The 129140-nt window shown below is 59.1% G+C and overlaps 4 protein-coding genes across 13 annotated transcripts; 3 read left to right on the plus strand and 1 right to left on the minus strand.

Moving 5' to 3' along the window:
* The first annotated feature begins 7607 nt into the window (after positions 1-7607).
* PFKL (phosphofructokinase, liver type) lies at positions 7608-33155 on the plus strand. Of its 2 annotated transcripts, XM_082460742.1 has the most exons (23): positions 7612-7773; positions 11884-11957; positions 14959-15036; positions 16877-17066; positions 17737-17902; positions 18524-18568; positions 18802-18910; positions 20843-20938; positions 21836-21928; positions 23359-23484; positions 24622-24686; positions 25322-25385; positions 26638-26784; positions 27155-27225; positions 27698-27785; positions 28461-28613; positions 30122-30286; positions 30749-30810; positions 30996-31107; positions 31750-31849; positions 31936-32041; positions 32504-32685; positions 32725-32852. In XM_082460742.1, exons 1-22 carry the CDS (start codon positions 7689-7691, stop codon positions 32649-32651), a joined length of 2343 nt encoding a protein of 780 aa, XP_082316868.1. In that variant the 5' UTR covers positions 7612-7688; the 3' UTR covers positions 32652-32685; positions 32725-32852. The 2 variants fall into 2 exon arrangements, with proteins under 2 accessions (XP_082316869.1, XP_082316868.1); XM_082460743.1 differs by having other exon boundaries at positions 7608-7773; positions 32504-33155.
* Positions 33156-38966: 5811 nt separating this feature from the next.
* CFAP410 (cilia and flagella associated protein 410) lies at positions 38967-49532 on the minus strand. 5 transcript variants are annotated; one of them, XM_082459899.1, is made up of 7 exons: positions 49343-49529; positions 47875-47893; positions 46458-46504; positions 43607-43836; positions 42462-42633; positions 41536-41626; positions 38967-39441 (listed from the first exon to the last, which is right to left on the minus strand). In XM_082459899.1, exons 1-7 carry the CDS (start codon positions 49417-49419, stop codon positions 39310-39312), a joined length of 768 nt encoding a protein of 255 aa, XP_082316025.1. In that variant the 5' UTR covers positions 49420-49529; the 3' UTR covers positions 38967-39309. The 5 variants fall into 5 exon arrangements, with proteins under 5 accessions (XP_082316025.1, XP_082316024.1, XP_082316022.1 ...); XM_082459898.1 differs by having other exon boundaries at positions 41536-41629; XM_082459896.1 differs by lacking the exon at positions 46458-46504 and having other exon boundaries at positions 41536-41629; positions 49343-49532.
* Positions 49533-49650: 118 nt separating this feature from the next.
* On the plus strand, positions 49651-105348 carry TRPM2 (transient receptor potential cation channel subfamily M member 2). Of its 5 annotated transcripts, none has more exons than XM_082459864.1 (33): positions 49651-53061; positions 62164-62424; positions 63214-63302; positions 67266-67434; positions 68724-68904; positions 69473-69639; positions 71214-71394; positions 72425-72486; positions 73616-73816; positions 77827-77929; positions 80069-80190; positions 80419-80757; positions 82844-82981; positions 84461-84590; positions 84779-84924; positions 85578-85690; positions 86076-86289; positions 87720-87838; positions 88333-88465; positions 88903-89074; positions 93146-93329; positions 94405-94586; positions 94799-94931; positions 95556-95643; positions 97074-97161; positions 97835-97992; positions 98598-98674; positions 98854-98955; positions 100198-100284; positions 100772-100877; positions 102428-102529; positions 103713-103829; positions 104476-105348. In XM_082459864.1, exons 2-33 carry the CDS (start codon positions 62251-62253, stop codon positions 104599-104601), a joined length of 4503 nt encoding a protein of 1500 aa, XP_082315990.1. In that variant the 5' UTR covers positions 49651-53061; positions 62164-62250; the 3' UTR covers positions 104602-105348. The 5 variants fall into 5 exon arrangements, with proteins under 5 accessions (XP_082315990.1, XP_082315994.1, XP_082315991.1 ...); XM_082459868.1 differs by having other exon boundaries at positions 67266-67425; XM_082459865.1 differs by lacking the exon at positions 49651-53061 and adding an exon at positions 55434-55652.
* A 9946-nt stretch (positions 105349-115294) lies between these two features.
* Positions 115295-118212, plus strand: LRRC3 (leucine rich repeat containing 3). Its single transcript, XM_082460702.1, has 2 exons — positions 115295-115440; positions 116220-118212. Exon 2 carries the CDS (start codon positions 116375-116377, stop codon positions 117146-117148), a length of 774 nt encoding a protein of 257 aa, XP_082316828.1. The 5' UTR covers positions 115295-115440; positions 116220-116374; the 3' UTR covers positions 117149-118212.
* Positions 118213-129140: the final 10928 nt, after the last annotated feature.

The following is a 129140-nucleotide window of genomic DNA, read 5'->3' on the forward strand; positions in this document are numbered from 1 at the left end:
GAGGCCCTTCCCGACTTGGGGGGGCCCTGCTTACCTGAGAGCTGCTCCTCCCCACAGAGCCCAGCTGCCGTCTCTGCCCCCGGCCGCCACCCACCCACAGGATGAAGCAGGGCTGGATGAAGTCTGCAGAGGCCGGTGGGGACGACGTGGTGTGGGTACCATGGCAGTGGTGGAGGGGTATATCGGGGAGCTGACCAGGGTGAACCCAGGTGTCACAGACATCCAGCCCATCGTTGTCACACCCTCCCAGGACCCCCACCGCTGCTGAGCACAGCCTCGGCCGGCCCTCCTCTGAGCCCACTGCAGCCCCGGCACCACTGGGTCTCACGTTGGGCTCTGGAGACCCGGCCTCATCAGAATCCTTCTACGGACGGGTCCACGGAGATCCTCCACCGGGGGCTCAGTGCTCCCTTTGGTGGCCTGCACTGCACCCGTGTCACTTCCCACAAGTTCAGGAAATGTCACTTTCGGGAGTTGAGCACGGGGTGGGGGGGGCTCGCGGAAGTCCCAAGTCCCGTCTGTCTGTCCATCCACGGTGTGCGTGGAAGGAAGTGTGGGAAGCAGAAGGCACGCAGGGGCATCCTGAGCTGCATCCTTCCCTGCCGTCAGCAGCCTGAGTTTGCTGGTGCTGCGTCTGTCCCGCATTTTAAGTGTAGTGGACACGAGGACCAGAGGACGACTGTCCAGAGCAGGCCCTGCCCTGCTGCAGCCCCTGCGCGTTGCTTTACTCCTCAGGGGCCGACCGCCCATCCCCTGCTCCCGTCTGTCTGTCTGTGGGGCTGGAAGCCGGTCTTGCTCATCCAGCACCGAACGACTGCCGGCTACGTAACGCCCTGAAGCGTGTGTCTGCCCAGTGGGTGAGAGGGCATCAGCCAGCGGTGTCATTTGTACATCCTGTCCCCGGGCTCGTTTCTTGGGCTGCTGTGATAAAGTGCCACAGACCGGGGGGCTCAAATAACAGACGTCTATTCTCTCCCAGTCCTGGAGGCTGAAGTCCGAGATCCGGGTGCGGCAGGGCTGGTCCCTCCCAAAGCCCCCCTCCTGGGCGTGTAGACCACTGTCTCTTCCCTGGGTCCTCACATGGTTGTCCCTCCGTGCAGGTCAGTGTCCTGATCTCCTCTCCTCATGAGGACACGGGGGCCCATCCTAACAACCCCATTTATCTTGGCCACCTCCGTGAGATCCTGCTTCCAAGCACAGCCACGTTCTGAGGTGCTGCAGGCTGAGGCTTCAACATGCGGGTTGGGTGGGGACACAGACGCTGTCCTTGACCGGGCTCCGCTCAGGCTCCTCTGAGTCGGCTCAGACTTGACCTCTGTCCTTGGTCCTTAGTTTTGGCAAGAATCTTGCCAAGTCAGTTTCGGGGAAACCCCACCCTTGGACTCTGCTGTCTCTCGATATCTGCTGCATTTCTCATCCCCACCCTCAGTAGCTGGTCACCTGGCCCGCCCTCAGGAAGGGTCCCGTCGAGGGGCTTAGCCGCATGCCCTCACCTTAGTGTTTGCTCTCTGTAATTTCCATCCACTGGCCTCACCTTGCTTCTTGGCCATAAATCCCCACTTTCCAGGTTGTATTCAGAGTTGAGCCGGACCTCTCTCCCCTCCTGCAAACCCCATTGCAGGGGTCCCCCTAGAATGAAGTTCCTTACCACCTTAGCAAGTGTCACGAGTACCTGTTTCTTTAACGGGGACAGGATTTGGCCATGACCCCAACGTTGCTCTTTCCATCTGCACGAGGCTGGCAAAGGTCTTATTTTCCCCCACTTGGTTGGAGGCTTAGCTGTCAGTGTTCTGAAATTGATAACAATTTGTGAACAAGGGGTGTGAATTTCATACCGTATCGTGCTGGACCCCTGGATGGGGTCGGGGGTCATCGCTAACAAGCGGTGAAGAGCCCGGTGCAGGCGGACGTGTCGGGGGCTTGGTGGGCTTGGGAGCAGACAGTGCTCTGGACACGGTCAGAGTCGAGATAACCGAGCAGGGCTGAGCTCTTGGCTGGTGGTCTGAACTGGACTGGACGCAGCCTCATTCACCCCGTCAGCCGAGCTCCGGTCATCTGACCGTCAACCTGCAGCTTCCAGGATGGTCGCCTCACCTCTGTTAATTCTCTCGGGACTTGCAGCCCCTCTGGGAGGTTGGTGGCAGCACCGCAGGCAGGGGTCTCACAGGGGTCCCGGGGACAGGCACTCAGGGGGGACCTGGTCCCCGGGGGGGCTCTGATGGCCGCTCTGTTCCACCTGCGGCTTTTCCTGCAGCCTTGCTCTAAGCTGCCGGGTAACTGATGTCCACAATGGTGAGCTCCATGCAGCCCCGCTGAAGCCCCCCAGCCCTACGACAGAGACCACCCACCAGAGGACGCCCATCCCAAGCATAACACATCCCAGTCTCAGGGACCCCCTCGTTCTCGCCACGGCCTCCTCTCCATCCCTTCCGGGCACAGTCCCCTTTGCCTGGTCACTTGCTCTCTGACCATCCCCTCCAGACAGCGTGTGCCAGGGGCAGGTTTGCACAGAGCCCAGGCCGGCCAGTGCCGCACAATTAGTGAATCCGACTCTGAAAATGGACTAAACGTTCAGTATCCAAGGAGAAATAATCCCAGAGATTGGGATGTTATCCAGACAGACAATAAGAATGATAAACACAAGCCCGGTGGGTGAACAGATACTTATTAAATTATATTTATATATATATAAAATCTATGTATATACACAGAGTGCATATATATATATATATATATATATATATATATATATATATGTATATATACACTCTGTTTATCCATCTCCTTATCTCTTTATGTATAGAGAGAGCGTGTATGTGTGTACTTAGAAAGTGTCTATCTACCTACCTATCTATCTATGACAGAGTATGTACAGTTGACCCTTGAACAACTCAGGAGTTACCCCTGTACAGTTGAAAATATGAGCATAACTTTTGACTCCCTTGAAACTTAATTACTAATAGTCTACTGTTGATCAGAAGTCTTACCGATAATATAAACAGTTGATTAACGTGTATTTTGTATGTTATATGTATATATACATATATTTTATGCATTCATGATGTACTTAACTTTTTCTTAACTTTTTGGATAATTCTACGTTATGTGGCTCGTCTGCAAGTTTTTTTAAATGGTCACAAATTTCCAAAAGTTTTTCCAATGTATTTATTGAAAAAAATCTGCATTTAAATGGACCCACAGTTCAAACCCATGTTTTCAAGGGTCCCCTGTATATACATATACATTTAGAAAGTGTATATTTATATATACAGACAGAATATATATAAAAAGAGAGCATATGTATATAGACATATGTATGAGTATATGTGTGTACACACGTACATATGTGCATATATACATGCGTATGTATATGTGTGTATGTGTGTGTGCATAGAGGGGAATACTGGAAGAAAACACTGAAAAGATGAAGACAGTGTGTTGAAACAAGGATTATAGATGATTTTTCCTTTGTAAACTGTTCTGTCACTCTGGTTGATTTTTAAATAACTTAAAAAGTATGATTTCCAAAAGGCACAGCCGCTTCCCACCGTGTCCCTGCGTCCTGGCCGAGGCGGGCTGGTGCTGCAGGTGGCCAGGCTGTGCTCTCCGTGGCTGGGCAGTCGCCCCCCTTCTGCCCCGAGCCCAGGCTGCCTGGCTCCACGGATCCCTGCACGAGCGGATGTGGGAAAGCCAAGGGCGTCCTCCTCCCATGTGTTGAAGGGCAGCGTTCCATCCCAAGGAGGCTGAACTCCTGGCACCCTGTTCTCTGTAAATGGCTCCCGTCATTCCAAGAGGGGTGGACGTTACTTTAGGGGGCGATCAGCGGCAGCCCCAGGGATGGGGGTGGGACAGGCGCAGCAGCAGTGCTGCCAGAGCTAAAGGGGAGCCCAGGAGGGCAGGGCGGCAGGGGGAAGAGGATCTCCAGCCCCGACTGCCTCCCCATCTCCCATGGGGTGCAGGAGTCCCCCTCCCTTGTCCCCCACTCCCACGCCCAGACCCTCCTGCTGGGCCTCTTAGACACCTCATAGATCCGTCCCCTCTCCACCGTCACTGCCCCAGAACAGCCATCACTGCTCATGGCCCCCAGATGCACCCCTCCCTCCATCCTCCACTCAGAGCCGTCTTCCTGAAATGCCTACCCTGTCCTGAACGGAACCTTCGGGGGGCTGGAGAGGAGGGCACGGGACCATCTTACTGCTCTCTTTGCCTAAGTGCACGCTTGAATCCTCCACGGCAAAATGCAAAAGCAAGCCAACAAACCCCAGACCACGGGCCTTCAAGGCTCTCCCGAGTTGCAGGGCGATGATCAAAACCCCTATTCTGCTTTCAGCCAGGTCTGCCCTGCCTCTCTCCCGGAGGGGCCATCCTGAGCACTCATGGTCCACCCGTCCCCCACCTCCCTGGGCAGGGTCCCCTCCCCGCGTCTCTGTCCAACTTTGTACCCCATGTGCAGCACCTGTGTCTCCTGGGCTCACAGACTATGAGCCTGGAGCAGGCAGACAAGGCTTGTGGTTGGCGCCCAGGAAAGGGTCGTCCCTGTGGTTGACGGGCTGGGATCTGAAGTGCTTCTGCAGCTGGTGCGAACAACCAGGCTGGGCCAGTACAAGGTCGGGGTCCCCCAGTATGCAAGCCGATCTACTCCTCACAGTCTTCCAGAAGAACCCCGGGCATAAACACGGGCCCCCCCGGCCAAGCATTGAGTGGTCCTGAGGCCTCAGCAGATGTGCCTGGTGGGAGAGGAGGGGTCAGGCTGGCTGAAAAATGGATCCCCACATCCCTCCCTCACCCCAGCAGAGGTCAGGAGCTCTACTCTGGAGGTCAGGCAGAGTGTCTGGACCTGGGAATGCCATAAACAACTGAGGCAAGGGGTCCACGTGGAAAGCGCGTGGCCGGATCAGCAGGCAGAAGGCCGCATGCGGGGCTCCACCTCCTCTTCCTTCAGCTCCTGACCCGATCTACCCGCCAGACAAGAGACTGGAAGATTCTTTTCTTGAATCTGACCAACCTAAAGGGACAACAGTTCTGGGGGATACCCAAAAAATGGCCCAGAAAGCTCACCCTACAGCAAGACTCAACAACCAAAAGTCACCTGTCACATTCAGAGGTTCTACCTCTTAATCACAGATAGCCAAGGATTCCCAGACATTAAAGAAGGCCCCTAGGATGGCAGAGACCAAGACAAAAGGAAAGAAAGAAAGCAGCACAGATGAAAAGAGAGATTCAGAAGGGAGGAATGAATGTTAAAAAATCAGATAAAACTATAAGATTCTTAGAGAGATAGGCCCTGTATTCATGAAACAAGAACAAGACTCTGTTAAAAGGAACAGCTCTTGGAAATCAAAACCATGACGGCAGAAATGGAGAACTTTACACCAGGTTGGCATAGCAAGCTGAAGAAAGCTCTCTGAACGTACAGCAAAAATGAGTTATAAAATAGGAAAGTCAAGCTAAGACTTTCTAAAAATGGAAAGTAAAACTATATAGGGTATCAAAATGTAAATACCAGGAGTTCCAGAAAGAGTAAAGGGAAAATGCAGAGAGGAAAGAGTTGTCGGGGAAATGGTGCAGGAACTTGTCCTATATAGAACACACGCATTGCTGCCTTGGAAGGACCCAGAACGTGCCCGGCCCTGCACTGGGAAGCAGACCCACACAAGGCATTTCCTGTGGAATTTCACAGCCCCCGGGAAAGGAAGGTCCTGCACGCTTCTAGCGAGGAAATATTGGGTCCTGTGCACACACAGAGGAGTCAGGCGGCTTTGACTTCCCAGTAGCAACACTGGAATCAAGGAATGATGGAAGCCACCTTCAAAATTCTGTACGACGATGATTTCTCACCCAAGACTCTACACACAGCCAAGTCTTCAATCAAGTACCAGGGTCAAGAAAGGCCAATTTCACACAGGCAGAATCTCAAAAACGCCCTGAGCCCTTTCTCAGGAAGCTCCTGGAGGATGTGCTCTGCCCAAATGAAGGAGGACGATTTGGGAGCTGGTGACCATGAGGTCCACAAGGGAAACTGATGGTGACAGAGACCCCAGGACGACAGCTGTGCACCCAGTGGTGAGGCCACCATCCACACCAGGACGGGGGGCCTCAGGGCACAGAGAGTTTGAGGGCTGCCTGTGAGTCGCTGCCATTTTTCCATCTTCTTAACCTGAGGCCAGAAGGTCAGTCAAGTGGCCCAGATTCTTATCTGTGCCTGACTTGGCACAGCTGTGACTAATGAGGTCCCTCTTTCCCCCTGTGATAATTTAAGAAATATTTGTTGTTATTCGTGATAAGAACACTTAACATACGTGTACCCTCTTAGCCACGTTTTAAGTGCCCACTACAGAATTATTAACTTCCAGCACCAGGCCAGACAGTGAGCTCTGGGACACACTCGTCTTGCAGAAGTGAAACTCTCTCCCTTTGACTCATACCTCCCCCTTCCCCGACAATGGAATATTTTTACGTAAACTTTGTATTAGAACATAACACATATAAAGAAAAATGCACAAATCATAGGTGATCAGCTTGCTGAATTTTCATAAAGCAAACACACCTGTGTCACCACTCAGCTCAAGAAACAGAATGTTACCGGGACTTCCCTGGCTGTCGGGCAGTTAGGACTCCGCACTCCCAAGGCAGGGGGCCTGGGTTCGATCCCTGGTCAGGAAAATAGATCCCGCATGCCGCAACTAAGAGTCCGCATGCCGTTACAAAAAAAAAAAAAGACTGCACACTGCAACGAAGATCCCGTGTGCCGTAACTAAGACCCAGCACAGCCAGATAAATAAATTAATTAATTAATAAATAAAAAGAAAGAAACAGAATGTTACCCACCCCCACCCCACTGGGTGTCTTGGGCCCTGTCACGATGGATGCCTTTCCTCAAAGCCCCCGGTTTGGTTCATGGGGACTCTCCCACCAGCGACCGGTCTTCCTGAGGGCAAGGGTCCAGTCTGTCTGGTGACTGGGCTGGATTCCCACCTTTCGGGGGGCCTGGATCCGGGGAGGCGCTTCGTGGCTCCGAGTGACTGACCCACTGACCACCCAAGGTAGAGCCCCCTGTCCTGACCCAGGTGCCCACCCCACACGATGCCTGGTGTGCAGGTTTTCCAAGGGTCCCGCAAACGTTTGCTGAAGTGAGGGATAAAGGAACGGATGGATGCTGGCTGGTTCTCCTCTTGACTCTTTTCGCACCTTAATCATGCACCCCTCCGGGTGGGAGGGCCATCACCGGGGTTGCCCCGAGTCGGGCGTAGGGCTTCTGTGGCTCCTGCAATGAACGAAGTTGAAATAGACCGGCGCCTAGAATAACAAATTCCTGCGAAGCCGGGCAGGCAGCGATTGGCAATGGGACTCGTCTGGCCTCCCTTGGCTGGCCTTCCCTCAGGTCTGGTCACCGTGCTTGACCAGCTTTGCCGCAGGTTGTGACTAACAGACCCAGACGGCCGCGATCCGCCCCCTCAATAAACGCGCCCCTTGTTAGACTGAACAGGTTTAGAAACTTGAACGAAAAGGCCGGCACTGCCGGGTCGAGGCCCAGTTCCCCCGCCCAGGTGCCGGGTGCACGTCGGCCCCGCCCCGGCGTGGACAGCGGTGACCTCACACGGCGCGGGGCGGAGCGCAGGGCGCGGGGCGGGACCAGCGACAGCGGCGGCGCCGGGCGGGAGAGCGAGTGCGGCCGAGTCGGCGCCACCATGGCCACCGTGGATCTGGAGAAGCTGCGGATGTCCGGGGCCGGCAAGGCCATCGGCGTGCTGACCAGCGGCGGCGACGCGCAAGGTGGGCGCGGGCACGCGCGGGCCGATCGCCGGCGGGCGGGGGTTCTGCTGTGCCCGGGTCCCTGGGGCGCGCCCGCACCCTCGGCCGGCACCTGGGGCACGCGGTCAGCAGGTGCTCCTCCTGGCCTGCGCCTCCCGCCTCCTCCTCCCCCTCCTCCTACCCCCCCTCCTCCTCCCCCTCCTCCTACCCCCCCTCCTCCTCCCCCTCCTCCCCCTCCCAGCCCCGGTCCCCTTCCCGGTCCGCGTCCTGGACCCGCCCCCGCGCGCCGGGGGCCCGCGTACGTGCCGCCCACCACGGCCTCTGCGCCCCGCCTGCCGGGGGTGTGTCCGCGCGGCCGGCCGTGGCCGGGACGGGGTGCTGTCGCCGGCCGCCCCCAGGCCCTCCCCGCACCCCTTCCCGGTGGTGCGTGTCGGAAGCCCCATTTCCTGGAGGCCGCTGAAGGCTGGGCAGGTCCCCGCAGGCCCGCAGAGCGCGGGCTCTTCCTAGTTCTGAAACACGACCTGGGGGCACAGTGCTTCCCCGAAACCACTGCCTCCAGGGCGGCTCTGGGGCATTTTCTTTAGTGCAGGGCTGTTCCCACCCCCTTGTACAGGGGAGGCCGAAGGTGGTGGCCTGCCTGCTGGCCTGCCCAGGGTCCTGCAGCTGGGACCTGGCAGAGCTGGCTGAGTGCCCCTCCTGGGGTCTGTCGTGGTGCCCTGGACTTGTCCTGACTGCTGCTCTCCGGCGCCTCTGGCCTGGGATGGCAAGTGTCACACCTGTTGGGCTTGGCCGCATGGCCACGCCACACGCCTTGAGCCTCAGGAGACACCTTGACTAGCCCAGGAAGCAGGCCTGGAAGGAACCTAGCCGTCCCTCTCAGGCTGCACAGCCGGGCCTGGTCTGCCTCCTTCCAGATCAGAAAGTCCAGACACATAATTCCTCTCCCTGCCTCAGGCTCCCGACTCCCCGCTCGCCACTCGGAAGCAGGGAAGAGCTAGGAGGAAGGGGTTTTCACAGGAGAGCAAGCCCGGGAAGGCAGAGACGTCAGCCACTGTCTGCGTCCCAGCCTGTGCGGGTTCGGGCTGAGCCCTCCAGACCTGGTCTGGCGGGCGGACAGTGTGCTCTGCTGCACGTCCGCGGCCCCGCGTGGCCAGAGCACTTGCCTGTTGCTGGGCAGCAGCGGCTCCCTCTCAGGGCATGGCCAGTGGGCCGGGGCCAGGTGGGAGGAGAGTGGGCTTGGAGGGTGGTCTTGGGGAAGCATTGTCCTGTGAGACTGGACCACGGGAAGGGCCTGGTATATGGAGGACAGACACTTCCTGAGAGGCTGGGCCCGCCTCTCCAGAGAGGTCCTTCCTCTGCAAGGCCCCAGCTCCCCTCTCGGGCAGGCACAGGGGTCTCCACCCAGGCTCCTGTCTGCACCATGGAGACAACAGCTCTGGAGGGAGGGCTGGGAAAGATAAATGCACGTTTAGGCAGGGGAGCCGAGCCGGTGGGTGGCACAGACTAAACAGGACGAGGGATCAGTGGGGGCAGCGGCCCGGGCCGGTGGGCCAGTGGAGGGCAAAGCCTGTCTGACCTATGGGTCTCCCCTTGGCCAGCCCGGCCCTGATGCCCCACATGGAACGGGCAGTGCTTCCTGGACACCCAGGAGTGTGGCCGTCGATGCACCGCCGGCTGGGCTGTCGGCCACCTCACCTCACGCTGTGTCCTCGCTTCCCTAGACCCCTGGCTGTAACGTGGTTTTCTGATCGGGGCTGCGAGAGAGGAGGGCTCCACAAGCTTCCCCAGTTTAGGGCCCGGGCTGATGCCTGGGGGAAGATGCCAGGGCCAGCTGGCTCTCTGGGGGGAAGGGAGCCTTTCTGTATTGTAAGTTCTGAAGGCCAGCCTGTGGGTGTCCGCCCCGGGCCCGTGCCCTCTCGCCAGCACTGCTCCGGGGAGCTGGCTCAAGACGGTGGGTTCTCGGTTTGCCCTCAGGGGCCCCCACTGCCTTCCAACTAGAGGCTGACCTCTAGGGACCTGATGGTGCCAGGCGGGCCCTCCCCACGTGCCCTCCCGGGTGGGCGTGGGGCTGACAGCCGCCGTGGAGAACGGGCACCCACCCCGACCTGCACTTGCCTCCCTGAGGCTCAAGCCTGCATTTGTTGGAGTGAGTGGAAACCAGCCAGCCTCGAGGCGGTGGGGGGCAGGGGAGCCGGCAGACCCTGTCCCGGTTGGGCCGGCCTTGACCAGCTCTCTGACTTGACCCGAGTACGTCCCTCGGGCCTCAGTTTCCCCTTCTGTAAACAAGACAAGCCACCTGGCGGGTTCCTCCAAGCCAGCCTGAAAGTCACGTCCTCTGCCCTTCCCGTTGGCGGGGAGTAGGTGTCCGTGCGTTGAGGGAAGGTGGTCGTTACCGATGTTACTTTGTGCAAAAGTGACTAGAAAACTATAACATAGCCCCGCCGCCCACTGGTTCCACCCCTCGGTCTCGCCCCTGGGGCGGACCCCACCCTGTCCCTCAGTTACGCGCAGGACCTGCCTTTTCTGGGTTGATCAGTGTGGACGTTGACGTCCTGTATTTGCGGTGAGGACCGCCCCCATCTCGTTATGTCCCAGCCTGGCTCCACGTCTTCACATCGGCTGATGATTAAGTGTGAATCTGCGGGGCCCCGTGTCCTGCCATGATCACCTCTTTCGTGTACATTTTGTTTTCCCGGAAACTAATTGTGATGAAAAGTCACCTTATGAACAAAGGCATCCACCTTCGGACATCAGTTTGGTTGTGGTGTCGATTTCCTCCAACAGGGAGTCATCTGTTGCAGTCTCCCTGGCCCTTTGGAGGCTGGAGGGTGGAGTGGAGGGGTCCAGGGCTGGTCCATCAGTGGGAGATGCAGCTGCTCTCCTCCCTGCTCCTCTGGCCCTGTGGGGCTTGTGGCTGCCACACTGGCTTTATTTTGAGGAAGAAAAGCAGATTAAAGGGCAATTAAAAAGGCCCTTTCAGGGAGGCAGCTTACAGTGAGGTTTACAGGGAAACCCACGCCCTCAGGCCTCCGTATCCATGGTAGCTGGGACAATTCCATTCTAAGATTGAAGAGTTTTCCTGTAATATGGTCATTTGTTCTCCTCTACAAGCCTGAGCACACTACCCTAAGCCTGGGGCCCTTTGCAGTCCCTGGGGCTCCAGGCAAGCCCACCAGGCTGGCTAGTGAGATGGCCAGGACCTCTGGGTTGGATGGTGGCCTGGGTCTCCAGCCACTGCCCCCGCCCCTCACCACCCCATCCGGAACTGCTGGCCTCCCTCTTGTTGCCAAGGGGTGGGGCTTGGACCTTGAGCCTGCAGTGAGCCCAAACTGGCCTCACCCCAGCAAGGGCAGCTGGGGAGGCAGATACCTAAGGGTGGAAAGCCTGGGCTGCTGTAGACGGGGGTGGGGGCCACGGGGGTCCCAGGGCTGGGGGACGGGGAAGAGAGGTGATCCTCTGAGCCTGGTGGCCCCGGCGTACGCGTGCAGGCTGGGGAGCAGGGGCGCCAGCCCACTCAGCTGCCCTGGGGCCGTCTGACCCCCAGGAGCCAGAACTTGGCCCTAGGGGGTGCTGTCCTCCTCTCCTGTCTCACGGAGCCCACCCTCCAGGCCAAGGGGCAGGGGGCTCGTGGCCCCAGGGCCCCAGGCGCCGACCTCGGGGTGCTCGCCAAGCTGCCCCCCGGGGTGGTGGCGCAAGAGTCTAGCAGAGGATGCGGGCGCGTTTGGAAGGCAGCTGCCCCTGCGTCCCGCCTGCCCGTTTTGCATCTTGGGGCCATGCGCCCGACCTGCTGCGATTCCCCCAGGTCAGGGCCCTGGGGGCCGGGGTGGGGGGCTGAGCTGAGCAGCAGAGGCCGCAGGGGAGCATGGGTGGCGGGGACGCGGCCGGAAGCGATGTCGCAGGTCTGCAGGTGCCTGTGCTCTGGGCTCAGGAGGAATCGAGCCCTGGTGGGGACCTTCCCGGTTTAACTCTGGGGCGGCTTATTTCCAAGTGCGAAGCCGATACAATGCGGGGGGCTCACCCCATGCTGGACTCGGGGTCCTGGCTCGGCGCCCCCTGAGATGTGGGAGGGACGGTCCAGGGCGCCCACACTCCGCGTCTCCACTGACGGGCGTCTCCCTGACCCCTTTGCAGGCATGAACGCTGCCGTCCGAGCCGTGACGCGCATGGGCATTTACGTGGGAGCCAAAGTCTTCCTCATCTACGAGGTACGGTGCGGGCAGGGCGGCCCTCGCCCCACGCTCTGGCAGGGAGCAGTGTGGGGAGAGGGGTGCGGATGGCGGATGGGGCAGGGCTGCCAGGCTCTGGGGTGTGGATGGGGAGGCCGCCCTCAGCCTGGGCGCTCACGGGTGGGCACGTCCCCTGAGAGAGAGGAGGGCGTGAACCTGCTGTTCTCCTCAGAGGCCGGGACCTCAGCCCCACCCGTCCTCCGACGCCCAGCCCTGCTGTACCCTCCTCACCTAACCCGAGCTCGAGCTACCCTACTGACAGCAGTAAACGGCCTCCTTACGCAAAGCAACAGAGAATCATTGTTCTATTTTGTTCTGGCTGAAGCTGGTGCGCCCTTTGCTTTATTCCCCCAATTCCTATCCCCCCAAATCCCTATTTCAGATTTGGGGCAGACTCTCTCTCTCTCTCTCTCTCTCTCTCTCTCTCTCTCTCTCTCACACACACACACACACACACACACACTCTCTCTCTCTCTCACACACACACACACACACACACACACGCACTCTCACACACACACACACACTCTCTCACACACACACACACTCTCTGTCACACACACACACGCCCACTGTGTTACTTTGTTTTCACTCTTTGCTGAAATGTAGCGAACCCCAACCTGCTCTGCGCTCCCCAGAGCGTCCCTCCTCCCACCTTGGGCGTGTCCGCATCCTGTCCCTTTACTCTGGTCCGGGTCAGGCCCCTCCTCCCCAGCCTTGGCTGTAGGGGGCCATCTGAATGAACAAATGGGCGGGCAGTTCTGCAGGCCCCTCCCTCCCGCAGAGTCCAGACCCTCAGACGAGGCTTGGATGGCCAGGACCCTGCAGAGCCTTAGGTCGTGTTTCGGGAGCACATCTCCTCAGAGTCTCAGGGACCTGTGGCCTCAGGAGCTGGGCAGGTGGAACCCATGCCCTGATAATGGTCTAGAACCTTCTGAAGGACAGGGTGAGATTCTTCAGGGAATGGCCTAGTTTTGTGAACAAGTGGTCTCCACTCAGGGCGGGGTGGGTCCAAGGCCCGGCTCCTGGAGGTTGTACACATGTGACAGGGGCATCCCTTCACCTCCCTGACCCTCGGTTTCTTCTTCTATGAAGTGGGGATGTTAGGGCAAAAAGCTAATGCAACACTGAGAGTTAAGGCACTTTTCACAGCCCCTGACGCCGAGAAGGGCTCAGTGAATGGGGCTGCTTTATTCACCTGACAGCCCAAACTGCACCTGTGGGCTCAGAGCCGCCACAAGGATGGCTGCTGGAAGTGCCCTGGGCCTGCGGCCAGTTCTGAGGCTGCCTGGGTGCCCAGCCAGGTGGGAGTGGAGAAGGCAGAGGAGTGGGGAGGGGAGAGGGGAGAGGTGACACAAAGTGGATGGAGGTGTGCAAAGACATTCCAGAAGGTTCCCAGGCCAGGAAAGGAGGACTGTGCCTGTGAGACTTTGATTCGAGCTGGGAGCAACGTGGGATTGGGGCGAGGCTGGCACCATGCTGGGGTTTTGCAGACTCAGGGCTGCCTCTTTTGTCGCTGCTTGCTCTGGACAGTGTCTGTGGATTTTCAGGTTATTTTCCTGCTTTTCTGTGGGGTGGGGTGTGTCCTAGTGGCCGAATTCCTGACCGGAGCGAGAGGGGGCGAGAGGGGACCAGGCCTGGCCTGAGCTGGGGAAGGTAGCTTGACGATCCCTTAGACGGGAGTCTTGTCCTGTGGCCCTGAGGACCTTCTCGCAGTGCTGCTTCCCCCTTTATTCCCAGGGGTAGGACCATTTGCCCCACCCGCCCCCAGGCCCTGCTGCCCAGGACCCTGCAGGCCCCAGCTGATCTAATGACAAGTGTGGGAACGGAGGAGGCGGGTCGCAGAGCCGAACCCCAGGCAGGAGCGGTGGCTCATGGCTGCTTCATTGGAGGGGCTGGGAGGGCTGCACGGAGGAGGTGGCCCTGCTCATTTCGGCTCGGCGGTGCCTCGTCTTTTCACCATTTGTGAAAGCACATGTCCTCTGTCCAGACTGTATAAAGAGCTCCTGCTAATAAGAAGGGGTTGGCCACACGAGAGCAGAAACAGGCAAGACACTGGAATGGGCTGCCCTCGCAGAGGCTGTCCAGGTGGCCTGTGGCTTATGTCATATTCAAAACAGCATGTGTTATCAGGGAAACGCAGGGGAGAAGCCCTGCAGGGACCACATACAGCCTCCGGGATGGAGACCAGCATGGCCCGGCGCTGGGGGTGGGCCGCTCTGAGGCCCTGGCTGCGTTGCTGATGGACGAGGTGGCCACAGGCACCTGTGGGCACCGTGTGGCAGCGCTGTCGATGGCTGCTTGCACACCCAGTGACCCGGGAGTCCTTTCCCGGGAGATACGGAGCGTTATTTCCAATGGCCCCAAACCGGATCCCTCCAGAATGTCCATCAGCGGCGGACAGGTCATAAACTGTGGGCGTGCGCAGGGGACTCCCGCACGGCAGCGAGCACAGACACAGTCGCACGTGACCTCGTGGGGCCTTGCGGATGCCCGGCCGAGCGAAAGAGGCCGGACGCAGTGGGGACGCTGTGCTGTCATTTCTGCATCTAATTGGCACCCTTGGGAGGCAGGGCAGCGGGTGTCTCTGGCAGGGAGGGTCCTGGCAGGCAGAGGGGCTGCTGGGCGCTGGGCTGGTTCTGGTTCTGACCCGGGCGCGGTGACCCAGCTGCGGCTCGTGGGCACGCATCCCACGGCTGCCTGCGACAGGAGTGCTGCCGAGCAAGTCGTGCTCTGTCTGTAACGCGCTGCCCTGCAGGCCCCACAGATCGTGCCTGGGGAGGCGTCTGGGCGCCCCGGCCTCTCCCCTGACACCCCTGACCCCAGCAGACCCCGGCTTCGTCCCCCGAGGCCCTGGGGGTGGAGGGGCCTCCGCGCTCAGGACCCCTGGGCCTACTTCCCGCCAGATGGGCTTTTGGCCGAGGTTCCACGTGTCCTGCTGCTGTGGGCACCCGTCTCATGCCTGTCGCCTCGCTTTCAGGGCTACGAGGGCCTCGTGGAAGGGGGCGAGAGCATCAGGCCAGCCAACTGGCTCAGCGTCTCCAACATCATCCAGCTGGTGAGGCCCGCGGCCCTTCCCGCCATGAGCACGCGTGTGCACCGGGGACATGCGCACAGGCACATGGAGCGATGCACGGAGGGATATGCAGGTGCACACACCACCCACACAGACACACAGACACACGGAGACACACAGACACACGGAGACACACAGACACACGGAGACACACAGAGGACACACAGACACAGAGACACACACATAGAGACACACAGGCACACAGAGGGACACACAGAGGGAGACACAGGTGCACACATCAGCCACACACAGAGGGACACACAGAGGGAGACACAGGTGCACACATCAGGCACACACAGAGACACACACACAGGCACACAGGCGTACACACCATCCCGCAGGCGCTCGGCTCCCGGCTGACTGTCGTCCGACTGCCTTGGGGACGTGGGGGTGGGAGGTCATAGGGGTGCGATGGCCCCGGGATGTCTCAGCCTCCAGCTGCGGGCTCTGGGAGGAGAGGACACCCTGGAGGAGGCACGCTTGGCCTCAGTGGCCTCTCTGTGCCTCCCCCGCCTTCCCCTTCGCCATCCTACCTACTGAGGGTGGGGCGCTGAGCACCTCGCTGGGGCCAGGCGTTCCTAGGAGCGGGGGTCTTTGAACCAGGTCTCTGTAGGGAGACCCTAGTCCTCCCACAGAGCAGGGACCGCCGTGGGACACCTGTCACCTGTGTATCCTAGACCACCAGCTGATACCTGCTTATTTAAGAGGCCTGTCGTCGTCACATGCTATGTACGGGTCAGCGGAGCAGTGGGCGACGGGCCTGGACCCTGGGTCATCCAGGCACAGCCAGCCCTGCAGTGCCACCCACCCCTCCTGCCCAGGGTGGACGTCCCCAAGGGACCGCGCTCTCCAGGCGCTCGTGGGAACAGGCCCGTTTGTTGAGCCCTCGATGGTCCAGTGGGGCACGGACAAGCCCTGTTCTTGGGCTTCATCAGAGCCCCCCACCCCATGTCGTCCTGCTCCGGTGCGGTGCTCCCTGACCCCATCGTGGGTGGGGCTGCAGCCTGGGTACCTCGTCCTCCGCCCCAGGGGTCCAGGGAGGGCGGCCATCATGCTTCAGGCCTGGATCCAGCTGTTGCTCTGCTCTGACCCTGTGTCTGAGGATGGCTGTGGCCTCTGTCCTGAGAGACCGCCTGGGGAAGGAGCTTTAGGCCAAGTGTTAGCTGGGGTGTGAAGCTGCATGAAAGGTGGGCAGGTGAGGATGCGGGGCCGGGCTGGTGTTTGGAGAGGGGTGAGGAGCGTAGAGCATGGGGGCGGCGGGGAGGGGCGCAGGAGGAGGCTGGGCTGGGCCAGGGCCAGCTCTGATTTGCATTTTCCGTGAAGCCTGGGGCCCGGGGCCCAACCCGGTGCTCTCGGTGGTCTGGGGATCAGCACACTGTCCCCAGCACCTGGCCGAGTGCAGGGGCCGGCAGTTCCACCTGTGGGCAGGGTCTGGGGGGCCTGGGCCGAGGCTGAGCCGGGGACGGGGGGGGCATGAGGATGATGGCATGAGCTGCCCAGGCATATCCCTGCGCTGGTGCCCGGCCGTGTGGGCCAGAGTACGTGCATGTGTGTGTGTGCGCGCGTGTGCACGTGTGCGCGCCTTACACACCTCAGAGCCTGCTCGTCCCTCACCTGTCGAGCTCCCCGAGCCTGACGGTGGGCAGTCTCCTCCTTGCACACATGAGGAGAAAGTCCAGGTAGGGGGGGCGGGCACCTGCCCAGCCTTCCGAGGAGCCCCTGGGCTTGGCCCTCCGTTCCTTGGGGTCTCCCAGGCCGCCCCTGCCCAGTACCCGCGTCCCTCCGGTGCCCCGTTGGCCCAGGCTGCCCCTCCTCCGTGCAGGGCGGCACCGTCATCGGCAGCGCCCGCTGCAAGGCCTTCACCACGCGGGAGGGGCGCCGGGCGGCCGCCTACAACCTGGTCCAGCGTGGCATCACCAACCTGTGCGTCATCGGCGGGGACGGCAGCCTCACGGGCGCCAACATCTTCCGCAGCGAGTGGGGCAGCCTTCTGGAGGAGCTGGTGAGCGAAGGTGGGTCGGCGGCGGAGCGGCTAGGGCCGGGAACAGGCAGGACCAGAGGAGGCGAGATGCTGCTGGGCTGCCGGCTGGGAGGAGGGGGCTTGGCCCGAGATCAGGCGGACCCCGGGTGGCTCTAGGAGCCACGGGCCTGGGTTTGGCCGCTAGTGAGGCCTGTGGAGACCCAACGTCAGGGACCCCCAGGCAGTGCTGTCCTCCTGGTGCTGGATGGCAGTTCCCAGGCTGACTCAGCTGCGCTGTGATTCATTCCCCGATGTGGGTTACGGGCTTGTCACAGTTTGCAGAAGTGTGATAGTTAAAATTTGGTAACATAAGACACAGAGTCCTGGGGGGTCACCAGTCAGAAAGTGACCTGTTGGAGCTTCGTTGGTTCTGTGCTGCTTGTGGGGGACCCGGAAGTGAGGGGTGCACTCTCCAGGGCTCCCCTGGACGTCTCCCAGAGGGTGACAAGTCCGTAATCAGCGGTTCAGCCACTGCCGCCGGGCCCCAGGACCCCTGCTGCAGGACCTGAGGAGGGGGAAGCTGAGCCTGGGGACCTGACCAGGCTGCACTGCCGGGTGGGCTGGGGGAGGGCGTGGGGATCGGGGTCCGGGCCCCGTGTTGTGGCCAAGGGGGCCGGGTGGGGCCGCTGAGGCTGCACCTGGGCTGGGCTCCTCCTTCCCAGGCAAGATCTCACAGAGCACGGCTCAGACCTATTCGCACCTGAACATTGCCGGGCTGGTGGGTTCCATTGACAACGACTTCTGCGGCACCGACATGACCATCGGCACGGACTCGGCCCTGCACCGCATCATGGAGGTCATCGACGCCATCACCACCACCGCCCAGAGGTGAGTGAGGCCCGCGGCCCCCCGCCCAGCCAGGCCACCAGGCAAGCAAGCTTGGGGTCCCGTCTCCCGGCGAGGGGCTGAGGCTGCCCTTCTGCAGGGTCAATGGCTTGTCAGCGTGATTCCATCCCTAGGAGCCTGTACTGGCTGCCCCCAGCCCCCAGGTTGGGGGGACTTACAGTGGGGTGAGCGGAGGGGCTTGGGGCTCTGGTCCCCACCCTGCCAGGTTGTCCCGAGCCCTAGGTGGGCAGTGGCTCTGACAGGTCTCCTACGGCCCTGGGGCAATGATGCACCCCACAGGGGATTCTCAGGCTGCTGGCTAGTGACGGCCAGGCCCCAGCAGGGTGAACGGCCTTCAGCCTCAGGAGCAAAGATCAGTGAAAACCAGCGTGAAGCTGGCCGTGAGCCCGAGACAGAGGTGGCTCTTAGCCCAGAGCCTTGGCCCCCCTGAGAATGACAAGGGCTGTCTGTCCTTGGGCTGCTCCCGCGTCCTCTGTCTCTCCTGGGCACGCCCTTGGCAGAGCTGGGGCCATGGGTGGTGTGGCACGAGAGGCCAGGCTTCGTGGCTCAGCTCTGCTCAGGGGGACTTTACACTGATGCCCTCTGCCCTTTCCGTGTCCACAGCCACCAGAGGACCTTCGTGCTGGAGGTGATGGGGCGGCACTGCGGGTAAGGGGGCTGCCCGGGTCAGCCGGGGGGCCTGGGGCTTCGGGGGAGCGGGAGCAGGGTGCAGCGCCTGCAGGGCTCCTGGCGCGTGGCAGGTGCTCACTTGACACTGTGGGTGTGAGAGCCGGGGCGTGGGGAGTCCTGACTGGGGCTGGGTGCCGCTCAGAGCTGTACCTCCCCTGTGACCCAGGGACCAGGCCCACCTACTGCAGCCCCTCGCCCTCCCGCCCCCCCAGGTACCTGGCCCTGGTGTCCGCCCTGGCCTCGGGGGCCGACTGGCTGTTCATCCCTGAGGCGCCGCCCGAGGACGGCTGGGAGAGCTTCATGTGTGAGCGGCTGGGTGAGGTGAGGGCCCGGGGGTCTTCTCCCAGGGTCCTTGCCGTGAGCTGCGCGGCCCGTGTCCCCCACGAGAGTGTCCCTGGGGTCACGTGGCCGGCTTTGGCCGATTCACTTCCCTCTGGTTCAACAAGCATCTGCAAGCATCCCCCGCTGGGGGCGGCACCGCGAGGAATGGAGAGGGCTTCGGTGCCGATGGACACACCCGGGGGCTGCCCCGGAGTGCAGAGGGGGCTGAGGGGGACACTCACCACTGCCCCAGGCTCGGCTCTGCGTGGTCAGTGCTGATGTGGGCGAGGGGCGGGAGCGGGGACACGGTCAAGCTGGCTCCCTCGGGCCCTGACCGCTGAGCCTGGGCACGGGGAGGTGGCTTTGTGAAGATGGGTGGACGGGAACCTGGGGCAGTGGCTCCAGCAGAAGAGGCTGTGGAGGCGGGAGCAGATGGGGGGCTGAGGCCTCATCCAGGAGAGATGAGCAGGGGTGCCTGAGACGGGGTGCCTGGAACGCGGCTCTCCAGGCCCTTCAAGGTGGAGCTGGGGGGCTCTGGCACAGAAGAGGCAGATACTCTGCCCTGGGCATCCCCGAGGCCCCCCAACTAGGATAGGCTGGCCCCTTGGCTAGGCCAGTGGTGGGAGGGCTGTGACGGGGGGGGAGAGGCGCCTTCAGATCAGGGGTCGGGGGGCACTCGAGGGTTGTGGTCTGGATTCAAGGCAGGGGAGCCCCTGAGACTGTGCACCCAAGTTCACGCTCGGGCCCAGTCTGGGGCCCTAATGGGCTGTGTCTACCCCCAATGTCCTCTGCATCCTGGCCCAAGGGCAGGACGAGCGTGGAGGCTGCCCGGGCCGGGCCTTTTGTTCTGGAGTCCTGGGAGGTCAGTGCCAGGCCCTGTGTTTCCTGAGGGAGAGGCGGGCGGCCCGGGGCTGGCTCTGGAGCGTCCCTGTCCCCATGTGACCGAGGTGGTGGCGTCACTCCCGTCCGCTGCCGGATGCTGCTCTCCCTACCCCGCACTCACACCCCAGGGTTTTGTACCCCTGCCCAGGGCAGTGGGAGGGGCCGAGGGTCATGACTGGCTTCTGGAACCTTCCCCAGTGAAGACAAGGGTAGGGCCGAGCTGAGCCTGGCGGCGAAGCTAGCCAGAGACCTCTGTCCTCTCCTTGGGTGGAGTCCTTGCACCCCCGGGTGGCCTTGTGACCCCGCTGGGTAGAGGGGGGCTCTGGTGGTGATGGTCTCTGGCTGACCTCGGCCTTGGCCTACTCGCTGAGAACTTGGGGCTGGGTCTTCCTGGAAGTGGCCTGGACTCAGGCCTGGCCTCACATCCTGGTTCTTTCCTGCTCTGTGTAAGGCCCTCGCCCCACCCCGACCCGGGGTTCCCTGAACTTCAGTTTCCCCAACTGTTACATGCAGGTGTCACCCTCTGCCCTGCCCACCTCCTGGGCTGCAGCGAGTGAGGCTGAGGGAGGTGTGGGCTCTTCTGGCTGTTTCACTTCACTGCACCACCCCCACCTCCTCCAGGCAGCCCTCCACTCCTGGCTCCCCCGCCCCTCTGTACCTGGGTCTTGCAGGAGCTGCTCTGAACCTATCTTTCTCTCTAAGTCTCTTCGGGTGCTGTGGGGCAAACATCTGAGGCTGGTGGATCAGAGTGAATCCCGCAAACATTTGTTGAGGACATAAATAAGCAAAAAGCACTTTCAAATCCCCAAAGAGCTTTGCCTTTGCAACAGTTAAGAGATGCTAATTCGTCCATCACCAGCTGATGTAGGAGATCTTCCCTCAGTCGGGGAGGGGGAGGGGGAGGAGGAATCCTCCAGTCCCCCAGTCTCTACCCGCAGGAGGGGCAGCTGCCCCGCGGCGTGGACCCCAGGGCGGGCTTGCAGGTCACAGCCGTGGCTGGGGCAGGTGTCTGCAGGCTGGCGGCTGAGCCCTGCCGTGTCTCTGACCCAGACCCGGAGCCGAGGGTCCCGCCTGAACATCATCATCATCGCCGAGGGCGCCATCGACCGCAACGGGAAGCCCATCTCATCCCGCTACGTGAAGGACGTGAGTGTGGGGGCCCTGGGTCACGTGGGGTGGGCGGGGCCTTGGGGAGGGGGCTCCCCTTTATCTCCAGTGCCCAAGTGCTCTTGCTGGGGCCCCACCCCCAGCTCCTGGAGGGAGCTTTCTTGTCCCTAACGATTGCCAGATGTGGGGTGGGTGTGGCCGGGACTCCTGAGAAGCCCTGGCCCCCCCCCGAGGCTGAGGTGTGGCTCCCACCTGCTGGGAACCCCCAACCCTCTGGTTTCCAGTCTTCATTCAGATCATCCCCCATCCTAGGGGCCCTGTCCAGCCCCCCAACAGTGTCCCAGTGACAGGGTCCAGCCCCTGCCGGCCCCGCATTGACAGGGGAGCCCTCTGCCTATCCAGTACCAGATTCATAACAGAACAACTTTGGGGGGACTCCTTCGTCCCTGTGAGCGGCACCCACCTGCCGGGTTCTGCCCAGGGCCCTGGGCCCCCGTCCCCCAGTGGGGCACAGCCCCTGGGAGCCTCCATGCCCCTCACTTTGGTCGCCCACCCTGTCCTTGAGTTCGCAGCCAGGTGCTGCCAGGAGCCGGCCCCTCTGCCGCCTCTCTGTGTGCTGTGCTTCCTGCCACAGTACCTGGCAAGGCCTGACCCACAGGGGCTGGAGACCATGATGAGCTCCTGCAGCCGGCACGTGTGGGAGCACACGCCCACACACTCACATGGAAACACAGCCAAACACAGCACACGTGCACACACTCAGGCTGTAGGCGTGAACCCTGGGCTGGCTCTCTGGGGCCCCTGGGGAGCTGACACCCTGAAATCCCTGAGGCAGGGTGGGGAGGGGGGGAGGGGAGAGGGCTGGGGGCCACAGGGTGGTGGGACAGTGGGGTAGAGCGACAAACTCAGACACCCCCTCTCTGTCCCCACGAGCAGCTAGTGGTCCAGAGGCTGGGCTTTGACACACGTGTGACCGTGCTGGGCCATGTGCAGAGGGGAGGGACCCCGTCGGCGTTCGACCGCATCCTGGTAGGTGGGGCGTCACCCTGGTGCTGGGTGGGCACGCGTGAGTGTGCGTGAGTGTTTTTTTTTCACTGCTGCTGGTGCTTGTGGGTGAGACCACGGCCTGGCAGCCTAGGCCGCACCCTCCTGGCGATGGCTTTGGCAGGACCTTGGGAAAGGAGGGCGGCGTGAGCAGCAGGTCAATGTCTGGTGGTTCTGAGTCTGACCCAGGGCCTGGGTGCCGAATCTTGATTACTGCTGGTCCCACCTCACCCTCTGCAGGGTGGGAGTCATGCTGCAGCCCCGCAGGGACAGGGCCCGGGGCCAGGGAGGCCCCGAGGTGGTGAAGCGCCCGCCTGTGAGGCGCTGGTCACCGGGGCTGGGGGCTGGAGACTGCAGGGCTGGCCGGAGCTGTGCCTGGGCCCCTGTGCTGGGTGAGGCCGGGTGACCAGCGTGGGCCTGGGGGAGCCGCTGGACCGAACCTCTCCCAGGAGGCCTCGGTGCATCCCCATCCCACACAGAGCAGTGGGGACACTGACCTCAGAGGGGGTCTGGCCCCAGGGGTGCACTCGGGACGGGGGGCCAAGCACTGGCCCTCCACCAGGCCTGGCGCACAGAAGGGGCTATCGAGTGCCAGCTTGGGCCCGGGGTCTCTCCTGGTGGCAGGAGAATGGGCTCACCTGCTGGTTTTGCAGATGGTGGGGACACCGGAGGCCTGGGTCGGGGACAAAGGGGCGCCGGAGGTACAGCTTAGTGCTGGCCCCCAAGCCCAGGTCCTGTAGGGCGACACCTGCACACAGTGGGTCACAGGAGAGCGGCCATCGCACGGTTCCTGAGGGACACAGGAGCTTTCTCCCGGGCTGTTCCTGACACACACCTGACCAGTGTGGGAGGCCGGGGGCGCGGTCTAGGGGCGCGGCGGAGGCGGGGGACGCTGCTGTCTCACCGAGCTGAGCCGTGGGCCTTGGTCTCTGGCGCGCCTGTCTGTTCCCGTTGGCCGTGGCAGGACCCCTGTTTGTGATTTGTCTCCATGGAGGACGGTCCTTACCTGTTTTAGCTGGTCCGGCCCGCCAGTCCATGCCCAAGTTTGCACACACATCAGGACAGCTGTGACAAAGGAGCCCCAAGCGAGGAACCTCGTCATAGTGGAGAGAACTCCGGAAACCCCGGTCCAGCCCTGGCCCTGCCACTGCAAGCCCGGGGTGTGGGGGCCACGCCCTCCTAGCAGGGCCGGCTGAGACCCCGTGAAATGGTGCCGGGGGGCTGCTGTGAAACGTGGTCATGCTAAGTCACCATTTCTAGTATAAACAGTGTCGCTTACTCCAGAAGCTTCTAGTGTGTGCGTGTGTGTGTGTGTGTGCGTGTGGCTCTGAGAGCCGAGGGCGTGTGCGTGGCGTGGGGCCGGCTCCGTGCCGGCTGCACCTGCCTGAGCCCCGCCCGCCCCTCTCTCCGCTCAGAGCAGCAAGATGGGCATGGAGGCGGTGATGGCACTGCTGGAGACCAGGCCCGACACACCGGCCTGCGTGGTCAGCCTCTCCGGGAACCATTCCGTGCGGCTGCCCCTCATGGAGTGTGTGCAGATGGTGCGCACCCGCCTGCCCGGGGTGCCGGCGTGGGGGGCTGCCCAGGGAGGTGCCTGGGGCTCTCATGCCCTGCTGGGCTCTGCCGTGCCCCCTTCCCGGCCACAACTCCGGAGCTGCCTGTCCTTCCGGGCCTCTCGGCCCAGCCAGCAGGCCTGCTGCAAGCCCCCCGCCCCCCGTGCCCCTCCATGCGTGTTACACGGAGCGGGCGGCTGGTGCATCGCACCTTCTGTTGTGGCCCCCCTTCCGAGTGTGTTGCTGCGCCCCCCAGCGGGCCTCAGGGTATCCGAGGCCTGCAGTCCTCCAGGTGGGGGAGGGAGGTGTGAGCACATCCCCAAGGTGCCCCCAAGGTAAGACAAGCCCGAGACAGGTGCGGGAGCTGCAGGGAGCTGGGGAGCCCTGGGGAGCCCGTGGGGGGCCTGGGGAGCCTGGGATCGAGAGGAGCCAGGGGAAGCCCAGGGGAGCCGGGGGTGGGGGTAGCTAGGGGGAGCCAAGGACACAGCTTCCCAGAGCCAGTGGCCTGGGACAAACTGGCTTTGCAAACTGGGCAGGATGGGGCCCTGGGGCTAGGATGGGAGGGGGAGGGGGAGCGGGTGGCCAGAGCCACCGGGACATCTCATGGGACATCTCATGTGGTCAGAGCAGGGACCACGGGAGTGGGGAGTGGGGAGCAGAGAGAGGCTGAGAGGCTGGCTGTGGGGACACTGGGGTGGGGGGCTCGGTAGGTTTGGGGGGCCCTGCAGCTGGGGGCAGAGCGGGGCCTGCCCAGGGGAGGTGGGCTGGCGCCTCCCTGGCGCTTCTCCTGGAAGATCCTCCCGCGGCGACCTCCCCTGGGCCCCGCTTTCGGGCAGGCTGGTCGCCAGTGGGTGGTGGGTCTGGGGGCCAGAGCAGCCTCACCCTTCGTTCCTAGGCCCTTGCTGCCCCCCACCCCCTTCCCAGGGCTGAGGAGGAGCGAGGCCCAGGTGCCCCTTCCAGGGAGGGGAGGACCTGGCAGGCCAGGTGGGGTCCCCTCGGCCCCTCAGCGCTCTCGATTGCCGGCAGTGATGGCTGCCCGGCAGGTCTGGGACAGGCCCCCCGCGTTGGGCTCGGACGCATGTGCCAGGCCTCCGCCTCCAGCCTGTGCATCTTGTTTTCTTTAAGACCAAGGAGGTGCAGAAGGCCATGGATGAGAAGAGGTTTGAAGAGGCCATCCAGCTCCGAGGCAGGTGAGGGGGGCCTGGTGTTGGGCGGCTGTCTGCTCAGCGGGGCCCACAGCAGACTCCGAGTGGCTCGCACACGGCCACCCCCGACATGGGGACGTGCCCACCTGCAGAGGTGGCGCTCTGAGACCCTCCTCCTAGGGCGTGCATCGTGTAGGAGGCACAGGGCCCGACAGTGGCCGAGAAGTAGGCAGGCTGCGTGGATGTGCCCCGCGGGGCTGGCGGGGCCTGCAGGGCGCTGGGGGGATGGGGGGGGGACACAGCACAGGGAGGGCACCTGGGAAGGGGGAGGGGGAAACTACAGAAGGCAGCAGCGAGGCAGGCCTGGAGGGGCCAGGTCAACTGGCCCTGCGGGTCTGCTTCCCGTGGTTCCCGTGGCCATGCTTCCCGCCCCGCTGCGGAGCTGCCGGGACCACGCAGGCTGAAAGTGGGCGCTCGCTTTGCCGAGAGGGGCGTTGGGATCGCATGTCCGTGGGGGTCTCTGCCGCCCGGCGATGGCGCCCAGCCAGGGTCCGTGGCGACAGGAGTGGGGAGGTGGGCCGCACCCGTGTCCGGTTCCTCTGAGGCTGTGCTGCCGGCCCCGTGCTGTGCTGAGATGTTTGGCTGTGGGCTGCGCCATGCACGACCCGCTTCCTTTCCAGGAGCTTTGAGAACAACTGGAACATTTACAAGCTGCTTGCGCACCAGAAGATCTCCAAGGAGAAGGTGAGGGGCGAGCCACAGAGCCCACACCTGGCTGTGCCCTCGGCCTCCTCCCGCCTGCCCTGCCACCCCGCCCAGGGAGCGGGGAGCTGGCCCCACTGAGCCGGGACCCTCCCTCCTGTCTGGGGTCTGAGCTGTGAGCTGAGAGGACCAGACCTGGCCTCTGCTTGACCAGCAGGTCCCAGACAGGCCTGGGGATTACGCTGGCCCGTTGCTTATCAAATGGCTGGAGGAATTTAAGTCAGGAGAGGAGGTTTAACTCAGGAGACGAGGGATGCAGTGTTATGACACGTTCCAAAATAGCTAAAACCCTCAGGAAATGGACTCTCTTCAAAATAAAGATGACAGCAGGATTCGTTTCTGAAACCACAAGGGCAAGGAAAGGGTCCCACCAAGACAGTCTTGGACGGTGGGGTCCTGGCCCCCCATTTATCCCGGGAGCTGGTCAGGGGTGGGCAGCGGCTTCTGGCAAGGCAGAGTGGTCCCCACATCCCCTTCCAGAACCGCCTGGGGCATGACCACCTCGGGCGCGTCAGGTTGGTATTACCAGGACCCACTAGAGCCAGGCTGCCCAGCAGAGCCGGTGGCCACACGCGGCCGCGGAGTGCTGGGAACATGTCTGCCCTAGTGAGGTGTGCCTACACGCCACACGGGCGCAGGTTCTGAGGAGCAGCGAGGGAAGCGGGTGTGGAAGCGCCGCATAGCAGTGTCTTACGTTGGTTCCGGGTTGAGGCGATGACATGTTGGTTCTATCAGGTTCCAGCAACCCTAGGATTAAAAGAGCATCGCCTGCTTCTTTGTGCTTTCCTATCGTGCCTGCGGTGGCCCCCTGCCCTCCACGCACCCGTGCTGCTCGCCAGGGACTTTCTGGGGCGCTGCTGCCCTGAGCCCCGAGTGTGGGGTGGTTGCTGAGGGCCTCCAGGCAGGCGCTGACTCCGGCCTGAGCCACTGCTGCCCCCGCGAGCCGCGCTTGGCCGACAGCGGCCCGAGTCCCGCTCCTGCCTTTGGCTGAGGACTTTGCGGTCGTGAGCGGGGCCTGCACCGTAGCTCATGTGGTCTTGGGCAGAGCCTTGTGGTGTCAGGAGGACAGGTCTTTGTCATGCCCGGGGGAGTCCCATCTCTGGCCCATGTCCAGGCTGCCACGAGGACTGGGGCCTCTTCTCCGGAAGCCGCCCTCTGCTGACTTCTGTCCGGGTCGGCGGTTCCCCCGCCCCAGCCCCGTGCTCATGCTCTTGTCTCTCCACCTTCCCTGAAGACCAGCTTCTCCGTGGCCATCCTGAACGTGGGGGCCCCAGCGGCCGGCATGAACGCGGCCGTGCGCTCGGCGGTGCGTACCGGCATCTCCCAGGGCCACACGGTGTACGTCGTGCACGACGGCTTTGAAGGCCTGGCCAAGGGGCAGGTAGGCATGGCCGTGCCTGAGGCCGGGCGGGGGACCGGGCCTGCGGTGGTGGCCCTGTGTGTCTTTGGTCAGTTTATGACGTGTCCCCGGCTTGCTTACGAGCAAACAAGGACCGAGGGGCTCGCGATGTGGGTTTAAGAGCAAGGCCAGGTCCTCTCCTTGGGGTGGAGGGGGAGCAGCTGGGTCCACTTTAGCCCGGCCCGGGCCCCGAGACCCCGCTCTGACCTGTGGTAGGACGGTCAGTGCCAGGCACGGCCTCTGTCCCCCCTCCCCCGAGGACGTGCGCTCCCTGAGGACGGGTCCATCACCTGAGGAGGGGTGGGCCAGCGCCCCTGGCCTGCCCCCCTGAAGCCGTGCCTCCCCCCTGCAGGTGCAGGAAGTGGGCTGGCATGATGTGGCTGGCTGGCTGGGGCGAGGTGGCTCCCTGCTGGGGACCAAGAGGTGAGCACCTGGCCACCGAGGGCAGCAGCGGGGTGCGATGCAAGGGAAACCAGCTCCGTGGCCCTGGGCTAGGTCTCCTCTGGCTGGTGGCTTGTCCAGAGCGGGACACAGACCCTCCTGCCTGGGGCTTCCTGGCCAGGAGCTCACTTGAAGTCACCTGTGTAGAGGAAGGCTGCTCGGGCGGCTCCACACCTACAGCAGGGATCCCCTCGGGCAGGAAGTGAGGCTCACAGCCAGGTTGTCGGGAGGGCAGTGGCCAGTGCCCAGCAAGGGCACTGAACGGGTGCCAGGCCGCTGGTGTGCCCCGCTGCCCCCGGGTGCCCCACCTTTGCTTCCACCTCTAATCGGGAATCCCACCACCAGGCCCCAGGCCTGCCTTCTCCTGAGCTCAGACACGGTGCGGACGTGGGTCCTTCCAGCCTGGCGTTCTGTACAGATGCAGCACGCCCGTCTGATTTCTCTCCCACTGCAGGACGCTGCCCAAGGGCTACATGGAGAAAATTGTGGAAAACATCCGCATTCACAACATCCACGCCCTGCTGGTCATCGGAGGCTTCGAGGTGAGGGGGCAGCTGCAGGGGAGCAAGCGGGGGTGGAGGAGACCCCAGGGTGTGGGCCGCCGAGGTGGCCCTTCCGGAAGCCCCATGTGCAGGAGGTTACCTTGAGCCAGCTGGACTGACGGGGCCACCAGGGTGAGTGTGGCGGGGCTGGTGAGGAGGGGGAGGGGGGAGGGGGAGGGAGGAGGAGGGAGAGGGGCAGCTCTGACCGCAGGGGTGGGACAGTGGGGGTGGGACAGCCCAGGCAGGAGGGCCGAGTGGCCTCAGCCTCCCGCCGCTGAGGTGGTGGTCCAGAGCGGCTCTCGGCGGAGTTCTGGATAGTGGGGGGCACGTCGGTGTGATGCTGGGGCTTGGTCAGCCCCCGTAAATGACAGATATCCACTCCTGCCCTTTCCTGAAGGAGCCCAAGCCCCCGCAGACTGCATGGAGTGGGCTGGGGTCAGGGCAGGGTGGGCGGGCCTCCTTCCTGTCCTCCTTGGAGTCCAGTTTCCCTGGTGAAGGCGGCTGCAGAGCTCCTGGGTGGGGCCCGCCTGGTCTCGGTCCTGGGGTGTGGCAGGTGGGCCCAGACGCCCATCGCCAGGCACACAGCCGGGAGCAGGACCCAGGGGCCCCTCCTCCTGCCTCGCCTGGCAGCCCGGCCTCTCCGGGGCCGGCCTTGAGCCCCCCCGATGCCTGCAGGCCTACGAGGGGGTGCTGCAGCTGGTGGAGGCCCGCGAGCGCTACGAGGAGCTGTGCATTGTCATGTGTGTCATCCCCGCCACCATCAGCAACAACGTGCCGGGCACCGACTTCAGCCTGGGCTCGGACACCGCCGTCAACGCCGCCATGGAGGTGGGGCATGGGGCCGCTGCCCCCGCGTAGGCCGGCAGTGGGCGGACGGGGCGCCTGGGAGGGGAGGGCGCCCAGAGGGGCTGCCAAGGGGTGGGATGGGGTGCGGGGCCCCCACCGAGGCTGGCGGCCTGCATGGGGAGTGGGCAGGACCCGGCTGCCCCCGAGGTCTCAAGGATGGCAGCGAGGGTGTGGCTCTGGGGTCACCAGGGTGTGAGGATGACGGTGGTCAAGGCTGCCGCTGACCTAACTGAGCTACCGTACTGGTGTGGACATCAGGCCACGGTCCTGTCCGGTGAAGCAGCCACACGTGGCTCTGGGGAGAAACCAGGCCTCCGGCTGGGATGTGGGAGGGTGGGAGCCCGGTTCCTGGAGGGATCCCAGCAGGCTGGCACCACCAGGGGCGCTCTGGGGGCATCCCCACTGCTGTCCCCACCCTCTAGACCTTTCCCACCTTTGACTGTGACCCCACATGAGCCCAGCTTCCCCAGGGGTTCAGCACCTCCGTTTTGGGGGGGTCTGAAGCTGGAAGGGGGCGTGTTGCTCAATCAAGTGCTGCGTGTTTTTAGATGGAGGAGAAAATACAAGTGAAACAAGAGGCTAAAGGAGGTCCCACCCCACCCCCATCTCCTAACCCAGAGTCCCATGATCCTCAGGGGTTTTCTTTCAATTTACCTCCCATCTGAACTGGCTGTGGATCGCCCACAGCTCCTCTGAAACTTCTCGTGCCCCTTGCCCTCACCAGATGAGGGAGGACGAGGTTTGGTTTTACTTTGCAGCTCTGATTTCTGGTTGAATATTTTTCTATATGTTTATTGCCCATTTGTCAGGGGTTTTTTTGAAATTATCTTTTTCCACCATTTGCCTGTTTTTCTCTGGGCACGTTTTCTTTTTTATTTGTAAACGTTCTTTGCATATGTAGGCTATAGACCCTTTGCCAAACATTGCAGCTGTTTCCTCCACTTTGCTCTTCATCTGTTATCTGGGGTTTATCCTCATAGTTCAGACACCAGTAACCTACGTACCTGCTTTATTTCTCTTTCCTCAATTCTTTATTTAATGCTCGAATTTCGTTGAACTCTTCAGTTAGGATTGTCATCATCATTAGCGTCTGCAGAGCACTTACTTCACGTGTCGTCAGGGCCCCTGTTTACGAAGACCCTGCCCTGGCAGAGTGTCTTCCCCCATTGGCAGATGAGCAGATTAAGGCCCAGTGTGTCCCTGGCCCAAGGTCAGGGAGAGCCTCCTAGAGCGTCCCTGGCCCCTACCCACTAGATGCTAGTGACACCCACCTTGTCCTGGGGGCACAAATGCCCGGGCTGAGGACCCAATTCCATGTGGCCTCATGGAGGGCTTGTGGTGAGGGCTGCCAGTGCCCTGGGCACATGGGGCAAGGGCTGTCCCAGCCGCTCCTGATCTTCAGTCACTTTGGGAGAGAGACCCGGGTCCCTGCAGCGTCGCGGGTCCCCGCGATCTGAGGGGAGGGCTCTGACCCGCACCCTGGTTCTCAGAGCTGTGACCGCATCAAGCAGTCGGCCTCGGGGACCAAGCGCCGTGTGTTCATCGTGGAGACCATGGGGGGCTACTGTGGCTACCTGGCCACCGTGACCGGCATCGCTGTGGGGGCCGACGCCGCCTACGTCTTCGAGGACCCCTTCAACATCCAGGACTTAAAGGTGAGCCGAGCCCGTACCTTTCTCCCGGCCAGGCTGAAGGGTCCCCTCCTGAGACACAGCGGAGCAGGCCTGCGCAGGAGCCAGGGCCCCCGCCAAGCAGCCACGGCCCAGCAGGCTGGGGGCTCGCTGCCTTCGAGGGGACCCAGCCCGTGACCCTCTGCACCCCTCCCCCTCCCCCGGGCAGTGCCCCTGCCGCCCTGTGGCCTCCGTGGCCGCTGGCCCCGGCCCTCCCAACGCGGCTTCACGGTCCAGCCACAGGCCCACACCCGCACCACCCCACACAGCCCTCCAGCAACCGCAGCCCAGTCCCCGCCCCCCACCCCAGGCTGATGTGGGTCTTCTCAGCCCCACCTGTTGGCTGGTCTGGAATAGCCCCTCCCAGACAGCCTCAGGCTGCGGGAAGGGGTGTGCAGTGCTGGCTGCTGCCCCCGACTCCGCTCAGCCCAGGTCTTCACCCCACAGGCCAACGTGGAGCACATGACCGAGAAGATGAAGACGGACATCCAGAGGGGCCTGGTGCTCCGGTGAGGTTGCCGGGCGAGCCCGCAGGGTCCAGCAGTGGGGGCAGCTGGGTGGAGCAAGGCTGGGGGCTTAGGAAGGAGTGGGTGGGGTCGGGCTTTCCCGAGAGCCTGTGGCCCGGCCCGGAGGGGCTCAGCATCCAGGCGAGGCTCAGGCCTCCCTGCCGCTCCCACCCCGTTCTTCTTCCCAGAAACGAGAAGTGCCATGAACACTACACCACGGAGTTTCTGTACAACCTGTACTCCTCCGAGGGGAAGGGCATTTTCGACTGCAGGACTAACGTCCTGGGCCACCTGCAGCAGGTACGGGGTGGGGGAGCACGGATTCCGTGGAAGGCTGCTCCCTGGCCCCCGGCCCCCAACTGTGCCCGGGCCGAGGGGTCCCAGGAGGCCGTGGCAGGATGAGGACCCCCCTCTGTGCCCCTCCTCATGGGGCACCTGGCTGTAGGTGCCCCTTGGTCCTCACACCCCCGAGCAAGGCTCGCATCCTGCCGAGGCCTCAGCCTGAGGAAGGGGCGGGCCCGGGAGCCACCTCCACCCTGACAAGCCCCCTCCCCTTCTGGCCCCCTGGAGGCCCTGCAGCAAGCCCGCGCTGTGGGTTCCAAGCAGACTGAGGGCCGTGTGCACCCCTAGGGCTCCCCTCTCCCGGGGGGGTCTTTGCTCACTGGTGGTGGGACCTGCCTGCCAGATGCAGGGGCCCACGGAGGCCCCCCAGTCAGTGAGTAGGCAGCCCACTGCCCGGCCTCTGGAGGTGGCTTTTAGGCCAGATTTGGGACAGAGAAAGGGGCCAGAGTGCTGCAGGTCGAGGGGAAGGGATGTCAGCCCAGCAGGGCTCACCAGAGGTCATGGCAGGGCCTGGTTGCTGGGCTCGGGCCGGGGCTCGGCTGCCTGAGGCCCAGCTCCTCCCTGAGGGCCAGAACCTGGCCTCACCCACTGTGTTTCCAGGGCGGGGCTCCCACCCCCTTCGACCGGAACTACGGCACCAAGCTGGGGGTGAAGGCCATACTCTGGATGTCGGAGAAGCTGCGGGCAGTCTACCGCAAGGGTGCGTGAGGGAGGTGGTGGGTAGCGTGACCTGTCCCCGCCGAGGGCCCTGGGTGTGGGGCTGCCAGCACGTGCCTGTGTCCACAGGGCGGGTCTTCGCCAACGCCCCCGACTCGGCTTGCGTGATCGGCCTGCAGAAGAAGACGGTGGCCTTCAGCCCCGTCACGGAGCTCAAGAAGGACACCGACTTTGAGTGAGTCCCTCCGAAGAGAGGGGTGGACCGCCGGGCCCCGACCTGCCTGGACCGCTGATCCCACAGGGCCGCCCGGTCCCCATGCCCAGGGCTGACCCCGGGTCCCTGTTGCTCCGGACGGGGCAGAGAGTGAGGGTGGGGTCAGCCATGGTCGGGTCTGCAGGCGCTCGCGGTCTGCCGAACCCTCCTGGGGGCGGGCCCCGGCACCTCTGAAGCGCGGTGGCCGGAGCTAGCCTCCACATGTCCCGGGTCCCGAGGTCCAGGTGTCCCCAGGGGGCGTGCGGGGCCCAGGTTGGGGTGGCGGCCCGGGAGCTGACCCGCCCCGCCGCTGGCGCCGCCTGCCCCGCCCCCTGGCCCTGACCCCGCCCCGCCGCTGGCACCGCCTGCCCCACCCCCTGGCCCTGACCCCGCCCCGCCGTAGGCCCCGACCCCGCCCCTGACCGAGTGCCGGCCCCGCCGCAGGCACCGGATGCCCCTGGAGCAGTGGTGGCTGAACCTACGGCTCATGCTGAAGATGCTGGCGCACTACCGCATCAGCATGGCCGACTACGTGTCCGGGGAGCTGGAGCACGTCACCCGCAGCACCCTCAGCATCGAAACAGGCTTCTGAAGCCGCGCCCCTGCCCCGCCCCCGCCTGCGCCCGCCTCCCCAACCCCCCCCCGCCTGCGCCCGCCTCCCCACCCCCCCCCCGCCCCCACTTTGGAGCCTGGGCTGCTGTCTCCTGGAGCCTGCGGGCGGGGGTTGGGGAGGTGCACCCTGGCTCCGGGACTCTCACGGCCCAGGTTCCAGCCTGCTGTCCGCTCGGCTCTCCCCCAGGACAGAGCACCTTGGGCACCCACCTTCCACGGCAGGGGTATGTGGGGGCGTCCACGTTTGGACACCGCCCCCCCCTGCCTCGGTACCCCGAGGTACCTCTCCCCAAGCCGGCCCTGCACCCTCACCAGCCCTGGGGGCGCAGCAGCCTGGGTCTCCGTGCTGGAGTGGGGACGTGCCCCGGCGCGCCTCACTGTGACCCAACCCCTGTGTGCACTGACCGACGGGGCTGAGCAGCGTTTGTCTCCTTTTCTAGAAATAAAATCACCCCGACTGTGGGGTGCTGTCAGTCTCTGGAAAGCAGGGCCTCTGGAACCTTCTAGGGAGGGTGGGCAATCTGGTGGTTGGTAGCTCCCCCCCTGCACACACGGGTCTGAGGGCCTCCTCTGGGCTCTGGGCTGAGCCCGGTCTCAGGGACGCGGGCCCTCTGGGGCCACACCCTCATACCAGGACCAGCAGCCCCTGCCCATGTGAGCTGATGAGCTGAGCGCCCCCCATCCTGTGGGGTGACCTGAGCCCCCCAACCCCATCCTGAGGGGTGACAGGCCTGGCCTCCCCCCGTCTTGGGAGGACTTCTGAGCCTGGTTCTTAGGCCCCAAGTCTGACCCAGACCGTTCCCCCCGGCTCAGCCTGGGGTCTCAGAAGCAGAGCCAAGGATCCCGGGGCAGGTGGCTGAGGGCAGGCGGCCCTCGCTCCACAGTGTGGCGCCGGCACCAGGGTCCTCGGGAGGACGAGCTGGATGTCGACCTCGTGGTCTGTGCTTGGCAGGTCCCCGTCACCCCTGCGCAGGCTGTCCATCCACGTGTGTTCCCACTGCAGTCACCCGGGCCCTTCGCCCAGGGCTGCTCTGCCTGCACACCTGCGCTTGGCACCCTTAGAGGTCAGGACGAGGTTCTGGGACCCAGGAGGTTTTGTGGGGAGGCCCACAGGCCAAGTTGGGGGTCCCCGGGTGGGAGGGGGTCTCCCTGTCGGGCCCAGGCTGGGGCCCACTGTCTCAGGCTGCCTTCGTGTCCCCACAGACCCTGGCAGGGAGCCTTGGTGACTCCTGGGCGCCGCAGGCCTGGCTGGGCTGACCTGTGCTGGGGGCCCACGCCAGCCTCACTGTGTTGCCGAGAGCCTGGGGGCTCCTGGGTGGCCATTTCTGGAGCTGGGGACCTTCCGGTCTGCTTTGCCAGCCCTGGGGCAGGCCAAGGGGGGACAGTCCCCCAGCGGTCTGAGTCTCTGTCTCAAAAGACCAGGGGCAAGTTTCCAGGGCCCAGAAACCTGAGTATGTGTGCATGTGTGTAAGTGTGTGTGCATATGTGAGTGTGCCTGTGTGTGTGTGCACGTGTGCACACCTATGTGCCTACATGTATGTGCGCACACGTGCCTATACATATGAGCGGGAGGCTGGAGCTCAGGGGTGGTGACTGCCTTGGGGGTGACCCTGGCTGGTGGCAGCCGTGTCCCTTCTGTCCTCACCACACGCCCGCCCCAGCCAGGATGCCACGCTGGCCCAGGCACTACCCAGTGCCGGCCTCGCCCTCGCCTGGCTCCACTTGACCCCTGCAGTGCTGGGGCCAGCCCCTCCCAGGGTGCCCAATGCCCAGCCTGGGGGAGGGGGGAGGAGCGCTGGAAGGCTACTTTTCCAGGGTTTTCGGGTTGGTTTGGCTTAAATGTGCAGTGTCTTCGGATGCTGGTATAACGAGCACTTGGCGGTCGCCTCAGCAGCCGTGAAGGACCTGGCCCCGTGCTGGCCTCCGAGGCGTGGACGCGCCCTCCAGGCCTGCTGCCTGCCTTCTGAGCGCTCAGCGCTCCCCAGCGCGTCCCGCGCGGGGCACACAGGAGGCTGCCTGCCAGGCTGGAAGGACGTCTCCGGTGCCACCGGCCGCCTGTCCAGCAGCTGGGAGGCCCAGGCAGAGGCTGCGGCAGCTGCAGAAGGGCCGAGGTGTCCGGGCCCAGTTCCTGCCCTGCTCCTCCTTCCCTGTCGCCCCCCTTCCTCCTCTCAGCCAGCCCCTGGGCTCCCCAAGCAAAAGGGGGGGGGCGCTCCCTGTTCGGCCGGGTTTGGTCTCACCTGGACCTCGGCCCTTCTGAGCTGCCTGTTGGTAGAATTCCAGCGGCAGCAGGAGGGTGTCTTCTGCTCCTAGTTGCTGAGCTCGGGGAGGGAAGGCCCTCAGCCTCCTTAGCCCTGATCCGGGGATGCCTGGAGGGGGGTGAGGTGGGGCACCGAGGTCACCGGATTAGGGCAGGCCCACCAGGACACTCCCTTCTGTTAACTCAGAGTCACCTGATTAGGGGCCTTAACTACATCTGTGCAACCCCTTCACCTTGGCCATATACGGCCGTGTATCCATCACGTTCACAGACTGGCCCCCCATTTGGGGGTGAGGATCTGGTAGGGTGTACACGCCAGGGGTCTGGGACCTGGGGCCACCTCAGAATCCTGCCCCCCGCCGCAGACAACAAGACTGGGCCTCAACTGCAGGAAAGCATGTGCGCAGCAGTTTCTCAGAACAGGATGGGGGTGGGGTGTGAGGCCAAGGGCGCGTTTCAGGGGACACGGCTGGGGAAGCAAGGTGCTGCAGGCCCAGGAACGGGGTGAGCCAGGGACCGGGCATCACCCTCGGGCTCCCTGAGGCCGGGACAGGGCCCTGGGAGGGGCCGGGTGGGGTCTGCTGCGCACTGGGGTGCTGGGCAGGCGTCCACGTGGTCTGGAGAGCAGGGGTGATGACCTACCTGGCTTGGGAAGCAGCCGGATCCCCACGATTCCTGCAACCCCCCCTCAGCCCCACTGGTCTAGGGCCACCCGGCTGAGCAGGGTGGGGAGGGCCTGAACCCTGCGCCCCTCTCAACCCTAACAGCACCCCCGAGGCCCAGGACGGTCCTGGAGGGCAGCTCCCCCGAAGCCATGGCCCCCTCCCTGAGCCTGGTGCCCACCGGGGAGGCTGCCCGGGCAGGCTCTGGGACGCAGATGACCACAAACGCATAGTTTTTCTGTCTCAGCGTTCTTGCATTCTGTCTCACTACGCGAAGACTGTAATTTCAGGCCCTGGCAAACACTGCTATTCCTGCGAGCTTTCCAGGGAACACAGCCCATGAGTCAGTCTTGCGGGGGTGATGGAACTTTGAGAGCGTCCACCAGAGTAGACACTTGTGCAGCAGGTTCAACTAGAGCCCTTCTCTGTAATTCTGCTGGCGGCGGGGCGCGGCAGGTGCTGGAGAGCATTGAAGACTACCCCAGAGGCTCCTGTGCAGGTGCGCTCATGACAGGACTGTGGGAGGGGCCTCCCCTGAGGGCCTAAATGCAGGGGGGTGGGGGGAGGCCCTCAGACGCTGTCGCAGACCCTGGACAGTCCGGCCAGGGGACACCAAGGCCACGTGTAGTGTGTTTGTCTCAGCCTGATGGTCGAGTCGGGCTGCTCACCTGTCGAGGTGCTCACCTGTCGGCAGTCCCGCCCATTGGGCACGTGGGGACGGTACGGTGACGCCGTACCGGCTACTTGTTGACGTCTTGAGGAAGGGTTTACGCAGGTGCTACACCCCTGGCCTGGCTAAGGTCCATAGGTTTGTCTCTTCCAACCCTGCCCTGCCCACCAGTGTCTGCAGAGGGGGCAGGGCATGTGTCGGGCTCTCAGGCGAGCTGTGGCCACACTCACCTCCCTCACGTGACGCTGCGATGGGCAGCTTTGCCCTTTACGTAGAAATAGCAAAAAGTGACAGCCCTGCAAGAGCAGAAAGACGCCGACTTCCCAGGGACCAGGGCCCGTGTTGAACAGGGATGAAGGCACTCAGGTCGGCTACAGCAGGGCACAGACCAAGCTCGGGGTCCCGCGTGCCCACGCCGTCCTGGCTGGCTGAGCGGCCGCAGGAGCACGGGGCAGGCACGACTCACACTCATACCCTGGACGGCTCCCTTCCACTCCCGCTCCTCCTGCAAGTCGCCCCCAGTCAGCACGAGCGGAGGGCACCCCCTGCTGGCCTCACTCGGCCAGGCCACCGTTCGCATCCGCTCCTAGCTGGGCCAGCGCTCCTCCTCGGCCCGAGAAGATCCGGTGATCGCCACGGTGGCATCCCGCTCGGCATCCCCAGGTGCTCCCACGCCCTGGCGGGGCCCCTCGGAACCGCAGGCTCCCCGGGAAGACACCAGGGCCCGTGTCCATTCACAGCGCTCTGGAGAACCGCTGTCCTCAGGGGATGCTGGCAGCCAGGACCCCTTGTTTCTTGTCTAATTTCCCAACTGGTTTGACGGGGGCCCCGTGAGCGTCCCACAGCCCCTCTGGGGACAGAGGCCCCACAAACGCTTCCCGGAGGATGACCATCAGAGGGAGCCTCAGTGTCCCCCTGCAAACAGGGCAGCCCTGGGCTCGGGGACAAGGTGGGTACGTGGCCCCTGGACGGCTCCCTTCCACTCCCGCTCCTCCTGCAAGTCGCCCCCAGTCAGCACGAGCGGAGGGCACCCCCGGCTGAGTCCTCCCCAGAACTCGGAGCTCACCTCCTGACCCGCTGGGGGTGGGGGGAGGGGGCTGAGGGAGCAAACTGGGGGGTGCTCGGGGCCCCCACCCACCTGGCGGCCGGGAGACAGGGTGTCGCCTCCACGTGGGAGGCTCTGGCGGTGGGGACACCGGCCACCTCCTGGCTCAGGCTGTGCTGCAGCCTGGCCCAGCGCCCCACGTCAGGTCAGGACCCAGATCTCGGCCTGTCCTGCCACGAGTGTTGGACGCTGCGTGCGGCACAGGGGCTGCTGGCCCAGGTGACCCAGTGGTGGGGTCCGAGATGCAGTGACCGCCCTCGCTCCTGGGCAGCAGCTCCGTGGGGCGCACACTGCGTCTGGCCCGCCTCTGGCTGCACTGGCCAGCGTTTCAGACGAGCGATGTGTCCTCTTGGGTCTCAGCCCTCTCCTCCTTAAACGGGGGCCAACAGGACACACACACAGGCTGTAATGCCAGCACCTGCTTTGCTCCGAAACCCCACCTTCAGGGCTACCTGGGGCGAAGTTCAGAGCTGGGACTGTGAGGTGCCCACACAGACCGGAGGCCTGGGATCCAGGCCAGGGGTGGATGCGCGGGGAGCTGAAGAGTCAAGGGGCTGAGGCGGGCAGCTCACCCCGACCGGGGCCCGAGTCGAGGGTCCCCGACTTAGGCGTACCAGATCGTGGGGCAGGGGAAGTGGGTGTGAGCCGCGCCTGGTGGGTGGGGAGAGGGAGGGTGTTAACGAAACATAAGCACGCCCAGCTCGTTCTAACCAGGACGGGGCTTTATTGAGAGCATCCAACGTCCCGTAAACACGAGAACGCACATGCACAGGCCGCGGCCACCCGTCCTAGACGGCCCCACGTGGCGAGTCCTCGCTTCCCGCGGCCAGACCTCACCCCCTGCCCTGAGAACTACAGGGGGGCCCCAAGGTGAACCACCACCTTCCCCGGGGCCTCCCACGAGGCCAGCGTGAGACGGTGGCACCGCGAGTGCAGCTTCATCTCCCCGGAGCCGCTGGTCTTCCGGGCTGGTTTCTTGCACACGTGTGGTCAGTCCCCCTTGGGTCTGGGCAGCCCTCATGCAACCCGACACACCCTCGGCTCCCACAGGGGCGTGGCTGTTCCTGCCCCGACGGGACACCAGTCCTGGTCATTTCAAGGCCAGCAAGAAGGGACCTCCCCTAACGGCTCGGAGGGCACCCTCCTCCCCTTGCACTGGGGGCACCAGGAAGGACCCCAGGGCTGTGGAGGCACCGCCCGCATCCTGGTCACCGCAGCAAGGCCTGCGACTCTTCCCAAAGGAGGAGAACATAAGACGCAGTTTCCAGAAGGCTGTCCCTTCCCACGCAGCTGCGTCAGGTCCCCAGACAGAAGCGGCAGGCCTGCTGTCCAGGTCTTCTCACTCGGGCAGCACAGACCCTCTGTGTCGTGCGGGGCTCTCAAGAAGGGACACCAGTGCCCTGCAGACAAAACGTCCCTGGAGGCGGCGGGCAGCCCATCCCTAAGGCTGCCACCATTCTGGAAGTCTCCTATGGTCAACAGAAATCCACCCCATGACAGAGTCAGACAACTGGCTGAGAAAACATGCGCGAGCGACTGCCCTTACCTTTAACAAGAATGTCAAGGCCGTGCCTGTCATTCAGGAAACATCTGCTTCCAGATCAGACTTTGGAAAAATATTTATTAGGGAGGACGGCTGCAAAGCCCACCTTCAAGAAGAGGCAAGTCGAGGTGGCCCTGCCATACAGGAGGGCATCTGGCTACGGCCCCTCACAGCAGAGGGCACAGAGGTAGGTCTGCCCAGCCAGCCCCTCCTGCCCTGGCGTGGTGCCCATCCACAGCGAAAGCTCGGCCTTCCCGGGTGGGCGAGGCTTCCTGAGGACGCAGCCCTGTGCGCCGAGGCTCAGCCTGGGGTCGAGCAGAGGCCGCAGCTGCGCCCCCCCCACCCGCTCTCCCAGATGTTCGGGAAGACGCCGGGCTTCAGCTCAGGGTCCCCGCTGACAGTCACTCCATGGCCTCCTGCAGCTCCTGCTTCTGCAGGGCCTGGAGCCGGCTGACCACGCGCTGGTGGACGGCCTCCAGCCCCTCGCTGTCTAGTTCCCGCAGCAGCAGGAGGACGGCGGTCAGGATGTTGTTCTGGGGACACAGAGAGTCACTGCGTGAGCATCACGCCTGCGAGGCCGGGCCGCCCGCACCACGACACACGCGCACATCGCGGGAGCACAGCCTGCAGGAGGGCGGCCTTCCAGGCAACAGATGGAGACTCCGGCGGACGGAAGCCACAGTCGTGGCACGGGCGTGGCACTCACCGCTGGCAGGGACTTCCTACGAACTGACTTACCTCCCGTTCACAGCCCTGAGGCCCAGAGAGGCTGGGCGGCAATGCAGCAGGGGCCAGAAGCAGGCTCTCAGCAACACGCACTCAAATGCACACGTGCTTAGTGTGTGATGCACCCGTGTCCACATAGCTACACCTGGTTTCCATCTGCATTTGAGCAGGGAAACATTGCCATTTCTACTAGGAAAATTCTGGAAGGATTTTGCACAAGGCGGCTACTTGAGCCGATCCCTCTTGTGGGATGACCTGAGGCACAGCCGCAAGCCGGAGCATGCGGCCCGTGTGGACACGTGAGGACGTCACTCAGAGGCTCACGTTTGGGGTGCTGAGCCCTGGCTCTGCAACGCCCTAAGACTCCTGCTCCCCTCAAATCTCACCAGCCCTCCCCCGTGTCCCCAGGTCTTCCTGGCCACCGGCACCTTGCACTCAGAGGCTTGCGGGGGGCTCGATGCCCACAGGGACACCCAGCCTGGCCGGGACCCTCGGTGGCAGAGCCAGGGCCCTGCTGTTCTCTGCTTTCAGAGCAGGTATCCTGTTTGAGCAGGTTTGATGGTCTTTCGTTTGCATTTATGGCAGGCGCGGAGTTGAACCAGTGTCTTCACTCTCTGGTCCACTCTGCGCTGCAGAGGCCCTGGAGTGGGAGTGAGGGTGGGGGGAGCTTCAGGCCTTAGCCCACCTGCTGGGCAGACCTGCCACTGGGGACGGTACATACCTTGGGCTCCTCCCAAAACATGTGGGAAGTGTATGCAGGGACCCTGAGCTGCCCCATGCGGCCACCTCACTGAGAGTGTTGTCACGAGGGGACAGTGACCTGCCGGGGTGGGGCAAGGCGGGGGAGACTAGCCACAGGCCAAGTGACTGCTGCCAAGATCGGCCTTCAGCCTGCAGTCACATCTGTCCACAGCCCTGGGGGCTGGCATTTCCAAGGACGGGGCCTCAGTCCATCCACTTCTGTACCTCCCGTGAGCTTTGCACGCATTTCAAGTGGTCACCACATGAATGAGCGAGGCCCAGCCCGTGGCTTCGGGCAGCCTCGCTCGGACTGTGGTGCCCCCCTTCATGATGCCACAGGGAGGTCACAACACCTGACAGCTCTGGTCAGGCCGAGCCAGGGGCTGGAGCAGGTGCTGGGCCTCCCCACAGACCCTGGTTCTGCTCAGACAGCTCCCCTTCCCACGTGAGCTGGTGGCGAGGCCCCCTCTGGGCTGAGCTGACTGGTGACCCATTCCCCTGCCAATGACCGGCTCAGGGAACTGACACCGAGCCTCCTGGGGGGCAGGGGGCACGTGGGGAAGACGTTGCACTGGTAAGAGGACACACGGCAAGAAACGGCCCCACCCTTCTGCCGGCCGCGAGCCTGGAGCAGGGCATCCCTGTGAGCGCGGGATGAGGCCAAGCACAAGCCAGAGTGACACGAGAGGACCTGGAGGGACCCGGGTCTTCGCCGATGTCACTCAACTGCCCACATGACCTACTCATCGTTCAGCCAACAAGCCGTGATCCTTACAGGGATGCCTGCGGAGCCGTGGGGCCTGCCGCCTGGTCACTGCACAGGGACACCGCCGCCGCCCTGGCCAGGAGGGTCCCTGCTTCTAACCGCAGGCGGGAGGCCTCTCCCCAGGCAGTAACCTTCCCGCCCCCAGACCGCCCTCAGCACAGCCCCGGGTGCGGGGGGGGCCCCGCTGCGCACTCAGGCACCCCTCCTCCGTCTGCCACGTCCAACCAGCTTAGATGTAGACACAGACACCGGACCCAGACGGTCGACTTCCCACCCTCTAGGGCCTGGCTTCGCGCGCTCCTGTGGTGTCTCCAGCCCCCGGCCCCCGACCCCCAGCCCCCAATCTCCACATTCTGGGGCCACTTCCGGCCAGAGCAGCTTCTGTCACACTCACCCTGTTCTTGCGACTGCTTTGGGCCGCCCTCTGCGGGAAGGAAGGAAACTGGTCCCGGGAAGGGCGCTTCAGGCCGAGCTGCCCCTGGATGCTGCTGGCGGGGGCGGGTGCAGGGGGAGGACAGCGCGCGTGAGGCCCGGGGGGCACGGAGCCCCGCCCGCACTGTTCACACAGCATCTGTGGGCCCAGCGCCTCGGGCACAGCGAGGAAGAGGCCCCTAAAAGCGGACCCCACCCCGTCCGCAGGGAGAGCCCCACTGCAGGACCCTGCTTCTGGGGGGACAGGAGCAGTGGCCGGGGGCGGGGCAGCTCTACTTCTCTGACCCCTGGGGTCGCCTCCCTGCTCCTGGAGCTCCCCCCAGGGCCGGGGGGTGGGGCACGAGCACAGATGATGCACGAGCCCCGGACAAAGAGCAAAAGCCATGTGCCCTCCCTCTCCCGCCGCGGGGCAGCAAGGCGCGCGGGCCTCATCTGCAAGCGGGCGCCCGGCCTGGGGCCCTGCTGTGAACAGTGGTCTCCACCACGTTCCCCAAGTCCAGTTTCTGCCCACAAACGTCTGTGACAATCATTCAATTGAGGTGCCCTGTGGGTCAGGGAGGGCCCTCCCTCAGCCCACCTGCCCCGCCGTCCCCGGGGCTCCTGAGGCTGCACAGAGGCTCGGTCGGCCAAGGCCATGGCCACGAGGCTTCCCTCCTGCGCAGGGGGCCCTGCACGCCCACTAGCCCACCGCCCCAAGTCCACCACTCCCTGCGGAGGGCTGGTTCCACACGCGCACGAGCTCCCTGACCTGGGCCTTCTCTTGGCCACGTGGCTGACCCCAGGCTGGGGGCCCCTGAGAGCCAGCCCAGAAACAACCACCCGCACGCCCCCTCCAGCCCCAGAGGTGCAGCCGCGCGCGGGAGGACCGGGCAGGCCCGCGGGCCACACCTGGTCTCCTCCTCGCCGAGACTCAGCGGGTCCCGTGGCATCTCGGCGGCGGCATCCACGGCGCTCGGAGTGTAGGACAGCTCGGGCGGGCCACTCCCCAAGTCCTCTCTGCTGGGGGCCGTGACCTCCTCTCCCTCCACCAGTGCTCGGGACACCTCCTCCTCCGTCACAGCTTGGGGGGGAGGGGAGGGGGAGGGGCAAGACATCAGCGGCCTCACCGCGAGCGAGCCCCCTGAGCCGTGGCCCGGCCGGCCCCCGGCGCTCAGCACGGTCTGCTTCGGAGTTGAGGCGGCTGTCTGTCCACCCCGACGGCCAGCCCCCGGGAGCAGGGCTGGGTCCCCCACCATTGCATCCCGCCCTGGAGGTGCTGGAGACACGACAGATGGCCAATGACTGCTTGTGAATCTGAATGTCAGCATTTACCAAAAGTAGGTAGATACTCATAAAAAACCCTAAACTAAGACAGGGTTTTAAAAGGAACAGACTACACTATATTTCTTCTATTTCACTCACACAACAGTTTATCTGAAGTTTATTTATATTAAAATCATTCACCTAGGAGAAAATAATCGTGCACATAAGGGTCAGGAACCAGCACAGAGAACGCCAGGGGATTCACAGGAAAAAGGCATGGCCCTGGAAACGAGCTGGAACCCCAGAGGTGGGAGCAGGAAGGGCCCACACACATGGCCTCGTGGGTGATGGAGGAGACGTGGGGTGAAACTGCAGGAAGGCGCCCCCCATCCCCCCACCCCACCCCTCCAACAGCAAGGCAACCCGGGGTGGGGGGGGTCAAGGAGCGATGCAGCGCCCTCACCTGCTGGCATCACCACCTTGGGACCCTGTCGACCAGCAGCGATGCTGCCCGGCCACCCAGACCGTCACGTGCTCCCGGGGCAGGTGGACGAGCATTTGGAGCAGAGGGTACTTAGCAGGATAAAAAGGAGAAGCAGCAACTCAGCGCTTCGATGGCGGGACAGAGAAACAACTGTGCGGGTTCAGCTGAGATCCTGCACTCCGCGAGGGGCCACGCCGGGTGGCAGACGGCACAACCTGGGGCACTCCGAGGAGGCCGGCCTCCCCGGCCCCTGCGAGAGGGCAGGGGTGGAGCCTGTTCGCGTGCGACCCGGCCCGCGGGCACCTACCCTGGTTGTCCAGCTTCTGCAGGTGAGGCAGGTTGCGCAGGACGGTCATGCGGTAGAGGTGAGGGCAGGCGCCGCAGCAGGGGTTCTCCGCCAGCCACAGCACGCGCAGGCACGGGAGGCCCTTCAGGTAGAAGAGCTCCGCCAGACTGGGGATGCAGTTCTTGCGCAGGTAGAGCTCGCTCAGCTGCCGGCAGCGGCTCACGGGTTCCAGGGTGGAGATGCTGTTGACGCTGTGGGGAGACGGCCGTCAGTGCCCGCCAGGGCACCCCCGCCCCACGGAGACGAGAGCGCTGCTGGGCCAGTGCCCAACTGCCCTCGCCTTAGAAGTACATCTGACCCGGCATGGCTAGTCAAGTGCAAGGGAGGGCCCTGGCCCAGGAGAAAGCCCTGGGGGCGGGGTAAGCTCCTCCAGCTGAAGGTGGGAGCGGCAGCCCCCGCTCTGTTGAGGCCGCGAGGAGTCAACCTTGGGGGTAGGAGGTCTCAGCCCCCTTATAGGACAGGAGACTGCGGCCTCCCTGGGACACACCAAGCCCAAAGCTGGCAGCGGCCAGGAAAACCCATGTGACTGAGAACCGAGCACTGAACTTCCAAACCCCAGGTTCACAAGAGAAACAGCTACCGGTTTAAATTATGAGTGAACCAGAGACAGGACATCAGCCAGGCACCAGGCAGAAACCTACAGGTTTGAGCTGACGGAACGGGATCACCCCGTGCACACCCAGTCGGACCAGCTGGCTCAGCTCGAGGGGGGCAGCCAAGCACCCTCATGCCCTGAGCCCCAGGCCGCAGGGGACCCTGCCCGACGTGCCAGACCGGGCTAGACCACCCTTTGCTGGCCGCTGCATTTGTGCTGGGCAGGCTGTCCCAACTCCTGCCTTAGGGCCGCTGCTGCCACACCCGACACTCGCTCGTCAACGTGGCCGCTGGAGTGCCCGGCACCACCCCGCCCGGCAGCCGGGACGAGGCTGACGCCATCTCACCACCAGCAAACCCAGGCTTCGGGATCCTCACCATCAGGGAAGCTGCGCAGGCCACGGGGTGAAGCGAGAACTTCAACCTGCAGGGCCCGGAGTCCCCTCCTCGCCCACTGGGCTAACGCTGCCGTTGCTACAGACCGAACGTGTCCCCCAGATTCAGATGCTGAGATCCTGACCCCCAGTGCAGTGGTGTTAGGAGGTGGGGCCCCCATGAGCGGGGTCAGCGCCCTTATAAAAGGGACCCCACAGAGCTCTCCACCCTTCTGCCAGGTGAGGACACAGGGCGAAGATGCCGTCTGTGAGCCAAGAGGCAGCCCCTCACTAGACCCTGATCTCGGGCTTGTGGCCTCAGAACTGCGAGGAATGAATGTCTGTAAAATCCCACTAGAGCGGCCAGAATGGACTAAGCCTTCCTGCCCACGGGCACTGAGACCAAAGCCAAACGACGTCATCTCACAGGACGGCCAACCCGCATCCAAGCAGCAGTCCCCACCAGTTCAAGCGGCCAGACAGCCAGGCGACAGCCCTGGGCACTGTCCTTCCCCAGCTGTGGCGGTGAGACCCCTGCTGCACGACGAGGGGGCCTTCGGCTCGGAGGCCCAGCAACTTGCCCCAGGTTCCTCAGACAGCGCTCGGCAGCGACAGGGTTAAGTCCGCAGCCCGCTGCAAGTTTCCTGCTGTCTTTGGGTAATGAAAGTGTATACATTTGTTTGTCAGGTAAGGCCTTCTGGGGCGTGGGCTCAAATCCCAGCTTCACTGATAATCGTACCAGGTAAGTGACAGTGGACGGCTGGCGCCTGCACATGCTGGCGCTCCGTGCTCCCCACTGCACCTGCTCTCCTCGCCTCCACCCCACCCCACCCCGGGGCCACTGCTGCCTTCACCCCCGTCTGACGGGTCTTACAGCCAGGGAAGCCAAGGCACACAGGCCCGAGCTGGGCCCCGGGTGGGAGACCGGTCCTGGGCCCACTCCTTCATTCATTCCTTTATCCCGCAAGAGGGTGCCGGCCTGAGCCTCTCGGCTCGGGGCTGGGGGTGCGTGAGCACAAGGTGGGCAGCACGGCACCCACCAGGTGACCCTGGAAAGCGCAAAGGAGGCCGAGCAGAGAGCTAGGGAGGGACAAACAGGATGGCCGGCTGTGTGATGAGGAAGGTAAGTCACGGGATCTGCACGGGACCAAGGGCCTACGACCCGACACACAGCGCGAGCCCTGCGACCTTCTGAGCTGCCAAACAGGGAGTCTGCCTTCCTTACAGGGCCTAAATCTCCCTGAGGTTTCAGGTGTGGGGACCTGCAGAAAGCACCCACCCTGGCATCTGGGCATCTGGCAGGGTCAGCTCCCTCCCGGGCCCAGAGCGGACAGGACAGAGCTCAGGGCTGGAGGGCGTTCCTCCCTCCCCCTGACCCTGCAAACTCCCCAGGCGCCTGAAGCCCCAAAGGCAGTATTTGGTTCTTTCGAGGCTTCCTTTGTTAAACCGCTAATGGCTCTGGAAGAGGTCAACTATTACCAAGGACAGATCGTGTGATGCAGGGAAGCTGGCAGAGCTCCAGGCAGTGACAGAACCAGGAGGGCGGAAAAGGCTGGCGCGCTGGGGCAGACGTGGTCATGCTGGGGCGGCTGCTCACCGTTAGGAGGGCGGCACCCACTGACCCCCGGACGGGCAGGCGAGCTCAGGGGGAGGCCTGGGTGCCCTCCAGGAAGGGGGCGGAGCTGCCAGGCCCTCGTGCTGCCTGGGCCCGGCCTGCAGCAGCGGCCCTCCCAGACCTCGTTGGGAATTTTCAGGTTATCTAAGGGCCTGCAGGAGGGATCTGAACACTTTCCTCCTCCTCCAGCCCCGGTGACTTAAGAGTGGGGCGGGCCGGCATTTAGTACCTGAGGGTGATCACTTCCAGGCTGGGCATTTCCCGGCAGATGGAGATCTAGGAAGGAGAAGAATGTGATTTTGCAAAAGTCGCTGGGCGCTGGCCCTGTGACGTCACCCCTCTCCAGCAGCCAAGAGAACCAAGATGGAGCCGCAGTCTACCCCACGCCAAGGGCCTAAGCAGAGGAGCTTCCCTCACCCCAGGAGCACGCAGGGCTCTGCATCCCGCTCCCCTCTGCAGCCCAGACGTCCCCTCTACCTGATGGAGAAACGGGCACCCTCTCCACAACTTTAAACAGCATCATTACTACCAAACGCTGCCAGACCTCGAGACGGAGCATTCCTCATTTTACATGCCCTCGAAGGACATCGGTAAGGGGAGCTGAATGGACAGAGAACCTTTCTTCTTGCTGCCCCTGACATCCAGGGAAAGGACAGAAGCCGCTTCTGGCCAACAGAGCTGTGCCAATAGGGAGACAGGCTTGAAACTGGATCTCAGACCATCTTAACACTGACTCAGCGGAAGAGAGCAGCGGGGCTCAGGATGGTCCATGCAGGCTCCCTGACCTGTAAGGCTGATGAACGGTGAAGCCCCAAATATCTGTGTGCCTGCCAGACACCACGCATGGCGCCAGATGCGGTCCTGACACCAACAAGCGCACTGCCTGGTCCGAATGCTTCACATTTGCGGTGGATCTGTTTTCTGTTACAGTGGTGTTTTGCTTCGTTTGTTTTTGCTGCTGAATAGGCAGCACTTCAGCTACAGAATGAGGCGGAACCGGCTCTTCTGGACAGCCCTGACAGCATTTCCAACTTTGTTTCTCAGAAAAGGTATGGTTCAAGGTACAAAAGAGAAGTCAATAAGAACCCGCTGACTAGCACCCACACTCCGTACGAGCTGGAGACATTCATCCCAGAAACAGGCGGGCGGGGGTAGAAATCTATTCATGGACTTACAGCTCAGCCCAGCGGCCCAGCTCCGTGCTCTGCCCCCACCCAGGCCCCATCTCTTCCTGCCATGGGAGTCGGGGTGAAGCTGGATCTGACCAAGGGGAGGAGCTGAAGTGAAGAAACTCCTCGGGGACGTGAAGTCCAGGAACCCATACAAAGAAACCTCCAGCTGAGTGCACTGCTTCTTAAAGTCAACCAAGCCACTGGGGCTCTTCCCCGGGTGGGAGCAGGTCTGTGCCGTGGACCTGCCCGCTCCTCTGAGAGGCCTGCCTTTCACCTGCAGGAGAATGTGTGCAGGAACGTCACAGTGCACTTGGGTGCTACAGAACTTTTCTTTCATGAGTGGTCCCGCCTTACAAAAACTGCTCAAGGAACAAAGGACTGGTTGGCTGCCTGGATCGAATGGGAGCGGTCTGTCAATTTAACCAGCCTCTTGGGGACCAGGGATTGTCTGGAGATGATCAGCATGATACTTACATCAGTGAGGCGGCTGCCCCTGGGGAGAGAAAAAGACATATGCGCTTTTATTTTGTTAAAGTTGAATTTAAAACATTAAAAACAAAAATTAATGACAAACGTCTACAAACTTTAAGAGTCTGTGATTTCAACGACAAAGTAAAAGAAAGCTTTCCCAGATAACTGACAAAGGTGCCAAAAATCGTTTCCTGGTTGATTTTGGACAAAACTATTTGATACTGGTGGGCTCCTTCGCAGACTAAGGCACGGCAGAGGTTGCCCCATTTGAAGGACACAAAGATTTACTCATTCTCAAGGCTGTTGCACTGAGGGATGATTCCCTCACTAATGTGCATAAACAAGGGAGTCTTTGTAAGGGCCAAGTTCAAAGGCTAAACATGCGACTTATGAAACACACTTCAGAAAGCCTGGAATAGGGCTGTTGTGCCTCCCTGCTTAGGGGAAGAATGACCGCCCCATGCAGAACAAAGGCACGCATTATTGAAAACAATGACAGGGATGCTGTGGCCAAAATACCAGAAGTGCAGCGCAAAGAGAAAGGCTTTTAATGAACAGGCAGAGCTCACTGCGGTCAATCTGCCCGACACCAGTGGGAGGACGGTCTACTTCTGGCTGAGCGCCACCTGAACTGTCCAGTGTACAGGGCGCGTGGAGCCGTGCTCTGAACCCCCAGTGAACGTGTGCGGACCTTTCCGGAGTTTCAGAAGTACTTCTGGTCCTTCCTCGGCTCAGCTAGGCCTGGCCGCCCTGCCTTTGAACCTGCACCTGTATCTCTTCCTGTCACCTCCTGGACAGTGAGTCCCCTGGGGACAACCCCTCTCCGCACCCCCCAGGGCTCAATTACAAAAATGTTTACTGAAGCATCACTTTAGAGTCTCAGTTTCCTTTCTTTCCCCTAGCAAGGGTGTCAATCACCTTGATCTCCCACCTAATCAGCAGGCCTGGCTCCCAGGGACTGCTGGCAATGTCAGAAATGAGACCTGTCCACAGAGGGAAACGTCTGCCCACTAAAGCTACCTAGAAGCCCAAGAGCCAGTCTTCAAGGTAATTCCAATTGTTTCCAGCAAGGAGGGCAGCTTTGGAGCTGTGTGTGAAATACCACTGCTCGGGAGGAGTGAAAATTCTGAAACGACCTTTCCCCAAAGGCCCCCTGAGCTTATGGCATCACCTCCCAGAGGCTGTGAGCCCCTGGGACCGGGCAGACCAGCCTGGACAGGGGCCAGGAAGGTGAGGCCAGAGGTGCCCCCCTCCACCCCGAACCCCTCTGCATCCTCCGCAGGCCCTTCTCGGTCCCGCCCCAGAGCAGAGGGGGCGGGCTGGGGTCCCCGCTCCAGGGCCGAGGTGCTGGGCAGGGGTCTCCATTCCTAGGCGGCTCTTCCCAGCCCTGTCCCAGGGAGAGGGTCCCGGGAAGGGGGTGCCGGGCAGCGGGGAGGACACGCGGGGACGGCCCCCGGCCTCTGGGCCTCACCAACAGTTGAGCTTCCGCACGCTGTGCAGCTCTGAGGCCTTGGCCCGGGACAGGACCATCTTCCGCGTCAGCTTCATGACGGTGGGCCGTCCGGAGCCCTCACCCCGGCCCAGCTCTCAAACCACCAGCTACCACGGAGGCCATCCACCAGGCCGCGGCGTTTCTCCAAGGGGCGGGGCCCGCGTCGTCAGGGGCGGGTGCTGAGAGCCCATTGGCCGGCAGCGAGGGGGAGGGCCGGCGCGAGCGCAGTGGGGCCGCCTGGGGTTCTGCTCCGCGCATTGGCTCCGCCTCGCCCGCTCCGCTCTGCCCCCGGCGCCGCGCTCCCGGTTCTGTGCATGCGCATTGTGGGGACGCCAGGCTCTGACGCAATTCTGGCGCGGTTCTGACGCAATTCTGGCGCGGCTCTAGCGCGATTCTGGCGCGACTCTGACGCGATTCTGAGGCGACAGGGTTGGAGACTGCAGCCAGCCGCGGGACCCCGATTGGGTCCCGAATCCCAACCCCCGGCCCCCAGCCCCCTCCCCGATCCCCGAACCCTGGACACCAACCCCGGGCCCTAGTCCCCGCCCCGAGTCCCAAATTCCGAATCCCATCCCCGGGCCCCAGTCCCCGCCCCGAGTCCCAAATCCCGAATCCCATCCCCGGGCCCCAGTCCCCGCCCCGAGTCCCAAATCCCGAACCCCATCCCCTGGCCCCAGCCCCCGCCCCCGCCCCGGGCCCCCGTCCCCGCCCCGAGTCCCGTGCATTAGAAGTGATAGTCTCCTAACTGCCCTGAATTAGAAAGATTTAAAGTGTTGAGAGGAGAACTCCAGGACAGTCCCAGGGCTGCGTTGATCCTCTCCCTCTCAGCATTTAAGGAAAGGCGGCAGGTGCCAAAGGTACGGGCCAGCCCTAACAGAGACCTCGCAAGTACTTAAACATTTTAGAAATCAAAGGTTACTTGGGCTGCAAAGTACATTTAGACAGGTACCCGGGATCTCAGACCCGTTAGAATTGACAAGACCAAACTCAGCCTCCTCTGGGACCTCTTTCCCATTAGGCCCTGGTCCAGTCTTTGGCCTGCCCAGCCTGATCTCAGCAAAGATCCTGCGAGGTCACCCCCACCCTTGATCTCTGATCGCCCTCATTATCTGATTAAGCGCCTCATGCCTCCCTCACAAGTGGTAGCTAATCTTCTTGGCCTGTAGTTTGCAAGATCCCCTGCCCTTGAAGTCTCTTAGTAACTTTCCATCCACTGGCCCCTCACTGCTCCTTGGCTGTAAATCCCCCTTTTCCTTGTTGAACGTGGAGTTGAGCACAGTCTCTCTCCTCTAATTGCAATAATCTTGAATAAAGTCTTCCTTACTCTTCTAACAAGTGTCAGAATAATTTTTTCTTTCACAGGGGTCAAAGGTTGCTTTCCCATGGTGTCACAGCCACACCCGAAGCCCAGGGACCTGGAGAGTGGTGAAGGACCTGCCTGTACGAGGGACCCCTGGCAAGACCAGGGGTTGCAATTCAGTGGGGGAGAGTGGAATTTTGCTATAGCATCTCCCATCCCATCCAAGCCCACCATTTTTATTGTAAAGACAATACAGAGAATTCTAAAAAAAGAAAAGCATCCCCACAGTAGTTTAACAACTGCATTTTCTGTATTTCATCCTGTGTGCTGTATTTTGCTGGGACACACTGTGTTGTGAGGGGTCTATCAGTCAATTCTTGCCCTGAGCCCCCTCATCCATGCCTGGGTTCTACCGTATGGTGGGTGGGCCCAGAAACAATCTTGAGTGAGTGGAACCGGGTGCGAGGGGCGTGGGGCGGAGGGCACAGCTAGCTGGACCACAGGTGGCCCAGACCCCCATGCCACCTCCACCGTTGTCCCAGCGCCTGTGGCCACACGGGGGCTCCTCTGATCACCTGATGAAGGATGGCCAGCTCAGTGTGGGGCTGGAAACTAGGGAGCTGCAGGATGTCATCCTCCGGTGGCCCTGAAAGACTGGTGAAGGCCGATGCCTGCAACAGGCAGAGCTTCGAGCAGGGTGTCAGCCTGGGGTTTGGTTTGATCCCACTTGCAGGCTGGTAAGTCAGCCTGTTACTCCTTCGCGGGTGCCAGCAGGAGACTGCGGCTCCTGAGTCAGAGACAAAGGACGGTTTATTCCTCGCGGCACCGGCACGTTTGCGTCAGCGCCCCGAGCCGAGTTCCACGGGAGCGACGCGAGGGGCTCAGTGGGCGCTCACTGCCCACGCTGTGGGTTCATGCGGTGCCACGAGGGGTCAGGGAGCTCTGGATCCACCGCTTTTCCAGTCACCAGTGAGCAATCCTCATCTTGGTCCAGGGGTGACATGTCTCATGTCTCACGGTTACCAGCTGTGGGAACAACCCAAGGAAACGGCCTTGCAGCCTTGGCACACCAGCAAGACCTGTAGGTGAGCAAGAGGTCCCGGGAGTGCTGGCCCCCCACGTGGAGCGCCTGTTCCTCCGCTCTGGGGTGGGGAAGAGCACTGACTTTGGGTCACGCGTGGACTCACGGGTGGGCAGGAATGGCCTGACCCTCTGGGTGGTGGTGGGACCGAAAGGAGAGAGACGGGAGAATTGGGAACCGGGAGGTCCGGCAGAGACACTCGGGGTGGGCCGCGGTGCGGAGATCCTCATACGCAGCAGTGAGGCCACCGGGCACCGCCCACGGATGAGGCGCTGGACGGCCAGGGAGGGCAATGCCTCGGCCAGTTGATGGCCATCAGCCTCTGTCCTCAGCCAGCCCGGTGCTGGCTGGTGAGTCAGAGAGGGCAAGGCCATGGTGGCCCAGACGGAGGCCGCACATAGTACCATCTCTTGGAGAGATGGGACGGTGATGCACTCAGGCAGAATGGACACGTTCTGGGGCTGGCCTCGGCTTTCCCGCCCGCAGGGACTCAGGCAGCACGATGGTCTGAAGGCTCGATGTGGTTTGATCCACCAGCACAGGGTCCCGCAACATCTCGTCACATCAGGGGACCCACATCAGGGGCACGAAGACCCTGCGTGATCTGGCCCCTGCCCCCTCCCCTCATCTCGTGCCCCACTCCCCTGGTGCACTCCACCGGCCACCATGGCCTTCGTGGTGGTCCTCAAACACACGACTTGAGTTCACCTCGGGGCCTTTGCACCTACTCTTCCCTGGGTCCAAATGGCTTTCATCGGATTGTTCTGGTTCAATCCATCACACTTCCTTAGAAAGTGGATCACTTCCTCAATGCACCCTGCTGAGAAAGGTCGTCCCAGCTTGCCTGACACTGACCCTGTGACCTCCAGCTCCTGCCCCGCTGAACTCCTCAATGTTTTTCACGCCCTGAGGTGGTTTAGGTCATTCTTCCCCTGGACTGCGGGTCTGGGCTCCTCTTTTCCCCGGAGCCCCAGCCCCTAGACAGGGTCTGCCCGTGGTGAGGCTGGCTGACCAACGTGCATGCAGGGTCTGCAGGTGCCTTCGGATGCCAGCTCTGGCAAGTGCCCGAGTCACCACTCCCTCCCCACCCACTGGGGGTGAGAAGGTTTCCTTCCACACTGGGTCGTGAGGACTGCCAATGGACGTGGGAACTTAGCGTGGTGCTTGGCAAGCGGACGGGAGCTGGGGGGTGGGGGGACCAGCCGAGCTATCGAGCCTCTCTGCCCTCGTCCACCGACGGTGACGCTGGCCGGTGCAGAGAGCAGTCCGGACGGACAGACTCGGCTGCAAACCACAGAATGGACTTGTGGAAGAGAAGTGAGTCCTGTGTCTATTCACTTTATTCTGTGTCCTGACTGTCCGGGCCATTTCCATCTCCGTTCTCATCCTTGTCGCTGCAGAATGAATGGGCCACCTGGTAGAGCTTTCTGGGCGGGCACACAGCCACGAGGGTGTCCACGGTCTCTACCCTCCTGGGCAGCACCACCGCGCCCACTTACTTCTATGGGCAGTCCTTTTTGATTAGACGTTTCTGGAATGCAGTTCATCCTTTGACCTCAGAAATGAAGTGATGAAGGAAAACAAGGTTGTCCCCCAGCATGAAGCCCACTTCTCTTGGTCCTCTCTCTAGACCAGGGTCAGCAACCCACAGCCAACAGGCCAGATCCAGCCACTGCCTGTTCTTATAAATAAAGTTTTATTGGCACACAGCCAGACCCATCCGCTTATGTTTTGCCATTGGCTGCTCTCTCGCTGCAAGGGCAGAGTTGAGTAGTTCAAACCGAGACCATCGCCTGCAAAACCTGAGCTATTAACCATCCGGCCCCGTACAGAAAAAGTCTGCAGCCCCTGCTCTAGGCTCTGGCCATGTTGGCTCCCAGCCCTCAGACCCTCCCCGCCTTCCTCTGCTCTCCTCCAAGGAGCCGCAGCCTGGCCTCTCTTTGCTCCTGTGTATTATTCATGACCAGGTCTCGCCATGCTAATCGGTTAGATCACTACCTTTTCAGCGATTGTGGTTTTTCTCTCGCTGCCAGACCAAGGGGCTTTATATCTTGGGCATGATGCCCGTGCTGTAACAAAGTCTTCTGCGCTGCATTTCCTATACCTGAACTTGAAACAACCCTCGGTCAAGATCAGTACTTGCTGCTCTTGTACTTTATGGTTCCTGCTTTTTATTTTTATGGAAAAGACATTTCATAATTGCTCTTGCAGCAGTGTCCGGGAGGTGGAACAGGACCTTCTTGTGAAATATGTTCGTCTCTAGAAGGGAAAGAGCCCCACAGGGAACAATGTGGGCACATATGTTTCATCAGAAGCCTGATTCATGAGATACTTCACCTTCAGCAATGTTCCCACAGAGGCCCTGGGGTACCTGGAAACGAAAGCCAGCCCGTCTGCACCTGTCCATCGGATGGTCCTGCAGTTACTTCTGTCTCATGAAATATTAACTTCCCCTCAGGGTGCTTTTAGTCATGATGGCTCTTGGGCCAGAGGGCATCAAGGAAGGAGCCCTGGGTGAGAGTATGGGCACAGCTGCTGACCAGCAGCTGCAGACACGGGTGGGTCTCCTCTTCCTTTGCCTGTTGACTAGGGTCTGAGATGCCTTTCTGGGGTTGTGGCCATCCTCGTAGCAGGATAAGTCCTGTAGCGGCCACTCACTGAGCGCTTGCTGCTTGTGGAATCTGAGGATGCAGCAGTGATGTCTGGAAGGCTGTGCCCCTGCAGCGTGCAGTCCTGCAGGCCAGAGCCATTGGGTAACACCCACTGTTGCTGTTCTTTAACTCCGTGGTGCCAACCACCTTGGAGGAGTGGCTCCAGCTGCCTTTAAAGTGGCTGGAAAAAACGATCAAGTGCTGTACAAGGGGCTCTGATGGGTTCCGACACCTTCCCCAAGCTGCTTAGAAACCTCCTGATGGCTGGAGGGTGAGACAGGGGCCAGCCTTTGGCCGGTGGACCCGTGGCACTGCTGGCTGGCTGCTTTGTGGAGAGGCAGGGGCGGGTGGGGGCGAAGGGCCTTCCAGAGGGGGCTGCTCCGGGCAGGAGTCTGGACACTAGGTCAGCACACCCAGGGGAGGAAATGAGGGTCAGCAGGCAGCCCCCCGGGCCCTGGGATCAGAGAGGCACAGGACCCTGTTCACTTCCCTGGACCCTGAGCAAGGGCCCGGGAGTGGCCGTGGGGCCTTGTGGGGTGGCAGCTGGGAAGGAGAGGGCAGAGGGCCTCTGTTGGGTGAGAGACTTGTGGCCGGGGAGTTTGGACCTTTAGGGAAAGTTGGGATCAGTCTTTCAGAATACAGTCAGTCCCCTCTGCCCTCCAGCCAGGAGGACTGAGCGGGCCAGGGCAGCCAGGGTGGAAATCAGGCACCTGTGGGCCCAGGGGCCAACACGTGCCAGGGTGGATGCTATGCTTTTGCATCTTTCCGGCTCCTCCTGCTGCCTCAGTTCCTGCCTTACCGGGAATGGTCTCCTGGCTTTGGGGCCCCCAGGAAGACAGGTGACGGCAGGGATAGGCCGGTAGGGGAAGTGGTTGACCCAGTCCGGGGGCCCCCTGGGTCTCCAGCTCCCGCTGACACAATCCCCACCCAGCCCTGCCCACCCCCCCACCCCCCCAGGGCTCTTTGGACTTGACCAGAATCGCTGCCCCGGGTTTGCACGTGCCACCAGCCTCTCGGGAGGGGATGTGGGGAGGCTGACCCCGCAGCTCGCAGCTCGGGCGTCTGGGACACCCTGCTCCTGCGGCTGTTCTCTCCTCTTTGGCTCTGGCCTCGGGCGCGGGACGGGGCGGGCTGCGCTCTCCGGAGCCGTGACGCAGAGCGCGCTGCGGGCCTGAGATGCGGGCGACCCCGCGGGGCCAGGGCTGCAGTCCTGCGCAGCGGCGCGAGTGACACGGGGGCGCGGGCCTCCCCGAGCAGGTAGGCGCGCCGGCCGGGGTGGAGGACACCGGGGTGCGGCGAAGGCGCGGGTCGCGGGGAGGACGCGCAGGGGTCCAGGGGCGCCGGTCGGGCCGGCACAAGCGGAGCACAGGCTGGGGTGCGTGCGCCGCGGGGTGCGGGGACCCAGGCACCCGCCTGGGTGCAGGCGCGGCGGCGGGAGCTGGGGCGCGGCTGGGGTTCGGGGGCGACTGCAGGCTCTAGGGTCTGAGTGGGCCGGGGCGCAGAAGGCTGGGCGCGGGCCCGGGCTGGGGTGCTGGTGCGGGGCTGCGGCGGGCGTGCGGGGACGAAGGCAGGGACCTAGGCAGCGCGGGTGCGGGCGTCCGCTGGGCTGCGGCGCGGGACGCAGGCGCTGCGACAGGGCTGGGCGGGGTCTGTCCGGGGGCGCCGTGTCCCAACTTGGGGAGATCAGGGACTTGGCCATCTCAGGCTCTTGCTCCGACCGCCCCCCCCCGCCCCCGCCCAAGACCTCTGTGGCTGGTACTTCCTTTGCCCCTCACCCCGCGTGTAGCTATTTATAGTCTGGAAAGTGCTTTCACAGCCAGGATTTCAAAGGATGCTGGAGCGGGAGCCGCTGGGAGCAGCTGCAGGGTTTAGAGAAGTGGAGAGGGGGGTGCGCATAGGGCCGCAGCCGGTGTGCCCAGGCCCGCTTGCGGTTCTATTTGCTGGTGAGTCTTCTGGGCTGGGGCGGGTGGGGTACCAGGACGAGCCCTGTCTTGGTGAGTCTCCGTGGCCTTGACCCGTGGTCTTGAGTGGGACATTCACCCCCCTCACTCCCCTCTATGGCAGCAGCTTCACATTCTTGCCAGTGTCCTGTGCTAGGTGACGTTTGTGGGTGTGCGTGTGGTGTGGCCGTATATTCAGGCCTATGCAGTCAGGTACTCTCTCTTCTTGGAAGTCATTCACCTTTAGAGTTTCCTCAACACACCTGTGCTAATTGCTTATGAAGAACTTTAGCTATAAAACAGAGTGGCCAAGTTTGCTTTTAGGTGATATGTGAAGAAAGCAACTGATGATATGATTTTGGGGAGAAGAACCCCAGAGAAGGTTGGATGGGGGTCTTTGTAAGGTCATTGTCAGCGCTGGGCTTCCGGACTCTCCCAGGGCCTAGGCTGGTGGTCAGGGAGCTGGGTTGGGGGGAGGAACGGGGGGAGGAGGGAGGAGAGGGTCAGGCCAGCATCCCCCCTGCAGCTGGGCATGGGAATGCTTACACATGGCTGGCTCTGTCCCCTGAAGTCTGATGGGGTGGTGGGTGGGAGGACTGGTGTTTGACACGTTTCCCAGGGACCTGTTGGCAGCTGGGATTTGAGAAGATCCGCACAAGCCTCTGTGGGTGTCTGAGATGGGCAACTGTCTGAAAAATGTGAATCTGAGCAAACGCACTTGAGTTTCTTAAGACCAAGTCCTTTATTGCTCATCCTTTTGCTCTTTGTCCTGTACAGGACCGAGCCCTGGAGAGGGGGGCGGGAGCCGCCTCTAGCCGAGGTCCCCTTACAGACTAGCTGCCCGGCTGTGCGCTTTTCAGAGCCTCATTTTCCTCTTTGGTCACCTGGAACACTTCCTGCTCATCTGCTTCCCTGAGAAGCTGGTCGTGAGGCCAGGTGAGCTGCTATATAGGACTGCAGATGGCGCTGTAAGGGCCACACAGGTATAAGGCCCCCTCCACCATGAGTGCTGTGCCAGGAAGCTCTGGAGGGGCTGCAGAGCCAGCGCTGCTCACTGCCGTGTCTCAGTCCGTCCAGGCCACTATAACACAATTCCACGTTCGGTGGTTTATAAACAGCAGACATTTATTCCTCACAGTTCTGGAGGCTGGAAGGCCAAGATCAAGGTGCCCGCAGGGTTGGTGAGGGCCCCCTTTGGGTTGCAGGGAGCTCTCGGGGGTCTCTTTTATAAGTACCCTGATCCCATTCACGAGGGCTCCACCCTCCTGACCTAACCACCACTCAAATGCCCCGTCTCCAAATACCACCGCATTTCGGGGGGCGGTTTCAACATAGGAATTTTAGGGGAACACAGTCAGACCATAGCATTCTGGCCCCCAAAATTCATGTCCTTCCCACATGCAAAATACATTCACTGCATCCCAACAGGCCCCAAATCTTAACTCATTCCGGCGTCCACTCCAAAGTCTGAGTCCAAAGTCTCCTCTAAATACTACCTAAGTCAGGTGTGGGAGGACTTGAGGTAGGTTCACCCCGAGGCAGAGTCCTCTCCGGCTGTGAACCTGGGAAACCAGACAATGTTACCCAGTGCAAGTTCGTGTGTCCGACGGACGCACAGTGAGGCCAAAACAAACTGAAACGTCAGAGTCTGGAGCAGAGAAAGGTTTATTGCAGGGCTGAGCAAGGAGATGGGTGGCTTGTGCCTCCCAAAACCCCAAACTCCCCAATGGCCTTCAGCAAAGCATTGTTAAAGGCCAAGTGATGGGGGGAGTCACAGGGTCTGTGATCAGCTCGTGCACAGTTCTCTGATTGGCTGATGATGAGGTAATGGGCGGGGTCACAGGGGCTCACATTATCAGTGCTCAGGCTCCAGTGGGTCTGCGGGCTACATGCTCACAGTCAAGTAGTTAACATCTTCCGTTTGGTGGGGGAGGGGGTGGGTGGTTTCACAGACGTGAAACAATGCAGGAAATGTACAGCAGAGGATGTGGGGAAAGGGCCTGCCCCCGGAAGGCGCCATAGGGTCCTGCATGCTTACAACAAGCTGTGTGCTTCCAAAACACAGTGGACGGACAGGCGTAGGGAGGACATTCCCATTCCAAAAGGGAGAGGTTGGAAAAAAAGGCAGGGTGACAGGGTCCTGAGCAGGTCTAAAGCCTTGAGGCCCACTGGGGGGTGCTCCTGCCCCTCTGCTTTGCTGGGCACCGTCCACTGTGCACGCTCCTGGCCCGGGATCACAGGCCAGGGGCTCCACCGGTCTGGGGCTGCTCTGCCCCACACACTGCCCTCGAGGCAGCCCTCTGCCGGGGCGCGTGCCCTGGGCTCTGGGCGCCTCCATCCTTCAAATCCGGGGGCAGGTAGCCACGCTACCCCCAGGGCTGTGCACGCTTCCCATCGGCAGAGACAGCATCTTGCAGGCGCTGCCACACCAGACTGGCTGGGGCCACACTCCTGCTGAGGAGTCCAGGATAGGAGGGGTACAGGGCAGCTGGGCCCCCCTTTGAGATCATTCTGCCCCTCATGCCCTCCCACTCTGGGCCTGTGCTGGGAGGGCAGCCCCGTGAGCTCCAAAATGCCTTGGGGTCAATCTTCCATTGTTGTGGACGTGGGTCCCGGCTTCTGCTGAGATGGCTGACCAGTCTCCCCAGCTAGATGAAGACAAGCAGCCCACCTACATCCTTAGCAAACCTGGCCACACCCTGCATCTTCCGTCCTGAACAAGCTTTCTCATTCCTTTCCTTGTCTGTAGGCTGAGAATCTCCCAACTCTCTAAACTCTGAATGCTTTTTGATTAGAAGTCCATCTTTAGGTCATTTCTCTCTCCTCACAATTTGCTATAAGCATTCAAGAGAAGCCTTAGCTGTACTTTCAACACTTTGCCTCGATGCTTCCTCAGCCGAATTTCCGGTTTCATCACTTACAAGTTCTGTCTTCCACAAAACACCAGGAGAGGAGCAGTTCAGCCAAGCTCTTTGCCTCTTTATAACACGATCCCCTTTCCTCTGGTTTCCAATAACATGGTCCTCGTTTCCGTCTGAGACCTCGTCAGAATGGCCTTTACCATCCACTTTCTACCAACACCTGCTCGTGACCACCCAGGCTTCTTTAAGGAGGCTGAGGCCCTCTCTCCAGCTCTCCTCTCCTCTGAGCTCCCCTCACCAAACTTGCTCTGTCTGTCCGCAGCGATGGAGGCTTCTTCTAGCGCCCCTCCGAACTCTTCCATTCTGCACATTGCTCGGTTCCAAAGCTGCTTTTCCATTTGCAGGTGTTTGTACCAGCAGCCCCTACTCCTGGTACCAATGTTCTGTGTTATCCCGGTGCTTTCATGTGAGGGAGGTTTGGCTCCTTCTTCTGAGCAGGTGTGGGCGCCTCTGGGAGTGACCCTGCCCCAGGAACAAGGGGGACGGGAGCTGCCCGGAGGAGGGAATGAGAATGCAGAGGTGAGGGTGGCCTGAGCCCTGCGTGCCAGCGACTGGGTGGCTGAACCCCAAGTGCCCAGTGTGGAGCTGAGGGACCCCGAAGAGGTGGACCAGGAGGGCCAGGGGGTCCAGATGAGGGATGGACGGGTGCCTCACTCCCCGACAAGTCCCCGCCCCTCCCCAGAGCACAGTGACCGCATGCTGACGCTGGATGAAGGGTGTTAGGGAGGGGAAACTCCCTCCGCTGCCCCTCTAGGGTTCTTGTGGCTGGACTAACAGTAAAATTTACACAAGACAGATTAGCAGGAGAGAAAGAAACTAATTTTAATTCATAGAAATGGGACCTAAGAAGTGGCCAAAGCAGGCAGCTTTTCTACTTTTTAGTATAAATTTGTAAAGAATTGACAGGACAAAGAAACTCAGGTTTTGGGTGCCCAACGAGTGAAGGATCTAAGCAGAGTTTGGGCGTTAGTCAATGAGAGAGGTCATGAGATTGGTTTATACAGGCTTCTCGGCCCTGAATCCCCCATCTTTGATGATAAGAGTGTCCTTCGACCTCTAGGTGCAGGGACTGCACCTTTCACACGAGAGACATTTCCTGCTCTCAGGGAGACAGAAAGGAGGGTCAGAGTGTCCCTCTTGCATTGGTTGTTTCTTAAGGAACTCTAATTCAAAATAATCAATATGCCTTTGAGGCATATTTTGGGGCCACCTACACTGGGCCCCAACAATGGACAGAGAAAGGACCGTCCATCAGGGACCATGATGTGTGGGGGAAGGTGATGTAGCCAGAAAGGGCTTCAGGGCGGGAGACGGAGGGAGACCTTGTGACCTGCTCTCTGCCCCAGATGGCCCCCGTTCACACCCTTGGAGCAGCTGGGTGGGGGGTGCCTCCCTGGATGACACCTTGTGGTGATCTGGGGGGACATCATGGGATATCATCATGGGCACCATGGCTCCAGGGAGGGCCTGTGGGGTTCACACACATTTGTTTTTCCTGTTTGTGAGCCGAGGGAAATGATCGGGCTGCTTACGGAGGTCTCCGTGATGGAGACCAGGTCGGAGCTGGAGCAAAGGGTTTGAGGAAATGAGATCTGTTCTATTTGGAGGACCTTTGCCATGGAGGGCAGAGCTGTGCCACTCCCTGAAACCAGCTCTGTGGGCAGTGGGGGCTTTTTTCCTTTTCGGAAAACAAAAGAAGTGGACCATGGGACTTCCCTGGTGGCACAGTGGTTAAGACTCTGCACTCCCAATGCAGGGGGCCCGGGTTCGATCCCTGGTCAGGGAACTAGATCCCACATGCATGCTGAAACTAAGGAGCCAGCGAGCCACAACTAAGACCTTGCACAACCAAAAAAACAAAAACAAAAAAAAGGGAAGTGAACCATGTGTGGAAACAGGAGGATGAGACCCCAGCGTGAGCACCACGTATGATGACCGGGTAGTTTCCCCCCTGGTCTGGGGGCTCCTGGGCACCAGCAGCCACACAAGGAGTGGTGGGGGGGGATGGCGCTCTTTCTCTGGCCCTTCACAGTGACCTGAGGTTATGAGTGGGTGGCTGGGCCCCGGGGATGCGCATGTGCCTCCAGAATGCCCAGGACCCGTTGGGGCTAGAGCTTGGGCAGCCAGGAAAATGTACAGACCGGCGAGCAGATGGGGCCCTGCACGAGGACACATCTGACTGATTTCCCCCGATCCACTGCAGCAGCCCCCATGGCCTGCTTCTGACCTCGGGTGGCCGTGGGGTGTGGCAGCTTGAAGCGGGATCTCAGTTCCTTGACTGGGAATTGAACCTGGGCCAAGGTGGTGAGTATGCCGAATCCTAACTGCCAGACCACCAGGCACTAGTGGCTAAGGTCAGAACCCTGGTTCCTGTCTGCTTTGAAGAAAGAAATCAGCAAAGAGACAGAAAGTAGTGAGGCAAGTAAAGAGTTTATTAAGAACAGAATACCTGCAGATAGACACATGGGTGGGCTCAGAGAGTCACGTGCAGTGGGGTGGCTTAGATCACTTATATGGGGGCTGTTTTCCAGGTCTTTGTTTTCCTCTGGACAATCATCTTGCTTTGTTCCCATATCCGGTCTGACTCAGGGCCCTTCCCTGTGTGCGTGTGCATCTTCTAGCCAAGATGGCTTCCAGCACGAGGGTCTCTGGGAGGTTGACAGGACATATTAGGGGCTAATGCCCCCTCCCTTTCTGACCCCTGAGGAACTTTTCTGTGCATGTGCAGTGGGGGAGGTCTTCTTGATCTCAAGAATGAAAAACATGGTCATCTTATCTTTTTACTCCATCCGAGCTTAGCTCCCCTCTGCTCCTGCCATTAACTTTTCCTTGAAATGTCTAATTGCTCAGACTGATAAGCTCCAGCTACTCAGCCTGGGTCGCATCTACCTCCCACCTCACTTCCAGGCCCCTCAGCCTTGCAGGCTGGAGAAAAGCCCATTCCGAGGGAGCAGGACAGAGCCCGTGCTGCGGAGCCGAAGCGGGGCTGTCAGGATGGAGCTGGCGACGCTGAGGCGTCGGGATGGAGCCAGCTCCAGGCAGGAGGACGGCTTCGGGGTACAGCCCAGGAGGGTGGCTGACCTGGGCATGGTCCCCAACCTCCGGCAAAGCAACAGCAGCCTCTGCAGGAGCAGGAGGTCGCAGTACCCCTTCGGCAACTGTGAAAAGGTAGGTCCGGGGGTCGCCGGGTCTGCCAGGGCCCTGGTGGGGTACAGTGAACACCCAGGGAGGGCAGAGACCCGGCTGAGCTGGGGGCTCCAGCCCAGAAAGGCCCTTTAGCGGAGGGGACTTGGAGAGAGTGCTGGGTGGCTGGGTCTGTGCCCGGGGTCTGTTCCTGTCCTTGGTCCGCTTGGGAAAGTGCTGGGTAGGCACTAGGGTCCCGGGCCGCCCTCACAGAAAGCCCTCCACCCACATCACCGCACGGTGACTGCATGTCCTCTCCCGACAGGGAAGGTCCCGGGCACCCGCCAAGTCCTGGGCTGGCTTCACGGAAAGCCCCGGCAGGCCTGTGTTGGAGACACTTGAATGTCACAGGCCCTGGTCGGGTGGGAGCAGGGTGTCTCATGTCTCAGCCCGCGGCCCCGCGGGACATAGGCAGGTATCCTGGCACTCACTGGCCGCCTTTGCACCCCATCGCGCTGTTCCTGAGGAAGGGCACAACCTGGAAGCACAGTGCTTCCCAGTTTATAGGCAACATTGACCTATACACTGTAAAGGGCCATGAGCATTCCCCGGGGCCCAGGAGGAAGCGATTCCTCAGGCTCACCCTTCCCTCCCCGATCTGCTCCCGAGGGCCTCCAGCAGGTGATGGGGAGGGCTCGGTCTCCCATCTCTGAAGAAAGACCCCTGACGTGTGCCGGGGCGCACAGGCGGGTCTGAGCGAGGTGTGGGATGTGGTCTTTGGAAGAGTGTTGATTTGACTGTCTGAGGATCTCAAAGTGCCCTTTTTACCCTCAGCAAGGAAACCTTAGTTCATGGATTCCTGAGAATATCAAGAAGAAAGAATGCGTGTACTTTGTGGAAAGCTCCAAACTGTCCGATGCTGGGTGAGTGGCTTGTTCTGTGTTTACAGCCCCTTCCCTGTTCCCACGTGGAATGGCTGATCAGAGCAGGGCCGACCGGGGGGCCTCAGTGGGGGACAGTCCCTGTGTCTGTACCGGCCTGGGATGCTTGGAGTGTTTCCACGTACCCCACAAACAGGGTTGATTCGTGTTTGCGTTTCCCCTCCAGACACACCCTCACCTGCGCTGTGCCACAAACGGGCCTCGCTCTTTCTTACTTCCACTCCTGTGTCACCCGGGGACACTGCCTCTGCCGTGGAGCCCTCCCTGACCACGCCCTGGGATGTCACCTCTCTCCCCCACTACACTCCGTGTCTCTCTTTTATGCCAGTTGCCGACGGCGCTGCGATCGTGTGGCTCTGTGGTCCTCTCCGAGCTCTGACCGTGTCTGAGTTACTTTATTACTTCCCTGCTGGACGGTGATGGTCAGCACACAGCTCAGGCTGTGAACAGTGCAGGGAGGAAGGGCGTCCTCCGTGGGGATGATAGAAGAGGATGACGATCTGGAACCAGCCGTGCACGATCACCGACGGGGATGCTGTTTCTGGGGCCCTGGGATGTGCCCAGGGTGTTATCACAAAAAGTGCCCCGTTTGGGAGTTCACGCTCCAGCTTGGCTCCCTTTCAGACGAGAGCCCTCCTCTCTCCCCAGGTAGTGGTAGGGGCGGACCCTCGTGTCAGAGAAAGTGGCCACCGTGCTCCAGATGACGGCCTCAAGGCTGGCAACCTCTAATGTACTTGGTGGTAATCAGAGTTCAAGTTCACACCGATTATCCTGACAATATGTAGAGAGTGCTTTGCACTGAGGTCTCCAGTTTTAGTTTTTAAAAATAGGTTTATAAAAATAGCCTCAGAGGCGACTCGTTATACCCAAGCTTTCCATACAGGAATCACTGGTTCCAAAGCACTTTGAAGACGGTTACTGCAGAACCTGGGTCTGGTTGGTAGGGGTTCGGGGGCTTGACCATCCGTCAAGCCTCTGCCCCATCATTTCCTCTGAATTCTGAGCCAGTGCAGAAACGTCCACAGGAGTCAGTGAGACTTGGGGTACAGTTTGAGACGGAAATGGGGCTCCCTCCTCATTCAGTGTCTCCGTCCCGCTTTGAAGAAATGACGCTCAGGATGCGTTTGGCTCTGAAACTTCCAGAAGCACCTTTCTCGGTATCAGGATCCACGCGAGGAGCAGCTACGGTGGTGGCAGGTGGAGCGGGCCGTCACTCAGACGTTGCCCTGAGTGTGTGTAACTCCCTGTGGCGGCTCCTTCCTCATTTGTCCCGAGGGGCTGGCGGGGGTGCCCCACTTATGCCCACGTAGGCCACGAGTGCAGGAGGAAATTCTCTGATTATGCAATTTCTGGGTCAGCGGTCTCAGTGCAGTTTCCTGCTTTGTGTCTGGTTTGGGAATGCCACGTTGACTTAAGATCTAATCCCACCAGGGGGGATGCTTAAAGAGAGGAGGGAAAGGGTCTGTTCTAGGCTAACTGTTAGAACCTATGAGAAAGTTTTGGGTAGCCTCGGGCCAAGCTGGAGCGTGAACTCCCAGACGGGGCACTTTTTGTGATAACACCCTGGGCACATCCCAGGACCCCAGAGACAGCGTCACCGGCGGTGATCGTGCACGTCTGGTTCCAGATCACCATAAAAGGGGTCCTCGTCCTGACGACCCTCTTCCCCGCCTCGGACCCAGCTCTCTCCTCCGTAAATGGAGGAGCTTACGCGAGGTGCTCGGAGACAGCCCTGCGAGTCTGCGAGTGACTTGAGTCCCTAGGCGTCGTCGAGGAAGGTGTACGGGGCGTGCTGGGAGTTCCTCATGGCTGGCCCTGTGCTCCCAGCCCTGGGGGCCCCGGCCTGAGCGGTGGGGCCAGGGGTAGCCAGGGACGTGCCTTGTGGGTGGAGAAAGGGCACCCGAGTGAGCCCAGGAGACTGGGGTACAGGGTGGGTCGTGGCCCTCTTCACCCGTCCTTGGTCCTCTGCATGGCTAGTTAACCTGCACGAATTTTATAAATTATTTCCCATCTAGAACCTCATTTGGCCCTCACAAGTTTTGCAAGCTCGAGGTCAGACAACGTATTATTTTCCCCATTTAACGATTGAGAAGTTGAGAGTCAGAAGACCCTAAGGACAAACACTCCGTAAGCAGCAGGGAAACTTGTTTTCTCTCTCTGAGTCCAGTCGTGTTTCCCCCATGTCATCGGCTCAGGTTTCACCTGCTTTTGGACTTTTTTGTTTTGGTCTCATCTATATCTAGTCTTCTAGGTCACTTGTTACTAGCAAAAGCAGGACTCTAAAAAAATGTGTAGCTTTTCGATTAAACAAGCTGTAAAGAACACAGTTGCTGTCTTCTCTCTCTCCTGCAACCCCAAAGAATAGCCGTAAAGGAGTAAAACGATTTCACCCCACGAAGACAAAGAAGGCAAGAGGTGACAGTTGAAAAGAGGTAGCAGGGTGGTCTCTTTGGGGGACCATGTGTATCCTGCTAGCCCTGTGTCCAGAAGTTTCTGCTTGGAGCCTGCACTGTGTGCTTTTTAAACCTTTTTATTTTGAAATAACTATATATTTATAGGAAATTGCAAAGATACTACCGGTAGATCCCATGGTTCCACCAGTGGATACACGGTCACCTCCTCTAACCCACCATCTGTAACCCCTGGCAACCACTTACCTGCTCTTCATCCCTATAACTGCTTCCTTTCCAGAATGTCATATAAATGGAGCCATACACAGTGTGATCTGTTGAGATTGGCTTTTTCACTCAGCAGAATGCCTTTGACATCCATTCCAGTTGTGTGTGTTGGTAGTTGCCTCTTGTTTGCTGCTGAGGAGCAAAGTGGCCGCCATCACAATATTTGTAGTGAGGCTTTTGTGGACGGCAAATATTGGGTCTTATTATTTTTTTTACCCACTCTGCCAGTCTCTGTTTTTTTTGATCAGTGTATTTAGAATGTTACAGTTAATGTGACTATTGATATATTAGGACTTAAGTCTGCCACTGTATTTTCTTGTTTACATTTCTCTCTGTTTTTCTTTTCCTGCCTTTCTGTGGGTTACCTGAATAATTCTTAGAGTTCCATTTTGATTTATCTATGCTGTTTTTGACCGTATCTCTTTACATAGCTTTTTTTTTTAAGTGGTTGTTCCAGGTATTACATTATATATCCACAACTCATCGCATGTTACTGACATCTACTTACCTACTGATGTATCCAAAACTCATCAGAGTCTCCTGGTGTTGACATTTACCAGGTTGAATGAAGTGTAGAAACAGTCCCACCTTTTACAACACTTTGCCCTTCCCTGTTTATAATATAATTATCTACAAAATTTCGTCCACATGCACTGAGAATTATGTTAGATCATGGTGCAATTTTTCTTCAACCATCAACCATACTTCAGAAAATTCAAGAGGAGGAAAATGTGCTATATTCACCCATACTTTTACTCTTTCCATTGTTCATTCTTCCTTTTTAATATTCCAAAATTCCTTCTTTTATCATTTTGTTTCTGTTTAGAGAACCTTCTCTAGCCAACCTTTTTGGGGTAGTTCTGTTGGTGACAAATTCCCTAGTTTTCTTTCATCTGAGAATGTCTTGACGTCCCCTTCATGTGTGAAGGATATTTTTGCTGGATGTAGAATTCTGTGTCAGTAGTTTTTGTCTTTTGAAAAATGTCGTGTCACTTCTTTCTGGCACTTTTTTCTGGTTCTGATTCAAAGTCAGTTGTTGGAATTATTTTCTCCTAATGGGTAAGGTGTCATTTCCGACTTTCAAGATTTTTGTCTTTGTCTTTAGTTTTTAGAAGTTTGACGATTGTATGTCTCCACCGGCTCTTGGCTGGGGCACCTCGTTCGCCCTGGTGGGCCGCCAGTCCTGACCCCTCTGGGCCTCCTCTGACCCCCGCAGTGGGGCGGGGGCAGGCGCTGGTCACCCCTGGTGACCGAGTGGCCTTTGCAGGAAGGTGGTGTGTGAATGCGGCTACACGCGTGAACAGCACTTGGAGGAGGCCACCAGGCCCCACGCATTCCAGGGCAAGGAGTGGGACCCGAAAAAGCACGTCCAGGAGATGCCAACAGACGCCTTTGGTGACATCGTCTTCACGGGCTTGGGCCAGAAGGTGGGAAAGGTTGGTTTCCATGACTCCATTGCTCTTACTGTGGACCAGAGCCCACTGTGGGTGACCGAGGTGGCTGGGACTCCCTGGGGTGGGAGTGGGAGGCTGGCGGAAACCCAGGGCGGAGCCCACCTGCCCAGTGCTGAGGGCGGAGTGGGTGGGGCTCGTATGGCAAACGGGAGACACGCGGTGCCCTCAGGGAGCAGGCAGGGCCGCTGCTGGCGCTCTGCAGGGTGTGGGCAGGGTGGCGTGGATGGCTTTTGTCACTGCCAGGAGGGAGTGGGAAGAGTACATGGGCCACAGGTGGGCGGGGGTGGGGGAGGGAGGGCAGTGGGGAGGACCTCGGGGATGTGGTGAGTCCCAGGAGCAGAGGCGAGAGTCCTGCCAGCGGGGGGGGGGGGGGGGGGGCGGGGTCCCAGGCCTGCCCGGGAGCACGGGGGCAGGGGGGCGGCAGCAGCCGGAGGGCCAGGCCCCGCTGGGCTCCCAGCTGCTGCAGATTCAGAGTGATCGCTGGACCAGCAGCATCTCCAAGCAGATTTTTGGACCCCACCCCAGACCTGCTGAATCAGAGGCCCAGCCACCCTGGTTTTAACCAGCCTTCCGGAGGATTCCGTGGCAGCTCTTGGGCCGCACTGTCCTGGAGGGTCTGGTGTAGCCACTTATTTCTGTGCTGGGGTTCTGGGACCTTGAGCTTCTTGTTAGCCGGGTGTGACCTTTCCCCTCGACGACTCTGAGTCGCTGAGACGTTGCCCACTTGGCCAAAGAGGCCGAACAAGGAGGGTCGGTCTGGGGTGGGCACCGGCCCCAGAGCCACCTGCCTCAGCACCGTCCCCAAGCCCTGCCCCTCGTGAGCCAGTGTCAGTGCGATGCCAGACCCCTCCAGACGCAGCTGGCTTAATCTGAGAGGGGGCGTCCTCTGCGGAGCATTGGTGGGAGCGGGGAGGGAGGAGGCGGTCTTCTGCAGCATGGGGGCAGGGCAGCGGGCAGCGGCTGGTCAAACCCTGAGGAGGCGATGGCGGGCGTGGCCTGGAATCGGGCATGGGGCTCAGGCTGGGATGCTCCCAGAACAGGGGCCAGGGGCTGGTCTCCTCTGGGCGGCCTCCCTTCCCTGCCCCTGCCTCCCCCTTCCCTCAAGCAGTGTCCTGCTCGGGTGCGGCCCCTTTACTCGCTGGGTCTGGACCCGGGTGCGAGCATTCCCCCGCCCAGCTGGGGCTCTCAGGCACTGCTAGTGCAGGACGGCTGGGCTCTGGGCCTGGGGCGGCCGCTCACTGGTGCTCTGGGGTCTTCTGACCTCCCCGCAGTACGTCCGCCTGTCCCAGGACACACCCTCCAGCCTGATTTACCACCTCATGACCCAGCACTGGGGCCTGGACGCCCCCAACCTCCTCATCTCCGTGACGGGCGGGGCCAAGGACTTCAACATGAAGCCCAGGCTGAAGAGCGTCTTCCGAAGAGGCCTGGTCAAGGTGGCCCAGACCACAGGTAGCACCGGGGGTGGAGGGCCCAGGGCCCCGGCCACAGGAGGGGCTCAGGCCTGGGAGTGATGGGCGGGATGGAGGGTCCCTGGGAGGCCAAGTCGGGGTCTTGGGACTGGCTGGCCCTCGGGGGTCACCGAGGCCAGGCCCGGGCCAGGGGGTGTGTGTCCGGTCGGACTCACCCCGCCCTGTCTGCTGCTGTGCTTGGCTTACGCATGGCGGCAGATGCAGCTCTGGTTGGCTCTCCACTAGTGATGCTTTGAAATAGACACATTCAGAGGCAGTTCTGAGATGCCGTGCTCCCGAGAGCAGGACAGAGTGAGGCAGCGGGGAGGTGGGGAGAGAGGGCAAGGCCTGCAGTCAGCGACGGGGGTCCTGTTCCTGTCCCCGCCCCCGCCTGAGCAACGTGGGGAACCACGGCTCCCAGCTGCCGCAGGAGGGCGTGATCGTGGCGGGGCTTCCCTGAGGCCCCGGTTTGAGGTAGAGGGGCTGCAGGTGTGGGGCAGTGAGCCCCGGAGACGCACAGGGCGCCGGCATCAGGCGTGTGCGTGGCAGGGCCCTCTGTTCCTTCCCAGGGGCCTGGATTATCACCGGGGGGTCCCACACGGGCGTGATGAAGCAGGTGGGCGAGGCGGTGCGGGACTTCAGCCTGAGCAGCAGCTACAATGAAGGGGAGGTGGTCACCATCGGAATCGCCACGTGGGGCACCTTGCATAACCGGGAGAGCCTGATCTACCCCGCGGTGAGCTGGCGGCTGCTCCGGGGCGGGCGGGGGCGGGGCGCAGCGGGGAGGCCGAGGGGGCTGTAGGACCTTAGCAGGTGCTCAGCGGACAGGCCACCACCTGGGCAGCAGGGTAAATGCAGTGTGGAGGGGAGTGGCTGGACGGGGACACAGGAGACCCGGGCTCAAGCCCCCACGCCGTAGACCCTGGCGACCCCAGGCGAGTAGCTACCTTGGTTGGACTCTGGTTTCCTCCACTGAGATCACGGGATGGGTCCACACAAGAGTCTCTGGAGCCGCCACTGGTCGGGGGCTCCTCCTGACGCCTCCCTGATGAGAAATGGACTTTGCAGAAGGCGGTAGCTTGGCCGGGGGCACACAGCCGGTGAGCACCTGGGTTGTCAGATCCCAGGGCCTGGCCTTCTAGCCCAAGGATCGACAACACTCTGGTTCCCCCACTGAAGACAGAGCCTTCCTGCGTCCGTCCACCTGGGTGCAGCCCTGAGAAGCAATTGCTTAAATGTGGGAATGTGAGTGGAAAAGATCATTCGATTCCTTCAGTAAGATTTTGGAGGACAGTAGATGTGACATAGTGAGCACATGTCCACCTGATTCACGGAGTCAGGAAAGTTTGGGGGAAACACTGGCCCCAAAGACAAGTCTCCTTGACTTGCTGAGGAGACGTTACTGTAACAGCCCCATGAGGGGTGATTTATGAACGAGCCCTTGCCCTTCCCGGCTGATGGCGGCGTGCCTTCACTTCCTGGGGAGAGCATCCTCTGGAAGGTGATTCCTTGCGTCCGTCACAGACACTTGTCATCAGGCCAGTCTGCCCCTCGGCACTTGTCCTTTTGCGTCAGCGTCACAGATGTGCTTAGTGCACGGGACTGGTTCTGTCTTGAATGCTTGTTATACGGAGTGGAAATCTGAGGCCACGGGAGACTGGCTGACTTCCAAGATCACGCTGCACGTTTCTCCCCATTTCAAGCTCAGAAGACTTCCTGCGATGCCACCTGCCATCCTCTGTGGACACCAGGGGCCGTGTGCGTGGGTCCGGCAGCCACCTCTCCTGGATCTGGGTCCTGGGGCTGCTGGGACAAATGACCACAGAGCTGGTGGCTGAAAGCAACAGAAATGTACTCTCTGACATTTCCGGGCACCAGAACTCCAAGACCAGTACCACCCGGGCAAACTCGGGATGTCGGCAGGACCAGGCTCCCTCCAGAGGCTGTGGGGGAGAAGCTATTCCCTGCCTCTGCCAGCTGCTGCTGGCTGCTGCTTTCCTTGGCTCGTGGCCGCGTCGCTCCGGTCTCTGCCTCTTGGTCACGTGGCCCCCTCCTCTTCCCTGCATCCGCTTCTAAGGACACCTGTCGTGGCAGTTGGGACCCCCCCGGATGATCCAGGTTAATCTTCCCGTGCTGAGATCCTTAGCTTCATCACGTCTGCAAAGACCCTTCTCCAAACGAGGTTCCAGGCATTAGAGCCTGATAGCTTGGGGGGTGGGGTCACTTATCCAGCCTGACGGAGCTCCTGTTCTCGGTGGGAAAGATGTAGAACTTTCCGTCTGTCCCTGCCCACCTCCTCCCCGTCCCCAGGGCGGCTTCCCAGCTGAGTACATCATGGACGAGGACGGCCAGGGGCACCTGACCTGTCTGGACAGCAACCACTCCCACTTCGTCCTTGTGGACGACGGGACCCACGGCCGCTACGGCGTCGAGATCCCCCTGAGGACGAAGCTAGAGAAGTTCATATCGGAGCAGACCAAGGAAAGGGGAGGTGAGCGAGGCACGCTTTCCAGGGTGCCCGGGGGGAGAGGGGAGCGGGCTGGTCCAGGTGTCTGGGGCTCCGCTGGCCGTGACCAGCACATTCGGCAGGTGGGGCGCTGGGGAGGCGTGGTCCGAACACACCTGGATGTCTGTACACTTGCTCAGGGGTTTATCTTCTCGCGTCCCTTTTAACCAGCAGAAGGAAAGTTCGGGCAGGCACTGAGGTCACAGCATCCTACGGTCACTTTACATCACAAACACGTCTCAGTTCAGAAATCAGAGCGTGCAGTAGTCAAAGCTTGGACCTTGACATCTCTTCCCTTGTGGGTGGGATGGGATGGATTCTGGGGTGTTGGGAGGTCAAATACACAGGATTTCGCACATGATTTGCAGGTTGGTTGGACACCTTTGAGCCGAGGTTTTCAAGCTTCATTGCACGTCAGGGGTCCCCAGAGTGTGGGTTCACCCCCAGGGTCTCTGATTCACAGGTCCGGGGAGTGAGGACTTGCATCTCCCAGTCCCCAGGGGACACGGATGCTGCTGGCCTGGGGACCACACCTGGAGAACTTGTTTTGACCAAGAGAAGCTGGGTGGGAGTGTTCGGGGCGTGTGAGTGTTTGGGGACGGCGAGACCATGTGGGCTCTTGGAAAGAATGTTTGCTCCCCAGGGAAAGATGTTTCTAGAATCTTCACAAGCCCTCCTGGTTGCCAGGCTGGTTGAAAGGCTGAGGGTGGGGCTGGCTGGCCAGAGGACGGACTTGCGACGCCGTACTTCCGCACCATGCATGGTGCCCGTTGGCTTGACGTGTCCCCAGCCCTGCCCAGATTTGAGGCGCCACGAAAGGGCTGCACGGAAAAACAGGCTAGTTGAAGTGGCCAGCCGGGCAGAGCAGACCAGCTGGGGGAGCCCTGGGTGCTGAGGATGGTCTACAGCCCTCGCCTTCCCTCCACCTCAGAAAGGGACAGGAGTGCACTCGGTTAGGCTGCAGGTGGCGGTGGGGGGCCCACGGTCCTAAACTGGGCTCTGTGCTTCGTCCTAGGCGTGGCCATCAAAATCCCCATCGTCTGCGTGGTGCTGGAGGGGGGACCCGGCACACTGCACGTGAGTCCTGGCCAGGGGTGGGTGGTAGGGGTGGGCTCTTGGGGGTCAAGTCCTGCTGCGGGTGGGACGACTGCCCCAAGTGCTGTCACCAGCCCCCCAGGGGGGTCATCAGCAAGAGGGGACAGGGATCCTGTCCGCTGGGTTGGGGGGTCGGAGCCCCCTGAGTGGACCTGCCTCAGGAGGGGTGCTCTGGCTTTGGCCCTGGGGCTTGACCTGCACAGAAGAAAGAGGGGCTCCAGAGGGGACTGGGGCAAGGGTGGAGCCCATGCGCCCCCCTCCAGGACCCCCGGGCAGCCCATGGGGGTTTCTGCAGCTCTGCACCCAGACTCCCGGGCGGGGTTCTGAAAGTACAGCCCTCGGCTCCCCCTCAGCCCCGTGGGACCAGCAGCTAGATGTAAAGCAGGACCCTCAGTGGCTTTGACAAGCTGCCGTGGACCTTTGTTCAGAACCCACTCTCTGCCGTGGGGTGGGCCTCCCTCGTGGAACGCGGGCCAACTTGACCTCTGCTGTAGTAACACACGACGACATTACAGCCTGCAGATTTGGGGCAAGAGCATGACGTTCTGTTTATGGGATCATCGAAAGTGTCTGTTTACGTTTAGTAACCGCAGGAGGTCAACACAGGATCCTGGGGTCCCTGGGAGGACGGGATGCGTCTGGTCCCCACTCCCACCCTGGCTCTCCCGCAGCATCGCCCAGACGGCTTCCTCAGGCCCAGAGCAGGGCGTCCTTCCTGCTGGGGTAGAACCCCTTCCTCAGGTTGCTCTCACCCTGGGTCTCCGGGGGTCTCCCTCGATGTCCTGGTGAACGAGGGGGCGGAACTCTGGCAGTGCCCCCTCCTGCTGGAGATGGTGCCCGTGTCCACACGTCGAAGGGCGGAAACACCCGAACCTTTCGTGACAGTGGTGTTGAGTGAGAGGCCTGAAGGCGGTGGTGTGTCGGGTGTGTATCCCACGTACATCAGGATTAGCCACTCTCCGCTCTGAGCAGTGGCATGCTGCCAAGCAAATGTCTTCTGTAAACTTCGCAATAGCCAGACATCAACACTGTTTGAGCATCTCTGTATTAGAAGGTGTCCGTGCGGGTGAGGAGTCAGGTCCCGGGCTCACGGTCAGCCCCTGTGTTGCAGACCATCTACAATGCCATCACCAACGGCACCCCGTGCGTGATCGTGGAGGGTTCGGGACGAGTGGCTGACGTCATTGCCCAGGTGGCCAGCCTGCCCATCTCCGAGATCACCATCTCCCTGATTCAGCAGAAGCTGGGCCTGTTCTTCCAGGAGATGTTCGAGACCTTCACCGAGAGCAGGATTGTGGAGTGGACCAAAAAGGTGAGGCACACGGGCACATGAGTCACCAGGCGTGGACCTGCAGCCAGTAAGTTAGACGCTGTCAGCTTGGCGAGCGGAGCCAGGACACGCCAAAGCCAGACACGGAGACCCCAGCAGGCCTGGGGCGGGCACGGGAGTGACCTGCAGAAGGTGGGGGGCTCTGAGCCCGGAAGGCAGTGGGCCCAGGGCAGGCGGGAGGCCCTCGGCTGAGGCAGCACGTTGTCTTCAAGGGAGGACGTGCTCAGCCTCTCGCCTGCAGAACTCCGGGCCTGGGCCGGTACCGCAGGGCACGAGGCACGGCCATCCCGGGAAGAGGCCCCTGCTGCCCTGGGCGGGCAGGAGGCTGGTGCTGAGACCCTGGGGGCAGCAGAGGGGTGGGGAGCCCAGATTCCGGCACAGGGGCGCTGCCAGGTGACGGCAGTGGGTGGCAGGGTTCGGCCCAGCCTCCAGGCCTGGTGACCTCAACGCCACCGGGGAGATTAATGGAGACATTCTGGGGTCGACAAGGAGGGCAGACGTGTCAGATGGGGGCCCATGCGTGGTTCCGGGAACCGTGTGGTGACCTGGGGGCTGCTTCATGTGCACCCTTAGATAGAGGCATCGGTGGCCCGGGCCCATCCTGGGACCAGTGTTCTGGGAGACCCCCCCCCATCTCCAGGGGGTTTGGAGACTTGAGACCTGGGAGGGAGCTAGTTACGCCCCGAATGGACACCCTTTCTGCCCTGTGGGCAGGAGGTACCGAGTGGGAGCACGGGGAGTTGGGTGCTGAGCAGGGCACACGTGACCCTGCGGCGACAAGTCCGGAGACAGACCGCTGGAAGGGTGGCCTCAGCTGTACTCCATGTGCCTGCCTGTCCTCTCTCTGTCTTTGTTTTGTAATAATTTTAGATTTGTGGGCCGGCAGCACAGGTAGTGGAGGGTGTCTATCTACCCTTCCCCCAACTCTGCTGCTGTCAACGTCCTACATAAGCCTCGTGCATTTATCAGAACCTAGCAGTGAGCTCTGCTTCATCCCTGTTGACCAAACTCAGGCTGTTCGGATGTCATGTTGATCTACTAGTGGCCTTTTTCTGTGCCGGAATCCAAACCATTAGCCTGGTCTCTTCATTGTCTTTTTTCTTTCTTTTGTTTTTTTTAAGTGTGACATTTTCTAACTAGCCCACCGGATTCCACGGATTTTCTGGAACACCACCGTGTGAACTGGGTGAAAGTGGGCTGCTCTGGTTGTGGGGTGGGCTGGGGGCTCTGGGGCCTCGCTTCCTGCCCATCCCCTCAACTCCTGAGCCGTGAGCCTCGTGGATGCTCCCAGCCCCAAGAGCTCTGGTTTGGGCCCCTCTCCTGACCCCGGGAGACCATGGCTGTTACAGCCCAGGACCATAGTTGCCCTGCATTTCAGTATTTTTGTGTTAAAGTGCATTGGTATTTGCTCTTTCGTAGCTACAGTGGGAGATAACACTGGTTACAGACGGGTGTAGACTTTGCTAGCATCCCTTATAGACGGGGTCCTTGGTGGACCCAGGGGGAGAAATAACACAGGAATGTGCATACGGAAGTCTCTCCAGGCCCTGAAAAGAAGGAATTTCTCTCTCACATACTCTGAGGCTGTTTGGCTCAGTTGGGTGATCTGGGGCATTTGGAATGGGCCTCAGAACTGGCCGTCTCCCCAGTCCAGATTTTGGGGGCCCCGGTGAGCTGTGCAGAGGGACCCTAACCCACGGCCATGGCCCCAGCCTCCAGGGGGTAGGTGTGAAGGAGAGCGCTGGCTGAGCCCTGAGCACCCACGAAGCCCTTGGCCGGCGGAGAACCCCGGCACCCGCGGCCCCTGTGGTCCTGCCGACCCCGCTGTCCAGCCGCACTCTGAGCCCCGGGGGCAGGGGCTCACCCGCCCCGAGGTCGCCTGACCGCTATTTCCTGGTAGGATTCTTTGTGGGATGGGGGCAGTCAGTGCCTCTCTGACCTTCGGTTTCCCCAACAAGTTGGGGCTGACAAAGCAGTCAGGGTCTGTGACTTTCATCCAGCTCCGTGGATGCAAAAGCCAGGCTGTAAAAACTCATGGAAATTCAGTTTTAAGTGCTTGACGTGCTTTTCAGGGCAGGTCTGTGGAGCAGCTTAGCTCCCACCGCGTCCCATTTCAGGCCACGTGGACGGTCTGTGCCCACCAGCCAAGGACCACGGGGAGGGCTGGGACCCCGGATGGGGGCTGGGGAGGGGAAGGGCAGCGGACCCGCTCCGAGGGAGACGGGCAGTTTTTGTGGGCGGCACGGTGACCCTGACCTTGTCTGTCTTATTGTGGCCTCAGAGGACCTCCTTAGAAGCCAATGTTCTGTGAGATTGTTTTTGCTGTTGGCGTCAGCTCAGCTGCCAGTGGAGATGGTGGGGATTGGCTGGCCGGCCCTGTGGCCTTTCCTCAGTTAGTCTGTAAATTATTCAGGCAATTCTCAGAAGTGGATCTAACCTGCCAACGTTTAAAGGGGCCTGTGTTTTCAATCCCTTGCCAAGTAGAGGCCTGAAAGTGGTGTTTCATACACACCAGTCTCAAGCCAGGGGTTCGCCCTCAGTGGTTGTTCTTGTTCAGTGGGGAGAGGACCCCCAGGGCCGTGATCACTGATTCACTCCCCAAACCTCGGGGCTGGTCTGCCCCATGGCAGGTACTCGGGTGTGGCCCTTGGTGGATGTGGACATCTGCCATGGGGGTCTCACTGCCAGCCCGCCAGCACCACATAGCTGGGGTGGGAGGAGTTGCTGGCCCTCTCTCAGCAATCCCGTTTTCTTACCTGCAGAATAGGGGTAATTGGTACTTAAACTCAGAGGATGGAGCAAGGTCACCCGGGAAAGTGCTAAGTGGTTGGTCGGCACATACACACTCACAGTAGCTACTTCATCCTGTGAATCAAAGGCCGGGTTAAATCCTGGAGCGATTTCAGCTGGAAGATGGGATTGCGGTTGGGGAGAGAGACCCGGGGTATTTTGGAGTTGACATGAAAGCTGGACCCCGAGGGGTTAGGGAGGTTGGGGTCTTAGAGGCGGAGGTGGGGTGCGCAAGGGGCCCTCTAGGTGGGAGCGGTCTGTACAGAGGCGGGAGCTGCACAGCCAGGCTGCGAGAGGAGGTGGGAAGGCAGGCGGGGCGGCCGGGAGCTGGGGGAGGAGCCTGAAGCTTTGGGGGTGTGGGGAACTAGTGGATGGCTCCCCCCGGTCTCAGGGTGAAGGGTTCAAGGCGGGGCAGCTGCTGGTGGCAGACACGGCAGCTGAGAGATGATAGATACGATAGGTGATAGCTAGATAGACAGGTGATAGGCAATAGATGATAGGTAGATAGATAATAGATAGATAGGTAATAGATAATAGATAATAGATAGAAAATAGATAAATAATAGATAGATAGATTGGAAGGTAGGTAGCTAGGTGTATAGATAAGTAGGTAGATAGATAAATAGGTAGGTGCGGTGACTAGCTAAATAGATACATAGAGTGGGTAGGTAGATATATAGAAGGGTAGGTAGGTAGGTAGGGTAGGTAAGTAGGTAGACAAGTGGGTAGGGTGAACAGATAGGTACATAGATACATACACACACATGCCTACATACATACATGCATACACACACAGACTGATGGATAGCTAGGTAGGTAGGTAGATGATTGGATGGATGAGTGGATGGATGGATGGACAGACAGGTAGGTGGGTAGGTCCTCCCCCAGGCAGGAGGACCCGGGGAGAAGTCTTCAGTTAGGTGGTACTGAGTGTTGATCAGTGACCGATCAGTGAGGTGAAGATTCTTTACACTTGGGCTGTGTTTTCCACCCCACAGGCCACTCGCAAGCACCGTGTGTTTGGTCCTCATGCATCTTTCATCTTCACCGTCCGGGGTTGGGGGGGCGGCGAGGGGGTGGCCCTGACTACACAAGCAGTTAGGACTCCTGCCTGGGGCTCTGGCTCCGTGTCCTTGGCCTTGGTTCTGTGGGTGCCCTTTGAGGAGGCAAGAGGCACCTCACGTGGGGACTGTCTTTTGCAGATCCAAGACATCGTCCGGAGGCGGCAGCTGCTCACTGTCTTCCGGGAAGGCAAGGATGGCCAGCAGGACGTGGATGTGGCCATCCTGCAGGCCTTGTTGAAGGGTGAGGGTCAGGCAAAGTGGGGACAAGGGGGAGGAGCCAGGTGAGGGTTCAGGACCCTGAGTCCTAGCCTAGAGGAGCCAGAAATGCCACCCGTGGGCAGATGCGCTGGTCAGAGGGCAGGTGGTGGTGGACCTCGCCAGGCCTACCTCATGCTCCCACTGGGCAGCTGGGTGCCCACCACCAATGTTGGGGTACAGGATCCTTTCTCAACTTACCTTCTTCCCTGAAATCTGAGTGCAGCCTGCACTCATCTACCCCTTAGTGGTCATCATAGTTTCTCATAAAATTCTAGCATAGAAAGAAAGAACCCTGGAAGTCTGCTCCTGTCTCCCCACGGTCTGTCTCATGTTTAACTCCTCTGCCCCCAGTGCAGGGCAGAGTCCAAACGCAGGGGTCCTCATGACCAATAGGGCTCTCGACCGACTTCTGCTCCTTAGTCTGACCTCTGCCCTCCAGCCCGTTCTCCCCGGGCCCACACTTCACTCTTCCCTCTTCTCCCACTTCTGTGGGGGAGGGAAGCCAGTGCTTCCCTGTCCTTCCCGCCGGTGTTGACATGGCTGAGACATCCCTGGTGCCCAGAAGCCTTTGCTCTGCGCTGAACAGCCCCTCACCCTGGAGGGACACCAGCCCCAGGCCAGCCCTGATGGCAGAGCAGGAGGCTGTCGTAGCAGAGGATCGGCTTTCACTTTATTTCTGTGCATCCATCCACACACCATGGATGCGGGTCTGGGCTGTTCTGCACCCTCGCCAACACTTGGTACTGTCAGTCTTTGAAGCTGTAGCCCTCCTGGTGGCTATGAAGGGAGATCTCCGTGTGGTTTGGATTTGCGTCTCCCTGGGCTTCTTAGCCATTTGTATTTCATCTTGGTGAAATGTCTGTCAGATCTTTTGTCTGTGTTTATTTGGTTATTTGTCTTCTTATTTTTAAGGTGTATGAGTTCTTGATATATTCTCATACAAATCCTGTGATGGATATATGTGTTGGGTGTATTTTCTCTTGGTTCATGGTCTGCTTTTTTTTTAAAATAAATTTATTTATTTTATTATTTTTGGCTACGTTAGGTTTTTGTTGCTGCACGCGGGCTTTCTCTAGTTGCGGCAAGCGGGGCCTACTCTTCCTTGCGGTGCACGGGCTTCTCATTGCGGTGGCTTCTCTTGTTGTGGAGCACGGGCTCTAGGCGCGCTGGCTTCAGTAGTTGCAGCACACGGGCTCGGTAGTTGTGGCTCACGAACTCTAGAGCGCAGGCTCAGTAGTTGTGGCACACGGGCTTAGTTGCACCGTGGCATGTGGGGTCTTCCCAGACCAGGGCTCGAACCCGTGTCCCCTGCATTGGCAGGCGGATTCTTAACCACTGTGCCACCAGGGAAGCCCCTCATGGTCTGCTTTTATATGTCCTTCGAGGTGTCTTTGGAGAGCAGAAAGCTTATATTTTAACACATTTTAGTTTACTAATTTTTTTCTTTATGATTCATGTTCTTTGCATCCCAAGAAATCTTTTCCTTTCCCACGGTTGTAAATATTTTCGTCTGTTTCATTGTGGAAGCTCTATAGCCACAGCTTTTATATTTAGGTTTATGATCTGCCTCAGGTTACTTTTTCTGTGTGGTGTGAGGTAAGGGTCAAAGTTCTTTTTTCTTTTTCCCCAAATAACAACCCATGTTTTAAAATGTTAACCCAGCAAGAGCAGAAACTAGTTAGGCAAGATACTTGCACTGAGAACCTGGGTGAGGTGGTGGTTTTGCAAACAGGGCAAAGGAAGGAAATGTGATGGCCTTTGTGGTCCAACTTTTGAGTATGAATCTGAAATGCCTGCCTTTCAGAGACCCGTGTCTAGTTTAAACTTAGGGTGGGGGCTTGACCAGGAGCTGGGGACAGAGTGGAGGGCTGGGGTGAGTGGAAGTGGTGACAGAAACACAGAGATTCTCTGATTCTACCACTGAAAGGAAAAGCGATTTTATAAAGGTGCATTCAGGGGAAGGGTGGGGGGTGGCGGTGATTTTGTGACTGAGCATCTTATCTATTCAATTAAAATGATGGAGACGGGTTGGTGACACACCCCTCCCTCTCTGACTTTGTTAGATGGGAAGTGGCTTTGAGGCCCAGATCAAAGCCCCTGATGCGTGTGCCTTTACCTGCAGCCTCTCGGAGCCACGACCACTTTGGCCATGAGAACTGGGACCACCAGCTGAAGTTAGCAGTGGCGTGGAACCGCGTGGACATTGCCCGGAGCGAGATCTTCACGGACGAGCGTCAGTGGAAGGTGAGGCTGTGGGGGCGGGGGGCCCTGGGGAGGGGCTTGCTGGGCCTCGGAACAAGGGCAGGCCCTGAGGTGGCCTCGTCCAGACCCCAGCTCTGCCCTCAGTGAGGGCGGCTGGCACGTCTCCTCCTCCCGAAACGGGAGACGCTGGCACCCCCGTCTCGGGGGCACTGAGATAAGGGTTATGCGGGCCGATGACCAAATGCACGGCCCCCCACGTCCCCCTCTCAGCCCTCAGAGCTGTACCCCATGATGACGGCCGCCCTCATCGCCAACAAGCCCGAGTTCGTGAAGCTCTTCCTGGAGAATGGGGTGCGGCTGAAGGAGTTCGTCACGTGGGACACCCTGCTCTACCTGTACGAGAACCTGGAGCCCACCTGCCTGTTCCACTACAAGCTGCACAAGGTGCTGGCCGAGGAGCCCGAGCGCCCGGCCCCCCGCGTGCAGATGCACCACGTGGCCCAGGTGCTGCGGGAGCTCCTGGGGGACTCCACGCAGCCGCTGTACCCCCGGCCCCGCTCCAGCGACCGCCCGCGCCTCCTGCTCCCGGTGCCCAACATCAAGCTCAACGTGAGTGCTGGCTGTGTGCCACGCGCACTGCTGCGTCCTCGGAGCATTGAAACACGCGCTTTTATTTTCATTGGGAAAGTCAGCTTGGGCTGCCGTAACACAGATGGGGCGGCTTACACAACAGGTGTCTTTCTCTCCTCGCTCTGGAGCCTGGAGTCAAGGTCAATGTGTCGGCAGGTGGGCTTCTGGTGAGGTCTCTCCTCCTGGCCTGCAGGGGACCAACCATCTTCTTACCCTGTCCTCACACAGCCTGTCCTCAGTGTGTCTGGTATCACTTCCTCTTCTCCAAGGAACACCGGTCCTGTTGGATCAGCACCCCACTCTCATGACCTCATTTAACCTTGATCACATGCTTGAAAGCCCATCTCCAAATACAGTCACATTAGGGGATGGGGCTTCAACATATGAAATCTGGGGGACACAGTTCAGTCCATAACTCTCCCTTTCTGAAAACCTCCAACGGTACAAAAAGTTATGTGGGGAAAATGCTCTCCCCTGTGCCCTGTACCCCGAGCCCTGCTCACAGGTGTAATCGGTGTCTGTGTAGCCAGGTCAGCAGCTCCACTCGTATCTGGGTGAGATGCATGTGTGTTGCAACAATAGGACAGGGGCTTTTCTAGTCTGCATCCTTATCTGATGGGAATCCCGCAGCCTCTCAACATTAAGGACGACGCTGGCGTTTGTGTGTGTATTTATGTGAGGGAGCCTCTTCTTCCGACTTATTAAGTTTTTACAAATAAAGCCTCAGTGCCGATGTTTGTCAGATGCCTTTTGAGGAGTTGAACTGCTCTTCTTTGACCTATGAATTTGGTGAATTATAGGTCGTTATTATTTTTTTATTCCTGTTTTGAATCTCAACTCGATTGCAGGGTAACATGTATTTAATATGGTGTTGGATTCCCAATAGTTTTAGGATTTTGCATCAGAATGTTTAAGTCTTTAATAGTAGTTTTATTTCGGGGGGGTTATATTTGTCAGGTTCTGGTATCAATTTTATGTTAGCTTTGTAAAAACATTGGGAAGCCTTTCTTCTTTCTCTGCCCTGGAACAGTTTATGCGGCTGGAGTTCACTGCTTCTTACAAGCTTGGCAGACTCCCCTAGGAGTCCGTCAGGACCCGGTGCCTTTTTGGGTAGTAACTGATAACTTTCTCATTTTCTTTCCTGATGGTCCCGATGTTTAGGTTTTCTGCCTGTTCTAAGATCATATTTGATTTTGTTTTTTTCCTGCTAGAAAATTATCCACTTCCTTCAGGTTTGCAAATCTGTCCATTGTCCTGTGTGAGCTATTCCTGACCCCTGAGAATGATGTGGTTGTGGCTTGGTTTTATATATTTACAGTTCTGCTTCTCTTGATTCCACTGTGTTTAAGATGTCCAGTTGGAATGTGCTCAAGTGGAAGCTCACGCAGACCCATGTCTGTAATTTAAGAAGATGAACTAATTTTTCTTTTTTTATAAAGATGAGTCTTCAGGTGATTTCTAAAATCACTTAAAGAAAGTGCAATTTTGTGTGTGATGTGGGAAATGTGTTCTTTGCTTCTGGGAATTGTTTCCAGACTGTCTGAGGATGTGTTTATTTACTGATGGGCCAGGAAGCCTGGGTTCTCATATCACTGTAGGTTGAGTGTGTCTGGGGTCAGGGCCTTCCCACTCACACATGGCTTTGTCTGTCTGGTGTTTCTTGCTGACCTTCTCTGCAGGAGACATGGTGTAGGTTCCCTTGAGGAGCTCACAGCATGAATCTATTAACAGACTCTGTGTTAGAATCTTACTTCATAGAAAAAGGCTTTGATGCCAGCAGATAAGAGTAGGAAACATTGGGGTGCCTGGCTGGCAACAGGGGTCTACAAATATTGGTGTGGGAGGTAACTGGGTATTGCACTTTTTGGGTGTGTCTTCACGTCTCCAGAGTGGTGCTTTAAAAACCTCAGTGTGCATGAGAAAGATTTGGGGGTTGTTGGAAATGCAGTTTGCAGGGCTCATCCTCCAGGGACGGTGGGGCTGAGCTCAGGACCCTCAATGGGCCCCGGGGTTCTGATGTTCGTGGGGCCCTAGGCGAGGGCTCTAACTGTCCGCTGCTCACCAGGTGCAGGGGGTCAGTCTCCGGTCCCTGTACAAGCGTTCGTCAGGTCACGTTGCCTTCACCGTGGACCCTGTCCGTGATCTTCTCATTTGGGCCATCGTCCAGAACCGCCGGGAGCTGGCAGAAATCATCTGGGCTCAGGTACCCAGACCCGCTTCCTGGCGTGCATGGCTATGGGTGGACCAGTGACAGGGCTCTAGCTGGGGCTTCTGGCCAGAGAACCAACCGCAAGGGGTGGGTGAATAGCACAGGGCCATGCAGAGAGGGCAGTGGGTGTCCACAACACCAGAAGGAACTCAGGGTGTCCAGGGTTGGAGTACAGAGAGCTTGGCCCTAGGCCCTAGGCAAGAAGAGAATTTTTAGAAAGGAGTGCCACACAATCTCCTCCTGTGGTCTGTCTGGGCCAAGGCCCACCTGGCACACACACCAAGCAGGCCAGGCCACCCTCTGTGGCCCACACTTTCTGGTGGTCAGCGCACGTGCTGTGCCCCCCACCCTGCCCCACCCCGGTCAGTAGACCCTGCAGGCAAATTCCATCCCTGGAGGGGCGGCCTCTCTTTCCATTGATGGTTGGGGGATCTCAGACACAATCTGTTACTAAGATGGGCGCTTCCTAGGTGCCGCTGCCCTGAGCTGTTGGTGGGCCGTCTGGGAACACCTGCCAGCTAGCCTGTCGGCTCCTAGTCCCTGGGCCTGCGTGCGGCTTCATCACCCGTTGCAGGGGACTTGCTGGGGAGCTCCCTGAGAAACAAGGCACTGCAGGCCCAAGTCTTCCTGAGTGGTTTTCCTTTAGTTCAAGCTGACTCTCCTCGTAACGGGAAAGTAAAGTTCTGTAATTTTTTCTCAGAGAGGCCCCACTTTTACGTGCTGGCATTTCCAGGCTGCTCTCAAGAGCCCGCTCCCCCCAGGGTCCCAGCAGAGGCTCTGGTGGCCCCCCCCTTCTCCGTAGTTCTGGGAGGTTTGCCCTTGTGCAAGGTGCTTGGGGAGGGGGTCGGCAACAGAGCCGGGCCCGACTGTGGCCTCAGGTGTGCCCCTTGGGGCTCAGGGGAGAGAAAAGCCAAACTCGGATTTCCAGGCTCTGACACCAACCCCTCGCCTGGGCTGGCACTGCCCTCAGACCCAGCGCCTCTGGGCTGAGCTTTGAGACCCTCCATGAGATTTTCTTGGCCCCCACTCTGGTGCCTGGGACTGGCAGTGCCACCAAGGCAGGGCACCCTGGGTTTGGACAGGGACGTGTGAGGGCCTGGTCCCCGCCTCTCACCTTCAGGGTGCTTCATGCATGAGGTTGGCCAGATCCCCGGGGAGCTGTGGGCCTCGTGCTGGCAGGGCTGTGCTAGCACCAGTGTCCAGCCCATGTTCTGGGGAGGCAAGTGGGCTGCCTGGTAAGCAGACCACTTCCACCGGCCCGTGCAGGAAACTGGCCACCAGCAGGGCTTACCTGTGATCTGGGTGAGCCCAGTGGTTTTTATGGAAGGATCCACAAGTACTTGCTCCACAGCCTGTGCTGTCCTGGGGCCTCTGCTGTCTCGGGGCCTCTGCTCTCATCACCCTGGGCGGTGTGTCGGGGGTTCCCAGGGCTGGACCATCCAGGTCCTCACGGTGGCTTCCCCTGGTGCCCAGAGCCAGGACTGCATCGCTGCGGCCTTGGCCTGCAGCAAGATCCTGAAGGAGCTGTCCAAGGAGGAGGAGGACACGGACAGCTTGGAGGAGATGCTGGTGCTCGCGGACGAGTATGAACAGAGAGCCATCGGTGAGTTCCTGGGGCCGCGGCCTTGGACCTGGGCTCGGCTCCTCCTGGGTCACCCTGCGGTCCTCGCCCCGAGTCTCAGCGCCATCCCTGTTCAGGCTGTGTCATCTGGAGAGGCCATGCTCCGACACTGTCCTCGGCTGTCACTGCTGGGGACACGGCTGCTGTGACGTGACCTTCCTCCCATCCAGGGGTCTTCACCGAGTGCTACCGGAAAGATGAGGAGAGAGCTCAGAAGCTGCTTGTCCGTGTGTCGGAGGCCTGGGGCAAGACCACCTGCTTGCAGCTGGCCCTGGAGGCCAAGGACATGAAGTTCGTGTCTCACGGGGGCATCCAGGTGACCTTCCAGAAACACCTGCCGCGCTGCTGCAGGGGCAGACGCGGCCTCCCACTCACACAGACAGCACAGGAGGTCCCTGTGTGGGAGCCCCCAGCAGGCCCCCAGGAGGTCCCAGGGACAGGACTCGGACGCCCACCCCCTCTACCTGGGGCCTCACGAGGGATACGTGGAGGGGGCAGGGCATCCTCTTGGAGCACCGAGTGCAGGATGCCCTGGCGTTTCCTTGGTGACATGGCGCGCGTGGCACACAGTGGGTGTCCCTCGGAACCCTGGCGCTTCCTTGGAGCACAGCCTCCTGCTGTCACCACGTCCACAGCACTGTCGTGTGCCGGCCGTGCTGGATCCCAGGGACGTGGCGGGGAGGGGGTCCTGTCCACAGCCCCCCACCCCCAGAGAGAGCTCAGAGGGGCCAGCTGGTGAGAGACGGGGGGACAGAAGTCCTGGGCTTGAGCCCTGCTCTCCGCCCCTTCTGTCTGGGAGAGCTGGCCCTGCCCTGCCCACAGGGAGCCTCTTCCTCGGCCGGGAGGTGACAGGCCCTGTGCTGAGCTGCCGTCGCAGTGTGCAGAGTCAGTCCTCCTGGGGGCCTCAGGGAGCACGGGGTCGGGGGTGGGGGACGCCCGTCGCCCTGACACCGGCCCCTGTGTCCGCAGGCCTTCCTGACCAAGGTGTGGTGGGGCCAGCTCTGCGTGGACAACGGGCTCTGGCAGCTGGCCCTGTGCACGCTGGCCTTCCCGCTGCTCTACACGGGCCTCGTCTCCTTCAGGTGCTGGCCTGGCTGTGGGCGGGGGCCGGGGGCTGGGGGCCTGGGGGTCCTCACCACTGCCACTGATCCCAGGGCGGAGGGGACTCATGCTTGGGGGAGGGGCCCCCCGGGCCGAGACCTGCTGTCCCCCAGTACCCGCTGGGGCCGAGCGCCACCCTGCCCGCACCATCCACCGTGGCCTGAGTATTTTGTTACAGCCGGAAAGGAACCCGAGGGCCCTTTGGGGACCCCTCCGTGGGGCCGTCTGGCTGAGCCCCCGCTGAAGCCATGCACGCAGGGGCAGCAGCCGCACGCGGGTCCTGGGCCCCCCTGCTCTGCGGTGTGACCTGGGCGGGCTGTCAGGCGCCTCACGGCCGCGGTCCCCCCACCCCGCGTCTGCCCCCAGGGACAGGCGGCTGCAGGCCGAGGGGGGCCTGCCCCGCATCCGCGCCTTCTTCAGCGCGCCCGTGGTCGTCTTCCACCTGAACATCCTGTCCTACTTCGCCTTCCTCTGCCTCTTCGCCTACGTGCTCATGGTGGACTTCCAGCCCAGGCCCTCGGGCTGCGAGTGCCTCATCTACCTCTGGCTCTTCTCCCTGGTGTGCGAGGAGCTGCGGCAGGTGGGGCCTTGCCCGGCCCCAGCCCCACCCACTGACCCTCCCGCCCCCGGGCCGCTCCCTGGGCTCGGTCACTTTCTCACGGTGGCCCTTGGCCCAGCGCCGTCCCCGGCGAGACTCACGGGACCGCTGAGAACCGCGCAAGGCCCCTCGGAAAGGGTGGCCTGCGGCCCCCCAGCCACACCGGCCCTTGCTCCTCCTCCCCCTGACCTCCCCTCCCCAGGCTCTGCTTTTTGCTTGAAACCCTCTCTGATCACCCCGAACGGGATGCCCTCACCCGTGGCCTCCTGGACCTTGGGGGCGTGTGAGACCCTGGCTCCGCTGTGAAGGGCACTGCAAAGTGTCGGGTCCCGAGACCACTCTTGGGTTTGATAATTCTCCAGAAGCAACCCCAGCGCCCTGAGCCGGCAGCTGGCGGTTACGGGTGAATGACCGCACAGGAGGCCACAGCTTAACATCGGCTGAGGGTCGAGGTGCACGGCAGCGTCCGGCCAAGGATTCTGGACACAGAGCTCCTGTTGCCCCCTTCCCTCGGTGGGCAGGGTGTTTCCTGGGGGTCGGTCGGGTACTGGGGGTGGCCCACCTCCGTGTCCAGCCCCTCTGGAGGTCAAGCTGGCCCTGCGCAGTCCAGGCCCCATCCTGAGTCCCGCTGTGAGCCGACCTGGTGAACAAAGACCCCTTCCGGGCTCGGAGGCCTCCTCGGGGGCCCAGGGCAGGGGGAAAGGCTGATCCTCACGGCTTGTCCCACCCCCACCCCGTTCCCACACTGTCCCCACCTGCCAGTACCTGGAGGCGGCCGGTGGACGTGACCCTCAGCTGGTGTGGGGAGGGGCCGGCCCGCTGAGAGACGCCCGCTCAGACTCACCCCTGCTCTCTGAACTTGGCAGCCAAGAGCCCCAAGATAAAGCCAGCTTAGCTCACATGCGTCAACACCTCCGCCTGCGGGGGATCCTAGGGCACCGTCAGCATCCCCAGGAAGGAGGTGCAGGGTGGGCGGCCAGGCCTGGGGCCGCGCTGGCTCTGCCGGCCTCGCCTCGTCCCGCACGGCCTCCTGCAGCAGAAGCCCCCGGTCCCCGAGCCCCGGCCTCACTGCGGGCAGCCCCAGGACAGAGGGCAGGCCCTTCTCCCGGAGTCTGCCCAGCGGTGCCAGGGAGGGGACCTGCGTGCTCCCGTGGGGCCGCCTGCCCGGCGCACCCAGCTGCTGGGGTCCGGGGTGGGGGCTCCCGCGGGGCAGGGCAAGCGGGGCCGCGGTCCCTCCACCGTCTCTCCCTCCTCTGGGGGCCGCTGCAGGGGGCGGGGAGCTGGGCCCTGACACCTTCGCTTGAGGCTGGGGCCAGCGGAGGCCACGTGTCCTGCCCGCGGCCCCTCCCCAGGAAGCCGTGGTTTGCTGGTTGAGAGGGATAACGCCCTGGGCCCACTGTGTCCCCTGCCAGCTCTTCTACGACCCGGACGAGTGTGGGCTGATGAAGATGGCGCTGCGGTACTTCAGCGACTTCTGGAATAAGCTGGACATCTGCGCCATCCTGCTCTTCATCGCAGGGCTGACCTGCCGGTGGGCTGCCTCCCTGTGTGGCGCCCGCCCCACCCGTCCCACCTGAGGCAGCCGCCCCACGGGGCTCAGCTCCTCTCTGGACACATCTTCCCCGAGGGTGCCCTCCCCCCGCCCAGGGACAGTGAGGGAACCAGGGCTGAGACTCGGGGCTCTGTCACGGCGGGTAGATGCCGTGTGCACGCGCCTGCATCCCAGCCTGGGGCTCTGACCTCTCCACTGCCCGTCAGGGCTGCGCGTATCTGCCCTGCCGTGACCCGCTTTCTCCACCAGGCGAGACTGCCCGGCCCAGCCTTCTGGTTCCCGGGACGCCCATGCGGCCTGGCTTCTCTGCCCGTGGCTGGGCTTCTGGAGCCTCCTAGAGGCTCTGCCCCTGAGCTCACACCCAGCTTTAGTACTCTGGGGTCCCGGGGTTGCCCCTGGACTGGGGCAGGTGAGCAGGAGGCTGGGGCCAGGCCCTCGGGGCGGCCAGCTGAGGCCCTGCTTTGCCCAGCCAGGCTCGTCCCCTCGCTGCTGTACCCCGGGCGTGTCATCCTCTCCCTGGACTTCATCCTGTTCTGCTTGCGGCTGATGCACATTTTCACCATCAGCAAGACGCTGGGGCCCAAGATCATCATCGTGAAGCGGATGGTAAGGGGATGAGGGGCCCCGATGCCAGTTGCAAGTGAGGCGCCCCAGGGCTTCAGCACACCCTGTAAGATCCCCAGTCCCTGCCTTGCCCCTTGGGCTCCCACCCCCGGGCACGCCCGTCTCGGGTCTTTGCCTGTATGTCGCCTCCTCCAGGCAGCCTTGCCTGATCTCCACAGCTCATTCCTGACCCTGGTTACAGCTCCTATCACTCCCCTCCTGGGTCATGGTCACATTGGACCCTTCCTGCACTTCAGGGGGTGCCCAGCGCACCTTTGGGGTGTTGGGGCAGCCCCAGGGCTGTTCCCCCGGAGCTCCTGGCTCTAGGCGTCCATGCCATGGGCGTCGATGGAGTCCCCCTCCGCTGCAGGGCACACAGGAGCCCACCTGTGGGCAGTGAGGGTGTGGGGCTGCAGCCTGCTGTCTCCCTGTCCCCGCAGATGAAGGATGTCTTCTTTTTCCTCTTCCTGTTGGCCGTGTGGGTCGTGTCCTTCGGGGTGGCCAAGCAGGCCATCCTCATCCACAATGAGAGGCGGGTGGAGTGGATCTTCCGGGGGGTCGTCTACCACTCGTATCTCACCATCTTCGGGCAGATCCCGGCCTACATCGATGGTACGATGGGCCCTGACAGCCATGGGAAAGGAGGTGCCAGCCCAGCGGGGGTCCTGCCAGCTCACAGAAGTGGGGGAGGGAGGGCCCGGGGGCCGTGGCTCCTGCAGTGCCTGTGGCCGAAAGAGACAGGTGCACGCTGGGTCCAGCTGAGAAGGGAGGGCGTCAGCTGGCGGAGCCTGAGCTGTACCTCGCAGCTTCGGGGAGATGGGGCCCTGGGGCATCAGCTGACCCCCACCCCCCGGCATTAAATGCTGCCCTATTCCTTCTGTTCCTCCCACTGCAGTCAGAAATAAGTCGTCCTTCTCTGGACACAGAGAACACTCTCTGTGTACTGAGTTTGTTCTCTTGAACAGCTTCATTGAGATTTAATTCACATTACCATAAAGCTCACCTGTATGAAGTGTCCGCTGCAGTGGCTTTTAGTATATTTACAGAATCTAATTTTGGAACATTTGCATCACCCCAAAGAGACACCCCATGCCCATTAGTAGTCACTCCCCTTCCCCCTTCCCCTCAGCCGTAGGTGACCTCTAATCGACTTTCTGTCTCTATAGAATTTGCCTTTTCTGGACATTTCGTATAAAGTGGATCATGTAATACAGAGTCTTTTGTGTCTTGCTTCTTCTACTTAGCATAGTGTTTTCAAGAGTCATCTGTATAGTAGCCTGTATCGCATTTAATTCCTTTCTGTTGCCAAATAATACTCCATTGGATGGATTTGCCATGTTCTGTTTATCCATCCATAAGCTGGTGAACATTTGAGTTGTTTCCACGTTTTGGCTCTTATGCCTAATGTGACTATGTTTTCTATAAATTTTTGTGTGGACACGTTGTCATTTCTTTTGGATGTATACCTGGGAGTGGAATGGCTGGGTCACATGGTAATTCTATGTTTAACTTTTTGAGAAGCTGCCCAACTGTTTCCCACAGCAGCTGCACCAGCAATGTATGAGGTTCCAATCTCTCCACATTCTCGCCAACACTTGTTATTATCTGTCTTTTTTGATTCTAGCCACCCTACTGGGCGGGAAGTGTATCTCACTGTGGTTTGATTTGCACTTCCCTGATGGCCAATGATGTCGAGCATCTCCTCATGTGATTACTGAGCCATCTTCTTTGGAAAAATATCTGTTTCTATCCTTTGCCCATTTTTCAAGTGGGTATCGGTCTTTTCATCGAGTTGTAAGAATTCCTTACATATGGTTACCAGTCCCTTATCATATTTATGATGTGCAAGTGTATTCGCCATTCTGTGGGTTGTCTTTTCACTTTCTTTATGTTGTCCTTTGAAGCACAAAAGTTTTCAGTTTTATTGAAGCTCACCTTGTCAATCTCTTTGATCATTTGTGCTTTTGGTGTCATATCTAATAACACACTGCCCAAGCCAAGGTCAGGAAGACTTATGCCTATGGTGTTATTCTACAAGTTTTATAGCTTTAGCACCTACTTTTGGCCTTTGATCTATTTAGATTAATTTTGTATACAATATAAGAGTCATTCTTTTACAGAAAGCATTCAGTTGTTCCAGCACCCTTTGTTGAAAAGACTATTCTTTCCCCATTGAATTGTCTTGGCACCCTTGTCAAAAATCAATTGACCATGAATGAAAGCGTTTATCTCTAAGCTCTCAGTTCTATTCCATTGATCTATGTGTCTATCCTTGTGCGGATACCACAGTCCTGGCTAGTATAGCTTTGTAGTAAGCTTTAAAATCAGGAAGCGTGAGTCTTTCAACTTTGTTCTTTTTTTCAAGATTGTTTTGGCCTCTGGGTCCTTGGGTCCACATGAATTTTGGGGTCATCTTATCAATTTTTCCAAAAAGAGCATCTAGGATTTTGACTGTAAACATGTGATGTCTTCCACTTATTTAGATCTTTCATTTCTTTCCATAATATTTTTTATTTTTCAGTGTATAAGTTGCACTTCTTTTGTTAAATTTATTCCTAAGTGTTTTATTCTTTTTCATGCTGTTGTAAGTAGAATTGTTTTATTAATTGGATTGTTTACTGCTTGTGTATAGAAATGCACTATATTTTGTATATTGAACTTGTATCCTGAAGCCTTGCTGAACTTCTTTATTAGTTCTAATAGTTTTTAAGTGCATTTTTTGGAGATTTGCTATGATCATGTCATCTGCAAATAGAGATACTTTTACTTGCTCCTTTCCAATCTGGATGTCTTTTATTTCTTTTTCCTGCCTAATTATCCTGGTTAGATCCTCTGGTACAGTGTTGAAACGTATCAAGAACAAATGTCTTTATCTTGTCCCTGATCTTAGGGGAAAGCTTTCAGTCTTTCACTACTAAGTACTCTGTGAGCTATGGGTTTTTTGTAAATATCCTTCATCAGGTTGACGAAGTTCCCCTCTATTCCTAGTTTCTTGAGTGTTTGTATTATGAAAGGGTGTTAGGTTTGTCAGATGCTTTTCCTGCATCAATTGGAATGTTCATATGGTTTATTTTCTTTATATTATTAATATGGTGTATTATATTAATTGATCTTCAGATGTTAAAAGAACTTTGCATTCCTGGGATATATTTCACTTAGTCATGGTGTATAAATCTTTTTATATGTTGCAGGATTGAGTTTGCTAGCATTTTGTTGAGGATTTTTGCATCTATCTTCTTAAAGGGTGTTGGTCTGTAGTTTTCCTTTCTTGTAATGTTTTTATCTGGTTTTGGTATGAGAGTAATACTGGCCTCATAGAATCACTTAGAAAGTAGTCCCTCCTCTTTTATATTTTGGAAAAGCTTATGAAGGATTGGTCTTAATTATTCTTTAAATATTTGGTAGAATTCACCAGAGAAGCCATCTAGGCCTGGACTTTTCTTTGTGTGAAGTCTTAAAACTACAAATTCAATATCTTTACTTGTTATAGGTCTATTTGTGTTTTCTACTTCTTTTTCAGTCACTTTTGGTAGTTTTTGTCTTTCTAGGAATTTTTCCATTTTTTATAAGTTATCTAATTTGCTAGCATACAATTTTTTTGTAGTATTTCCTTATAGTTTTTTCTGTTTTTGTAAGGTTGGTTGCAATGTCCTCTCTTTCAGCTATGATTTAGTCATTTGAGTCTTTCTTTTTTTTCTGGATCAGTCTAGCTAAAAGGTTGTAATTCTGTTAATCTTTTCCAAGAACCAGATTTTGGTTTTGTTGATTTTCTTTATTGTTTTTGAATTCTCTATTTCATTTATTTGCATTCTACTGTTTATTATTCCCTTCCTTCTGCTTGCTCTGGGTTTACTTTACTAAAATGGAAGGTTATTTTATTGATTTGATCTCTTTTTTTTAAAAATATAGGTATTTCTAGCTATTATAATGAGTTTCTATCTTAGAAAATTAGTAGCACTTTCAAAAATATATTTGATTACAGAACAGTGCATACTCATTGCTAAAAAAATTTTAAATTCAAGTTAAGTATAAAGAGGAATGTTCATAATCCTACCTCCCAAAGTTAACCACTATTAACTTAGTATATTTTCTCAGAGATTTTTAAATGCACAAATGGAATATATATTTATGTTTTGTAATATTATATTACAAATATTATAATAAAGGATAAAGGATAAGTATTATCCTTTACTTTTCTGCAATTGTGTGGCTATATTTTGTTTTGTAATCGCTTGTTCCACATATAGGAATGCTGCCTCTGTAGCTTTTTTCCTTTCTCGTGTCTCCCTTCTCTTTTTGATAGTTGTTAATTTTCTCCTTGAATCCTTTCCCACCGCGTTTTTCTCCCCAGGGTTGGGACCTGTGCCTTATGATGACACAGCCCCTCCTGGTGCTGCCCCCGCCTGGGGCCCAGAAAGCGCCCTGGTGGGATGGATGGCTGGATCTGGGCAGGGCACGTGCCCGCCTGGAGTACAGGTCTGGCTTCCCTTGGCAGCCGCACTTCCTGCCCGCGAGGATGCTTGGGGGTAGATGGGTGCCCCTCTTCGGGCTGCCCTCGCGCCTGAGCTGACAGCTGTGGTCACCCAGATGTGTGGGTGTCCAGGTCTGCGGGCTCATCGCCCGAGGACCCTTGTGCTTCCACTTGGCTTTCTTGGTTCACCTGCCCCCTCACTCCCGATGCAGGCGTGAACTTCAACCTGGACCATTGCAGCCCCAATGGCACCGACCCCTACAAGCCCAAGTGCCCCGAGATCGACGCGACGCGGCGGGAGCCCGCCTTCCCCGAGTGGCTGACGGTCATCCTGCTCTGCCTCTACCTGCTCTTCACCAACATCCTGCTGCTCAACCTCCTCATCGCCATGTTCAAGTAAGCGCCCTGCGGCCTGGCCGGGCGCACACCCCTGGCCCTCCCGCCATCCCCATGGGGTGCGGACGGGGCGGAGCCCGGCACCCGGGACCTGGCTCAGCCCAGGTTGACCGTGCGCGGCCACGCTCTCTGGTCACCGCTGAGCCCGTCCCAGGCACTGCTGCTGCGGGACCAGTGCACGGGCCGTGTGCCCGGAGGCTGCAGGCTGGGGAACACGGAAGTCTCGCCCCTCCCACCCTGGAGGGAGCGGGTGCGGGGCAGCGACCTGGCTGAGGCCGGCTCTAGATGTGGAGGTGCGTGTCACACTTATTGAACATCCGACGATGCAGGATGACCTATATTTACTCTCCATGGCTCAGGGCATCGCCAGGCCCTCAGTGCCCCTCCCGGCCTCCGCAGAAGGGCCCCTGACACCCGTGGTGACCCTGGTGAAAATTCCTTAATTCCTGGTTTGGGCACCGTTTCTCTTCCCTTTCATCAGCTAGCGTGATGAGATTGCCACTTTCTGATTTACCACGTGTTCTGAACAGTGAGAGACCCTGACCTGTGCTGGGCTGTGATAGAGACAGAGAGGCCAGAAGGCTGGCGGGCAGGGGCTGCATCTTGGCCCTGCCTGGCCTCCCTCCCTCCCTCCGAGGGCCTCTCTCTGGCAAGGATTCGGGTCAGTTGAAGTCCATCCACGAGACACACACATTGCAGAGAATAAACGTGTCGGCCTGTTGAAGACACCGTCCCTTCTGTGTGTCAGATTCAAGGGACGAGCCCCTGTTAGAGTCCAGTGCAGGACACTGTGCATCTCCCAACACACGCAGCTCTGTTTTACCCTCTAACGAGGTCTGTAGAACCTAAAATCTAGGTCTTCTTTCTTCCTTCTCCCCTTGGCTCCCAGGAAGCTCAGAATTCTGAGGCCGGCAGTTCAGCTGCCTTTTCCTGCGTCTGGAGTGGCCCCCTGGGTGGTGTGTGTGCTCTTTATGGGCCGTCACGGCAGACACGCCGGGCAGTGACACGCGTGTGTTTGTAACCGTGTTTGGGTGGCCCGTGTTCCCCTGTAACCAGTGCTCTCTGCCCCCTGCAGCTACACGTTCCAGCAGGTCCAGGAGCGCACGGACCAGATCTGGAAGTTCCAGCGCCACGACCTGATCGAGGAGTACCAGGGCAGGCCCCCTGCGCCGCCCCCCTTCATCCTCCTCAACCACCTGCATCTCTTCATCAAGAGGGTCATCCTGAAGGTCCCCACCAAGCGGCACAAGCAGCTCAGTAAGCTGCCGTCTCCCTCATCCCAGAGCTGCGTCTGGGGCGCAGACGGGGTGGGGTGGGGGCAGCAGCTCCTTGGAGAGTTCCGGAAGCTCGGTGGGCGTGCAGACCGCTCAGGCCACCGACTTCCCACCAGCCCACTGGGGGCGGGTGTCAGGGTCTCGGCCCCTCCCTGCGGGCCCCCGAGTGGGTCAGAGGCTCCCCTCCCCCGACAGAGAACAAGCTAGAGAAGAACGAGGAGGCGGCCCTCCTGTCCTGGGAGATCTACCTGAAGGAGAACTACCTTCAGGACCAGCAGATCCAGCAGAAGCAGAGGCCGGAGCAGAAGATCCAGGACGTCAGCGACAAGTACGGGACCAGGGCGGTCCCCTCGGGGTTCCTGAAACGTGTGCTCTTGCCACACAGCACACACGGCACCGGGGGGAAGGCAGCTCAGAAACCCCAAACGCAAAGGACGAGAGCGTTTGGAAGTATTTTTCGTATAAAAACAGAGGCCGCGTTGGGTGCAATTCCTATGTTGTAGCAAAAGAAGACAGAAACCAAACCAACATTCCCCAGACAACGGGGCTGCGTCCTCCTCCTTCCAAAGTCCCCAGCGGTAGCTTCCCCCATTGTGACTCGGCTGTGGAACTCGTGGCAAATCGAGGGGAGGAGCCGGGCGTGTGCGCGTCTGCACACCTGCACCTCTCGCCCAGCCATGCCCCCCCCAAACCCCGGGGCTGTTGGGCAGCCCTGTGAGCCGGGGGCATCCGTTGGCTAAGAGATCTTCCCCTTGGGCCACTAGGCGGTGCTCATTCTATACGGAAACGTATGGTATAAATACTTTCAAATTAAGAGGAAGATGTGTGAAATTAAGGCCAACAGACCCTGGGCTGCTGGATCTGATAGGCCACCCACCTGCAAAGAGGCACCAGGCTTCCTTCACATCCCGCCCCCGGCTGGCCTGCGGGGCTCAGCTGTGTCCTCTTGCAGGGTGGACACCATGGTGGACCTGCTGGAAATGGCACATCTGAAGCAGTCGGGCTCCATGGAGCAGAGACTGGCCTCCCTAGAGGAGCAGGTGGGTTCCGGGCTGGGACCTCTGTTTCTGGGCACAGTTCCGATGGACGTGGAAGGTCGCTCTGTGGTGTGGTGGCTTTGAGAGTGAGCATACTGGGAAGCCAACCAGGAGAAGGGGGCGGTGACATCGGGGCCGTTGCTCCCAGCTGGCAGGGGCACCTTCTCCGTCCTGCAGAGAACTCCACCAAACGCTCCCCTGCCTGAGCTCTGCCACAGCGCACGGTGTGACGGCCACATCGGGGGCTGGTCTGAGGGAACAAACTCTTGACCTTCCCCTGGCCTCCTTGGAGCTATCCTCTGAGACAGCCGCTGTCTCCAGACTCTGCACCTGGAACCTGGGAGGGGGCCGTGGAAATTACTAACAGCCCTTGGCTGCTTTCTCAGGCTGCCAGCTATGCTGGGAGGGAGGGAGGCCATGGGGCCAGCAAGGATGCGTATGGATGTCCGTGTGGACAACTGGACTGAGGGGCAACATCGGAAAGCAGCATGTGGATGTCTCAAAGCAGCTCCAGATGAGAGAGCGGTGGCCAGTAGGCGACAGGAGAGCCCCTCCCCCCTCAGTGTCCACTGACAGCACCCCCATCAGCTGGGCAGCCCTGAGTGGCCTCACGTCCAAGAGTCATTGTCTCATAGGCCAGCTGGGCTCAGGTGCCTGAGTGATGCTGAGGGACAGTAATGTGTATTAGTTCATCCATCCATCCATCCGTCCATCCATTCTTCCATCCATCCATCTGCCCATCCATCCATCCATCTATCCATCCATCCGTCCATCCATCCATTCTTCCATTCCTCCATCTGCCCATCCATCCATCCATCCATCCATCCATCCATCCGTCCATCCGTCCATCCATCTATTCATCCATCCCTCCATTCATCCATCCATCCATCCTTCCAGTCATTCATGCATCCATCTATCCATTTATCTGTCCATCCATCCATCCCTCTATCCATCTGTCTGTCCATTCATCATCTATCCATCCATCCATCCATCCATCCCATGTTTCCTGTGTGCCTCCTCCGTGCCTGTCCAGAGCTGGCCTTGAGAATGTCAGGGTGACTGGCATTATCTCATCCTTGAGGATTCCCATTCAGGGGGAGGCACAGACATAAAGGTTCATTGTCACAATGTAGTTCAATAGGCACAGTGAAGGAGGTGGATGCAGGGGCTTCGGTCAGGGAGGCCTTGGGACTCCAGGACGAGGAGGGGTGGACCAGGCAGAGGCCAGGTCCCTGCCCCTCCGTGCCCCTCCTGCTGTGCCCTGACCCTGTGCCCCCCAACCCCGTGGGCCTGCCCTGGGTTCCCCTCCTCACTCTGAGTGCTCTGGCCCCAGGGCCTGTGCCTTGTGACACAGGGTAACAGGGTGGGTGGGAGCTAGGCATTCCGTGTGGGGGCAGGTGTTGACCAAATCTTGTTTGGGACGTGCCTTCCAGGTGGCCCAGACGTCCAGAGCGCTGCACTGGATCGTGAAGGCCCTGAGGGACAGCGGCTTTGGCTCGGAGGAGGGCGTCCCCACCCTGGGTGAGTGGGTGGCTGTACCAGCAGCTGGTCTCTACCACCTGTGCTCTTTTGCGTCCGGGGGTCCGTGGGGAGGAGATGCAGCAGGCCCAGTGCCTCAGGGAGCATGGCGCACCCCACAGATGCACGTGCAGAGTGTGGCCAAGTCCCCTGCTTGACCAGCTGGGGACTTCCAGAGGTCGCCTGGCCCCCAGCCCCATCCCCTTCCTGTGCATCAAGCTACAAAGTGGGGGCAGCTCCAGCAGATACCCGAGACCCAGGCACGTCGACTGGGTGACAGAAAGCAAGTCTTTGTTCCTAAATTTGCAGTCGGCCAGGAAATGGGCATGAGTAACCCTCCTGGGGTGTTGCTGGCCCCGGAGGAGCAGTGTGCCCTCCTCAGCGGGACAAGCTTCTGTAAGGGCCTGTGCGTCCGGCTGATTACTGAGAGCTCTCCTGGGGGCTGTCCAAGGTGGTGGTTGCCTCACCCCAGGTCTCTGTCCTCCTGGGCCACGTGCTGGGGGCCCTGGGGAGGGTACCCTCTTTGGGGCTGGCATTCAATCCGGGCTTGGGGAAGTAGAGGCAGCCCAGAAGTTTGTGGGAAAGGACCATAGAGGGTGGCCCTGTCCTGCGCGCCTGGCACCCGAGTCCGGGCCCAGCTTTGCCCACAGCTCCGTGGGGCTGTTCCCATTCCCAGCACCCCAGAAGGCCTCGGTGGGGCGGGACCCTGAGCTGGACGGTGGGCTGAAGGTGGAGGACCCGGGCGACGCCTACCACGTGGATGCCCGGCACCTCCTCTACCCCAACTGCCCCGTCCAGCGTTTCCCGGTGCCCAACGAGAAGGTGCCCTGGGAGGTGAGTGCCTGTCCTGCCGCGTCCACCAGGCTGCAGGGGCCCGGTGTCCTGGGGGGAAGCAGTCCAGCCCCCCGGGGTGGATAAGCCCTCTGCGGCCTCACAGGGACATGACAACAGATGAGAAAACGGAGGCACGCGGTCCACGTGGCCAGAGGGGGTGGAGCTGGGGTTTGAGCCAGGACGCTGGTGGGCCTCCATCCACACACAGCCGACTGCCCTGCTTGTCCGACCCCTGTCCCCAGTGAACGGTCCCCGCCCTGTTTCTGAGTGCCGGGGAGGCCGGAGGTGGAGAGAGAGAGAGGGAGAGATGGTTGAGGCATGGGGGTGCCCCCCCCCGGTCTTCTCTCTGGTTTTCCTTGGAACATTCCAGGCTGTTACTCTTCCCCAGTCTCCGCCAGTGGGACCCCTTCTCCCCTCTAGAGCCCAGCCTAGCCCCCCATCCCCCATCCTGGGGGCTGGTCCGTGTGTGTGCGTCCTCAGGTCTGCTGAGCTCGGGCTCCCGGGCCCTTTGGGCCGTCCCAGGGTCTTGGGCTCTGAGGTCAGCCGTCCTGGGCGCCAGCTGACCTGGGGTGGTGACCGACTGAGGGGAGCCCCGTGTCGTGCAGACGGAGTTCCTTATCTACAACCCGCCCTTCTACACGGCCGACAGGAAGAACAAAGACCTGGTGGACCCTGTGGGGGAGTGAGTGCCCTGCTTCCTGCCTGGACTGGTGGCCCGTCCTCCCTGGGGGCTGGGGCCATGCATGCTGGGAGGGCGGCGGCCGGGGAGGGGCCCTCGTGGTGGACCCCCTGAGGGCTCACCGCAGCCGCTCTGCATCCCGCCGTCTTTGTTGGGGACGCGACCTCTCCTCTCGCTCCCAGCGCACTGGAGCCTCTGTCCAGGATCAGCTACAACGCGGTGGATGGACGCCTGGACCGGCGCAGCTTCCACGGGGTCTACGCCGTGCAGGATGGGCTCCCTCTGTGAGTGCAGCCTGGCCCTCCTCCGCGGCCTCTGGGGGTTTCCTTCTGGGGTCAGGTCTCCTCTCCGGCAAAGTAGGCATTTTTCTGATAAAACAAACAAAATACAGAAGAAAAGAAACATCCACATAAGGCGTTTCCTTCGTGGGGAGGTGGGGGCCGTGGGCTGGCCCCGCTGGCCTGGGTGCTGCACCCTCGTCCCCCGATGTAACCTTTACGGCTTCCGTTCCTGTGGTGTGGAAATGGGGTAAAACGTGGACCGCCCGGCTGCCAGCTGCACTGATCGTGAGAATGAAGAGGGGGAGCTGTTAAAGTGCCCCTGGGGTTACGTGTAGGGGACGGAGGTGTTTCCAGGTCTGCTCTCTGTAGGGACGGGCACTGAGCCCCACTGTACAGGTGAAGAATCAACATAAAGATGTCAGGTGACCCGTGGCGTCAGGCCCAGCAGGCACTTAGTGGACGCCTACTGTGTGCCAGCCTGGGGTTTGGAGGTCAGAGGGCCTCCTCTGATGGGGTTTGCTGGGGAAGCAGCACCACAGGGTGGAGGCCGAGGAAAGTCAGTCAGCATCTGCGGAGGGACCACAGATGGCCAGGACGTGGGGACCCCATGGAGCAGGCGGTCGTTGAGGGGACCTGGGGGGGGAGGTGTGTGCTGGGCCTCTGGGGAAGGTTCTGGAACAGGGAGCAGAGGCTGTGGAAGGAGGTGGTGGGGCAGGAGAACAGACGTGACCAGGAGCGGCTCCAGCTCTGGACAGGGGAGGGGCCTAGGGGGACGTGGTGTTCAGGACGAGAGCAGGACGGAGTGTCAGGCGGGGCGGGGCGGGGTGGGGGGGGACCGTCGGGTGCCAGGTCACAGGACGGCCGAGGCCCTCAGATGCAGCACGATGGTCGCTCAGGCGCTCTCTGGGGGTGTCTGCGGTGGGGCTGGGCTTCTGCTCCCAAGGAGACCCCTTTCCTTTCCAACTCACGCCAAGGTGACCTGAAGCCTTGGAGTCCCCCAGGGACAGGATTCGGGGTGGACAGCCCCAGCGGGTGATGCGGAGTCGGCCAGTCAGTCAAGGGGCCCGTGGGCGTCGGGGGTCGGCTCCGGGGCTTCATAGGGTGGCCTCCTCCCTGCTCCCGTCCATCCTGGGCCGGGGCAGTTGTGGGCGGAACCGGCACACGCCCCATCAGAGGCCCCGCCTGCTGCCCCGGCCTGGCTCTCCGGCTGCAGGCGGCAGGCTGAGCAGACCCCTGTCCGCGCAGGAACCCCATGGGCCGCACAGGGCTGCGCGGGCGCGGGGACCTCAGCTGCTTTGGCCCCAACCACACGCTGCAGCCCGTGGTCACCCGGTGAGTAGCCCCGGATGAGCACACAGCGTGCGCCACGCGCCCCACCCCGTAGTGGCCTGGATGAGCGCGGGCGCGCCCCAAAACACAGGGCAGGAGCGTCTGTGCCCCCAGGAAAGCCCAGGCCCTTCCTGCCCCCAGGCTGCCCTCACTTCCTGTGGGTCCCCCTCCCTCAGAGGCCCCTTGTGGCGGGGGACAAAGCCAGGGCCAGGGCTCACTACGCAGACAAAATGAAAATCCATATCAGTCTACCCGTCATTTCCAAAGAGTCACAGAGGTGGAAGGGCTGGGTCCAGGGCACGTGCTTCTTTAAGGCTTTTGATAGAAAAATATTCTCCCAAAAGGCCTACCCATTCTAGTCAGACCAGCAGTTATGGGAGCGATGGTTACCATCTCTGTGCCTCTGAAGCAGGTGCTCAGGAGTGGGGGGCGGTGCCTTGGCCTCCCCCGCAGCGGGGGAGGGGCTGACATCAGACCATCCCTCCTGCAGCTGGAGGCGGAACCAGGACGGCGCCATCTGCAGGAAGGGCATAAAGAAGATGCTGGAGGTGCTGGTGGTGAAGCGCTCCCTCTCAGAGCACTGGGTGCTGCCCGGGGTGAGCCCGCGCCTGCCGTCCCAGGTCCCGGGGCCCTGCGTGCCTTTGTCCCTTCCACCCACCAAAGGAACACCACCCCCTGTGGTCGCTGCCCTGGACAGCTCAGACTGTCCTTGGTCCTGAATGACAAAGGCCGGTCCCTGCCTTTTAGAGGGAATTCTCCCTCCTAGTACCTTGTTTTGCGGTTGTGAAAACGGGTTCAGGTGCTCTTCGGAGTGTAAGCACTAATTGAGCACCTACTGCATCCCAGGGGGCACCAGGCTCAGGGCTGGGGCTGCCTCGGAGGCTAGACTGGGTCTCCCTGCAGAGCTCAGGGGTTGGGGTCAGACGCGGCTCCCAGGTGGGTGTCTCAGGCACGCACCTGCCCCTAGCCCTGGGGCCCGAGCTGAGCCTGGGGCAGGGGACGGGGGTGCACAGGCCCTCAGCTCAAGGGCGGCAGCTCCTTGCAGGACCGAAGGCCGGCGTGCACCCCAGAGGCCTTGTGGTGACAGAACTGGGGTGTGGAAGGCCCTGGGCCTGTCCTGTCCAAGTGGGCCCAACCACTCAGATCCTGACCCGTCAATCTGCCCTCTGCCCCCCACGACCCTGTCACTGCTCTGGGGTTGGAGTAGGCTGACCCTGGCAGGAGGACCGTGTCGCCCACCAGGCCCCCGGCCGGTCTCTGGGTGCAGCTCTGTCCGGGGTCCCCTCCTCTGAGCCTGTACCCGGGAGTCCGTGATTCGCCCAGCTCAGCAAGAGGCCGTCGGGTTTCCCCACCACCCACCCGGTGGCCCAGCAGCTGCTCTGCTGTGACAGCAAGTTAATGGGTGTGTGAGGGGCAGTGGTGCCACTGAGGGTCTTGAGACCCCAACCAGGATTCCAGGGCCCTGGGCGGCTCTCGTTCTTGCAGCCATAGCCCCTGTGCCCTCTAGCTGAGGGAGCCCGGCTCTGAGCCCAGGCCCGGCCCTCTCCTCCCGCGGGTTCTCCGGCACCATTCAGCCTCCCTCTCTGGCACTTTGGTCTCTCCTGCCGACGGGCATCTTCTGAGCTGTGTCCCTGTGTCCCCGAGAGAGGTACTGAGGGGCATATGATGGTCCCTGCCACCGCAGCCAGCGAGGGGCTAGGGCGTCTCCAGGGCCTACGTGGATGGACGTGATGTGGACTGAGGGGGTCCCCTAGACGGATGGGGAGGGGAGTGCGGGTGCAGGCCCATGTCCGGGGCGTCGGGAGTGGCCGGGAGCCCGGTGTGCCAGAGCAGAGGCTGGAGACGGGGACAGGGGTGCACACAGACAGGACACAGCCCGGCTGGTGGTCAGGGTGGCGGCGGTCGGGGGGCTGGCTCCCCTACAGTGCCCTGCGCGCCTCACAGGCTGTGCCACCCTCCTGCCCCGCGGGCTGACCTGGACTCTGGGCTCTGGGCAATGTCACTCCAGCCCTGAGGCAGCCGCTGCCAGACACTTGTCCGCCTGTGGCTCCAGGGGCTGGCCCGCGGCCCACGCCGGGCAGGTGGCCAGAGGAAGCAGGTCCCCAGACAGCCGCGCTGACCCGCCCCTTCCTCCCTCTCCGCTCAGGGCTCCCGGGAACCAGGAGAGACGCTGCCCCGGAAGCTGAAGCAGGTCCTCCGGAGAGAGTTCTGGCCTTCCTTTGAGAGCCTGCTGACGCACGGCATGGAGGTGAGGTGACCTTTCTGCTTGCCTCGCACCTGTGCGTCTGGGGCCCCGAGGTGCGGGTCGTGACAGCTGCAGGGCGGGCTGCATGGAGCTGGGGAGCCTCCTGGAGGGACCCACGTGGCCGCGGCTCTGGGCCCCTCACCTTCTCTCTCTGTCTGGGTTTGCCCCTCCCGAGATCAAGTGGGGGGCCACAGCCTCTGCTGGCCTGGGGCCGGGGCACGCCTGGTGTCCGGCCCACACTCCCTCTTGCCCTGAGCACAGCTGGGCACAAAGATGTAACTCGCTTTTCAGTTAATTTGCAAAGGCCATATTTTTAGGTCCACATTTCCAAATCCACCTCACTCTTTTTCACGACCACATAATATTTTGTGCCATGATTTATTTAAACAGTCCTCCAAGTGGGCATCTGAGTCGTTGCTGGTTCTGTCTCTGTGGAGTCTCAGGATGAAATAGGCAATGGCTGATATTTACGGTTTTGACCTACAAACCAAGCAGTTTCACACGGCTTGTCCCCTGCAGCCCCACAGGGAGCACTGCCATCTCTCGTTTCTCTGCTTTGTAAAAAGAAACTTCTTTCATTTGTTGAGGTAAAATCCAAACAACATAAAAGGAACCATTTTGAAGTGAGCAGTTCAGTGGCATTTAGTACACAGACAGCGTGGCGTGGTCACCACCTCTGTCTAGTTCCAGAACATCCCATCACCCCGAAAGGAAGCCCAGACCCATCGGCAGTCACTCCCTCCCCTCCCCCGGCCCCTGGCACCCACGAGGCTGCTTCCCGTCTCTGTGGATTTGCCTGTTCTGGACATTTATTATAGGTGGAACAGCGTGCAGCCTTTGGTGTCTGGCTTCTTTCACTTTGCGTAATGTTTTGAGGTCCACTGGCCCCTTTTAATCCTTCCAAGGACAGTCGAGGCAGGTCTGGGTACCAGGCCAGAGACCAGAAGGGAGACGAGTGAGGCTGTGGGTCCCCACGATGTGTCAGTCAAGCTGAAGGTGGTGTTGGGGGCAGGTGGACGGGGTGGGGGAGAGCCAGGTGGGGCTTGGGTGCAGTGGACAGCGGGGCTCAGAGCATCCCGGACCCGGACCGGCTGCAGAGAAAGCGTGGGGCCCCTTCCTCTGGGAGAAGACCGGGGGGCTCAGGGCTCCGTTAGGCGAACCAGCTCACACCTGTGCTGCCTCCCAGGTGTACAAAGGGTACATGGATGACCCGAGGAACACGGACAACGCCTGGATCGAGACGGTGGCCGTGAGCGTCCACTTCCCAGACCAGGGCGACGTGGAGCTGAAGAGGCTGAACTCTGTATGTGGCCGGGGTCTCAGGCTCTGAGGAATGGGGGGGCCGGGGGCATCAGTGGCCCGAAGAGCCTCGGGGCCTATAGGGAGAGGTCTGAGGGGTTCCGGGGCCTGGGGCCAGAGCTGGCCAGGACCAGAGAGTGGGAGCTGCGGGGGTCAGAGTTGTGCCAGAGGGTACCCAGGGGGCATCCGGGAGAGGCCAGAGGGCAGCAGCAGGAGGCTGGGGCGCAGCCGGGGCTGGCCAGGAACCCTGGGGGCCTCCAGGCTCGCACCCAGGGGAGGCTGGTTCCAGCACTTTTGTGGGGATGCCGTCCCCCGTACTTAGATCAGTCCTCCGTACCCCTAATCCAGAACTGGGACCAGGAAGTCCCAGGGAACAAAACCCGGGCTGTGTCCGCGGGAAAGAAAACCCCAGAACAAGGCTGCACCTCTTCTCTCTCCTCCTTCAAGGGTTTTTAAGGCTTTGTGGGCATTTTCTGATTCGCGCCTGTGCAGCAGAAGGATAAAGCAAGCGGCCATTGGCCAGGCCTGTGGCAGGGCCGGGAGCCAGGTCGCGGGGTCCCCGCCACCCCCTGACGTCTGTAGTCTCGGGGTGTCTGGGTGGGGGCAGGGCCGGCTCAGGAGGGAGTCAGGATCTACCCCTGTCCTCGCAGCACCTGCACTCCTGCGATGCAGGCGTGTCCATCCGGTGGCAGGTGGTGGACGAGCGCATCCCGCTGTACGCCAACCACAAGGCCATCCTCCAGAAGGTGGCCGCCTTGTTCGGGGCCTACTACTAACCTGGGGACGCAGCCCGGGCAGCTCTGCAGGGGCCGGCGGAGCTGCTCCATCCACGGCCCACTCGGATCAGCAGCCCCTCCTGCCCAGCTGTTGAACTAGGAGGCTTCGGGGTGCCCTGGGAGGAGAGCTGAGCAGGGCACAGGGGGGCTCCGGCCACGAGGCAGGGCCTCAGGGTTGAGGTGGCCACGGACACCCCACCAGCCGACACTGCTTCTCCTGAGCCTGCTGGCGGCCAGTGGACACCCTCCTGGCCACGTCCTGTGAGCAGCATGTCCACCGTCAGAGGTGTCTCCACCCAAGGCTGGCACTTCCTGGAGAGTCGGGGTTCCCCTGTGGCCTCCTCCTCGGGCCCACACCCCCGAGAGGGCCTCCACCGTGACCTAACTCAGACCCTTGCCTGGCCTGGGGCGGGGCACCGTGGGACCCATTTCCCTTGGCTGTCAGGGCTGAGCCCCTTAGCAGGGCAGGAGGCGCAGGCAAGCTCCGGCCTCCTCCCGAGATGCAGAGGTCTCTGCCTGTGTGCTGCCCCGGGACCCAGGCGGGGAGGACGCAGACGCACTGGGCGGGCGGGGGCTCTCCTGCACATGGTGCCCCCTCCCCTCACCCTGAGAGCCCAGGAGGAGCGGGCGGTAGGTGCGGACTGAGGGGCCACCCAGCTCAGTATCAGCGACTCACAGGCCATCAGCACAAGCCATCAGGAGTCATGGAATGTTGTGAAAACCCCACATTAAATCTGCTTTCCTACACCAGCTTCGCCCGCCTCTTCTATGCTTCCCTCAAATAAAGTTATAGACACAAGCAGTGGTCAAGGGTCTGTGTCTGGGTCACCAAGACCTCACCCAGCCCACAGCCAAGCTTCCTGGGGCCTGAGGGGGTCTCCTGTGGACACCCTGCAGCCCCTCCGGTCCAAACTCATGATTTCTCCTCCAATCAACACCCCCCCAACACACACACACACACACACACACACACACTCCTCTTCCTCATTTCCTAGACCCCGGCTCCGGCCCCCAACTTGGGACTCAGCCCCTTGTGCCTCCCCCTCGCCCCCCACCCTGCAGGTGCTCAGCCACTGTGGGGGCCTTGGTTTTTTATCTAGAATCTCATATCCAGCCAAACTAGTGTTCAAGTGGCAGCACCAAACAAAGACATTTTAGAAGCATAAGGACCCAGACAGTGTGTTCCTCATGCACCCTTTCTGAAAGAATTTCTCAAAGATGAATTACAGAAAAGCAAAACACACTGTCTTAGTCAGCTTGGGCTGCAGAACAAGGCACCACAGATGGAACATTCACTTTCTCACAGATCTGGAGGCTGGGAGTGGGGGTCAAGGTGTGGGCAGGGTGGTTCCTGGTGAGGGCTCTCCCCTGCTTGGCCATGGCCACCTTGAACTGTGTCCTCAGGTGGCCTTTCTTTGGAGTGTGCAGGAGTGGGGGGTGGCCTCTGGTTCTCCTCTTATAGGGGCACTAATTCTATCAAGTCAGGGCCCCACCCTTATGACCTCATTTAACCCTACTTCCTTAGAGGTCCTCCCTCCAAATACAGTCACACTGGGGATTATGGCTTCAACGTAGGAATTCTGGGGAGGGACACAAACATTTAGTCCAATACACGCACACACACACATGTGCGCGTGCACAGACTGAGCTCTGTGGAAGCAAAGGAACCAGTAAATGTAGGGCCAAGTCTTACCATTGTTGAGGCATAATATAAAAAGAAAATTTAATGATAGCTTCTTGTTGAAACCCCAGCTGGTCTCCCTGGGAGCCGGCAGAAGAACAAACGCAGCCAATCCAAGTGCAACACAGGTCTCCTCTTGCTCATGAGGAAGAAATAGATGCTGACCGGGCATAGCGCTGGGAGAGAAACGCAGGCGGTGAGACTTGTAAGTGTATTACAGGTCCAGGGTGACCTCCAGAGGATAGAAAGAGAGGAATAATGTCAAACCACCGGAGGAAACAAAAGGAACGACCAAATCAAGGAAAGAAAAAATATCAATAGAAGATGGTTCACATGAAATAAAATGGCAGGAAGCAGTCAAAACATGTCAGCAGTTATGGCACACACAAATTGTGAGTCATATTGGGATAAAAAATAAATTAACAAAAAATTTCTCTTCTTTTCTATATGTTTTTCTCTATCACCCAAAAGAGACATGTACTAGATGACAACACAAGGGATTCATCCTAGCAAACACTCTCAAAAGGAAAACTGGGGAGACAGGTCCAGCAGAGGACAGAACCCAAGGCTCGAGTTTGTCCTTTTAAGGACAAAGGGGAATATTTGAGTGGGAAAAGGTATAAGTCCTTTAAGAAGGTAGCACTTTTGTGAACTGCTATCCACCTAAAACAATACCTTTTTAAATATATAATGCAAAATTGATAGAAATTCATGAAGAAATGGGAAAATTCACAGTAATGTTTGAGACTTTTCTCTCAGAAATCGAGGAATCAAGGAGCAAAAGAAAAATAGGGCAGAATTTGAATAACGCAGTCAACAGGATTGAGGTCATTCTGTGCGGTGTGTGTGTGCATGTTTACCTACATATTATGCGTGTGTGTATTTATCTATAAATACATATTATATATTATACATATATATTATGCATAATTTACACATACATGTGTTTATGTGTAAGTCGTGTGCAATATGTTTCTTTAGGTACAATATGTGTAATATATATGTATATTTGTAGAGTAAATGATGGGTAATATGCACATATATGTACACGCAGTCTATGGCGTGTGTGTGATTCTGTACCCACCACCACAACAACATGGCCCAGAAGAGACACATGGTTCTCAGACACGGAACATTCACAGAAGTGGGCATGCATCACACCCAGCAAGTGTGTGGATCTCAGCAAGTCTCCGAGGCAGCTCCATCACTGAGGCCGCACTCGGCTCACAGCTTCCGAAGAGTAATGTTAGAACGCGGCCGTGCCCCAGAAGAGGACAGAAGGTACATCAGTGGTTCCAGGTGCCTTCACAGGACGTGAGTGACCAGGCCCCGGACCACCGGGAGGGAGCTGAGGCGGCGTCGGGCACAGGACACTGCGGCGCCCCACCCTCTGCCCTCCCTGGTGGGCGGCTTCTGTCCTCACTCTGGAGCCTCTAGTTTCATGGCAGGAGGATCAATGGGGAGCGGCAGTGTCTCTGTGGGAGAGCGGTGGCTGTCCCCGAGCCTGGTTGGCACTAGGTCCAGGGCCACCCCTGCTGCTCGGGATCTGGGGCAAGTGAGGCCTGCGGGCTGGGTGCTGCATGTGCTTCCACGCCCTCCACCTCCCGCCCGAGACCTACACCCTCCTGGGGAGCAGCCAGAGCGAGACAGTGAGAGAGTCCCAGGTCACAGCCCCAGGGCTGTGGCTGAAAGTCTCAGGAAGGAACAGCTAGGACCCTAAATGCACTTATTTGAAGATGAAAAGAGTGAAAGTAAATTATCTGAGGTTATGACTCAAGAAGCTCAAAAAATAGCTACAGCATCAACCTAGGGGCTCAGGCAGGGACCAAGTCAGAATTTAATGAGAGAGGGAAAAATTAAGAATTGGCATGGTGAATATATTCAGAACTCGGCTCTTGAAAAAGGGCAACGAAATGGACAAAACTTGGAGAAGAGGAAGAGTGAGAGGCCTGGGGAGGGGCGCTGTGTGCTGGGGCCGGGGGCGGGGGACAGGGAAGACTGCCCTGGAAAACCCAGAACTACTAGATAAGGTGCAGGTGGCCTCCACTTCCCTGGGAAACGGGCCGCCCTCTGGTCCCACACTGAGTCCTGGCGGCGGCCCAGAGCGTGAGGCCCTTTGGTTCCGAGGGGCTTCGGGAAGGGCGTGGGAGGCTGGGCCCTAGCTGCTCAGGCACAGTGCTCGGGAAGCCCTCGGGGGGAACCAACGTCAGGGCTTTTCGATCCAGGAATTCCGGGAGATCCAGGGATTCAGGGAGCGTAGGAGGAGGTCGAGTCTGGCCCAAGCTGCTGAGGGTAACGTTGCCCAAGGCAATGCATCCATCGAGGCTCTTTGGCGAGCTTAGGACCTGCTTTTGTGGTGCTGGGCAGCGGGCGGGTTCTGTCAGGTGCCCTGGGTCCAGCCCCTACCCACGAGCTGGCTGCAGTCAGCAGAGCCTGGCTGGCCTGCGGTTCTATCTGAGGGTCCCCACGGCTGCACGAGGGCAGGAGGGGGGCCGTCTGGAGCCAGTGTGAGGCTGGGGCGGCTGAGGGCCACGCTGGTGACTGTGGGCGGGCAGGTGGGGGAGCAGGGCGGTCAGCACACAGCTAGACGGCCGGCCACGCCGCAAGGAGGGGCCAGTCCCAGGCTTCTCTGAGGGGTCTTTGTGGGCAGGCACGGTTTCGGCCTTGCCAGGATGTTTTATTCATCCCCACCATAGTGGCTGCAGCAGGCTTTGCTCCTCCCACCTCCTCCCCAGGGAGGTGCACTCAGACCTTGCTAGCAAAACAGCCTGCCTGATGGGACGCAATTAACCAGCTGGAGCATTGTGCTTTCTCCCTGGGGTCAGAAGGCCTGGATTCTGGGTGGATAAATGGGTGAGGTAATCAGCTCGGAGCCCATTCACAGCTATAAGGGTGGCTACAGTGGGCAGACCACGTGGCCAGGATGGCGTTAGAAGGTTTCTGGTATTTCTGAGAGCAGGCTCGTGGTCTGGAGCAGACAGTGAGCCAGGCTCTCGCGGGGCCCTGCGGCCTGGACCTGGCCGGCTGCCAGCACCTTCTGTGGAATCTCTGACGTCATCACCTAGTGAGGCCACGGACCAGTGAGGACCCGGAGGGCAACACTGCACTCTGAATGGACCCATCCACCCACCCATCCATCACTCTATTCATCACCTACACGCGTAACCACCTGTGAACACACACGTGGCCAGCACACCATTGTTTTCTTTTACTGAGGAGTTACACGCCCTCAGTCACCCGCCCACATCTGAAGCGTGAGCAGCTTGGTGGGTTTTTTACTTACGTTGACGACCAGCACCCAGATCAAGACACAGAACATGCAGCCCCAGAAGCCCCCTCGCACCTCTTCCCCGTCCCTGCCTCCACCACCTGATCTTGAACTTTCCATAAACAGAAGCCACAGCGTGAACTCTGAGTGTCTGGTCCCTCCCCCCACTGCATAATGTCTGGGCTCACCTGCATCCACACTGTAGTTTTGGGTGGTGACCACATTCATGTGTTTAACTTAAATATTAAAAATATTCCATAATTTGGGGCTCCCCTCTTCAATCTACTCTACAGTAACATAGCGGCAGCTTCACGGCTAATCTTATTTATATCCCTTTAAAAGACTGTTGATGGTAAGATTTGAGGGGTTCCTACACACGTGGATGTCCACAGCACGGCCGGGGACGGGCACACCCTGCAGGGCTCCCACCCTACGCGGCAGGTGGTCTGATGTGACCCGACGCAGTCTGTGATGAGAAGTGACAGCCAACACCACCCCCTAAAGCAGCCACTGACATAACAGTTAGGAGTCAACTAAAGGGAGAAAATGGGCTCAAAAAAGACTCAGTCCAGAAGAAGGCAGGAAAAGAGGAAAAGGAAACAGAGCAGAGGGACGAATGGGACAGAAACAGAGGACAGACGGGAGCTCACGGTTCCCACCACCCTGTGGATGTGGGTTACCAAGCCATCACCTGCACCACCAGCCTTATTGTGTGCCCCGTTTCCCCACTGTGCCCGGGTATATTCCAGGATCCCACATCCCATTTAGTTGCCATTTCTTGTCTTTTATGATCTCTCCATTTTGGAAGCATACTGATCAGTCACTTTGTAAAAAGTGCCTTTCAATTTGGGTATGTCTGACGTGTTCCCACGATTGGAAAGAGATTGTGCGTTTTTGGCAAGAATACCATGGCAGTGATGCCGTGTCTTTCTCAGGCCGTGGTATCAAGGGCTACATGATGTCAGTCTGTCTTATTACTGATGATATTAACCTTGGTCACATATGTAAGGTAGTTTCTGCTAGGTTTCTTCACTGTAAAGCTATTATTTTTCCCTTTGCAGTTAATAAATATATGGAGGATGAAACTTTGATGCTATGGAAATCCTGAAGGAAACGAAATATAAAGACATAGGAGGGGGGAGGGATAAATCGGGAGATTGGGACTGACATATACACACTACTATATATAAAACACGTAACTAATAACTAATAAGAACCTGCTCTATAGCACAGGGAACTCTACTCAATACTCTGTAATGGCCTATATGGGAAAAGATTTGATATATGTATATGTATAACTGATTCGCTTTGCTGTACACCTGAAACTAACACAACATTGTAAATCAACTATACTCCAATAAAAATATTTTAAAAAAGACATAGGAGGTTAAAAGCAAAAGGATGGAGGAAGATATCCCATGTTAACCCATCAAAACAGAGAGCTGGAGTGGCTATTAGTGTCAGAAAAGTAGAATTCAAGGCAAAGAATCTGGGGATAAGGAGGCTCTTTTCATAATGATAAAGTGGTCGATTAAGCAAGAGGACATACTAATCTGAATATAAGCCTTCAAAATGTGTGAAACAAAAACTGATAGAACTGCAAGGAGTAACAGACAGATCTCAGGAACCTCAACACACCTCTGTCGATAATTAAGTAGCAAGTAGATGGAAAATCAGTAATCATACCATCAGCAGACTTGACTTCATCAATATTTATAGAATATTCCTCTGAGCAATAGAACACATATTTAAGTACACACATAGCAATTTTTAACATGGGCCATATTCTGGTCGATAAAATGAGTCTAAATAAGTTTAAAAGGATCTGATGCATACAGTGTATGTTCTCTAACAACAATGGGTTTAAATTAATAATCAAATGCAGAATAATCTCTGCAACATCCTCAAATATCTGGAAATGAAATAACGTACTTCTAAACCCATGGGTCAAAAAGAAATCAAAAGGTGTATTTGAAAATATTTCAAACTTAATGAATATGAAAATACAACGTAGATTTTTTGGGACGCAGCTAGAGCAAGACTTGGAAATTTATATGCCTACGCAGGCATATCTTGTCTTATTGCGCTTTGCTTTATTGCACTTTGCAGATATTGTGTCTTTTACAAATTGAAGGTTTGTGGCAACCCTGAGTCGAGCAAATCTATTGGCACCATTTTTTCCAACAGCATTTGCTCACTTTGTATCTCTCTGTCACATTTTGGTAATTTTTTCGATATCTCAAACTTTTTCATTGTTATTACATCGGTTATGGTGATCAGTGATCAGTAATCTTTGGTGTTACTACTAGGACTCAGATGATGGTTAACAATTTTTTTAGCAATAAAATATTTTTAAATTAAGGTATGTAAATTTTTTTTAGACATAATGCTATTGCACACTTCATAGACTACAGTATAGTGTAAACATAAGTTTTATATGTACTGGGAAACCAAAAATTTAAGTGACTCGTTTTATCTTGATATTCATTTTATTGCAGTAGTCTGGACCTGAACCCGCAATATCTCCAAGATATGCCTATACTAGAGAATAAGAAAGGTCTCAAATCAGTGAGCTCATCTTCCTCCTTAAGATACTAGAAAAAGAAGATAAAATTAATGTAAGTAAAAGATTAGAGTAGAAGTCAATGGGAAAAAAAATAGAGAAATCTATGAAACTAAGAACTGGTTCTTTGAGATTATCAATAAAATTGATACACTTCCATACTGACTGGTCAGTAAAAGGAAAGAGAGAAGACACAAAGTACCAACATCAGGGATGAAAGAGGTGACATCACCTCATACTCTATATTGAAAGGATGAACAATTTTATGCTGATAAATTCAACAGATTTGATGAAATGGGCAATTCCTTGAGAGATGCAGGCTATAACATTCAGTCAAAGAAAAAAATAACCTCAGCAACTCTGTATCTATTAAATAATTCCACAGCATGTAAAAATTATAATACATCATGAGCCAGTGAGATTTATTCCAAGGACACAAGGTTGATTTAACACTTGAAAGTCAATCAATATAATCCATCATATTAATAGACTAATAAAAATATTCTTCATAGATGTAGAAAAAAAGTTTGACAAAATCCAACATCCATTCCTGTTAAAAACTCTCAGCAAACTAGAAATAGAAGGAGGCTTTCTTATACTGATAAGGACAGCTACAAAACCCTACAGTCAACATTATTCTTAATGTGAAAGACTGAATGTTTTCCCTTAAGGTCAAGAGGAACAAGGATATCTGCTCTCACTCCTCCTATTCGGTATTGAACTAGGGCTCTAGCCAGCACAGTTAGGTATGAAAATGAAGTAAAAGACATTCAGACTGGGAAGAAAGAAGTAATACTCTTTTTATTTACAGACAACATGATTGTATATGTAGAAAATCCTAAGGCTTCTATTAAAAAGTACTAGAACTAATAAGTGAGTTTAGCAAAGTTCAGATCAGTATATAAAAATCTATTTTATTTCTATATATTAGCATTTAACAAAGATAAATTGAACTTAAAATACCATTTATAATAGCATTAAAAAATCAGAGCTAAATCTGACAAAAGGTGTGTGAGATCTGTAAACCAAAAACTACAAAACACAAATTAAAGAAATAAAAGAAGCTCTAAATAAATGAGAAGATATACCATGTTCATGGATTGGAATACTCAATATTGTCAAGATGTTAATTCTCTTAAACTGATCTGTAGATTCAATGCAATCCCACACAAAAGCCCACTAGGCTTTTTTGTTTTTTGTTTTTAACTTTTGGCTGCACCGAGGCATGTGGGATCTTAGCTCCCCGACCAGGTATTGAACCCACACCCCCTGCATTGGAAGGCGGAGTCTTAACCACTGGACCACTGGGGAAGTCCCCACTAGGCTTTTTGGGTAGAAGTTGTCAAGCTGATTCTAAAATTCATGAGGAAATACAAAGAATCTTGGATGACCAGAAGAACTTTATGGAAGAGCAAAGTTGGAAGAATCATACCTCACACCGTACACCAAAACTAACTCAAAATGGATAATAGACCCAAATGCAAAATATAAGTGCAATATGTAAGATTTCTTACATATGACACCAGAAGGATGATCCATAAAAAATAAAACACTGATAAATTGGACTTCATCAAAATTAAAAATTTCTCTTTGAAAAACTTTAAAGAGAATGAAAAGACAATCCACAGAATCAGAGAAAATATATACATATCACATATCTGATACAAATCACAAAGAATTCTCAAAACTCAAAATAAGAAAACAACTCAATTAAAAGTGGGTAAAAGATTTGAACAGAACACTTCCTTAAAGATAGACAGACAGCAAATAAACAGATGAAAAGACACTTAAGTCGTGAGTGAAGTACAAATTAAAACCACGATGAGATATACCCTTACACACCTATTAGAATATCTAAAATTAAAAAGAGTGACCATACCAAGTGCTGGTGAAGATGTGGAGCATACACAGCACAGGAATGTAAAATTGTACAATCACTTTGGCAGTTTCTTAAAAGTTAAACATAAGCTACCGTATGATCCAGTCATTCCACTCCTAGATATTTACCTAAGAGAAATAAGAGTATTTGTCCAAACAAAGATTGTACACAGTTTTCATATCAGCTCTATTTATAATAGCCAACAACTGGAAACAACCCAAGTCTCCATGAGCAGGTGGGTGGATATACAAAAGGTGGAACATTCCTGCAATGTCTCATTACTCAGCCCCAAAAGGAATAACCATTGATAAATGCATCAGCACCTGGTGAACCAAAATGAATTATGCTGAATGAGAGAAGCTAGACAAAACGTACACACCCACGATTCCATTTATATAAATTACAGGAAATGCAAACTGATCTAGTGATAGAGCAGATGAGTGCTTGCCTGGTGATGGGGATCAGAAGGGATGGATTGCAAACGGGAAACTCTGGGGTATTTACTATCAATACTTTGAGGTGGTGATGGTTTCACGGGTGTATACAAATGTCAAAATGTATCAAATTTGAATATGTGGTTTATTGTATATCAATTACACCACAGTAAAGCTGTTATAAAAACCCTAAGGATGGCTCAATCCCCACATTGCCTACGCGCCGTGGACGCCCATGCATGGACCCTAAGACGGGAGGTGGAGGAGTGGGGGTGGGGATATGGGGGGTGGGCAGGAAGAGACCCAGGTGGACGGAGACCTAACTCCATTAACGCTTTGGCAGCCGCTGGCGCCATACCTGAGACAGACAGTCTGGGTCTTCGCGCCAACCCGAGGGTCTCCAACTTCCCCGCCCCCCACATCCTGGGGCCAGAGCCAGGGGCGGAGCTGGACAAGGGCAGGGGCGGGGCTCTGGGGTCCCCCACGGCCCCGCCCACAGCCCATGAGACACACTCCTGATCCCAGGGCCCTGATCCCAGGCCTGCCCCACGCCTTCCCACAAGCTAGGCTCCCAGGCCCCGCCCCGTGTAGCCTCTACGGCCCCACCCAAGGCCCCGCCCTTCGTCCTCAGGACCCCCTGCCCCCATCGTCCAGGCCCCGCCCCACCCAAGACTCCGGCCAGACCTCGCCCTGGCCCCACCCCCCATCTTTAGGCCCCGCGATGTCCTGGCCGCGTCCTGCCACACAAGCTCCGCCCATGCCCCGCCCCTAATTCTCAGGCCCTGCTGTCGTTCAGGCCCCGCCCCACTCCGGACTCCGCCCCGCCCCACAGCTCCGCCCCAGACTCCGCCCAGGCCCCGCCCCGGGAGCGCAGGCCGAGCCGCGTGTGTACCCTGCGGCCGCGGACTTGGGCGCAGGCCTCCGGGTCGCCACCGCCCTCCGGGCGTGGCGCCGGCTCGGACTCCAAGCGGCAGAGAGCCTCATGCACAGCAGTCTCCGGACGCGGCCACGCAGGTAAAGCTCCCGCCTCATCCCGGAGCGTGGACATCCCCGCCCCCGTCCATCCCCCACCCGGGAGTCCCGGGGGTCCCTGGGGTCCGGAGCCTGGGGTCCCCCCGGGGCCCGAGCCCCGCCCGCCCAGGCCCCGCGCGGCCCCGCCACTCCACGCCCAGCGCGGGCCGCGCGCCCAGGGCTTGGCTTTTCTCTTTTCTCGTTTCCCTTTTTCAAACATAATTGAAATAAAAGGCGCCGACCCCATGCCGGTGCGGGTGGCTGTTCCCGTTAGGGCCGACAGAGAAGAGCTTTAATGTTATAATTGTCAAAGGGATTGTCACAATTAGCAAAGCGCTGAGCTTCTGACAGCAGCCTAGCCCCGCGGGGATGAGGGTGCCGGCTTGGTTCGCAGTGGTGGCCGGCGGTCGCCCCTGCGTTCCAGTTTCGTATGACAACCCTGTAGGCCAGTCTTCCTGCTTTCCAGCCCTGAGCAGCTAGGAGGAGTGGACTCCCATTACCCCGTGCGGGCCAAGCCCCTGACCCCCAAGGTGTGCAGTGGGTGTGTCCAGGGCAGGGTGGCAGTGTTCTCGGTCGGCTTTGCTGGGCACCAACCCCCAGCCAGCAGGCAGCACAACCTTGCTCTTCTGGGTGGCAGTGGGAATCTCCAGGAGTAAGTCACAGAGACCCCCCCACTGGTCAAGTGTGTCCATTTGGCTGTGACATCTCCCCCAAAGTCAAAGTGTGCCACCGGGTCCCCAGCCAGACCACGGCCGGCAATGCTGATTGCTCCTCTCTTTTAGGACCGAAAGAGAACATGGTTCTTCCTGGCACGTGAGGAAGGAGAGTTTATGTCTGTGTGGGATGGTCCCTTCCACAGCGGCACCGGGGAGTGGGGAAGAGTGTAGACCGCAGCACTGAGTGAGAGCAGCGTGCCGTCTGTCTCCAGGTGGTCAGGATGGGCCCCATGGGCAAACAGAGCCCGTCCTCCCTGCCGGTGCCCACGGGAGGGTCTTGCCTCCTCCTCCTCTTCTGCCTGCGGTTGGGTGCCTCTTGCCCGCAGAGCTGCCAGTGCCCTGACCATGCCGGGGCCGTGGCCGTCCATTGCAGTGGGAGGGGCCTGCAGGAGATCCCCAAGGACATCCCCACTGACGCTGTGCTCCTGAAGCTTGACGCCAACAAGATCGCCCGCATCCCCAACGGAGCCTTCCAGCACCTGAACCAGCTGAGAGAGCTGGACTTGTCTCAGAACGCCATCGAGACCATCGGCCCCGCCGCCTTCTCGGGCCTGGCCGGGAGCCTGCGGCTGCTGGACCTGTCTCACAATCGCATCCGCAGGATTCCTAAGGACGCGCTGGGCAAGCTCAGCGCCAAGATACGCCTGTCCCACAACCCCCTGCACTGCGAGTGCGCCCTGCAGGAGGCCCTGTGGGAGCTGAAGCTGGACCCTGACTCGGTGGACGAGATCGCCTGCCACACCTCGGTGCAGGAGGAATACGTGGGGAAGCCGCTGATCCAGGCTCTCGACTCTGGCGTCAGCTTCTGCAGCGTCCACCACAAGACCACCGATGTGGCCATGCTGGTCACCATGTTCGGCTGGTTCGCCATGGTGATCACCTACGTCGTGTACTACGTGCGCCAGAACCAGGAGGACGCCAGGAGGCACCTGGAGTACCTGAAGTCCCTGCCCAGCACTCCTGTGTCCAAGGACCCCATCAGCCCTGCGCCCTAGTGCTCAATGGCTCGAGCAGGCCGAGGCCCACCTGGCTCCCATCACTCTTGTAGCAGATGGTGACTGAGTCCCGCCTTTGATGTTCCCCCAGTGAGGCGGTGACATGGCTGCTTCTGTCCAGTGCTTCACTCTTACAGAGCTCTTTCCATAGGGCGTGTAGTTGCTGCAACACCTTCAGGGCAGGCAATTCTACCATCAGACCCACTGACAGATGGGGACACGGGCTCAGAGAAATGGAAGGTCGCGGACAGGAAGTGATCCAGCTGGGATGTAAAACCAGGCCGTCCAACCTGATATGTCCCTTCGGCTCTGGGAGCCTGTCCCACGGGGCGCCCGTAGGGTGAACTAGCATTCGGAGAAGAAAGGGTGCGTGCCCATGAGCGAGGCTCCCCGAGGAGTTTGGGTGCATTTTGTTGGTTGTAGGCACAGGTCGTCCTACCCCGTGGAACTGGTTTGCCTTTGCTTCCCCAGTATTTCCTGAACACCTCTGACCGCAGGGCTCTTTCCACAGCCAAGTGGTAGAGACCGGATTTTTCTCGGGAGATAAGTGGAACATGTAACCTTTGAACAACTTTGTCAACTTTGTTTATTCTCAGAATGTTTGTTAAGAGTAACACTTGTACCAAAATTTCAGTCCAGTGAGAAGGGAAAAAAGAAATAACAACCCAAAACCAAGAAAATTAAACCATGGAGAGAAACCTGGGGAAGGTCCATAGTAGGTCATCAGGGGGCCGTGTTAGCAGCCAGAGAAGTGTGGCCGTGCCCGGTTCCTGCCCCTCCGGCTGTGCCCCGCCCCAGGGAGCCTGTCATCTTGGGCCGCTCCGTGCCTTGCTTTTCTACTCACTAAGCAGCTCCTTTCCAATGGACGGGAGGACCGACCTCTGATGTTTCAGGGCTGATCAACAGGCTGCTTCCTTTCCTCCAGCGACAGGGACTCTCTCTCCTTTTCAGCTTTGCTGACAGGACTCTCAGTGCTACTTTACTGCTCAGTTTTCTTACCTAATTCATGTTCAGGGCAGACTTTACCTCCACCTCTGTAACCCTGATCTGTCTTTCCAGTTTTATTTTTCACGGTCTTTTTGTATGAGTGTTTATATTTTAAACTACTTCAAATATTTTGGGGGGGGAAGCAAGTTAGGGGTACATTGCTCATGGATCTAAGGTATAAAGGACAGATGCTTAGAAAGGGTAAAGGTGGAGGGAGGTTTGTACTCGGAAAGTGTGTGACTGGCAGTGGGAAACACATTTACGCGCTGATGCAGCGCATCATGATTTTTCAGTTGTGGTGCGTTAAAAAACAACCAACAGATGCCACTACCCTCCCATACCCCAGCACCCCCACCTGCGGTCACGGGGGGGCACAGCACGCACAGTGTGAGCCGGGGGCTCTGTGCTGTGAGTGTGGGGTGGGCCCTTCTCTGCCCGCCGCCCAGACCAGGGTGCAGGAGTGGGGGGCGGGGCTCAGGTGACTGCTCCGAATGATGCCACTCCGCGGGAAACCAGCGGCCCACCCACCCTTCCAGGGAGAACTAAAGCCAAGCAGCCAGCCTGGGTGCCGGTCCACTCGTGGGACAAACGCCATGGGAGCAGGTACGTGTGGCCGCCGGCTGACCAGCGGGACACGGGCTCCGTGGGTGAATTGGGTCCCCCTTCCCCATGCATCCCGGGGAGCACACAGTGGGGAGAGGGGTCCCGCCACACAAGGAGCCGTCACCTGGCGGGTTTGCCCGATGGACGTGACCCTGAGTCCCTGGGTCAGGGAAAGAGAGCAGACTGAGGCCTGGATGGAGGTGGGGGCAGATGTCAGGGTCTTGCCGTTGCGGCTCGTGTCCCATAGGTGCCAGCCAGCCTGGGCACTTTGGGGGGCCCTTTCCTTGCTGCCAGGGAACTCTTCGTTTGCTCTTACACAGAATCAGCCCAGAGCCTGGTGCCAGCCAGATGCTCTTCTGGGGGCGCACGGGGAGTGAGTGGGGCTTCTTTCCCCCCAGGCTTTGCTGGTACCCAGCGCCCAGCCAGCCTTCCCCCTGGTGTGGGCCTGCCGGGCTCCTGTTCCGCCCTGCTGGGAAGAGGAAGTGGGCCCAGGGCCCCAGAGCACACCCGAAGGCCCCCTCCCTCTCATCCTGAGTCCAGAGTCAGGGCGCTGCCGGGCCCTCCTGGCCTTTCTGGGCTCCTCATCTCTCGTGGAGTCTCCCCGGAGAGGACACCTCCCTCCCCAGACCAGCAGGACCCCAACTCCAGGACCCGGAAGCTCCTTCCTGCTCGTGGAAGCTCCCAGCCCTGGTGTCTGGGAGCCCAGCCCTCCCCTCGCCCTTTCTCCCCTTCCTCCTTTTCTCTGTCTTCCTCTCCCCTCCCCCAAGGGACTGCTGAAGGCAATGCCCTGCCTGGGCCCACCCAGTTCCTTGCTGCCCTGTGTGAGTGCAGACGCCCATCCCCAACCCCGTGGGCCCTGGGGCGGACCCTCCACCTCCAGCCCAGCACCGATGGGCCGGCATGAGCCGGCATCTGCTGTCGTCTAGTTCTGTGGAGGCCGGGGTCAAGCCGGCCCCGTAGAGGGGACCCGTGTTGACGGTGGTGGGGACACGGCAAAGGGGTGCCTCAGCCGGGGGGCAGTGGGCGGCAGCCTTTGTGGGACATGGGTGGCCCCTGGATGTCATCGCAGCCCAGGTGAGAGGCCTCAAAGAGCTTCGTGCGCACAGCTCCGCTTCTGCAAAGCCCCTCCTGCCTGGGGAGGTAGCACTTCACAGGGTCTGGGGGTCAGGGCGGGATGACTTTGGGGCTCCTTATGGGGCAGAGGGGCGGTGTGAGTGCACTGGCCTGACAGCCACCCAGCTGGGCCTCTCAGCCTTCCCATGGGGGCCAGAGGGGAGGGGAGGGGCAGTGAGGGGCTCCTGGGGCCACGCGGGAGCCCGGTCCCCCTGCCCAGCCGCTCTGGGCCGGGGTGAGACTGCATGCTCTCTTGGTCCCTGGCCTCACCATGGACGGTCCCCTTGGAAACCAGAGCCCCACCCCTGATCCTGACCCTAGGACGGGACACCCCACACTCACAGCCTCCTGACCCCCCACCTCCCTTCCTCTTTGGACTTTGGGGCCCCCAGACACCACAGTGGCTCCCTTGGGTGGTCCAGCATTGGGGATGAGCAGGCACACCGCTGAGACCCCCGCAGAGCCCCCCTGACACTCAGAGGCTGTCCCTGGTGGGCTGGGCCCCCAGCTCTGCCCCAGAAACACTCCAGGCCCCTCCTCGAGGTCGGCTGCAAGGCTGTAGGAGGGCCTCGAGGCTGGGGCTGGGAGGATGCCTGAAACGGTTCCTCTCCGGGAAGGGCCCCGGTGCTGGAACCAGGGACTGCCCCCCAGCCCGGGGACCCAGTCCCTCAGTCCCCCTGCAGGGAGGGTGGACGACAGTTTTAAGTTGGACATGGGACTGGGGTTAAACCTGGCTGTGTTTTTCTGAAAGGAAAGTTGCTCCAGGGCGGAGGTGGGGCGGAGGGGAGGGGATAAAGGCGGGGGCTGGACAGCCCTGTGCCCGGTGCTCCCTGGCCTCCCTTGCAGCCCGTTGTCCAAGATGCGTTTGCACGAGACTTGGGTCCTGGACTAAGTTCCCTGGGGACGAGGCTCTGCAGACTGTGGAGGAGGTGGAATGTTCTGGACTCGTGGCAGCTCCCCGCCATGGCAGGAGCCTGGGGCGGTTTCTGGAGTCGTCTTTCCTGGAGGCTTGGCCCCGAACCCCATTCTACTGTCCTCTCCACCTACCGTCTGCGAATCCTCAATAAACCTCTGTGCTTAAGTCCGCTGCAGAGGGGCTCTGTCATCTGTGGCTCTGCGACCCCACCCGGGCCGGACCTGCCCTCGCTGCCTACCCCGCCGTGTTGTGGAGCCGCCAGCGCTGCGAGCCCACGGCTAGAAGAGCCGGGCCAGGGACGGGGTGCAGGGGGTGCTGGGCCCGCCTGGAGTGGCTCGAACAGGCCGACTGTCAGGTGTTGAGGGATTTTGTGACTCAGTCGACACCATGATGGCAGCTTGAGGTTGTCCGTGGGAGAGTCTTTACTTCAAGGCCATTGGCAGCAGCTACAATCGAGACGCCCGCTCCTGCCCCGAGAAGGCTGTTGGCCGTTTGGAGGTGTTAGCACTGCTGCTGGGGTCCCTCAGGGGCCCCGCCTGGCACGCAGTGAGCCAGTTCTGCTTTCACATCACCTCCCCCTTCAGGTCAGTCCTGGGGGCAGAGCAGTGGGCCCCTAAGGATGTCCAGGTCCTAATCCCGGGAGCCTGTGAAGATCGGGAATGGGCCACCAGCCAAGGAATGCAGGAACGCAGGAAGCCCCTAGAAGCTGGACGAGGCAGGGAATGGATTCTCTTTTGGAGCCTCTGGAAGGAAACAGCCCCGCACACCTTGGTTTTACCCAGTGAGACCTGTTGCGGACTTATGACCTCCAGCATTTTAAGAAAATAAATTGGTATTGTTTAGGCCACTAAGCGTGTGTTCCTCTGTTACAGCAGCTTCGGGGAACTAATAGTCTCCCCACTTTGAGAGCAGCTGCTGTGCTCAGAGCAGATGGCCATCTGAGCTCCGTGGCCGCCCTGCTCGTCCTCACTGAGTCCCGGTTCTTGGGGTCAGTGCGTGTTTAATGCCTTGGCCGAGTGACCAAGAGTGACCAAGAGTGACCTCAGGAGCTCTGTTCACCTGTTGGCCTTACTTCCTTCCCTGCGAGATGGGAGGTACCCTCCCAGAGGAAGGGCCACAGTGCAGGGGCCACAGCAGGGCTGGAACCCCGAGCCCGCCGGCTTCCACGGTCCCCACACACGCGTGCACACTGCACACCTACAGTGTGCACACACGTGCACGCACACACTCATGCACATGTACGCACGTGCTCACCCAGGCACACACACCCACACCAGGCAAGCCCACTCATCCACAGGTGCACGCATTCATGCTCACACAGGGCCATACACTGGACACTTGCCCCCGCCAGCAGACGTGCCCACAAAGTGTGTACGCACGCACACACTCACACACGCACACACGCACTCATTTCTCCTTTGCCCAGGGGACGTCTGGGGGCCCCGCTCAGCCTCGCGCCCCACAGGCTAGGGAGGGAGGTGAGGCCTCGCCGACCCCTAACCGGGGGCCCTGAGGGCAGCTGTTGGGGTACTCCCGCGTGCCAGGCTGGGTGCGGGATCTTGAGGAGGCCGCGTGTCAGGAGGGACAGCTTTTCAGGGGCAGCAGCTTGGACCCGGCCTGGAGGAAGGGCCTCTGGGTGGGTGCCCGGGCCCGGAGTTGGGGAGGGTGGGCCGGGGGGCGGGCTGCACGCGGGGGGCACCACAGAGGACGTGCTGACTGCTGGGGATGAGATCGGGCTCAGCGGTGGCCAAGCTGCACAGCCTCGTAGGAACCGGGCGTGGAAATCAGTGCTCAGGCCCCCGGGCGGGCCCAGGGCAGGCTGCCCACTGGGAAAGAGCAGCGGCCACGAAGGCACGTGGGCAGCACGTACCGCGGGACAGGGCGCCTCAGCGGATTCTCAAGGGGGCCCGGCTCGGTCGGGAATATTTTTATTTTCAGACAAGAAACCCAAGATTCCGAGGTCCAGGGGGAGAAACGGTGGATGCAGGAGTTGGCTTGTTGCGGGCAGAGTGGGGCTGGAATCTGGGCCTTCCGACACCCAGGCCTGGAAGTCCTCATCTGGGCCCTGGAGTGTTGTCAAAACAAAGAGGCAAGTCCCGGGCTTAGCCCCAGATTGAAGAATGGCCAGAGCTAGAGGCAGAGCAGAGCCTGGCCTCACGGGTCCCGTCCTGCGTGCAGCCGTGCCGGCCAGGAGCGGAGCTTCCCTCACTGGGACCCAGGTGTGCCAGGGTCTGCATCTGTAGCCATGGCAACAACACTGGCCAGAAAGAGGGCGGGCGCGTGGTTGACTCAGCTGTCAGAAGCAGCCACACACCTGCCTGGAGTTCTGTGCAAAGCGAGGTGGAGAGACAAGCCCACCGGCTGACCTTCCCTCTGCGCCCAACTGCTCTTGGAGAGGAGGGGGCCTTTGAAGGAAGGGCTACAGAAGCAGCAGAGACAGAAGCAGCCTGGGAGTAGGTGGAGAGTGGCCACCAGGCTAGAACGCTGACACCAGAGCCCATGTTGACAGCCGACACTTACTTATGAACGGGGAAACTGAGGCACCAAGTGTTGAGAGCACTTGCCCAAGGTCGTGCGAGCTGCCGCGCTCCCAGCTGGGGCGTGACCAGGCTGCTGGGCAGCAGTGGACGGCAGAGAGACGTCCGGCGGCTGCCCATGAAGCCTCTGCAGCCGGGCAGTGACATCAGATCAGTTAAAATACGGAGAAAATCCCAAAAGAACACATTTATGTAAACATATGATGACCTCAGTCACTGGACTTGTAGTTGTGGCAGGTGTAGCTCTCAGAACAGTCAGGACACTGAGATGTCACCTGTTCAAAGTCCCTTATCTCAAAGTCACACCCGACTCCCAGCGCCCAGCCAGCCCGGGGCAGGGACCCCACAGGAATGTTCACCATGGCTCTGCACGCCCTTCCCCCTTCCGCCTGCCCTGCCACACACACGTCACTCAGACCTTCGGAAGGTCAGCGATGAGGGCCTGGAGGCATCTCTGGGCAGGGTCACCTCTACGCTGGAATTCTCTGAGGGGCCTGTTGTCTGAGGCGGTGTGCAGGGTGGGCACCCGGGCCCCGATCCAGGCGCCCCGGCACAGCTCTGAGCTGCTGCCCCTGCCAGGCCCCACCAGGGCAGGTCCTCCGCCCGCACAGGTGAGCTGGAAGAGGCCCCCTTGGGCCGTCCTGCTCCCCAGAGCCCTCGGCACCCCACTGTCTTGGCTCAGCTGGCATTTCCCCTGTGTCCACCATGGGGCACCAGCCAGGGCGGGCCTTGCTTGGCCGGAAGGACCGGGTCCTGCTGTCTCTCTGGGGGGTGGTTATCACCCGGGGTTAGTGGTGTTGCCAGAGGGTGGCCCAGCTTATGGTCAGCAGGACCCAGTTCCCCTCCAGGCTCCCCTGGGCTTAGCGGTCTTGCAGGGGTCACTGGATCAAGGGCGCGGAGTGGGTGCCAACCCTCCCGTCCTTGCCCCAGGCTGAGAAGTCGCCTTGGAGTCAGAGCCTGTCAGTCTGGATGGCACAGTAATGAAGACACCAAGACTGAGGTTTTCCAAGCCAGTAACTTGCAAACAGAATAAGTGCTTTGCTCAGTTTTTAACTGTTTAGCAGCCCCAAGAGAAGGACCCGGGCAGGTCCTGGTCACCGCGGCCGGCCCCGGAGCACCTGGGGTTGTGACATTCGCTGGATGACCTGTGGGCGTAACTCACCAATTTAGTCTGTTTTGCACCGTTTGGATTTCTCCTGCTGGGAATGTTTGCTCTTGTCCGCGTGGGGCGTCGTGTTTGTATTGGTTTGTAAAGGCTCCTCACACGTTCAAAGCACTGACCGTCTGAATGACTCCAGTCCTGATGATTCCTCAGTTTGTGCTGGCGTTTCTACTTATTTATATTTTTAAAAGACACAATGTTATGTGTTTGACAAATATACAAACTGTATCTCTTTACCTCTATCTTCCCTTTTCATTGACTTCATTTACTTCCACTGTTTTTACCTTTAGAAAATTTCCCTCCAAATAGCAAAAGAAATTCTGTTCCAGACTCTTTTTATTTCCAACATCTATAACTTTAACTTTTCCATATTATGCTAAGACCAGGTTGAATTGTTTAATTTTAGTGTAATTCATACTGGAGTCCAAGCTTTCCCTCACTTTTTCAAAATATTTTTGCCTATTGATTCTTTGAGATGTTCGGTGGAGCTTCATTAATTAAAAAGGGCAGCTTTGGGATTTTGATGGCATCGCATAAACACTGCATTGGAACTTGGGAAATTTTGACAATGTTAGGATATCAATTTGAAGATTTGTCCAAATCTTCATCTATCTCCCACAGTCTTATTTTTTGGGGGAGGGGGAGGGCCACGCCATGCGGCTTGCGGGATCTTAGTTCCCTGACGAGGGATTGAGCCGGTGCCCCCTGCAGTGGGAGCGCGGAGTCCTAACCACTGGACCGCCAGGGAATTCCATCCTGTGGTCTGATTTTTATGGTTTCCTTAGAGTTTGTTTCTAAGGAGTTCAGACAGTTTTAAGCAGGTACTGCTGTGTACAGGGGGACTGTCCATCTTTGCAAACGTTACCATTCTGTTGGATGAAAACCTTGCGGGACTTGCCTGAATGTAGCTCTGTCCTTGCACATCCCAACCCCAGCGGCCAGAGGGAAGCTCTCGACTTGATGCGCGCCCGTGGGGAGCAGGAGTCCCGGGACACCAGGCAGGAGGGGGTCTCAGCTGTTCCACGTGGTAGAAGTGGGGAGGGGCCAGACCCCCTGGGAGTGGTTGGCAAAATGCAGCCCTCAGAGATCCACATTCCGGTCCCCAGAACCCATGACTCCATTCGGTTCCATAGCAAAGGGGAATTATGGTTGCTAATCAGCTGACCTTGGGGAAGGGACGTTATCCGGGACTCTGCAGGTAGACCTAATGCAGCCTTTGGGGTCGTTACAGGCAGAAGGGGAGACAGCAGAGAGCGGTCCGGGGGGGGGGGGTGATGAAGACTCCACTGCCTACCGCCGGCCTTGAAGGTGGAGGAGGGGCCGAGAGCCAAGGATTTGGGCGCTTCTAGAGGCTCAAAAAGGCAGGAAACAGATTCTCCCCTGGAGCCTCAGATGGAACCAGCCCTGCCCACACCTTGACTTTGGCCCAGTGAGACCTGGGTGGGACCCCTGACCTCCAGGATGGTGAGGCAACGCAGTCCTGTTGTCTTAAGCCATGAAGTGTGTGATAATCTGTCACAGCCACACTGGACACTAAGGTGGGGGCCGCCCGTTGCTTTGCGGACATGCAGGTGGTGCTAGTCTGCTGTCCTCTCTCCATGGAAATGAGGTAGGACAGGGAGGGTGGGCTCGGATCCTTATACACGCTTAATGGTCAACAGAACTCACAAAGTTCTTGTGCTGTTTCTAGTAGTTTCCATCAGCAAAGAGACCGTCCGCAGGGCATCACACTTTGTCTCCTTTCTCACATCGTGTCTCTCTGTCTTTTGCTCTCACTGCAGAGGCCAGAACTGCCTGGACTTTGGTACATAAACAGTGGCACCATGAGGCCCCCTGGGCACGTCCCTGATTATAATCTGAGGGCTCGAGTGTCTCATGGTAAATATACTGCTGGTCTCTGGCCTGAGAGCTTCTTTGTCATTATGGGAATTACAGATGTGGAAGTGGGTCCCAGCTTTGGAGAACAGCTTGGTAGTTTGTTACAAAGCGAAGCCATCACCGACCCTATGACCCCGCAGTCCGGCTCCCAGATATTTACCAGGAGAAGTAAACACATGTATCCACACAAAATTGTTCAATGATGGTTACAGTAACCCCAAACAGAAACACTGCTTTGCTATCCCAAAGCAGATCAGTAGGAGCAATGATGGGCTATTGATACGATGGACTAAAGCCACCAAGCGAACGGCAAAAACCAGCAGTGAAAGCAAAGAGCCTGCGGCTGCAACAGCTCGGATGAATGTCAGAAACACTGAGCTGAGTGAGGGAAACAGAGTGCGCTGCGTGGTCCCACGGAAGGGACTCCCGAGATGGGCAGAACTTCCCGCGACAGACAGCAGATTGTGAAGGCGGGTGGCCCATGGAGCACAGGAGACTCTGGGGGGCAGAAACACCCCCAGCCTTGTTTGGGGGACGGTTCCACGGACTGTACAATTGGCAAAACTCAGTGAACAGAACACTTAAGGTCGGTGCGTTTTTAATTAAATTAAATCAATTAAATCAAAATAAAATTAAGCAAAGATAAGGGTCCTCAACACAATTAAAAATAATATTTGAGTCATAAAAAGAACCACAGGGCTCTCTGAGACACCCTTTCTTTTCGTCTGGGTTTGCTCACATGTTTCTGGCATAGCAGATTATCTTAAGGGCTCTCCATATTGACTGTCTTTCCGTCAGTGACTAAGCTGTCCTTGGGCACTGTGCGTTACTGACAGCTCTGATTTGCTGGCATGTGGTTTAAATCAATGAGTCTACAATCAAAAGTAGGACAGGCTCAGGGTTTTCTTTCAAGTGTGATTTTAAGTCCAACTTTGTTCAGGAAAACAGGTGGGCAAGTAAGTGACAAGAATGCGGGGGCTCCTACTGCCCACCCACGGGTCCGGGAGCTGTGCTGGGGCTGCAGGGCACCCACGTCCCAGGGAGGAGGGTCCTGGGAGGGTTCGGTAACTTGTTCAAGTTCAAACAGTGAGTGGAAAACCCGGGGTAGTAAGCGCTCTCAGTCTGACAGGAAAGCTGTGCTCTTCACTGTCCTGCTGGGCTGTGCCTTCTCAGCGACGCACACCTGGAGCACCTGCTCCGTGAGGAACGCGGGAGCCCCTGGAGCACCTGCTCCGTGAGGAACCTGGGAGCCCCCGGAGCACGTTCTCCGAAGTTCCAGAAGCGGAGCAGACACCAATGAGTCAGCAGACGTGAGCATCTGAACTTCCATAAAGGCTGTTTAGTAACGTAAGCAGGTGAGACGAGCGTGAAGGGTGCAGGCGCAGCGAGCCAGCTCCGGCCGTGAGCCGAGGGGACGAAGGACAGGCGGGTCAGCCTGGGGAGGAGCGGCTAGGCGGGCAGGCGGCCGGCGGCCCTGCAGAGCCTGGAGGCCCCCATGAGGAAGCTGGGCTCCAGCTACTTGACGGTTTAGGTGTGGCCGAGACTGCGTGGTCACGTGTGTGTCCCCAGGCCCAGCCGGGCCGCTGGCGCACAGTGGGCACTCAGAGTGTGAGCGGACAGCTATGGCCACCCAGACCACCGGGCAGACTCGGGAATGGCCCGAGACACAGCCCCTGGCTGGAAGGGACCAGAAGACGTGCGCACGCGTGTGGGTGCGTGTGTGTGCACATGTGTAGGAGTTTGTGAGTGTGTGAGCATGTGGGGGGGATGTGTGCACGTGTGGGAAGGGGTGTGTGTGTGTGTGTGTGTGTGTGTGAGTGTGCCAGAGGGTAGGGCTGTATGCTGGTGGCGAGGTTAAGGGGTGCCTACAGGAAAAGTCCAGCAACCCCCAAGGCCAGGAGCTGTGACCACAGTGAAAACGAGATAATTTTGCCAGCAACACTGCACTGACACACCTGGCAGACGGGGAAGTAGGTAAAGTCTGGTCTCGGGGGTGGGGGGTGGGGGGGGTGGGGGTGGGGGTGGGTGGGGATAGCTGGTGGAAGAGGTGCGATTCGCACATATGGTCATCCTTCCCCTGGATCGGATTTCAGGGAGGGGAGGCCCGGAGGTAAGAAAATGCAAAAACTGTCACAGACGCTATTTCTCCAGGAAATCATGACCCTGAAGAAGAAACTGCAAAGAAATGCAGTTTGTGCAAAGATGTTCTTGAAGTGTTGTTTATCACAGTAAAGGCCATTGCATCTCTGTGCATTAACAAAGGATGACCAGCCCAGCAAACCCCAGGATGTGGCTTTGAAGAAATATGACATGGGTGTCAAAGGGACAAGAATGTGGTCACGTCACACCGCGTGCAAACTTCCGGGAGCCGCATGCGCCTTCGGAATGTTTATCAATAGGACAGAAGCCCGAAAGCTGACTTGGAAAGATGTAAGTACTGTCATGCTGTCTGCGCTGTTCCCCCTCTGATTTGCATTCATAACTTACACAGATCTTGATTTATGTTTTTCTGTTTCCGCCCAGTGGAGCAGAGATCGGACATTGTCCAGGGATGCGGTGGCACCACTTGGTCAGGACGAAGCCCCGGGCAGGGACAGGAGGTGGTCGCTCCCTCTGTTGCTGCTGCGCTGGCGGCACTGGTGTCTGTCGTCTGCCTTCTTCCTCCCTGGGCACCAGCTGGACAACCGGGTCACCCAAGGGAGAGAGAAGCCACGTAGGATGGGTGCTTGGGGAGCACGGACAGCGCCCAGTTGACCCCTCCCTCATGGGTACGTGGGGACACTGAGGGCTCGGCCA

Source organism: Balaenoptera physalus, assembly GCF_965194825.1.
Source record: "Balaenoptera physalus genome assembly, chromosome: 4".
NCBI classification, from domain to species: domain Eukaryota; kingdom Metazoa; phylum Chordata; class Mammalia; order Artiodactyla; family Balaenopteridae; genus Balaenoptera; species Balaenoptera physalus.

Excerpts from the sequence above, each read along its gene's own strand:
- PFKL (XM_082460743.1), top strand. The coding sequence starts at position 7,689 with ATGGCCACCGTGGATCTGGAGAAGCTGCGGATGTCCGGGGCCGGCAAG. Across the intron at positions 26,785-27,154 it reads AAGGCCTGGCCAAGGGGCAG|GTGCAGGAAGTGGGCTGGCA; the intron begins GTAGGCATGGCC and ends TCCCCCCTGCAG. Across the intron at positions 32,042-32,503 it reads AAGAAGGACACCGACTTTGA|GCACCGGATGCCCCTGGAGC; the intron begins GTGAGTCCCTCC and ends GCCCCGCCGCAG.
- TRPM2 (XM_082459864.1), top strand. The coding sequence starts at position 62,251 with ATGGAGCTGGCGACGCTGAGGCGTCGGGATGGAGCCAGCTCCAGGCAG. Across the intron at positions 97,993-98,597 it reads ACGAGAAGGTGCCCTGGGAG|ACGGAGTTCCTTATCTACAA; the intron begins GTGAGTGCCTGT and ends CGTGTCGTGCAG. Across the intron at positions 103,830-104,475 it reads AGCTGAAGAGGCTGAACTCT|CACCTGCACTCCTGCGATGC; the intron begins GTATGTGGCCGG and ends CTGTCCTCGCAG.
- CFAP410 (XM_082459896.1), bottom strand. The coding sequence starts at position 49,419 with ATGAAGCTGACGCGGAAGATGGTCCTGTCCCGGGCCAAGGCCTCAGAG. Across the intron at positions 41,630-42,461 it reads CTCGGCGAGGAGGAGACCAG|CAGCATCCAGGGGCAGCTCG; the intron begins GTGTGGCCCGCG and ends CGCCCCCGCCAG. Across the intron at positions 39,442-41,535 it reads AAAGCAGTCGCAAGAACAGG|AACAACATCCTGACCGCCGT; the intron begins GTGAGTGTGACA and ends CTGTGTCCCCAG.
- LRRC3 (XM_082460702.1), top strand. The coding sequence starts at position 116,375 with ATGGGCCCCATGGGCAAACAGAGCCCGTCCTCCCTGCCGGTGCCCACG.